This window comes from Galleria mellonella, unplaced genomic scaffold (assembly GCF_026898425.1).
Source record: "Galleria mellonella isolate WM207_F2 unplaced genomic scaffold, CSIRO_AGI_GalMel_v1 utg588, whole genome shotgun sequence".
NCBI lineage: Eukaryota > Metazoa > Arthropoda > Insecta > Lepidoptera > Pyralidae > Galleria > Galleria mellonella.
Genome location: NW_026442124.1, coordinates 1,061,796 through 1,205,974, shown reverse-complemented (window position 1 = coordinate 1,205,974; position 144,179 = coordinate 1,061,796). Strand labels below are relative to the sequence as shown.

Below are 144,179 nucleotides of genomic sequence, written 5' to 3'. Positions count from 1 at the left end.
TATAGTCACTAGTTCGTATTTAATAACTGTTAACTGTCCATCGGCACAAAATAGAAGTCATAATGTTTATACTCATAATTTTTAAGTCATCAAATTGACATGGATTTATTGTTACCATATATTTATAGTACTGACACTCATAATTTCGATTAAACTTAAAAATTAAAGAAATACTTATAAAGTGGTACTAAGACCTACTCCTGAAGCTGGGGGGAAAGGGATCGTTAGCAATGGGATCTAATATCCCAATTGCTATCAATATACCCGACCAGGTCGACCTCCACGCGGTTACCCCTAGAAACCTTTGTTGTCTAGTCGAATTTGTCATGATAAGCCAACTGATCTGCATTCATTTCACCTATCATCCTTCACTGGTGTATACTGTATATACTTATAGCGCAGGCGGGGTTACCATTTCATTTTCACACAAAAACATTTTAACACAACAGATATGGTGATAACAGTTTTCTCTCTAAAATTCTGTTATCACTTTATATTAGTCTAGCAACACAATTGACATTTCACTCGTATTTCCTGACATGGCTTGGCGTGTGGCGATGGCTGTGGCTGGAAGAAGGCTTGGCCTGATATATTTGGCTGGCTGGTGGCGACATCTCGTAGCAAGATGTGGCGTTAAATAAATTTACAAATATTTTTTGAACAAAGTGAGCCTAGACTCACTATGTCAATAGTTACAAAGAACAACCTGTTTACTGTACTTAATGCACACATTGTGGACACGAAAGAGATATAATTCCGCTTGGATGAAGGCATAAACTCTATAGCGAAGTTATCCTAATAATTTAAATTTAAAAATAAATTTGCTTGTTTGTTTCCTCATAATACCTTAACGGCATAACCAATTTCTATGAAATTTGAAATACACATACTATATGAGATGGAGAAGGATATAGGCTAATTCTTAGTTCTGTCAGTAAACATATCCTGGTTACGAGGACAACGCGCAGGTATAAGCTAGATAAAATGTAATGTCTTACAAATAAAAATCATATTCATAAGTAATAATTTCATATTCATAATAATAATATATTAACAAGTAGGTACTTAATTTACTATGGTATTGCTCACATGTCTTTCACATCCGTAAAAATTACAAAAAAAAATCATTAGTGGACGATAGGTATAGTTTGAATTACAAAAATGTGTTTTCATAACTTCACATTTTAAATTTTAGCACTTTAGCCCATGTATTAATACGAATAGATAGTTAAATCAAGACAAATTGCAGCGTGATGATACTAATTATAAAGAATGGGATAAACAAGGCAAATGGGTCAAAAGTGATTTAAAAATGATCGGTTGCCAAGATTGTTCTAAATAAAAATAAATGATATGTTTGGTAGCTAATAGCTGCTACATAATAACTCCGCTGAAAAATATCTGTCACTGCATTGTCTTGGTAACTCTAAGAAATTGTTGTGTGAAATAAAAGTGATGGTCATAAAAACAAAAAGCATACGGTCCCTACGGACTATTAATTCAAGTCAAAGCTAAAATGCGACAAAGGCGAGTCAGCTCATAAAATTTATAGGCGATCGAATGAGATAATATGGTCGACGTTAAGAGCAGCTTAGACAGTTTGGAAATTTAAATGTGAAGTAAGTTTTGCGAGATTGCGCGGTATAAATCAGCGCGAGCGGCGGGCGGAGGACGGCGGGCGGCGTGGCGCGGCGCGGCGCGGCGCGGCGTGGCGTGGCGTGGCGTGGAGTGGCGCGGGCGCGCCGCTCGTCAGTGCGATAAATCCGCAGCTCCCTCGGGCTTCTTAACCGTTCTCCATCTTAACGTTTAAAGCATCACTGTTGTCGGCCTATCCTAGTTCGAAAATAAATCACATACGTATGTAATGATCGAACCATATCCATAAATAACTTGGTCTGATTAACTTTATATACATTTTTTTTATACCATTGAGGTGGCAAACAAGAATACGACCTACCTGATGGTAAGTGGTTATCGTAGCTTATGAACGCCTGCAATACCGAAGGCATTACACCCGCGTTGCCGATCCTGAAGAAACCTCTTTACCCCCTTTTTTAAGAACTTGCTGTAGTCTCTTGAGAAAATCTCTACATATAATCCCTCCTTGTGCATATTGCTAACTATGGCTCTATAGGTAAAAATAATAAATAATAGTTTTTTTTTTGTATTTACTTGTAATTCTGAATATCCACAGATATAAACGACACCATGAATACTCTACTAATATTGATAAATTATATTTCCATTGCAAAAGTTTTAATTTTAATTACTCGTATACATATTTAGACAAATTGTTATGTAAATCTTACAATAAAACAAAAATCAAAATAAAATTTAAAACTAATTACAAGTAATACATAATCCTATTATAATAATATTACAAATGCAAAACTTTGTAAAGACTTTTAGATATTTAGATGTTTAACTAAACTAACACTTAACTACGCTGAAAGGTTTTGAATGATTGTTTTATACAGATAAATCAAATCCTAGATTAACACACTGGATACTTTTTACCTTAATGTACACAATTCAAGTCAGGGAAAACGGTTATTAGCTAATAACCACGAATTTCAATATTACACACAGAATTTAAAAGCAAAGGTAAGAAACTGTGTTTTGTTTCGAGCAATATTTTTAATTAAAGTCATTGTACATAACGAAATTCAATGTTTTCTACTTATCTGTCAGCCTGTAGCGTCCAAAGTATTTTACGGGAACACCGCCCCAATTCTTTTTCACGCTACATTTCAAGAATCTTATTTTTGTAATTACAAAAATGTCTAGTACGCCGACGTTATCCTTAATTGCTGGACATAAAAATTCCATTTAAATTTCCCTTTTAACGATCGGGGAGAAGTGTCTAATTGTATAATACACTCGTTTGCGTATTTTTATTGTTGCTACAATAATTAGAACATAACGCGAGTTCGCTTTTTTAAGCAAGTTCGTAATTAAACTTTTCTTAGGAGTTGCAAAAGAATATAGCGAGATGCGAGCGTACCTTTCACAGGAGGGTTAGTGTTGACGGGGGAGGGGGTGGGGTTGGTTATTTAAGAAATGGAAAGAAAAGCAATTTACTGCTTATCAGCGGAAGTACCGACCCGCGGGTCACTTCGAATAAAAAAGTATTGTCGACCGGGCCACTCACGGAACTTCTGGAGTAATCTCTCACTTTTGCTCATCCTTTACAAATTGTAAATAGTTCCTATTGATTTGTAGGCATTTATTTTATTAGATAGGTACTTATTAAAAAAATATTAAGAACAGTTTTATAATTTACCTAAGATTACTTACAGTTGTTAATTGTTTATTTACTTTTTTGTTTATAATTGAGATATTTGTTACTAATTATTTGCACATATTATTATTATACATTTATACACACATTTATACATATTATTATATTTATTATTGATGCATGTAGCATTATATTTTTTATTTATTTATTTTTTTCAAGACAGACAGCTATAACAATACGTAATTACACACTTAAATAGTAATTTAACAGCCAGTAAAGTGAAGGAAACACAAAATTAAACAATACTATTAAATAAAACTACAGCAACATTGTAAATAATAAATCTCAGATGTTATGTCAAATATATTACAAAATACATAAAAAATATATGAACATTTTTACTCAGATACCTCAGGTGGCTCCCACTAAAAATAATTAATCTGAAGTTAGCCTATTATAACTTGTTTGTGAGTTAAGGGAATCGGTTTAAGTTGACAAATTCCGGCGTAGTTCGAGGACAGTAACAGTTTCGACTAATTTCAGTGAGACAGTTTTCACGTCACCTATACTCGTACATCTACGCTTGTAAACAAAGCACATATTCAATACTTTAACTTTTATTTTAAAATATTACATACATAACTGATTAAAGATAGTAAGAATATAATAAGCAGAGCATGGTTCAACTGGTACGGTGTAATCAAATTTAGTTTACATCTAAATCAATTCTTTTAGGCATATTACATACATATTCTTGTACAACCAAGGCAGCCTAACCATTAATATTAGAGGACACCTCATTCAAAATTTCTCTTACAGATTTTCATATTTTTTAGGTTTCATACATACAAAAGATCCAGTACGGGCCAACGCAGTGTAGGACAACCCCCCACTAGACAGGAGTGACGACCTAAAATTCATTGCAGAGAGTCAATTGATGCAGGTGGCTTAGGACCATTCCTTATAGCAAGTCTATGGGGGAGGCTTATGACCAGCAATGGACGAATAAAGGCTGAAATGATAATAACGATGATGATACATACAAAAGGTTTTGTATTAATGCACAGGCTAAAAATTTCCAAGTTCGCTATTTGATATTTCATACTATTAAATAAATAAAATCGGATCTCTCGAATAAACAACTTAGATAACCGCGTAAATACAAAAAATAACAAATAAATGTTTCTTGAAAAACAAGATAAAGGGCTTTCCCAGGCAAAGCCACAGCTGCTACTGTTACTGCTGCTACTGATTATGACATATATGTTAGCGAAAACAGATGTCGAAACACGCACGGGCAAAAAATATTCTATACAAATCTTAATACAATTTTTTTAAGTAACTTAGAATGACAAACAAGCTGACAGCTGACTTAATGGAAAATGGTAACCGTCGCCTATATACGACGGAAATAACACAGTATATATTGTGTCGCCTATAATACCCCTCGTGCGTTTCAATCTTGAGGATTCTATATACATTCTAACATTCTACGTAATGTTACAGGTTTGGCAGAGCAGAGGTATTTTTCAAGTACGAGTTGTACACTGATGCATATCGATATCAGGTGGGTAAACATTAAAAATTTATATGATTATCATATTCGCAATCTTAAGGTTTGATCACCTTCTACCTATATACTAAAACAAACACTATCGGCATGTTGCAATTAGGTTGTAACTCATACTACATAAGACAGTCGTCGTGGAAATTCAAAGACTATTTAAATTTTCTACATAAAGTCACAGAGATTCTATAATTTTAAGTAATTATAAATATTTTACCTGATACTAATTGTAACAAGAATTATATTATTGCGAAAATTACAACATACTGTTTTGATAATACTTTAAATTTCGAGTTTAATATTCGAAATTTAAAGTATAAGTAGAGTAAAAGAATGTAATATTTACTGGTAAATAGGAATCTTATTTTGTTTCATGGATATTTCTATTTTAAAAATAATATAACTTTTGTAATTGAAATATATTTAACACTAAATTGTAATAATTACTTAATAAAGGTATAAACTAAGATTTAGTATATATTTTACGACCTCATTATACATTTCTTACAAAGATAGACTCTGATAAAAACTAGTGAGTTAAAAACTGTTATAAACAAGCGTGAAACTTTACCAATAATGATTGAACGAATAGATTTAATGCCCCCAATAAAGAGACAATCGGGGTCGCGACCCCGTTTAATATTTGGGTATCAATATTGTTTGCTATAGTAGCACAGTATCGTCATCGCATCCCTATCAAAAGAACCCCTGCGTCTGCGCCGAATTGCGTTAAATGAGTTTCGCAACATTTAACGATAATAATTTCACTGAAAACCTGTTAACAATGTTGACCATTAAATCACTTCTTTTTGAAATAAGTTTTTGCAAAATATATTACGTACTCATAAACATAGTAACCTTGTAATACTTGCAGTATAATGTCATATTTGGAGAGTAATTGGTTAATTTTTTATAATTTAAATAATTTATTTGTAACTTTTTGTAGCTATAGTTACAATACTGTTTAGCTCCTTGTTGGTCGCTGGTTTTTATTATTGATAAATTTGCCAGGAGAAGAATAAAATTAAATGAAATAAAATGCCGTATATAGACATTGTGAAAAAAAAACATTAGACGAAACAGATGAAAAACAAAAAAGTATTTTACAATAATGAAATCATTTATATATCAATGTTTTTGTTCGTATGGAACAAATATAACAACGTGATATTTTAAATACATTTTCTATTAGAAAATGTCGACTGTAACAGATTTAGAAATTCCCATAAAATGTATTTTTAATTTAAAATACAGTGATCACGTACCAAAACTAAAGCTATTGATCTAATTGATTGATGGTGCGCTAATGTTTATTAACTGTATACATTACTGCAAAGCTAAATTTACGCTCAATCACTTATAGCCAATATAAATTCCGGCCATGTTCCTTGAAACGCTGTGTCAACCTATCAATCAGTGTAAAAATTCCCTGTTGATCCCCTTAATTTAATCAAAAGATCGCTTCGGCTGGTCATGGCAAGAAAAAACAGGATGACTTCGTAGACACGGTAATATAAAATTTTCATTGAAGCGGGAGCCGGTAGGGGGCGGGCAGGAGGGAGGGGTGGGTCTCCCGTTGTAATATCCAAGTCGAGCCGAGTAACCAATAAATTACAATTTGACATAAACAAAACCCCACTCTACTACACGTAGCTTCGAATTATTTATTACAAACACGGTACGGTTTTGTACCTATATATCTACAACAATCAGTAAATTGGTATTTATTTTTGATGCAATGATTATTCCTTGTATTTATATATTTATTAACATACCACAACAAAAATAACAAATAATAATGTAGGAACTTTCCAATGAACTATTCAATCGATTTATGTATAGTAACAAATAATTACTCTTGTCGTTATTCAGAAAAAAAAAACGTTATATAAAATACATTATATTTTACAACAAGAAGGCTATAGAAGGGGTCAAAGTTTACAAATGCTTTATTAATTTTTTTCAAGAAAATGTAACAAATATTAAAAAAGATTTTTTAATACATATACGAGTAGTATAAAAAAAAAACACATTTAATTAAATATCAGGTCCAATATGAGTATGACTAATTAATTAGTTCCCAAGCTCTATCACCATCTCAGTCTCACTTTAAAGAATGCTATCGATGAAGAATAGATAATTATTTACATGATACGGATTTAGTTGACCCCAATGAGCGTACGAGTAGGGCCCCCCTCGGCCCGCTCCCCGCAGGATGTAATAAAATTTGCATACTTTTAATCAAGGGCCGTGTCGCGGAGAAGTTTGCCAATAACGAAACGCCGTGATCGATTCCATGGCCGGAGTATCCTCGCATTATAATTCTGTTTGTTGTACACCGACATCTATCGGGACCCTGATTTAATACCATTATTAATTTATCTAAGGTTTTATTTAATTATAGATATAAACGATTTTTTTATTAGTATGAAATTGACTTTTATTTAAACTCAATATGTCTTATTAATTATGTTGTAATCATCTTCTTTTATATTTAAAACTTATTGTTATATTTAAAACTCACTTAATTGCTCAAAGTTTTTAATTAGTACGTACATACGAGTATCTTTTACAGTTATAATAATTAAGATTGTGTTCGAAATTGACTTCAATTGTAGCAAACCCACTTATTTTGATTTAAAAACTAAACTACTAAACCGATTTTCATAAAATTTCTATAAGGTTATATCTGTAAGTATTATATATCCATTCAGATAAAAAGAAATCCAAATTTGTTTACGACTGATGAAGTCATGAGGTAAGAAACAAAAAAATACAATCAAATTGAGAACCTTCTTCTTATTTTAGTCAATTGAAAGTTGATAAATCTTAACAAGACAATGTTTTATTTTTTACTTTTGGTCTGAATCTATAAGCCGCCTGTATAATCAGTTGCTACATATTTATATGAAGACTTAAAAATATATAAAAATGTATAAAAAAGTCAATGATCAGTTGGATCAACTCACTATTATCTCTCAATTACAGGAGCTAAATATGCACGAACATACTTACACGAATATAAGAGGAGGATGAATCTTGTAGCGCAGTTTGCAATAAATTAGCCAGCTTCTAATATAAAACGACAAAAGGGCGACAGGGCGTCACAGCTCCGCCGTGCTCAGTCTGCCTGTCCATCTCCGCCCCGCATTAATCGTGTTTAGTTAGCGGATATTGGCGGCGGAAATTCAAATGCAATCAAATGAAAATAGAATTCGTAAAAAAAGCAAAGAAAATAAACCGACAGGCGTCAGTCTAGTGGGAACGAAGCGTTTCCCGTACGCCGTCCGCCGTCCGCCGCCCGCCCGACCCTCGCTAGCACGCCGCACGCTGACCGTACTTACACGATTTTAAATTGTACATATCTGAAATTCCGATCTGTCGCGCACCCACCCTGCGCTATGAAATGAAACAAAATAAAACTAGAACGACACGTACGGCTCGGAAAAATCAAAATAGAAATTAAAAATAAAAGCGAGCGTGGGGCGGATGCAATGTTTGCGGCCGTCATTCGATGCAGTCCGCAATAAAAACACGCGCCCGCCGTCTACATATAAATATGTGGTGTGGATTGATTGGAATTGAATATGTGTGGGTGGGGGTGGCGGTGGCGATGCAGGAATCGAAGGTGAGCGCCGCTAAGACTGTAATCGGTTTTGCCCGGGGCAGGTGGCTGGCGGCAGACGAGCGGCAGAGGTGCACACCACACCACACCACACTGTTCACAATTAAACTTTGTTTGTACATTGTGTCGCTAGAGATTAGCCACTATGCTCTTTTTAAGTGGACCGGCTGCACTGCTGCATGCAATTTAAGAATCCGGAACACAAGTTCGCCCATTACCTGTACCTATAGCAATTTAACATCCAACACAACGATAGTACACAAGAGAATATAGTTTCTGTGGCTAAATTGAACTGTGGTATGTAATTACAGACATTTATCTTGAAACTGTATACGTAAATGTATTTATCTATTTATTATTTATATGTTCATTACATGAAACGACGTTAATTTGTGAAGACAAAAAATATATGTTCTTTTGTATATATAATCATTTGAAACGACGTTATTTTGTATACAATCTTTATAATCTTTTTTTTTTTTTTTTTTTTTTTTTTTTTTTTTTTTTTTTTTTTTTTTTTTTTTTTTTTTTTAGAAGACAAAAAGCTTAATAATATATAGTTCTTTTACTGTATACAATCTTTATAATCAAATTCATAATATTAATTAAACTGTTAAACTCCAAAGCTTAATTTAATTTTGACATTAACAGTTCTTCTAATATTATACAAATAAAAAAATAGTCTCAGAACTATAATCACCAATAGGGTAAAAATATACTCGAATGACCACATTTCGCCAAACATTTTAATCCAACGTGGCAGAAGGTAAGCCTCCTACCGTCACTTGAATTAATTTGGTTTGTTATCGCCGTTTTCTGTCACACTCAAAGTTTTTGGAGTCGACCAACTTCGAACTGATGCCGACTGAGTGAATGGCACTATATGAAAGATTTAATGTCTAATATAGAATTTAATTTACTTGTCGTTATACAAGCTAAATCAATATAATATTCATTTATTGATGTAATTTCCTCTATGTATAATAATTACTATGTATAATAATTACTATATTAATTCAGGATCTATCTATATTTTATTTCCATGTTAAAATTATGAATATATAACAGAAAGAGAAAGAAAGAAGCTTCATTTTATACAAACATACGACAATACCCACACAGGAGTTAAAAAATATTTAAACAAAAAATAAAAGTAATAATAACTAAGTACTATTGAAGTAATTAAATAACGTAGGTGAAAAAACATATCAAATGCCTATGACAGTAGTCTAAACATATAATTTGAGAGTGTGTGTGTATATGTTTGTGTGTTTGTGTGCGTATGTCACAATATTTGCCAAAAAGTCCATGTTCTCTATATTGCAGTAATATCAGGAACGCTATAGCACTGATTTTCAGCAGGAGCCTTGGCAACTCATGGGTTCTAATATAAGAATAAATTTAAAAAGATAACTTTCACTTAATATATTGACGTGGTTAAGGTAATATAGATAATATTGACTAAACATAAAAAAAAGCAAAAGAAAGGAATTGACCAGATAAAAACATTTTTTAAATATGTAGAATTAATTATAGTTGTAGTAATAATCGTATTGAATTTGCTACGCATGTGTATTTCGTAGACCGATGTTCGTAGTAGCTTCGTAGCAAATGTACGAAAGATGTAAATGCGAAGTGCGCGCTGTCGCTGTACGGCGGCGGCCGCCCATAACTCATCGGGAGGGGCGCTGATTGCCTACAATTATGGCATTAGCTTTCATGCCTAATTTTATATCGCTAGTTACTAGCATCATGATTTGAATCGTGGCCAAGTACTATTTTAAATGGTTTAATATTCGCCGCTTGTTATGGTTACTTATTTGCATAAACTGTATTTATTAATATTAGCAGATAAAATCAAATAGATTAGGCCATATAACATTCTTTTTTTTTAAATTGCCTTTCTATTATTTCCAGTAAATAATAAAACTATTTGAACTATAATATAATACACAATGCACTTCGAAACACGTCTAGAAAATTAACTATTTAAAATAAAAAAATCATGTTGTAAACTTGGCGACTAGGTACGAAGCAAGTAGGTAATCTTCAATCGATCAATCACCCCCGACATAACAGTTACAACCGTGAAATCTTCAGGGGCAAGACAAAGATAATTCCCGTTTAACTTCCGTTTCCAACTTATCGAATAATTTAACTGAACATTTATTTTTGCGCGCTCATCAATCAAGCGAGCTCGCGCTCCGACGATAAGCCTCGCCCCGACGCCGAGAAATGACTAGGCATTACATAAATCCCCTCGGATGATGAAAAGTGAAGTCTAACAGATAAGAACCGACAAAAAGTTACGATGAGAAATGAATCGCGATTTATATCCGGCTGGAAATTCCCGCAGTCGCGCAGTCGGTACCGGTGACGAGCGCGGAGGCTGCGTAGCCACACCGTGCTAGCGGATTACTCCTTATGAATACCCTTTATTAATTGCAACTTCGATACCATGCTGAATAATAATGAAACCCTTACATATATAACAACAGATACAAACAAATATCTATACTAAGACGTGACGTTAAATAATAGGTATATAATATCTGCTAACATTAATAAATACATTTGATGCTTCCTGTGTTCTTCTTCTCATTATTTATCACTGTTACATTGATCTGTCTGTATTAGAAAAAGGATTCAATTTAACAATATATTAAAACACATTACGGAGACATACCATATATTTATCTAAAAACATAGCAATAAGTTCGCTTACAAAAAAAAGCAAAGTTTAATCGAAAGTTTTCTCGGGGCGGCCATTATTAAGATAAACAGTACAATACATAAGCCTATCTCGACATTTATTTTATCACGGGTTCACATCACGCGCCGCTATTCCCTGTTATGATACGGCCGTACCTGAGCACAGCTGAAAGAAAAGCTATAAACCTGTTCGGTGCGGAGCGTTTCTTCCGGCGCGCCGGAGCGTCGCGTACGCGCCTCGACTCGACAAGCAGCGACCCTGCCGCCCGCCCACCCCGATCCTGCACCCGCGTGCGCCCCCCACATCTGCCGACCATATTTTCCACTTTATGTGTGACAGTTGAGGTAATATCGAGACTCTCGCCGCTCTCTGATTGGACGAAAAATACACATTAAAGGAACCTGCCGGTTGCGAGCGAGCGATTCGAAGCTGTATTCCCGTGGAAAATGTCGGAAAATATTGTATTATAGGGGTGGAAAATTGCCACCCTCCCGCCCGCTCGCTCGACTCCGACAAAAACTGTCGAGTATTTGTTTTTGATGAAAACGATTTATTATTCTACGTGGGTTGGAGGCAATAAAGATAAGCCGGCGAGGTGGCGGAGCCTTATTACGGCTAACCCTCGCCTTTGTTTCCTTATAAAGAATAATAAATGAGGCCGCCACGCTTATTTACCAAGTTGCTTAATTATTTATTTATGCGGAAACATTGTTGATATTTGCCATATAAATTCAGTTGGTGATCGGCGTTGATTTTGCTCAAAGGCTGTACTGTTATTTTCTTTATACAACAATGAAATTGGAGAATCACTGAAATTGGACAAATTTTGTGGAGCATTATATCATGGCTTGGTAAATCCTGTGTCGCGATGTGCCAGCAGATAGTAGTTGCCATAACGTTAATGGCACAATTTGCATTAACACCCTGCGTCGCCGTCTAGCTGCGCATCGTGGGTTCAAAACGAACGCGAGAGCAGGGTCGAATAAGCTATCCACGCTATTTCACACTACGTCTGTATGTGAGGTCATAATGCGATTATCCTCTCCATTGATACACTGCAGTACGAATTAAACGAGCTCCTCTGTTTAGGGTCGCAATATTATACCTATCTATATTACAAATACTAAATTTCTATAGCAAAAAAAAAAATATACCATTCCAAAATAAGTAGTTATGTTTGGTAGGAAATTTATAAAATAAAAAAAAATAAACACCTTTTCCATCAAATGACCAAATGACATCCTTATAAATTCGACATATCTGTCTATTTGTAACTCATCTTTACTTCTGAAGTCAAATACGATTGCCAATAATAATAATGCTTTATAATTTATGAATTACACTCGCCGGTCATCAAAATTCTAAGGTATTTCTAGCAATCTTACAATTGCCAATTCTTTATTTCTAATTATAATAATAATTAGAAATAAAGATGTCTAATACTGATACGGTCACTATAAATACACTATTACTTCCATAGACACTAACCAAAATAACTAAGTTGATTTTATATGAGATTTCACAACTTTTTGTAGTAGAAGAACTGTGTTGCGAGACGGCCTTTTTATACGTTTTATGTTTTTGATGAGATCCAATTTAATATAATAGTTGGCATGCACATTATTGTTTCTAAGATTAATTTCGATTCAATAATTGGTTAATGATTAAATGATCACTAAAGAATTTATTGATACATATGTGGCAATGAAGCATGCGATTCTTTCTGGTGATAAGCGGTTAACGTTGTAAAAACAAAGACAGTTTTGAAGAAAAATTGTTACCAAATATACTATGTTATATATCTAGCAATAAATAGATATATACGAGAAGATACGACTTATTTATTATATACTTTGTTTCGTCACCACTTGTCCAATCTACTTATGTACCACATGAATGCAACTTATGGTGTCTTGTCATCATGCAGTGAAATTGTACGCTGACACTAAAATTATAATGCTCAAGAGAGACAGAAACAAAAATTCATCTCATTTTAACAAAAATAAAGCACTCTTATTTATAAATTTTAATAGGATAACTTTCAAATGAGTGCATATATATTAATTAAATGCAAATTAAATCTTGTGCAGTGCATCATGAAAAAAATATAACTTTATATAGGTAAACATTTTAGTTTGATTACGCAAACAATTTCTATTAGTTTTATTTAAAGTGCTATTTAATTAGAATATACACTTGTAGTCTGTTTCAACAGAACTCAATGCAAAATTAACTAAACAAAACCAAAGTTTTTATACCACAAAAGTGGCAAACAAACATACAGCGCGTCTGATGGATAATGGTTATTGTATCCTATGGATACCTGCAACATTAGATATATTACGTGCGCATTGCCGACCCTGAAGAAAACTTAACATATCCTTCCTGAAGAATCTCATATTGTTGTCTCTAAGGAAAATCTCAGTAGGGAGCTTATTCTACAACCTGCGCGTTTGCAGGAGAAAATTCCTTTGAAACTGCACTGTACATTATCATTTAGGTTCAAACATATGAGGATGAATTGCCTGTCGATGGCGTGCGGTGCGATGATATAAGTCGGCTATTGGCATCATTTCAAACAATCCTCAGAACACAATCCGTTATACAAGCAAAAGAACTCACAAACGGAGATAAAGTCTCGCCTTAGATTTAAGGGCTCGATACTGTCTATGAACCTGGGATTGTCGAATATTCCCATAGCTCGTCTTTTAACCGAGACTAACTAAGCTGGTATCCAGAAATTCCGACCCAAAGGTGAGACCAGTACTCATATCGCGTGTCGTGGCGGCCTTTAACGTGTGTCGTGGCAGCTTTTAATTGAGGCAGCATTTTATAATGTAACCTTATTATTATGTATTTTAAGAAGATATAAATGTATGCTTTGTTGGTTGTCCTTAAATAAATAAATATACTTGCGACTTGTACAATAATAGTCTTCGTTGTTAAGTACCCCGAAACTCTACCGTGCTAGAAATGTCAACTTTGTTGTAATTATCTATGAATACTCTCTAAATGAAATAAGTAACAAACTTTTCAATCACTTAATCGATTTTATTAATACTTCTAATGGGCATCAATATATCTGGATAACGATATTGGTGTCTTATAGTTGGGTCAAATATTCGTTTGTTTACATTTTCATTAACTTCTATTAAACCAACTTATAATTATAAAATTGTATATAAATATTCCATATTACATTTATAAAGACGCCTTTTACTTATTCTGTAAAAAATATGATATTTTCCCCGAACAGTTTTATACAACCTGTATTGACAGACATGTTCATAACCTACTTATTGGATTGGATATTAATTTGAATATTACTCATACGTAGTCATATTTTGACTTTTAATAAATAATGAATATTACACAATACTAATTATACTTCATAAAATTGGACCCTACGCAGTACTGAATTAATCACGCGGTTCGCGTAGTAAATGTTGCCCCCCGCGGGTCGCACGCGCCGCTAAATGGGATATTTTGTCACATTTATTAATGTTATTATTAAAATGTTGCCATACTGACGAACACTTCACTTGTTTGTATCATCTGTCGGTTTATTAACCGCAATCTTTGTTCCGCGAGGGTCGTAAAACTGGTATAAAGTAATAAAATTGTGACAAATTAAACAAAATTGCTTCCATGGAATAATATACGTTAAAATCTATGCTAAAATTATAAAATAAATGCAAAAGTTGTTTGTGTATTTATCTGTTGTCGCTTGGCTTAAAATTATTTGGTTTAAAAAAAATACCCAAGTCGATCCACAGAATTTGTTATTAATATAAGACATATCGGAGGTAAAAGAGACGAAAAAAGTTAACTGTGATGCACAAGGGTAAGAGACGACAGAGATATCATGAGGCTTTCTTGTTTTCTCTACTTAAAGAGTTAACTAATGTCTTTACTATACTTTTGCATTTACTGTATACAAAAATATAGTTACAGCTAGTAAACAATGATTAATTAATAATAACATAATATGTTTGCCTGGTAGAAATCACTTTTAGCGATAGTGCTTTTGTTTGTATAGTTTATATAATGAGACCTTACATATAATGAGGAGTTGACAGTAATGAATCTCTATCTATTATTAATATTATTGAAATCACAGTTGTAATAATTATAATCCCTATCAAAGTTAGTGTTTCGTACTACACGTTACAAATAAACAATCAACGAGTTTATTGCAAATAAAATGAAAAAAAGTACATTTTAGACAAATTTGTACAAACAAATAATTGGCACAGCATGTCTTGTCTCTTTTAAACATTTAAATATCGACAAATCAACCCCTAGTGAATTAAAAAGCTCATCCAAAAAATGTTCTAATGACTCTGTACCGAAAATATACTTCACAAATACTCACCATTTTCCCATAAGACCTTTTGGTACTGAAATAAAAATAAAAAAATGCTTTATGCAATAAGTTCCAGTAGTACGCAGACTTGATTCACAGTAGCAGATCTATCGGAAACTTATACTTAGATTACTTAGAATAATTTCTATAATATAATCAAAGAGGTTTATTCGTTATTTTTATCTATATCTTAAGAAAATAAACAAAGAAATCCGAATATCAATAAACGTTCACTTTAAAAATTATTTTCACATATGTGATAGAATGTTCACTTATTTCAACTTTACAATAAGATTTGTAAATATTAATCGTAACGTTCATTCAATAAATTCAGTAAATACAGTAAAAATGTTAAATCTACATATATAAATAAATGCAAATTTTTTCTAAAATAAAAACTGTTAACTGTTCGTTGGTCAAGACGTCATTTGAAAGTGACAAGATCCAATAATTTTTTTTATGTTCCTTTACAATTTTAGAAATGAAAATGAATAATATAAAGTTTAAAGTTTGTACTAAAATACCTATGAAATTATCTTAGTAACAAATAATTTAAAATTTAAAAAAGTGAACTTCATTCCTATTCAAAATAATATGATACATGATAAAACTAGTTCTGAAGTAAATATTTTCGATTAAAGTAGTATCACTCTTGCTTTCTTCTCAATTATGACTCAAACAATTCACGAAATGTAATGTAATTGTAACAAATCTGTGAAGCTCTCTCCTTTGCTTCGCATTCTTTCACATCAGTTAAAAGTATAAATATTATGGATTTATAGACGTGCATAAACCGCTCCACGTCACCCCTAAATGACGCGTAGCGGATGCGGTGTAAGTTAACTCGTACTATTTAACCATCCGTTCATACAGCCGCTCCGCGATGAAATAACACCCTCACTGGAATATTTGCGATAGAGACAACGCTATATTACCTACTATAAACGAAAGAGACGTAATACACTCAACAGAGCATAACTCATAAATAAAATACAATATGGTGAGCAAAACATTGAATTATGCCGGTATTATGTCACATTTGGCCTTTGTGAATTAGTAACTGCTATCGCTAGGGGAATATATTGGGTATTATGCCGGTGTCAACCGACCATATCAGTGTATGAGATTTATTGCTACACTCTTATTTCACATTCTTTAAACATATACAAATTCTAGTGGTTTTCACTGAATGTAATGAACCTCATGAAAAACAAAAATAACTGAATAAAAAACAAATAAAATACGTAACTAACGTATATTATATAATTAATTTAACTAATTAACAAAAATTAAAAACTGTAAAACGACAACTATAAAGCTATTAAAAATAACACAAAAATAGTAATAAATTACACCTACTAATCTGTATTACAAAATAAAACTAACCTGAGAAAAGTTTCATTTTGTAACAGTTATTTGATCTACCTATCATTGTTTCCATTGTTTAAACATCATAAATGTGTCATACACAATGGAAAACACTTCAATCTATAAACAGAGTTCTCGCCCGTTCGGCTATAAAGGGGAAAACGGCGGCCCCGATTCAGCAAAATCATAGAAAAGCACATAAATTGGCACGCATTAACATTTCCTTTATCCTACGTGTCGGCTTATGACGGGGGCGCCACCGTAGCTCGCGCTGCGCCAGCGGGGGCCGCCCAAGACAATAAATTTACATATTTCACCCCTCAAACAGACCTTTTTTGCCATTCCGCAGAATTACGCACATATGGGAATATTCTGTTGAATATATCAGCAGTAAGGAGAGATACTCTCAGAATAAAATTATCTCCTACGACGCCACATTTACGGATAAAGAGCCGCTCCGCTTTGATGCTTTTCATATATTGAATTGAATATAAATACCCTCGATAAATGTAAATTCGTAACTATATCAATTATATTAATAATTCAAATGTGAAATTAAAAATTAGCAATTTTATTAAACGTATAAGAGAATATTTAAATGAATGGAATCCTTACGTATCAACAGAAAAACCTCAGTTTTAGTCGAAATATATGAGATTGATCATTTGATCTTTCGTCATTTCTAGTGATATCATAAATATAGCAGGCAGCTTAGTTTATGTTTTTATTAAAATGCAAAACTATTTTACAAGTTTTCCTGGTAGAATTAAATATTTCATTATTAATACGACATTTCCTGCTACATATTATTAACTAATATAATCGGTCCTTCCAATTACGGCCTATGTAGGTATAATGGAGTGTCAGATACATAAGCAAATTCACAGATGGAAATGTAATTTTGCGGTAAAGGCGCCCCTCAAAGGGTCAAATCAAAATCATTTTCACAGTCCAGTGAAGCGGCGTACGGTCTGCAACATAGCGCTGCTAAATCTACATAGTTGTTATCTAGTCTGGTACTGAAATATTTTCACACTTATGCATTACTAACTACTACTTTATTAAATAAGTAATTGTGTCGTTGTATATTATTATTGTAGTATCATCATCATCATCATATCAACCCTTAACTGTCCACTGCTAAACATGAATTTCATCATTAGAAGTTTAATAACTTGATAATTAAGTTTTATTTTATTACTTTACTTTGCTACGATACCAAGAAATTAAAAGATGTAGTGACCATTTGGTTATAAAATATGGAATATTAAACGAGTTGACGGTATATCTAATGTTAATTAGTTGTCTGCCCGCAAACATTAACAATATTACATAAATATACTGTGATACCTATGACGTCCCTTATGTATTCTTTAAGACTATTATACCTTCGTACCCTGTAATATCACTCTGCTATATCACCCAAAAAACAAAAACATAATCCTGCAAACATAGTTGTTTCACGGCAGAAACGCAAGTGGGACAAAAGTTACCCATGTAAACGACTTTTGTACTTTTGACTTTTGTCACTGAACGGAACATAATTTTAATATAAAGCAATAATATTTGAAAAATGAAATAGATAGTGCTTAATATATGTGCGTGCCATTGCACAATAGGGTTATAAATGTATATATTACGTATACTATCTAAATGAAAACAGAAATATTTATTACAAAAACTTGTCGGGTAACATTCAATACAACGTAGGTATTTATAGAATGCAATGGATCGAAAGAGACGTTCGACACTAATACTCATTAGAATTACATGTCGGAATAGGACCGTCCGTAGCATTCGGTGTCCAGTATCGTCCACTCTCGACAACTCGGATTTGCCTCGCCACTATCCGACCTACCTTTGCTTTTAATCGATCACAATCGAAAATCAATTGTGCAGTATACTGAACTTTATTCATATAACTCCATCAATATTTAAATAGTAGATAAATATACCTTTTGCAACTTATGCAAAAAAAATTCACATTATTATATAGGTGGAAAATAGATGCTATATGACCATAATATAATTTTTTTAATTCATTTCATATTATAAAAATACTTTTTAAAGGATGAAATACGACAGTATATTTACAGGGTGTAGACATAATATCAGGTCTAATCCAACACCTATTCTAGATCGAAGCTAAAACCTAGACTTAATTAGTAATCAGTTGATCTCAGAAAATGTTATACGAACTCCGTATTGCGACAAGATAAATACGAATACAGTATATTTGCGCTCGTTTTATTACCAGATTAAAGCCACAATTTATGGAACAAATCACAATATACAAATACAAAAAAATAATTAGGCTCATATCCATGTATTATGGAAAAAGAACCATGCCCAGAAACAATTGTTTAAAACGTTGTTAAGACAGTAACATTATTTTATATCTGATGAAAGTGTCGTAAATTGAATAGTTTTTGCATTAAACTACTATAGTGTTTATGAACAAAGAAGGTAACACAAGTTATCATAAGTCAGTTACTAAGAAAGCAAGCTCAATAGTTTCTTGAAACTGTAAGTGCTGAAAAATATAAAATCATTTACTTTGGATCCTCATGTTCTCAAGTTTCATTTGGTTTAATTAATTCATAATTACGCTCTAAATGTGCAGACACTTTTATTTGAAACTTGGAAACAATCAAAGTCGATATATCTATTTGTCGATTCTAAACAGACATCAAACTTAATACGATATCCTCAATGTTAAGTTCGCATAGGTAAACCGTGAAATTACGAAATCAACTTTATAAGTCTGTTTTAGAGTAATTAAGTTTTGTTACAATTATTATAAAACACTTTTAACTAAATTAGTGATAAATCGAAATATTCAATCAAATCATTTCTCAACTGACTTCAAACAGGATGAAAGTTCTCAATTCGATTGTATTTTTTTAACTTTATTACCTCTTAACTACGTCATTCGTAAACCGATTTAGTAAATTCTTTATTTTATTATCTGAAAGCATATACTTTCAGATTGCTCCCACAGAAATTTTATTAAGATCGGTTCAGTAATTTATAAATCACAATAACTTATATAATAAGGTTTTCAATGGAACAAATCTTAATAATTATTTGTATTTGTACGAATATTGGACATCACTAAGTTGTCTTATATAATTCACTGTTAGTTATGTACTTCCTCAGTGTAACTTTAATATATCGACTTTAATAATACAATATCGTTAAAAATAATGTACATGGATCTTTATTATTTTTTATATATATACGTGATATTATTATTATATACGTGACCGGTTTCGAAACTTCATTTTAAATTTATTTGTAAAAATTAAAATAATTTGGTATAAGTGGGTACTTCTAGAAGTCTTAAATACACAGAGCGATATGTTAAATAAAAATATTATAATCTAATGGAAGAAAGAGTCTACTTGTACGAATAAGTAATAATCTACTTGTCACACTGTAAATATGTAAAAATTAAAACATTAAGTAATATTAAAATCAATATATATATATATATATATATATATATATATATATATATATATATATATATATATATATTTTATATATATATATATATATTTTATATGTGTCTGTTTTCTTTTTATATATACTCGTACATATATATTACGATTGATTTATAAGAATTTTATATGACATTAAAATGACGTTTCAAAATCAGTCGCGTATACCTTACACTTATTAATATAATAAAATTGTAAGTACACGATGTCTGTACATGGACGATATTTAGGTAACATTGATATGAAGGTTTTTATTACAGCCAATAGATGTCTAAACAATAATTTTTAGGAATATTATCTGTCTGTGTATCTGTTAAATCAAAAATTGCTGCACTAAATTGTACACTGCTTTCACAGTTTTGTTCCTGAAAATCTAACTTAAAATCACATGTATCTTTCATCTTGACACTAAAACTTGATATATCTTGATACTACTTCTAAAATTAAACCGTACGAACAAGTAGTATTTTAAATAAATATATATAAAGATATTTTCGATTATTTTATGGTTAGCTAAATTATTTATTCGTTCATTTTCGTTAGATTTGTATATCAAACAAAATGTAATTCTTATATTCAAGTTGTAAATGATAAAGTCAATAAAAGTTAATTCATACAGAGTAATAACATGTAAATACGCATGTTTTCTTCTATCGCTCTGTAGGTACTAAAATCAAAGCAAATGTTACAAAATTTCGATGAATCAATCCGCCCACAACTTTTGCTGTTGCATTGGTCACTACCGAAAAATTTAAAAAATTCCTTTTGGGGCCTAGCAGACACGAGGCTTTTTTAAACTTACACGAGATAGTAATATACTCATACTCAAAAATAAAAACTGTAATTGAGATACTTTTAATCTAGCCAACCCTATTTTAAACCAGATACCATTTATGTGATACCTTATCCATAAAAAACAAAATGCTTATCTACTAATATAATTTGTCATTGAATCACATGACCAGGTTGACTTAAGTTCAATTATTTAATAACAACAATAACGCCTGACTATTTCTGCATACTCTTTGATCTCTTATACATATTTTTATAGACACAAAACACGAATATATTTTCTGATACGTTTAATATCACACACTAGCCAAAATATAGCCATCCAATTTTCGGTTAGGTTTTCTTTAATTTTTTAATCATAAACATCTTACAGAACATGTACCTTACATATACTATTAGCCTATTAACTATAAAGTTAATAAATAAATTAGTAACTTGAACACAACTAACACAAAAGAAATCTTACAAAAGGAAGCCGAGATAATATTTCCTACTTTGATTGTATCTAAGAATGTGTAGCGTTTGCTGGGAAATATCGCATTCTGTGCACGAATTCCACCACAATCGATAAGAGAGATGACCGCTGGCCGCGAGGGGCGCCGCGGTGTGGGGGGCACCCGATGGGGAGACTGTTATTTGATTAGTCTTACCGAGAATGAGCTCGCCTCTACTTAATGGGGTGAGGGTTTGTAACAGGACCACATATAATTTTCATTATTCCTTACAAATATAGGAACACAAAAGCAAAACCACCTGAAACCACTTATCTAGAAACAATTAAACAATTCACAACGGAGCGTGTAAGAGTAGACCCGAAAGGCGTTCATCCCATCATCGCTTTAATAGACACGCATTTCGACATAAATGAGTTTCGCTTTAAATTAATTAGTAGCACATTTTCCATTATAAGGACAAATGTAAAAGCGACCGCTTAATAGCGCGGTGGAAAACTCGCTAGTTTTCGCTCGCGAGAATAGGGCTCGAGAGAAATTGCGGATAGACATAATCAGTCTTCTGGCTTTGAGGCCGCCTGAGCCCCCTAATGTGCCGCACTCCTCACCTGATGAATAGGCACCTACATCTGATAGAATTCAATATCAATGTTAATATTTAACCTTTAATTAATCAACACAATGAATCTTTTCCTTCTTCCTTACGAATAAGTTTATGCAAGTATTTAACCTACAAATTAATCTTCGCACGTAACAACTGAATGTCTAGAAAGGAAAGTTTAGCAAAACGGGAGGTCGGCTTGAGAGGACGGTCCGTAATGACTCTGTCCCGATCTTATACAAAAGGCAATTACAATAAAGTTACATTCGCACATGCTCGTTAACTGGACGATATATCTTGGATTCCCTCGCAAGTCGCTATTCACACTCGTTTCATCTCACCGCATTGGCTCCATACTTACATCTGTGGGGTCAATTTCATTAATTTAAAATTCAATTTATATTGAAAAATAAATAACCTGTAATATTAAAAAATATTTCTTTATTTTCTCAGTAATTATAGTACAGAATAATGCCATAAATATAAGTAATTCTTGAAGAACTTACCAAATTAAACAACAAAAATTAATTGTTAAAAATTTCAATGTTGATGTGTAACGATATGATTACTATATTAACGAGTACATAAGGTAGTCGGAGGTTCAAGCATGAGGTGTAGGTATGTGGTCGGCACCCACCCCGCGCACCTTAACTGCCGCCGAGCGCACACTTTACGACCGGGGGATTAACCCGTGTAACGAGATTCATTAATTCTTGTCGTTAAAATTTGTCGTTCTCGATTAATAAGGAAGTCCCACGCGGCGGGACGTTATTATCACTCGACCGCAGCGGGTGTCGCCAGGGGCTGCTCGCCGCGAAACTTCCCACTCCGCCCGCTTTATTTACACTATCGAGTAAATTAAACTCGCACTAGAGTGTCGGAGAAAACTTTGCCAGAACTTTGTGTGTAATAAGTGGTGCAACAACACGAGTGGAAGAGCAAACGTCGGACGCGGTCTCCGCTCCACACTTCTCTCCCACTTAACTCTTTGGGACATATTTATTCGACCCTCCGGCGACCACTGCGACGCCCGCCGCCCGAGCCCCTTCAAAATTAACCTAACGAATCAAAGGAGCCATTAAATACCCCGACCGTTCTTACGTAAGTACAATCTGTGCCCATTACGTTATGAATGCTCGTCACAACCTCTATCGATCGTGTAGATACTCTATAAATTTTTGATCGGTCTCAGAAACAAAGAAAGAGCATGGCTTCGTTATTAGAGTCCGTTTCCTCTATCTGTTTGTATGTAATTTTTAATGCGGGGTCAATCAGGGAGCTATATCGTAGATCTCCGTCGGGCCGAGACCGTAACGATAATGAATCGACGCTGTAAGTGCGCCGGACCGCACTCACGAATTATTAATAGCTGTACTCGCTCCACAACGAGCCACCACCGTCGCTGGCTAATCTATTAAAATTTTGCATTAATCTTTAAGAAGTAACCATTTCCTTTGATTCACTAAAAGGTGTCCAATTGCTGTTTCAGACAAAACCTCTTCAGAATGCAAAATTAGAAGCAGTGGTCAACGTTGTATTTCTGTTTCAATTAGATGACATTACTAATGCATAAAGAACACCTTGCGGTGTTCACACCGGCCGCATTTCCTTGCCCTTTAAGAAGACCCTCCCTCGAGGAGACACAGTGGACTTGTCTTGTCCACTATTTGTTTTAGTTACCTGAGATCCTCTTACAATTGTTCGCTAAGTGTTGATTACTTGTAAACACCGTCTCCTCTTTAACTATTTATATTTACAAAGTTTACATTGCTTTGTAAGTAACTTGGTATACATTTTCTTCAGCTTATATAAATGGACGCTTACGTCATAAGTTTATTGTGCGATTCGAGTCCCATGCGTGGAGGGAATTGATAAGGCGCGCTCGAACCTTTGCCTCTATTGCTTGAAATTTATTGCTGTTTTGGGTTTTTATTGTTCCGTTTTACGGCCTCCTCGTGTATAAATCGTACAGATAGAAGATGAATTCAACGCTACAGCAACCGCTATCGATACAGCCAATACTTTAGTACCGATGCCTTTTCACATATTAATGTAAACAACAACCGGCCGTTTACTATTCGCTATAAAAAGGATATTAATATTTGGGTAGGGTCAAAGTAAGGTAAATGTGGATCGAGACATTACTTTGCATCCAAATAGCGAACTGCGAATCGAGGCATGTGCGACAATGTTCATAGAGGTCCATCACGGCAACCCAGACTACTATATATCACACGAAATTATTCTTGGGCGGCGTTGTAATACAAGCGCGACAGAGACGGCGCGCGAGACACGCTGACCCTCGGCTCATAATGTACGGTCCGGTTAGGTACGACTTACGGGAAATAGGTAAGTACGTAACCTCCAGACCCCGCGCCCGCGCCCGCACCCCGTGCATGAAATGCTTATTATACGCGGCACGTACGCCGCCACCCCGCGCCTTCAGCCATCGCTGCGCTGGCCCGCTCACTCTCGCCCCTTGACCGCCTGCCCTGACAGGGACGCCCGACCAATATTATAGCAAATCGAGGATTGTTATGCCCGGTCCGGCAGAGGTCGGCGTAATATATGGCCACGGTATTCCGGGCACATATATTAACAGAGAACTCGCCTCATACGAAAAGATCTTGCGCGATGGAAACAAATGGCGAGGAAAATTTTGGCGGTGAAATTCATTGTGATGGAAGAAGCAAAAACGGGACGATAAATTGCACTCATTTTTCTAACTGATCTGACTACTGCTCAGTGAGAAATTACTAAGGTAGGTATGTTCTAAATTTAAACTAAGTACTATTCAGTTTATTAAATCATTCAAGTTAAACACAAAATAATATTATTATCCCAATGTATATCTGCATTCTAACATTACAAAACTGTAATTTACAGTAAACGATAAAGAATAGTACTGATTCTACAATATTCTCGGTCAAGTTGATGATTGAGTTGGGAGGCGCTGCAAATGAAGAATGATCACCACGGTGCATTCAGCGGGTGAGGGGCCGCGAGGTGAGGCGAAGCGCACGGAGATGGATTGGCTGCATCAGTATGACACGACCTCTAAATGAATAATGATTACATATTTACAAGTTATATATTGAGTATTGCTGATATTGATTCATTCGCGACGTGCATTTGCTTGGAGTGGACGTGTTGTTTGTTGTTTATAATACGTGAATACTACTACATATTAGTGTTATAATTTTTAACATTATGTCTTTACAACGCACACCACCCCAGTTCTCCTCAAGTCCTGATATTGCTACATCATCGTTATCAGTGACGGACAATACTTATATAAATCTGCGAAAGCGAAAACAACCAGAAAACGAAACTACCGACATGTTCCGTGAGCTCGAAAAAAAATTTAGCGACCAGTTATGTATTTGGAATAAGAAAATTGATGAAAGTATTGTGAACGTAATATCGACTGCAGTGAAATCGTGTTTGTCGGATGAACTTGTGAAAATATCTACCGCTTTGTCGGAAATTAATACGTCAATACTTCGACTCCAAGCCGACAATGTCGGTATTAGAGAATCAATAAATAATTTTAATAACCGTCTTTCGGCTGTGGAGACCTCATTGAGTGTAATAGATCAGCAACAGAATATATGTGAGCAACGCATATGTACCCTCGAGCATAATAGTAAGCCCCTGAATGAGTTACCGGAATTAATAAAAACATTAGAATTTAAAATTGGTCACATGGAACAACAGGCGAGAGAATGCAACATAGAAATATCCAACGTACCAGAACGGCGTAACGAAAATCTTTTGGCAATCACAACTAATCTTGGTGCCGCAATAAATCAAAAAATATTATCAAGTGACATCGTATCTATACATCGAGTGCCCCACGCCTCACGGGAGGATACCCGTCCCAAAAATATTATAGTGAAATTCACCACAAAAATTTTGCGTGATAATGTACTTGCTGCATGCCGTCTCAAAAAAGGACTTAACTCTGAACAGCTATCGGTGTCTGGTTCAATACACAAAATCTATGTAAATGAACATTTAACAGTGAAAAATAAATTATTGTTTCGTGAATGTCGTCAAAAGGCAAAAATTCAAAACTATAAATACGTGTGGGTTAAAAATAGTGTTATTTTATTACGTAAGAGTGACAACTCACCTGTCTTGGCAATCCGTACGTTACATGATGTGGTCAAAATTAAATAATACCTTTGAATGTATCATTAATACAGTCAATGGTGTTCGTTATATAAATTTAATATATAAACATAGTATAAATTATATTATCATTATGAAATCTTTTACCAGCTGCATTGTCATTTTTGCCAATTTTTATACTTACGCCTATTATAATTTAGTGTGTGTATCAGGTACTCTAAAGTATATATATTATTCGAAAATAAATAATAGTAATATATATATAGATAGATATATACCTTTTTTTATCGTTTAAAGGAAAAATATGAATAATTGTTTGTCTATTTATTATCAAAATTGTCGAGGCTTAAGGACAAAATTGCACACGTTACACATGAATATTTTATTGCATAATTACGATATTATAATATTGACTGAAACCTGGCTACATGCTGACATTCTCGATAGTGAATTTATTGATAGCCGCTATTGTTTATACCGTTGTGATAGGGATCGAATATCAACGGGGCGAAAAGACGGCGGTGGGGTGCTCGTAGCAGTGCTGCGTGGGCTCGCCGTGCTACCCTGCTTACCGCTCCCGGTTGCCGTATGCCCATCGCCAGCACCTATTATTGACTTCGTGTTGCTGGAGATACGCTTATGCGGCGGTTTTACTAGCCTACTGAGCGCTGTTTACATTCCACCAAATCAGCATGTAGATATATACTCCTCATACACAGAATACATTGAACATATAGTATATGAACGTAACATCCAAACATACTGCATAGTTGGTGATTACAATTCATCTACACTTGACTGGCATTCTAATGGACTACATCTACAACCAGTTCTTACAAGTAGATCTACTTTAATAGACAAAAAACTGGCATCCTTTAGTACTGAAATGAACTGTATTCAGTTGAACACTGTAAGAAATAAAAATAACAAGTTATTAGACCTTGTTTTAACTAATATAGTAGACTGTAAATTGTTGCCTGCGCCAGTCTCTCTTATTCCGGTAGACGAATACCATCCACCTTTTTACTTTCTTGTCCCTGTCAACTTTAATTTAAAGTGTATACCTTCTAAAATTAAAACTTATTATTTCTTTAAAGGCGCTAATTATTCATTAATAAATGAAGAATTGTCTAAAGTAGATTGGGATGATTTATTTAAAGATAAATCGGCTGAATCTGCCGTTAATAGTTTTTATGAAGTTATTTATGGGTTAATAAAAAAACATGTTCCAGTTAAATTCACAAAATCGTCTCGCTTTCCGCCTTGGTTTACATCTTCTTTAATACATATTTTCAAAAATAAAAATCAGGCGTGGATTAGATGGAAGAAGTATGGAAATAGGTCAGACTATGAAATTTTTTCTTTATATAGAGAACGTTTTAAAAAGGAATCACAAAAATGTCATAGAGAGTATATTTGTAGGGTAGAAAGTAGTATTAAGGATAATATAAAATTTTTTTGGACATTTGTTTCTAATCATAAAAATATTGATGACATTCCTAACTCGGTTTACTATAAAAATAAAGTAACTGATGAGCCACATGAAGTATGTAGCTTATTTTCAGATTTTTTTCATTCCGTCTTTGAACCTTCATCTGTTACAGAAGATTTTAATATGGACAATGTTAATTTCGAATCTAATTATAGTAATGATACATTAATACACAATATAACATTTACATATGGACAGATTTCCAAAGAACTTAAATTGCTTGATGCATCGAAGGGTACTGGCACTGATAATATTCCAGCAATTTTTTTAAAATTTACTGCTAGTACTATATGCAAGCCCTTACATTATCTATTTAATAAATGTCTACACGAAGGTGTATGCCCAACTATTTGGAAGTCAGCACGTGTAGTGCCAATTCATAAGGGTGGTTGTAAAAGAAATATTGAAAATTATCGCCCAATTTCAATCTTGCCGGCTCTATCAAAACTTCTTGAGAGACTAGTTCATAATATTATCTATCCGATCATACATAATAATATTATTCCCCAGCAACATGGTTTTGTAGAACGTCGTTCTACAAGTACAAACTTACTATTATATACGAGTTATCTATTTGACACACTAGACAAAAACAAACAGACAGACAGTGTATATACAGATTTCCGGAAAGCTTTTGATACAATAGATCATAAACGTCTTTTAGAAAAAATTGCGTATAACGGTATACGAGGCAATCTTTGGCGATGGTTTAAATCATATATCACAAACAGAACCCAGAAAGTTATTATTAATGGATATGAATCTAATAATGTACCTATAAGTTCAGGAGTGCCGCAAGGATCAATTCTAGGGCCCCTACTATTTATTATATTTATAAATGATATTTACACATGTTTTAATTTTTGTAAAATTTTATTATATGCAGACGATCTTAAAATTTATCATATAATCGACACTCCTAACGATCATATACTTTTTCAAGAAGATTTAAACCGTTTCACTGCATACTGTAAAATTAATAAATTAACTCTCAGTTTGCATAAATGCAAAACTATAACCTTCACAAGGAAACGAAATATTAGTAATTTTTCATATACATTATGCAATTGTGTCCTTGATAATGTACAAACAATTAAAGATTTAGGTCTTACATTGGATACTAGACTTGTGCTTGATACACATATTGATAATATTGTTGCTAAGGCATACAGAATGTATGGTTTTGTAATGAGATGTACGAATAACTTTAAGAAACCCACTACTTATTTATATTTATATAAAAACCTTATTCGATCTCAATTGGAATATGCTGTAACTATATGGAATCCTATTTATAAGTTTTACTGTGATAAAATTGAAATGGTACAGAAAAAATTTTTGCGACGTTTACAATATAAATTTTCTCATAACCGTCGTTCATATGACCAATTATTGTATAAATATAATTTGCAAGACTTAAAATCAAGGCGCATACAACTAGAGATTATGATTCTGTATGATATTATTCAGGGTAAATATGACTGTATTTCATTAACAAATCAGATAAATTATAAAGTTCCAGTGCGTACACAAATGAGAAATTCACGAAGACAAGAATTGTTTGCAATTAACAGATACCGTACCAATTCCGGTATTCGTTCACCCATAAATAGAATTTTGAAAATATATAATGACAAATTTTATAATATTGATATATTTGCTACTAAACCATTAACTTTCAAAAAAATGGTAGCTAAACAATTAGTAACCTCCTCCCTCTCTCAGGAATTTAGTAATGCGTGCACATAATTAATAAATTATAAAATACATGTGTATAGTTAAATAACTTTTTTTTTTTTTTTTTTGTTGGTTGTTTTGCATAATTTGTACCGGTGACGTGGTTGTGTCAATGTTATTTATAATTTAACTTAATTAATAGATATAATGGTCAGCTCCACTTCTCGGCAATATTTGCATGTATACTTTCTTTCTTTATATAGCAATCTGTAGTTAACGTTGTTGGTAATACTATTAATCACATTTAAATGTAATCTTATTATAATTATATATTGTATTACTGTTTGTTAACTTTAATAAAATAAAAAAAAAAAAAAAAAAATTGATTGTTGGCATTTCATGTAATTCCTAAAATACATAAGTAATGAATATTTATATATTATAAATAAATTGTAATAACATAAATCAGTGAAGATTCCACGATAAACTTGCACAATAAATAAACGAGAGCAGATGATTAATATAAAAAAGCGCCTGACATAAAAAAAAAATATAACAATACCTAAGAGTACCTAGTCTAAAATTAAAAGTACTAAATTGTATGTTTTAATTATAATTTGTAGAATCTAGTTCTGGAACTAAACTTCTTGTAAACTTAATTCTAAAAATTATTTCATTAAAGAAATGTTATACCTTTTTTAAGTTTTTAAGCTGTGTACCAATATTTCATGGAGAAATATCCTCGAAAATAAAAAATAAATAATGTATGAGATTTATAAATATTCTCTTCAGCCTTCATGTAATTAAGTAGGTATAAACTCTAGACATAAAATATTCGTTAAAGTAGATTTCTTTCAACAACTTGGACTGCAAATAAGCTATCGGCCCACCTGATGGAAAGTACGAGTAGAACTGTCGTCTACAGACATAGACCATGGGCATCACAAAGTACACAATGACACTAACATATAATTATATAACATATATAAGATATAAACAATTTTTATTTGATTAGAATTATTTTGTTTAATTTCGTTACCGTTAGTAGTGTGGTAGTCAATCTTCGAAAGATGGTAGTCACACACATACTAATGGTAGCGGAATTAAACAAAATTCTTCGAAAAGACTTCCGCAAGATAACTAAGCCTAGTTAAGTAATATACGTTACTAATAAAATCAAGTCACTAAAACTTATAACTTATTATCATTGTATGTAATACTATGAAACCAATACTATTATTAACTATGATATTATATTATAATATCAAAAATAATATCCAACATGAAGTCTTATTATATCAATGTAAACAGTTAGTGTAAAATTCTTTACTTAGAAATACAGTCACGCCCTCGCGTTAAATGTCTATAGGGGCGTAGTCACCCGCACCATCTAAACGAATTTAAATAAAATCGGGTATTAAAATCTCCTGGCAATTTCGAAAAAATATACCTATGTCAGGAGAGATTTGAGCGGAATAAAAATTCCTCGGGCTCGTCGCATTATCGAGGGGCGGGACTCCTGTTTTCTTTTATGGCTGTCGTAAGGTATAATCTTCAAGAAAAATGCGATATTTAAATGAAGTGAATTCCTCGAAGGGGATTTCCTTGATACCCAAATTTTTCAGTTGCAATTTCGTTTATTAATTCAGCGAGGTCGCCAGTAATCGTGTTAGGGTGTCGAGGAACATCTGTCACTTTAATTTCTGAACGTACATTCAGTTTTCAGATTCAAAGTTTTGTCCGATTTATTCCATTTATGATTACGTGGCTGTGTATTGATAGATAGTATGGTGTAAAAATTTATCTGTCTAATATATCGCTATCCAAGTGTCACTTCAACTAGCAGCCAGTATAAACATTGGAGTCTAATGAGGGTGTATAGTTGCGGTGCGCGCGTGCTGTATGCTCGCGCGCGACGTCACCGCGCTACAGCCACGTGTCCGGCACGCGTAACACGTCTCTAATTGCCCTTCCATATACATTGTAACAATATTGGACAATCCAGCGAAAATAACACCGGCCTACTGGGTGTAACGTTTGAGCTGACAATAATCTCTCATTTTAATAGATAAGTGGAGGCGGAGTCGCGTGATTTGTTAGCGTGTGGCGCTCGTGTACTTATCTACCCTAGTGTAAATATTGAGCATATTATCTATTGTATGAAAAATAAGCAAGATTCATTATGGTTTGAAACGAAAACATTTTGTATGTAAATTTGATTATCGTAATTGTATTTCAAGAACAACACAATCCAAGCGAATCGCACTTTGTGGCCTTGTGACCGGCGCAATAAAATTAAAAGAAATAAAGTCGTGACACAAGACAAACTGCCGCCTAGAGAAATAAAAAGAGCAAAGCAAATGAGAAGAGCTCATTTGGGCGTCCGCTGAATTGTGTTCGAGAGGATAATAAAAGGGAAGCCATCAGTGACACGCACAATAAGCATCAACCTCAAGAATATCATAGATAACGGCGCGGAGCCGCCACAGCCGCCGCAGGGACCTCATTAGGAGGCCGCAGGGAAATTAAAAAGAAAGCAAGATCTCGGACTCGATTGCGACCCAAGAAAAACGAGCGGCCTTCCTCTCATAACATTACATACAGCCTGCGCCGATTTTCCGGACAATTATTATTTTGTGGTGCGTAAGACAGAGCCGGAAAAGTAGTTAATGGCAGAATAGAGCCTGAAGGAGGACAGTGCGCAGCATAAATCAGTTACGACAAGAATTGAGTGTAATTACGTTTGGTCAGACAAATCTAACTCTATACCTAATTATATCCAATACAATCTAATTAAGCCAAAAGAACACTTATTCACATATTCAGTGCACATTGTGTATTAGAATCCATGTCTTATGAATTTTATATTATGTAATATGTCTAACACTGAAAAAATAATTGTTTTAAATGATAAATGAAATTTATACTGCCTTAAACTATATGCAATATATCAATAATGCAACCTAGAAAATAAAAGACAATTAATTGACTTTCTAAGAACAAATTTTAAGTCTTCGAACTTACCCGATTTACTAGAAAGAAATCTATAGAAATCTTGCATTTATGCAAAACAAAGGCAATCAAGGCCCGGACGAACAGAAGAAATGAGCTTCATTAAGCGACGGAATGAAAACTTTAATAATGTAAGATGCAAAAAACTCGACAAAAAATACTTAAGAAAATCTGACGACATAAAGGCTGTTGTAACCGGGGACTCGCCGTAAAATCATTAAGATGCTAATAAAAACTTCCTTTTGTCGCACAGAGACGAACTTGGGGAGAGACGAGAAAAAAATATTCAAATAAAAACTCAATCGGGAAAGTAGAATGGGAACCGGTGCCCATGATTATTCTTCAAAACATAATGAAGAGAATTAATGTAAATATTCTTTTTGCTTGCAACTTCCCGCCCTCCGGAAAGTTTTATTTTACAGCGCGCCGTTTAACAATCGTCCCTACTTATTGACATTCAATTCAGGGGAAATTGATTTATGAAGATTGTCGCCTTAATTGATAAAAGATTTTTGTGGCGGATTGTAAATGTAACAGGCGAGTTCAATATAAGTAAGTGTGGAATTTTACAGTGTACAATCAAATATGTTTCCATTAGTCAGTTTGTTTATAGTACGTGGATTGTAGGTCGACAGAACAAAGGGTGTGCATTGTTGCATTATTGGGTAGCAAGTGACAGTGAGGGTTCTGCAGCTGCCCGGCGCATGATTACCCTGTCACTATGATAGCAACAAACAAGCGGAACAAATGTACCTAATTTTAATGCATAATTTAAATTGACAATGCATTTTTTATTCACATTACATAGAATACTCGAATTGTACTGCAATAATACAAAAATATTTAAGAAAAGTTTTGTTCTTGTTATTGTTTATAATTATTTATTATATGTATCTATTTTATTAATTAATAAAAAAACAACTTATATAAAACATTGTTTTGTTATTTTTTTTATTTTTAAGAACAGCTAAAAAATTGTAGATATTGACTATAATCCATGTAAGAAAATTAAATTCTTTGATTTATAAAATCAATGAATAAAATACGACCCTTTATTATCTAGAACAAGTACCTACGTACATAAGAGGCATGTACTAATCAAGCATAAGATAAGTACCATACCCTTTTACCGGTCAGTATTTTTCGGGATTTGGAACAAAATATCCGTAAATAATTGGAATCTCCCCAGAAGAGTCGTCGCGGAAGGGTCTACACAAGGTCCGGCACCTTTTTACGGTCGATAAAAATAATAAGTCGCTGCGCCCCTTTCCCCCCACCCGGTTCCCCCTACAGACGGAACACACGCCTCCAGACCGCCCTCACTCGGACACCGCTCATTTTTTGTTCGTGACACTTTTCATTTGTCTCAAAACACATCGTGGCGTAATTAAATTCTTAATAAGTATTAAGTAAAATAACAAAACTCGTAAAACGAATCACTAGCAACTAACGTCGCACAGGTAGTACAAACAGACATTAGGCCAAGTTACACACATTAAAAGTTCCCGAATCGACACCTAATATGCAATCACATACGTTATAGAAAATTTATTGTACCTATTACAAGATTCGCATTAAACTACCCAGAAAATCTTTAACCTAAGCTTTAAGCTTATAAAAGCTCGGCGCTAATGGCCGGATACCGGAAATTGCGCTCTCATATATCTCCCAACAGATTTATGAAAGTACCCACACATGAGTCGGTGTCTCAGCGCGCACACACGTGTCGCCTCGTCGTGACACTCACACACGCCTGCAACGTGTCGCTAAACTTTGACACTTATTAATGTAAAGGATCATTAATTCCAAAGTCTCGAATAAGCAAAAGATAAGTTTCGATAGTAAACCTCAGCCAAACTAAAATATAGTAACATTTACTTACAGTCGAAAGTTAGTTACAGAGACTTCTATATTTTTTATTATATTTATAACACATATAAATATTCTATGTTTGATACAAAGAATATTATGCTAATGCTACGTGCGTAGTCGGCCGCTACATCGTAGCTGCGTAGCGGATAATCCGCGTCCAGTGGTGAACTCTCACGATTCTCCTCTCCTCTTAACAGTTGATATGACTGTGATGGTCTTTCCCTGTTATGTTTAATGCATTCGAGTACCCCGTCTAAGTACGTAAATATAATAAGCTTTATGCAATACATATTATGTCCTTTCTTTTAAAATATTTATATACACAAACTATTTTATTTATACGAAATAATATCAATCAAAAATCTTGAAATGCCAATTCACGTATATAAAGTCAATTGTACAAAGATATTAGGTATACTTAAGCAAGTGGACGCTGTTTTTTTAGGATCGTAATCTTTTCGTAGTATCCCGTCTCAGGGCCGGCGGACACGTACCAGCCATTGTGACGTGGAATACGTCTTCCGCGGCGCTTCTTATATGAGCATTACAAGTGCTTTCTAAATAATCTAAGTCCAGCCGAAGAGAGTGTATTGTATTGACACAGTGGAGTGGTGGCCGGCGGTATAATGCCTCGCGGATGTGTGCGGATGTGTCGGTGCAGGCGCGCGCGTGTGTACCACGCTTGATAGAATAAGCAAGTCGTCCGGTGCCGGGGGAGGGGGCACACCCCCTTAAGTATCTTCAAGACTGGACCTCCACCGCCCCCTGCCCACTACACGTCTTCTGTAGCACTTCCCGTAGCCGCATCGGACTCTAATGGGCCTTTATGTTATGTCGTAAGGAAACATTATCATAATAAAAACTGTACATTTGGAGATAGTAGTGCCTAAAGTACCCCGTCAATATAATTATAACCTTACCAGGTAAGCTAGTAATTGTTAATAGAATTACCTACGAAATTATAAATACATAAATATTAGTGATTAGTCAGTGTTCTATTTTTAGCGTTCAATTGTCGTTTTATATATCTATCTTTTTCATTCCTCTTTCAATTCATTTTGTTTTTGTTCGACATTTGCATACCAATTAGTTATATTTCCAAGTATTAATAATTTTTCATATAATAAATGATATTTAAATCCTAAAAATAGAAGGCAAAAAAGTATGTATCTATTTGTATTATATAAAAACTGTGATGTGTGTGTGATGTGTTTTATTTTTGTATTTAACTACGAAATGTTTACCATCGCCTGTAGACATAAACAGCACCATAGACATTACTGATCTTTTCTTGCGTTGACATTCTTGAGATCTAATATCCATGCTACCCACACAATTCTTACTCAGATAGCGGGTAAATATAGAACAATATCCTTCATATAACTGCTTTGGTGTATATTGAAGCGAACTCAAAATATATATACAAGTTCAAATACTGAAATGTAGCAAAGCGTGGATACTGCAAGTTTATTAAGTTGGTTAAAATGTCACGAGCATGGACGTGTACAGTGGCGGCGCAGCAAATCATATTAACGAGTGCCTGGCTTCACTACGCCGCTGTTACTGCACTATGTGTTCATTAAGATTTTCACTAACATAAATATAGTTTGTAGAAAACTTAACGTATACATGATGTAATATATATATGTATATATTACTACATATATTGGAGTGCTCACACACAACATTGAAAGTTACCACGAACAAATCATAGAATCGGAAGAGACAAAAAGTCTGTAAGTATTCATCTGCCTTTACTATTTCTAATACTCAGATAACATAATACATTACCATGCTATTCACCTTTTCTGTTCTTCACCCAAACTTTTTTAAGTATTACGGTTCAAGTCAATTAAATTAGACACTTGGCATGTTTTGGCCATTTATACAAAAAGTTTATAGTAGTTGAACAAAAAGTAAGACAAACGGTCTATTACCTGATGTAATTTTTTGATGAAATGTTTAACATTGTTTCTTTATTAATTTTTCGTGTTTTTTTTTTATCTTGAATGTCATATAAATCTGTATTGTTTTCTTTGTAACATATAAGGTTGCAATTTATTACAATATTACAACTTTTATGATAACTAGACTTTGTTAATTGTAGGATTCTTAATATATGCCTATGAAGGAACAAAAATTTATTTTCCTATAGATCTCTCAATACAACATCGCTACGCTCTACAATGTGTAGATGACCATGTCAATGTACTGAAAACGTATTAACAGGCGACACGACAATAGTGAGGTATTTCCTTTTGTTTAATTGTAGTTACAATATGTTTTATAGTATTTTAACTAATGTAACCCATTCCGTAAAATTAATATTAGTATTCATTAATTGTGCCTTAAAAAATATTTTTTGTAACCAGCGATACTACACATTGCAATGTATGTACGTACCTATTATTATGTAATGCTTCTAGTACATATACAGGTTGCTCCTTTTACAAGCTTTTTTTTTGTTTTTGAAAAAAGTTTTTTAAGACCCTGTTAATGAATAAACTAACCTGTTAAGAACTAACAATATTTTTTAAGAATTAGTTACGTTAATTAACATACTATAAATATATTTAAATATTTGCTGTGTGGTCCCGGCATAGAATAACTGCCTTTTTTCCCCGTGGGTGTCATAAGAGACGACTAAGGGAGGACGAGGGATGGGTAGCTCGTTCATCACCTTCAGCATCTCTTTTAAAACATTTCCAAAGCCTAACTGCGGTTGTCAATCAGCCTGCCAAGCGTGGCAACTACTGATAAAGTTCCCCAAGGGAGAGGCTTATGTTAAGTTAATAACAAATATATCTAGATATGCATAGAATGAATCATGAGAATAAAAAAATTATCATTAAAAATTTAACAAATAAATATTTGTCTGGTCACCGATACATAGTTCCTTATTAAGTATATATCACTTACTCAATATAAAGGATACTTCACAGTGCAACCTGCTATGATATTCATAATATTTACTGTAAAAAAATTACAACAGTCTCAGTAATTTAATACTTACATTTATTGCACAATATTATCTTTCTGGTGTATTGAAGATATTAATAAATTGTGACACTTATTAATTATTAATAATAATATGAATTATTACATACACAAGAAGTACACTGTAAATAATATCTATAAACACTTATATATTTATGCTATAATGGACTATATGAACTGTTTATTTAGAGTAGAAAATAAAAAAAACCCTTTAAATTTAATTTATTGAGTGAATACTTTCTAGGTCTAATAAAATGAGTTGAAAAGAATGTTTTATTCGCAAAATTAAATGTGTAGATATCTATTGAAATTTTCTCAATAAAATACCGAGTAAGTACACATAACAAGCGTTTCATAAAGAATGTTGCCAACAGTACAGAAGGTACTTGAGCCAAAGTTATGCTGAAATACTTGTAACGGGCGGCTACTGGTGCGGGCGGGCGCGAGCGGGCGCGTGAGCGGGAGCGTGGGCCCGGACCCGGTGGCTGGTATGAGTAGATTTACAATAAATACACCAAACAAAGAAAAAGGAATCTCGCTGCGGGGAAAACTTCGCCTTTTGTACTCTACTACACTGCTTGGTGAAGTGTTCGCCTTTGCCTACCCACCTACTCCCGTATACGAGTGTTGTTTTATGTGCCGTACACGTGAGTTGTGATTGTTGATAACTTTTATTGAAAAAGATATATTCCTTTACCCTTTCGTACGACGTGTAATAATAAAATGTAAAAAATTGGCAATTTACTTCAGTATTCCGTTTAACGTCTTTTCTAATTTTTTTTTTATAAATAACTCAGGTGTAAGTATTTTTTTAAAAAAACTATAAATTCGACTGCGAAATAAATTTTTCGAAAATCGAATCATATAGTTTATTAAAATGAGACCCCAATATTTCTTATAGTCTAAGCTTATAGTATTTTTAGTTGTGTCTTATGATTTTGGACTAAGATCAATCAGCCATGCTCACTTGTATAATTTAGTTTATTAATTACGCGCGCTGTTGAAATTCCTTGTGATTAAGCTTATAATAAATAAGTATTTCTACGAACGGAATCTTTGATAGATTATATTTAGAATCATTAGCCGATGCTGCTGCTGTTCTCAGGTATCACTTAACTTGCTTACATTTCTATTAAGCATTTTTAATCTAACGAGGCTGTACAATGAGGAAGGTTGACGGAGAGTAAAACACACTCGTTTATGTTAGTAAACTTGCGTAGTTCAAATTTACATGATAAATACTCTCCTCATAGCTAGTTACAATGTCGTTTTATGTTAACTGCTACGTGCTAAAATACGATATAATATTAGAAAGTTATTTCATACATTTTGCTGTATTCGTAGAACGTGTCATAAGTCACGTTACCATATTACATCTTTCCTGAAAAAGTAATAAAACTAAGCAACGAATTTGAATATATTTAGTTTATGGTAAGTGAAAACTGAAAAAACTACATTTGATAACTTTATTGAATGACAAGTTGACGATTATGATTTCACTGTATATTCATAAATTAGCTACAAACTTTTACAGAGTTACAAAAGAGTATGGAGACTTTTCGCAATTTGAACATCACAGAACATTGCTGCTGTACAAGTTCGTCTTCATTTTTAAAACTATAATATTTACTTTTATTAATATCAATATAAATAATTTTAATTACTGGTGATAATATTTTTTTAAAATTTAGTTGAACAGTTACTAGTTATTATCTCTAAACAGTCATCTTTATAAAAGAATTATTTCAGTCTGAAAAGTAAGATAGTCAATTCTATTTTTACTACACCAAAACAAATAAGAGTCTTAAAAGACTATGATCTGAAATATCCCTTTCTAAATATTACATTAATAAAAAAAACAATTAACAATTATTAGCTTATTAATTCATTCTAAACACATTTTGAAAATGCTAGCTTCTCTTCAACAACTATAAAGTGCTACTATTAAGTATTATCCACTATATACTGCAATAGTATAGATTGAGTTCGATATGTCGCCGACGTGGCTCACCCGCTCGTGCCACCTGTATATAATTGGACTTCAAAACTGTGCGCTCGTACCAGATCCCCAATACTTCCGCCTCGCTGGCTCGCCGCACACTGCCGCCCTCCTATTTATTTTGTCTGCGTTGTCTTTGCTGCTGTCAGGCCTCTGCCTTTTGAACTCTTTTCCGTCTCAAGCATTGTACTGACAATATCAATTCCCATCAGATACGGCGAAACGTCGTGTATGTACCTTTCTTTTCATGTTAATAACTCACTCTATCCTACAAATCAATGATTTGCTTTAAAGTAAAATTAGTACCTATTGTTATTTTAATCTATGTATCTAATAAACAGATATTTTGTTTATTTCTACGATATCTTCGTTATTTACTGAAGTAGGGAGTAGCTACCAACATTCTATGTATACAGGTAAAGCCGAAACACAATTCCTAAAATCAACTCATGCAAATAGAAGTGTCGTCTCGGCCACTCGAGTAGCAAATCAAGAAAGAAACCCCGACCGGCGGTCGAGCGTCGTTCACGCTTCAATCAACTGCCAGTTACGAGCCTTTGTAAAACGAGTGCCCCTTCAACTACGCCACAGAATCTCCATCGTTCTTAAAATTGTAACTACATTAGAATCGCTACACGTGTATATTCTGTATCATTATGTAATCTGGATCGTTTATGTAAGTCGCTATAAATCATCTGCACGGGGAGTAAATTGGGTCGTAACCCCAGAATAGAAATGTCTGACGTTCGCATGAGACGCCAAGCGACTTAAGACCGTCATTCCAAATATGAAAATAAAGAAAATAAGCTCTCCCTGACCGCTCCTCCAATCGCGCACCTCGCTTTTATTACATCCATAAATTCATCATATCGCAGCGGCGGCGGGGCTCGCCATTGGCCGCGCAAGCGAGACGACAAACGTATCTCACTCGCACCTCCTTCATATTAATATTGAATTTTTCTCGACCCCCGCCCGCCACCCTCGTGGAGGCTCTACACTCGCTCGCCCCCGTATTGTTGTTATCTTTAATGTTGTGGAAAACGCGTTTTCTTGTGTCGTTAACTTTTATATTGCACGAGTGATACTTTTACGGGTTTGATACATAACTTATGCGTTTACTTCAACTATAGTATATAGTTGAAGTAAACGACATATCATACCTCTCAAATATATATAATAACTTATATACATAAAATTTAAGATATAAAAAATATAAACTTCAAAAGTATAAATGTAAATCCTATAATCTGATGTATGATATATATATTTTTATTTATAGAGATTGGGTAAAAGTAAAAACAAATATAATTATTATGGTACCAGATCGAAATTTAAACCATTAGCATTCCTTAAAAAGAATACGCTATAAGTGAAACTGAACATTTTTTCCAAAGAAACATGAATTTGTTTTGAGCTTCCCACACTGACACAGCGCGTCCTACCGTCAAATTAGTAAGTACGGAAACCTCTAAATTTCTTATAATTTTTCGACTCATGTTTCTTTTTATATCTACAAAAACATAAGTTTCATATTTCCAATTTTAATTAAAGAATGCTAATGATTTTTATTCCACCCTTTATATATTCCATAAAAGAAATAATGTCAATCGTATCTACATAGCACTAAGCCCTAATTCTTGAACATCAGATACAATCTTGTGAACACGACAACGCTTCAAATTAACAAGCGCAGCTTCGGTTTAAGTCTCCGTACGAAAGTTAAATTCAAATTATTTTCCTTATTTCCAACGCTCTGAAACAAACTGACCTTAAATAGGGGTCTATCACCCAACGACACGCTTAGATTACGTTTTTACTAACTATTAAGGAAGTCTCATTGACCAATTAAGTTTGTCTAGATTTTTATTTAACAATGATAGTAATTAATTCTAAGAAGTGAAAACATTTAAATGTCTAATTACATTTTTATATTTCACTAGCTTTTACCCCCGACGTTCGTTCATTTCAAGATAAAAGCCTATGTCCTCTCCATCCCATTTAAAATATGTTTAATATAAGAGCAATGGAATAACAAATAAACAACCTGAATTTTATATTTATAATATTAGTAAATATCATAGTACAGACTAGTCCTTGCTCGTACCTATGCCCGCTGCGTTTCTGTTTCCTGTTCAAGAAATCCTTTCCTAGGTTATAGGTTCATAAGAGGTTTGACATTTCTATGAATAAGGAGGATTGTTAATGGATGATAATGCCCAGCTAGCGCTAACGGTATACGCTAGAGGGCACCGGTGAGTAATGATAGATGAGAATGGAAAGGCAGATCAGTTAGCCTATCGTGATGAATATACCTGGAATTCAAGATGGTTTCCAGGGGGGACCATGTGGAGGTCGACCTGATAGGGTGTATTGCCATCAATGAGTCAATTAGACCTAATTACTAACAACCATTTCCTCCAGGAACAAGGGTTAGGCTATACCGACTTTGTCTACTTTATCAGTCTTGATTAATTTCACGAATCCTATAACTAATATATAAATGCGAATTTTTGTAAGAAATGAATGTTCATTTCGTTTTCACGCAAAAACTATTGAATAAAATTTGGTACACAATTAACTTAATACATAACTTAAAACCTAGAAAACTTAATACAAAAATTGTCACTGCTCATGTCACGGGATACAGCTAAATAAAAGTAAATATTATATTAACGCACATTAATATTAACGTACATTTATTACTTCCTTTATTGTTTTTGGGTAACCAAAATCAAAATAGAAACAAAGAACATAATAAATTAATCAGATCGGAAAGGGGTCGGAGGTCTCCCCTTTAATGTTTTCCTTTAGTGCATTGTCTGGCAGCCAAAATTAAAAAGAGGAAACAACCCGTCTCCATTTTTAAATGGCAATGACCTTTCTGCAGGTACCTCCAACTCTCTCAGTCACTCATTGTTTACTCGACACGCAATTATTTAGCCTCGGGGATGAAATCATTCTGTCATCTATTTATTTGTTTATTTATATATATATCGTTATAAAACACTATTTAAACTTTTTATTCATGTTTACTCACTTAATTTAAAATAAAGGTATATAAGTTATGGTTGTCATTTTTCTTTAGACGGTCCATCCGTCTGTTTATTTTCCATTCTAAATTCTAATTATTATTATTATTCTAATCTATATAAATTAATGCCACTTTTCGTTATAATTTTATAACTCAAGAACGGGCTCACCTATCCAAACCAAATGTTTAGGCTTTGTTCGGACTAGATTAGTAGATGATTTATGTGAAGTTTGCACAAAATCGGTCAAGCGGTTCTTCATTTTTCACATTTTTTGTAACAAATGAATTCAATAAATAGTGGTTCATTTTGTTAATGGGGATTTTTGTGTCAAATTAAAACTTTTGTTAAGATGGGGATTATGCTGTCAAATTGAATTTTTTTTTCAGTGTTGACAGTACAAATACAATAGTTAGAAATTAATAAAATATTTTTTTGTTTGAATAAATGAATTTGATGTTAATTTTTTTTTATTATTTCACTTCATATGTAGCGAAGCACGTACCGGGCCGCTAGTTTTTTCTATAATAAACTCTAATATTATAACAGCATTTATAAAGTAAAATATGTGTGCTATAAAAGACCACCATAAAAACTGTGGTTATATACTAGTTTAGATTTAGTATAGCTTTATTCCTTGGCTTCGGCCTGCTAATTGAGGATATAGCCTTTTCCTGTACCAAATGCCATTAAAATTCATTCAATAGTCTTTACGTGAAAAAGTACATAGCAAACATCCATCCTTACAAACTTTCGCATTTAGAATATGATTAGGATTATTCTACTAAATCATATGTTGTACAACACAAATTCATGATAGTCAAATAAATAAATGACGATATAGTGTTGCTAATAAAAAGCTATAAACAATAATAAAAACAATACAGCGTTGACAGATTAATTCTTCGTTTATAGAATCGATATGATACTATCTTATGCTCGGGTATTACATAAAAACTACAGACTACCTACTTGAATAACTGTTAAGTTCAGAAATATGAGATTTGTTTAAAATATTTTATTTTAAATATTACAAAAATAATGTAAAATTGCACTGAGAAAGAATTCCCTAACTCCTACGGAAATGAGACATAATGAGTTTGTATAGGGTAGTCTCTACTTAACCTACACTAGTAGAGTAGGGTTGGTAGCGATGCTGCAAGCAATAGCCAGTATTATCATCCACCTTTTTTAATGGCATTCCTATAATAGGATTGACTCACTTTCACGTAACGTAAATACACAAAAATTAATCTACAGAATCAATCAATTTGCGATTCATAAAATAGTGTATTTACTACGAAAGTCTACAATTTCTCATTTCCTTATCCTTCCAATACGCAAATCCAAATACATGATGCCCTTGCATGAACAGAAACATATACGGAATCTTTTAAATTCTCTCCCTATATTTCAAAGCTCAAAAGAAATCGCTGGCAATATCTGTCTGAAAAATATATCGGATTGCTTTGTCGCAGCTTTGGAAATCGAAATCTATTTTCCTTCAAATCTAAGTGAATCCCGTGCGGATTGGAAACGTACCCTTTACCTACCGGCGGGCGAGGCAATTGATATTCCAACAATACAATGTATGAATAAAATATAAACTAAGTTCCTATCAGACTTGTTTTTCGACGATCGCCGCGCAGATTTTAAGGATTCATTTTTACATCTATACATTTGTTAATACTTAAATATGGATAGGTACCTACGCATACACATTGTGACAAGTAACTGTTATTTTAATAGAACTGCATTACTTTTCTAATCCAATTAAACCTAATTATTATTTTTATAATGCTAGATCACAGATACAAAATAATGTTTCAAAGTAATAAAATTATTATTTTTTAATAAAATTAATTGTTTTTTTAAATATTTTCATGTCTATTTGAGAATCACTCTATAATTGAGATGTTAGAAGATAAAGTTTTGTCTACCTATAGTTTCTGTTATAGTTACATTGCTCCCAGCATTCTTTTCTTATTTACTCATATAGTATTTCACTTATATACACACAAATAGTTCTAATTTTTTTTTATGCAACTTAGAATGGCAAACAAACGGTCCACCTGATGGAAAGTGGTAACCGTCGCCTATAGACATGAGCAGTACCATGGACACAACAAAATATACTGTTTCGCCCATGATACCTCCCCCGCCTCATGCGTTGCCATTTCTGAGGACTCAGGTGTTATTCTTCTGTCCACTGTAAATTCACTGCAATGTCCTACCCTTCAAACCGAAACACAGCCATGCAAACAGAACAGGTTCACGGTAGAAACACGAATGGGACAGAGGTGTCCAAGCAAACGACTTTTGTACAAAGGCTCCCTCTGGTAAATCTGGTACATATTTATACTTATATATAATTAAATATTCTATAATATAAATTCTATAATATAATATAAATTATAATAAAGGAATTCTAATGTTCTGTTTCCAACATTATTTCTAATACTAAAACAAATCACATTTATTAAATTGAAAAGTTAGTGAAAAATATTCGATAGATAAACATATTACTTAAAAGCCAGGGACAGAGAATAGTGAAAGTGCGGTAACAAGGATAAAATGGGTGATACTACATAACTGAGAGGATTCCAAAAAAATTAGAATTTCACGTTGTACTATTCACAAGATACATTCGGGCACGGACAGCCGGCCGCCACGCCGCCCAGCACCGGCGAATGTAATACGAAAAGCGCAGAATAACACTAGCGACTGGCATTACACTCGTCCCCTACTCATTTAGCTGTCGGAGAGTTATTTAATACTGCGACTGACCCTCAGCCTCTTGCCGTGGACACTGTAAATGTATTGAACACATCTGCCGGCCATTTGACGCGGATCCATTATGCTATTAAATTGAAAATTTGACTTCAATACTCCACCATTCGATAATTTTAAGTTTTTTATATTTATTTGATCAATGATTATCTATATCCCGTTTAAATAAATATATCAATAGGTTAAATAAATATATCAATATTGTGTTTTGTTGTGTAAACATCTATATTAAAATAATCACTGTTGTTCGAATAAAACATTATTTATCTAATATAACAATATTGACTTAAAAATATAAATATAACAGTATTGACTTAGGTTACCAATAGTAAATCGAGATTTTATTAAACAAGTCCTCATGTTGTCGGCGAGACCCAGTTGTCTTACCTACGTGATTATTCGAAGCCCATAACATAAACAGTGGACACATTTTATATCCAAACATCGCATGAGGCCAGTGTCCGTAATCTTTCAACATCTTAAATAAAATAGTTCAGGCTAGTGCTATATGGCCGGTATCTTATGAATTAAATATGAGCGCTTTATTCGATTCCCGAGTCCCTCGATATCTGATAATAAAAAAGAAATTTATCGCACACATACGGAACGGAGGCCGAGTCTCATCGGCCGCTATTTTTTACGGCGTCCTTCCGTCGACAATCACTTCATAGCGAGCGACCCCTGTCCAAGCGTTCGATGACAGAATTATTTATCAGTTTGAAAAATGACGGGAAATTGAATGTAGTCGCAATGTTTACAACGCATTTTCTGTCCGGTGTCCTCGGGGGCTCCTTCCCTCGCGTTCCGATGTCCACTTTTCAAAGAGGCCGCTCGGACGAGGGTCGAAAAAGTGTCCCCAGAGTAAAAAATAAAAAAAATGTATATTGTATCCACGTTCGGCAAATGTTACATTACAAGTGTACGGTGGATGACAAAGAAAAAGTCGACGGAGATGAAACGGGAATAGAATGCGAAGAAGGATGGCTGATACTTTATTCATTTTGTGCCTATAATTGTTTTGCGCTGTGGGACGACAATACGCTACGGCTCAATCTATTTGAGTAACCGGAGCCATGTGTGCACCCAAATGTAAACTTCATACCGAATTGCTAACTACTCATCTACGTGGTAAACACACTACATACAAAAAATCTGTTTTATTTAATATTTTTTTTTAAAGTACATATGTATTGCTCTCTTTTAGGTTGTATCAATTATCTGTTGAGCATGTATTACTGAATATTATCACCTTAAATAATCTTTTCGTGGAACTACCCCAATTTAGCATTTAAAAAAACCTACTTTTTACTCCGATAACTAAAATACTTGTTAAGTCTATTAAATACGTGAATTTCTTTTTAATAAACACAAGCATACTCAGATGGCTGTGTGGTCCCGGCATAGAATAGACACCTTCCTTTCCCGTAGGTGTTGTAAAAACCAACTAAGAGACGGCGAGGGATGGGCAGCAGCGTCCCTCTTAAAAGATCTCTAAAGCCTGACTGCGGTTACCAATCCGCCTACCAAGCGTGACAACTACTACCCCAAGTGGGAGGCTTATATTCAGCAGTGGACGGTTAAAGGCTGATGTGATGATGATGATTATACTCAGATAGTAAGACGTCAGTTGACTGGTTGACATACTCAAACAACTGTATGAACTCAATACACATGAGTAGGCATACATAAATAAAAATGTCAATATTTAGTTTTACAGATCACTTACTCGTTACACACGTCATGGGTACGTAACTTGGGAAAAGGGATTATTAGTAATAATCTAACTATAATCTAATAGCCTCACCATTAGCAATATACACTATTAGATCGACCTCCGCGTGGTAGCCCCTAAAAATTATTGTAATTAATTCCTGTAAATTTAACACGTTAGGTTAACTTACTAATGTCTTGCCAACGCGCACCGATATAACCCTGTTACTACTTAAACTCCTCCACTAACATCTCATAAAAAGATACCTAACTCAGATAGATACTGATCTAATCTCTATATCTAATCTAATAGATACTCGTAACATATCTAATAGATAGGTTGATTAAGTGCTTAGTTCACAGATATCTAAAAAAATGTATAAAGTGCACAGATCCAGTAGGCGTTACTTCAATCAAATATTGAGTAGAAACGATATTCTGTCAGATTTATAGGGATTATAACATCATCAAACATTTAAGAAAATGTTAAATTAATGTAAACATTATTATAATTTTGTCACATTAACCAATAGGAATGGACGGATGGCGAATGGGAAAAACATGATTACGCCGCTTCGCCTTACGAATGCAATAAAGCTGCAATCACACCATAATCAAAACCCGAACCCATATTTCTCAGTTGTTCGTACCCACTGAGTAGTTTTCCAATTTTTTTATTGGTAATAATGGAATGGCAACCCCGCCTGCGCTAACGGCATACGCCGGCGGGATACCAGTGAGACATGATAAATAAGTATGATAAAGAGATCAGTTAGCACATCATGATAAATTCACCTAAAATTAAACATGATCGCCTCCAGGGTGAACCGTGAGGAGGTGGACCTTACAGGGTGTATTGCTAGCAACAGGGAAGCTAGCCCCCATTCATCAATCCCTCGGGATTGTATGATCCCTTCCACCTGCGTTTCCAATTATGATACAAAAATAAATTACAAATGAAATAATATCTATTATCACTGTCTAATTGTAATTACAACACGAAAATAAAAAGTAGATATAGATATGTACTATTACTTAATAAATTTTAATAATCCCTTTTATACGTTATAAGCTTCAGGCTATCTGCTATGCCGCAGATGACTAATTACTCATAGTTAAATATGTACAATGTATGTTGAAATGTAAATGAACAAATGTACTTTATAAAATAAATAAAAGTAACAAATGCGGCTGATTATTGAAGGATCTGTGTTCACGTTTTGTAATGAAAATTGTAATCGAATATTAAATCATAAAAATGAAAATAGTACCATTAAATCATTAGACTATATATAATACATAATATTTCCCGCTACTTCGTGCGCGTCGCTTCAGAAGTAGGGAAACCAATGAAATAGACGACTTATAGATGGCATATTAGATATAATATTCATATTAAGTTAGACCTTCAGGTACATTTCTGTAAAAAAAAGCACCCAATTTAGTGTAGTAGTTTTTGCATGATGTCAGAACACATACACAACATACTGACAGACAGACAGACAATTTTTTCTTAATATTATTGTTTTGGTCTCTATTGGTATTATTAAGGCACTTAAATTTTTTTTTTCTTAAATATCACCCATATACAGACATAGACTAAGTTACAATTTTACTATATTAATATAAGATAGTAATTTGTTAGTAATAAGAAAAGTGTACAGTTACACTAGCACTTGGTGTTTGTATTCTGGCAAGTGTATTAAAAAATGTATACCTATCCTTATATACAATTTTACTTACACTATAGGTAATAAAATATAACTGCACAAGATATACCTATATGGGCATATAGGTTGTTTATTACCTGCGCGGACATATATTGATGTCTGTGTATGTATCATAGTACCCATGGTCGCTCGTAAAAATGTTTTATTCACCCCATACGGCGTCGTAAAAGGCGTAATAACGCGAGGAGGCATCGTGGAAGCAATTACCGATCTGTTATAGTTTGTTACAAAGGCGCTTGTTTATTATCGTTTTATTATCTACTCATTTGCTGAACAAGGACGCCGTTTAATTTAATACATTTTTATGTCATTCATTTGCAACATCCAATACCTTTTTTTTTTTTTTCAATAATACATTCCGGTACTGCCTACATCCACCTGTCTGTCTTCACACACTATTTTTATGCGATCAATAGCATAATGACCACTTATGTTATAATGTTCGCTGACTGACAGTACAAAATATTGCATTCGGTAAATTCTGCAATACTTTTTTTTTTTGTAAACGATGAGTTTAGAAAGAAGCTAGCTATAATTATGTAATATCAACAATCTGTCACCAAATTTCTTTTGATTCTACTTCGTTCAGATAATCCATGCGGACAAAGTTGTGGATTTATATCATCATCATCGTCATATCAGCCTTTAAGTATCTCTCGACCATTTAGTTCCCTTAGTCGCCACTTACGTTACCCACAGGAAAGGAAGTGGCTCATTCTATGCCAGGATCACATGACAGTATTAGAGTTAATAGATACTAATTACGACAGTTATTTAAAATACTGATGAACTTTAATTTCCTATAAAAGGTAATGTCTCGCGAAAAACAATTACAAAAAATATTTTTCCTTATCTGGATGTTTTATGCTATATTTTAGATGCATATATTTTTATGGGAGGATGGATTGTAGATACATAGGTATATACTAGTAAAAACTTTCACGAAAATAATAATTTAAAATTGAAATGTATTTATCGTAATCACGAATTTCATTTATACTAATATAATTAGGAAAAATTTTATTGTTTGTTTATTTCTATCTACCCATGCGAAGCCTGACCGGATCATTAGATCACTAAAGTTTTTATAAGTAACTGAAACTCGTAGAAAAAGTCCACAATCCCACTTCGTATGAGTCTAAAGATGTTATTTTGTCACTTTCTATCGATATCACATCTTCCATTTCACTTCCAAGAGGGAGGACGTTTGATTTTATAGGTATTCGCCGATTTTGCACAATCGTGACTTGAAACGTTGATACGGATATGTTGTGTACCTTTTAGAGTCATGGCATATAACTATGTACCTACTCTTTTGCGGCTACTTTAATTCTGTGTAAGGGTGAACGAATATATTGCAAAAATATTGTTTATAACTGACATAGATCGCCATACATATCAAGATTGCTCATTTAAATCGATATAGAGTAAAAGGTTCTCAATTTGTTTTTTTTTTATTTGTTTTTTGTTTGTTACCACAGAACTCCACTGGTTTATAAATAAACCGATTTGGAAATTTTTTTTTCTTTAATATTCTTTCATATTGGTCTCATAGAAATTTTAAATTAAAATCAGTTTAATATTAATTTAATTTATTTGCCACGAATGAAGTCCGTGAATTTTTTTAATAAAAAACCTAAAATATATAATTTTTAAATTCGATTTCAAAAATGTGTGTTACGCGATATCTCTACAAATACATAATTGATTTGTATTGTCCTTCAAACAATAATAAGATTTCCTCTTATCTTGATGTAACATTAATTTTATCACGATGGAATTCTGTGTTTAAAAAGGAAAATTTTAAATTACTCTTAATTAAGAAGTTTCTTGATTAATATTACTTAAAAAGATCCCTGTCCTAATTTTAGAAACCTCTCTAAAATTCTGAAAAATCGCGTTTATAATAATTATAGGTAATTACAATAAAATGAATTTGTCAGATATACATGCTGTTCAGTCAAGATAATCTATATACATTATGGGTGGAGGTCTGTCACCCTCGTTATAATCATAACGGAATATAATAACACAAGCCTGCGCCCAACAAGGAAAAACTGAGTGCACTTCCGCCGCCCGCCTACAATATCATAACGCCCCGCCATTGGCTAATATACCTGATATAATTTCATAACGACCTCGGATTGGCGGAGGGTAGAGCTGCCTGCCCTGCGCCCCTCAACTTTCATTAAAGGTTACTGCAATGTATTTCGTGCTTTTGTAAGTTTTACTACTCAACCAAAATAATTTAGAATAATGCCTGGAATTCACCCTCTCATCTATTGTCTACCCGTTTATCCCTATTTTATATTAGTACTCGTACTTAGTTAAATCTGCTCAGCATAATTGTTTATCTTATTTTCTGATAGTCGAAATGTCATATGTATCTACGAGTATTTTCAAAATTGTTTGTAATGTACATTTTGGATCCACACAATAACAAACTACTAACCAGTATTATAAACAATTATGTATATAATTAGTCTAGTACTCATAGCACAAAACTATACTATACTGAATACATCCCTAAAGAATAAACTCAGTTTATTTGAGGACTTAATGCCGCTGTACGATATGTAGAAAAATCTGTTATTTATGGTTATTCAATCAAATAAATTTCAAAAGATCAACATTAGATATAAAAAACAAATTGTCAGGACATTAATAATAATTATTTTTATATAATCCTAATTAAATAGCATCACACTGTAATCTTATTTAGTTCGGATATTACATGAGTAGGTACCTATGGCCGAGACACGCGCCTCAATAAATATGTCGGGTGTCGGCCAGCGCCCCCGCCCGCCGAGTATGAGCGGTAGGAAATGCCGACCGCCCGAGCTGGATCAATAATAATACTCGCCCATATCTGCAGTGGACTGGATCTGCTTGAGAAAGCCGCCTCCACTGCCCCCCACTCCGGGCCACCGCTACACAAACAATATAAATCATTTTCCCGGACGAAGCCGCGGCCACACGCAACCCGCATACAGCCCTCGCGATTTGCCGTTTGAGCTGCAACGAAAAACAGCCCTTTGAAATTATGTCAATAGATAAACTGAAATGGAATATATCGGGTGAGCTCAGAATTGAATTCAATATAAGTGGCTTTAAAATATAACACATGACAAAATTATAATGTAAGTCAAATAGGTTACTTTTCTCTTATTTACATAAAGGACTGATTCAAAGTAGTCGGCCGACTTGATCTTTTATGTATAATAACTGACAATTTAAGTACGTGACAATCATTCGAATACAATACGTTTATATGTTCGAAAGCAACATTCAAGCCATGTCTATTTGGATTGCCTATTTTTATATGAAGTTTACGAACCAGTACTCGAGTACCTAAATAAAATCAAATTGAATTACCTGATTAATTGATTGAAAGTGCTTATTCTGGGCAGGACATGGAAATTTTATATATGTATGTACTGTAACTGTTCCTACAAACAAATATGTATAATTTTTTTATTTAACTTAGAATGGCAAACAAGCTAACGGCCCACCCGATGGAAAGTGGTCACCTATAGACAACCGCCACCTTCGTAGTTGGCAGATTCTTGAGTGATATACGGTATCTCAAACATTTATAATATTCTTATTTTTGCTGGTAAAGTATTTGAAAATAATGTCCATTATATAACCTAACAAAGAATATTATCGCCATGTTGTCCCATCATAGAATAGGCCACTCCTTCCTTTCCCGTGGATGTCGTAAGAGTCGACTAAGGGAGAGCGAGAGATGGGCAACAGCGTCCCTCTTAAAACATCTCTAAAAGCCTAACTGCGATTGCCAATCTGCCTACCAAGCGTGGCACCTATTGGCAAAACTTCCCTTACGGGGAAGGCTTATATACAGTGGACAGTTAACGGCTGAAATAATAATAATAAGAGAATACTGTTTATGAAAGTTAAAGAAAATTCAGAGATAATGAAACACAAGACAACTGAAAATAAGTGACAAATGTCAGAAAAAGAATAAGATTTTAATGAAAATATCTATAATGATAGAAAGATCCGCTAGAGGGCGCGTCACGGTAAACATTAGCTCCGTACATTTTATTAAATGAAAATAGAAAAGTATATTACATATAAATAAAAACGTATACAATAACTTCATTACATAGAATTCAATAAGTGGTATTATTTTTGTGACAATTTTTTTGTTATTGTTATGGTTTTATAGTAAAAAACAAATCAAGATATTTTAAATTGCCCTATAGAATCGTCATAGAAATATTATTGAAAACAGCAACTAAGTGAGCATTATACAGCAAAAAGTGATATACGAAACTTCGTATTTAAACATCATAAGTGATTAATCAGTGAAATAGTGGAAAATTATAATATCTGAAAAAAAAAAACGTTTAAATACGGATACCCTCACATTAATAAAAAAAACAAATAATTGACCTTTGGACCCAAATAAGATTACCGTTTATTCAATTAAGTAAGTGAAACTTAATTTTGCGCGTAATCTTTGTTACTAAGCTGGCCCAGCGTTAAAGCTAAAGCTCTTATATCAACCTCAAAGGCTTTTAGTGCGCGCTCCGATACATGTAACTTTTTACATCTTTTTGTGTCACAGATTTTCATAAAGACATAAATAGAGACTTCAAATAAATAATCGTACTACTCCGAAGTTATATTAACAACTAACAGGATGGCCTTGAAATGCGCTGGATGCAAACAGAATATTCCTACAAGAGAACATCTCAAATGCTCGATATGTAGCGAGAATTACGATTTGCAATGTGCAAATGTTTCAGACAAACGATATTATAATACGATGTCAATTGAACACAAAAATAAATGGAAATGCCAAAGTTGTAGATGCAAGTTCCCTAAAGGAGACAATACAAACACTCCAATAAAGCCCGAAGACGAAGAATTACAACCAACTAACATTACACAAAGGAAAAAAAGTACTCAACTTCAATCAATAAAATATGTATGCGGTGAAAGTGATGTTTCTATAGACGATATACAAGGCGATACTATACACGAATGCTCACATGTATCAGCGGAAATAACCTTAAAAAAATTTAATGATATGATAACAAAAACCCTTATAGAAAACAATAAAAATCTAGTTACTGAAATACAGTCTACAATCCAGTTAGAAATAAATAAAGCTATTCAAGAAATAAGAGATGAATTTCGACAAAATATAACAGTACTAAATAAACAAAATGAACTAAGGAAGAAGGACATAGAATTGCTTAAAACTAATATAGAAAAGTTACAAGAAGAAAATGAAGAAATAAAAAAGGGAATAAGAGAATTAGAGACAAAATTCAAAAATACAAATGATTATAGTAAAAAAATAGTATTATATGGCTTACAAGAATACCGAAATGAATCTGAATTCGAGTTACATTCTAGATTGATTGAGCTATTTCAAAATATCTTAAATATAAATTTAACAGGATACATTGAGGAAACATATAGGCTTGGTAAAAATAACTATAATAACCGACCGATAGTAATTGAGCTTCTAAGCAAAAAAATGGTTAGATACATTGTAAATAATAACAGATATTTACACGGAACCGGACTTTCAGTTTCTGAATTTTTAGATAGAACAGCCCAAGAAAGAAGGAAACAAATGCGCGAGGAAATGCTGGTAGCTCGAAAAAGAGGCTTTTATGCTGTAATACGCAATAATCAGCTATTTATAGAAGGGGAAAAAATAGAATTGCAAAATCGTAAAAGCGAAGACAGTGTCTATAAAACTTTAAAGCTGAATAACAGTAATGAAACTGGAAAAACTTTACAAGGCAATAGAAATTTACAATACAACAATAATTCCTTTCGAAATCAAAGAACCACAGTTTAAAATATTATAACAAAATTTCCAAAGTTTATTTAACAAAATCCATATACTAGAAGCATTTTTAGAACAAAATCCAAATTATCAAGCTATGTGCATCACAGAAACCTGGCTTACACAAGAAAAATTAAACTTAATACAATTAAGCGGCTATAAAATAGTATCAGCCTACAGCCGGCAGACTCGCAAGGGTGGCGGTGTCTGTATAATACTAAAAGAAAATATAGATTATATAGAAATAAGTGACATTACTGATATGTCTATTGAATATGTATTGGAATTATGCGCAATTAAACTACCAAAAGAAAAAATTATATTAATAGTAATGTATTGGAATAGAAGAGAGGAGGACGTGTTTTATAGCCAATTAAAATCTATACTAAAATATATAAATAGAATATATTACAATTATAATATCATACTAGGTGGAGATTTTAATATAGATATATTACAAATTAATTCGAAAGTAAATAAGTTTTTAGAATTAATGTTAGAATATAATTTAATACAACAAATTAAAAAACCAACGCATATAACCGCGACTACATCAACTTGCCTGGATCTAATATTCACGAATTTCAGAGATGAATTTAATACGACAGTAGAGGAATTAGGCTTTTCGGACCATGCTGGAACTGTTATTCAAAAGAAATTAAATCAAAAAACAAAACCTGTTATTTGGTACACTGAAAAAAGATTATATACAAAAAATAATGTACAACAATTTAAAATAAAATTAAGTTTATATAATTGGAATAGTATAATAAAATCAAATAGAAATATTAATGATAACTATAATAAATTCAATGAATTAATACTCAAAATACTTAATCAATGTATACCAAAAGTAAAAATTAAACTAAAAAATAATTTTAAAAAGTACTGGTTAACAACTGGAATAAAAAAATCTTGTCGTAATAAAAGATTGCTAAAAATATTTTCACAAAAATCGAATAACAATTTAATAATACAACACTATAAAAAATATGAGAAAATATTAAAAAAAACAGTAGTTTATGCAAAAAAGTTGCATTTTATAAATAAAATAAAAAATGCAAATAATAAAATAAAAACCATGTGGCATATAATAAATGAAAGGACAAATAAAAATATAAAGTATGAAAATCGAAATATAAATCTTAAAATAAATAATTCACTATATACAGATCCTAAAGAAGTTGCTAACTTGTTTAATATTTATTTCGCATCCATAGGGGAACAAAGAAAGACGGCATCTCAATATAATCCTCAAAGCCACTCAGTGCTACAACCAATAGAAAATAGCATGTTCCTTAGCCCGGTGGATTGGCACGAAATATATAAAATCATAAAAAATTTAAAAAATAAGAAAAGTCACGGTATTGATGAACTCCCGCCTGCACTATTCAGGCAGTGTGCAGATGAATTAGCTCTACCATTTACAATTTTAATTAATCAGTCCTTTACCGAAGGTGAGTTTCCGGCTCTATTAAAAAGAACTATAATAAAACCTGTACATAAAAAGAATGAAATGACAGATCCAAACAATTATCGCCCCATTGCTCTTTTGCCTTCAGCATCAAAAATTTTTGAAAAAGCAACCACAAATCGTATTAGTAGTTTTTGCGAAAAATTTAAATTATTTGATGATAGTCAAAATGGTTTCCGAAAGAATAAGTCAACAACTTTAGCAGTATACAAATATATACAAGAAATAATAAAAATCATAGAAAATAAAAAATATGCAGTAGGAATACTTTTAGATATGACAAAAGCATATGATAAAGTGCAACATAATGTATTGTTAAATAAACTATACGGCATTGGAATAAGAGGCATGGCCCACAAGTGGTTAGCGTCATATTTGAAAGACAGGGAACAATATGTCGAGATAGAGTGCTATGATAGGACTACTGGTTTAATAACAAAAGTACGTTCGGAAAATAAAATCACAAATGCATCAATTCCGCAAGGAAGCGTCATTGGATGTTTACTGTTCTTGATATACGTAAATGACTTACCTAAAATTATGGAAGAACCGTGTGTCCTATTTGCTGATGATATTACACTATTAACATCGTGCCAAAATAATATAAAAATTAACGATAAATTAAATAGCTTATTCACAAAAACCACAAATTGGCTAGATGAGCATAACCTAGAAATAAATTTCAAAAAAACCAAATTAATGATTTTCCATCCATACCAGAAGAAAAATATATGTATAAATTTTTCCTATAGTGGCACAAAAATAGAATGTGTAGATGATTTCCAACTACTTGGCTTAAACATCGATTCGAATATAAATTGGAAAATACATGTAAAAAAATTAAGGACTAAACTGTCTAGCTTTATATATGCATTTCGAGAAATAAAAAAAACTACTAATATAGAAACAGCATTAGTTACATACTATGCATACGCATATGCATGGCTGAGCTACGGTATCCTTCTGTGGGGAAATAGCACTGATGCACCCACTCTTTTCATTATCCAAAAAAAATTAATACGAATTTTAATTAACATCAAATCAACAGATAGCTGTAGACCTTATTTCCAAAAATACAAAATACTTACTCTACCATGCATATATATTTTGGAAATTAGCAAATTTGTAAGGAAATATCAAGTTTTCTACAAAAAACGTGATGATATACCTTCCAAATATTGTCTTAGACAGAGAAATAAACTCCAACTACCTTCCTCTCGACTTAAACTTCATTTGTCAAGCCCTTATGTAATGTCTGTAAACATTTATAATCATCTACCGGAAACATTACGAAATAAACAGAACAATAAAGTATTCATATCACAATTAAAACAACTATTAGCTAAAAAATGTTATTACGATATAGATGAATATTTAAATGATAAAAATTTTTAATAAAAAAATAACGCATAATATATAAATATAATTTATATATAATTAATTATTAATTAATAATACTAAAATTGATAATAATACTAAAAAGATATAAAAATATGAACAACTACATTAAATTGCATTAAAATAAAATAAAACATATGGAAATAAAAAAAAATCGTTAAAATAATAAAATAATTAAATTAATTTGGAATTTAATTCGAATTTAATTAAATTGATGAAATTGAAATTGAATTATTTAAATCTATATGACAATTTAAGGATCGTCGCCCTCCTCGCTTCTAATTGCTGCGCCCGACAGGGTCTACAATGTACTTTATCCATTATTAACATCTTTCATAATAATATTGTAGAATGCAATAAATTGAATTGAATTGAAAAGAAATGTACAAAAAACGTCTACATGGTGGATACTGAAATAATCTGACAGCCCATCTGATGGAAAGTGGTAACTGTCACCTATAGACATGAACAGTATCATGGATATAACAGAGTATCCTGGATATAAGGCGTGTCGCCCATGACACGCCTTATGCGTTGCCATTTTTAGGGACTAAGGTGTTATGCCTTTATACCCTATAATTTCACTGCCGTATCCCACCCTTAAACTGAAATAGCCATACAAACACAATTGCTTCAGGCAGAAACACGAATGGGACAGAGGTACCCTATCAAACGACTTTTATAGAAAGTCTACCTCTGGTAATATGTATATAGAGTTACTATATTATAATGACCTTTGGGATCAATACTCCTCATTTTGTATATAAAGAAGCTACTATATATTTTTATACCCTAAAATATCCCCATATTTTATTAATTAAATTTCTTGTCTTGACGTTGCATCCAACCATTTGTGGAAAGCAAGCATACAAGACAACTAAATACCTTGAGTTTTATCCGAATTAACAACTTTATGAACATGGCCTTTAAAAACATTATCGAAATATAGAAGTGAAATTATCTGCTAATGATTTATATATAAACCATAACTACCTATGATAAATGCGAATGTATATTTAAGATCCATCCTATACATTGCTTCAAATTACTTTCAATAGTAAATATTGGAATGCATGTAGCGGCTGAAGGGAAATGTTTCATTATATTCAGCATCACGTCAATAGAATTCATGGCAATGCTCGACTTGTGAAACTTTGCACAATTTATCAAATTGAGTTACCGAGGGGCAATATCGCACAGCGAACGCAATATTGCAGCGCGTGACCGCGTCTGCAATACGCGCTCAATACATCGGCCGGCGCCGCGCCGGGCCCGCACGTCCGCCGCCCCGCCCGTCTTCTAGCCGCCCCAGCCCCGTCCGCCCAACTGACCACCTAGATATTTAGCTAACAATGCCTCGCCACGAGCCTTCCATCCCTCTCCTGCTGTCGGACGACTGCCACGTCCGAAAAGGACCGTAGCGCGCCTCCGGTCATCGCTATATTTATTGGCGACGCTCATAAGTACGCGGGTCAGGTTATAAGTTTCCACGAAATGAATGGCCGAAGCACGTAGGAGGCGAGCACCCGGCCGACTTAACAAGAAAGCACCTCCACCAGAAACTTGGCAGGGGGCCGTCACCCCACGATCGCTGGCGTTATAATTAAAAACAAAAGAATATAGAGCCACTCAGCCTCTTGGCCGCCGCGTGCTGCCAACATCGAAGCGCAGTTCATTTCGTATTTCATGCATTAACTGAAATTATTAACAATTTTGTATTTGCACCGGTAGGTAAAAATATTTATTGCAAATATAAACATGATTTATTTTAAAATTATCTACCTAAAAGTAAAAGATGTAAAGTATCTGATAAGATACTTTACATCCCTAACATCTTTTTCTATACTTAAGTACCTATAGTACGAAAATTACTACAGTAGACAACTTACTTTACTACAGATGCTAGTGTATGACTTGCATTACTTTATTCTATATTGTACCTATTCTATAATCTATACCGTTAAATTTATTTACTTATGTTTTAAAACATAAAAAATGTAACGGTAATAGGTAGTATATTAAAGGTAACATAATATACAAATTAACACTGCGATTTGATCCAACATTATATCGAGTATTATATAGAATAGGATAGAAAAAAACATTATAAGGCCACAAAACAGTTTCGCATGAGAAGTGCACAATAATAATTACACATATAAAATCATCATTTATCATATTATTTTTTTATTATAGACATAATATAATTATGTTAATAGTATACCAGTAGGTGTCACATATATACACTTATATAATATAATGTAAGTAATATGTAGATATTAAATTCATATAATACGTGTAGCTCATGATTTTTGATATAGCTAGGTGTCGCTGCGGTTTCCATCAAAATACCCGTACATATCAGTAACAGTACTTGTTGGAATCACAAATCACAAATCAGAAATTGTAATTGTAGAAGACGACAATGTTAACCTTATAATATTATCCTTGTCTATATAATATATGGTTAATTATTATAATATATACAAGTAATCATAATGAGTAAACCAAACCGAAACACAATAATAGCATTCATAAAACCGAACAAGCTAGTTTAAGACTTCTTGAAGTACTCCTACAGTCGAAATGTACAAGATTTTGTTTACCTTTCATAGTAACTCGATCGATCCCTTATACGTTTTGTCATGCACAAATAAAATCAATTTTCTTTAAAAAAAACCTTGATCTTTATCAGCATAAAGATCAAGGTTTTTTTTATTATAACTATATATTGTAACTATAGTATGTTTCAACAAAATTTAACGAAAACGTAAACAAACGTAAACAAAACCTGACCATATGACAGTCTACTGATGTTCAATAGTAATGCAAATAAGAATCTTTTTATTTGTACTACTTACTAATTTGTCAAATGCTTCGATTTGTTACTAATTTTCTTTGAAGAATGTTTCTATGATAATTTTTAACAAAACTTTATTTTTTATTAAGTTTAATTGAAAAAGACCTATAGTGATTTCTAGAACTTTTACAATACGAGACCCCATATCGATCCAATCTCACGTGTCAATACACCTTTATATATGAAACATCCGGTCTACTGAAAGCATCCTAGCGTCGGATGCGGTCAAATTAATCTTATAAATAAACCATCAGGCCCATGTGTTCGGCGCCGGTCGGTCATCACAATTCATGCGGCCCTATTACAAATACCATTACGGAGTTCGCAGATGACCGCACGGTTTTATAATGCGAAGGCAACTTCGTTCGGAGCCCTCCCCGCCCCGCGTGGCCTCCATCCCTCCGCCCTCACCCGCTCCCTTGACCATCGACCGACAATTGTAAATGGCACATAAAATAAATGAATGTGCAGCGGGACTCGCCTCTGCAGCAGACAATATAAATTACGACCGGACGATTATATTCCGGCGGGAATGAAGCGTTTTCCTTCAGATGTACGCTTTGCATTACTCGCCGTAAAGGCTTTATCTACAATCTACGTAACTCGCAGCCGCAGCTTGCCGAGCGCCACTCAGCGGCGCTCGCTCTCGTTAGCCGTGCGTGTAATTGGTTACTTCTTTATTAAAATCTCCTTTGTTTTTGGTTGTAAGCGATTCAAAAATATATATTTTTCCATATTATTATAGATACAATACACAAGAGACTGAACTCCGATCAACACAATAAGAGTAAATTTAAATTTGTAAAAATGAAGTAACATATACACATAACAGATTGTCTTTCAGATATTACTGAGATGATGCTTAAAAGTAGTACATACCTTTATTTCTTAGATTCTATGAATAAGAACTTCTATTAGCGGAAGTCTAAACTCTCCATCGTTTCAACCATACACAATGTGATCCTGTGCATTCTATTCTTATAATCAAACCCATACACAAAGGACTGTCCCTTATCTCAATAAACCACAATATTAACTTACAGAAAAAGATCAATCGACAATAACATTTTGCTTGTTAATAAAAAAGAAATATCTAATATTTACAATTATCATCAAAAATTAAATACATATATGTATTCTATTATTAAATATAATAAATTGTGTAATAAATAATAAAATTCAATAAAAAGCGGCATTAATATTACCCACTAAAATATACTAGTGGAATAAAAGTAAATATAATTTGACAAGTTAGGAGTAGTATAAGGAAGCAATAATATACGTTATGAATATAATAATAGTTTATTTACCAAAGATATAGTAATCTTTATAGTAAAAAAGTGGACGTGTTGGAAGTTAATGTAATTTCTTTAGTTGTATCTATCAGTACTGTAATTTCCCGAAAAGCATCACTTGGGAGGGTCTTCACCCCGCAATACCAAACGTATCTCTACATAGACGATAAGTAATGGCAAATTTCCAATAACATCTCGTTGATCTCGCTAAGTGAAATTTATCGTATAATTAGAGCGGCCGAACGTTTGCTGAGTACACAACGCGACGTAACTTTGTTTAAGCCGATCCAGCTAAATTTGTACATAGTAGTGATTGGTAGGTGACTACGAGTACATTAGTAATAAGTATACATTATACTTACAATATAAATAAAAAAAATAAGTACAAATAAAATATTATTGTTTAAACTACAAACCCATACAAGAACCAAATGGCTCTTAAGTACCTACTCAATATTTATTTATTATCTTCATATTTAATACTAATAAATTCCATTCTTTCCATTCTTTCTTCAGTTTATTAAAATAGACAGAAAATAAAGCGATTAAAATATCATTCCTATCTAAATAGATTTGGATATTCTTTTAGTTTCCTTGTATTACTTATTTAACTTACTTTCATTAAATATAAAAGTATAGTAGCGACGATGTCGTATTTCATGAATGACAATGTATCTCTTAATAAATGTTTCTGATGATAAAACAAACTATGTACTTGCCATGAAATTAAGCCAATTTCATACGTTACTGTACATCGAGAAAACCAGAGAGGCTAATCACGGACAGAATGAGTCATTCGATATCGCAGACCAGTCATTTGGTCAGTGTCGCAAAACTAATGACACATAATGATGCCCGAGCTGGCGGCCAGGGGGACTGAGTTGTGCCCGATTACAAACGTTACGAAGTTAGACAAGAAACAACTCTATTACGTAGAGTGAAGAGTTACAACGTAGGAACAGACATCAATCAGAGTCTACTAGTTGGTCTCCCTGGGAGGTCTGGCCCGTTTGGGTGCACTCGCGGCTGCCGGTAACCACTTGACCGCCCTATAGCCACAGCTAATTGCAGTTCTGTAACAATACGATACAATATTCTGATATGTATTAGGATTTGCCAAGTAACCATCCATAATACACATAGCATGTCGCTAATAGCTAAAAATAGAAAATATCCGTGTCAATGACTAACGGAATGGTTCTGATTGAGTAGTATCAGGTTGCTGGCATGCTCTATTAAAAATATGAACGTCCATTAACACCATTCGCTCATATATTCCGCTACTTTTCCCCTTTATTAAGGAAGCAAATTTAATTCAGTAATAGATAATCAACAAAGATACGCTTGATAAACAAGTAGTTGAAACTTTTACTCACTTGATAGATATGATTGGAATCTCTTAGGATAGAAGCTCAAATCAAATTTCTAAAAACGTAATAATCAAAGATACCAAAAACTGTAAATACGAATTTTTTTTAAATGAGAACTACCTACTACGAGTACATTGCGTCCTACCAATTAAAAGAATAAATAAATAAAATTAAGAATCCACAGATACCTGAAACATATCGAGGCGATTTGTAATTCATAGTAGTTGTAACATATTTATATTCTAATTATATTTTTAGTAAAGTACTTTAATGTAATAACACAAGTCATCTATTTTATTACATGTTATTTTGTTATTTATCTAATGTACTTTTACCGCAATCGAAAGCAAACTTTCATAGGTATGTAATAGAAATAATTTATCACGCTACGCTATGACTACTGCATTCATGATCTGCCAAAGAATTATAATGATTAATAGAATGCAGTCACACAAATGTTAAATGCAACCATGTATCTAAATTCATATATATGTACTTACTAGAATTTTATTAATGGCTATCATCTAGAAATAAAAATCTAAAATAATAGCTAATTCCAATTAAAAAATTATACTATATTCATAAAAAAATATATAATCATATTAAAAAATTATACTGGAAAATATACTATAAAATTATATTATATATATGTAATTAATGATACTTTAATTACATATATATAATATTGGACTAACTTTGGCTAATTTATTTGTATTATAGTACCTACATAGAGTCCCGGTCATAATAACTTGTCATATAAAATCTCAGAACTTTTTTAACTCATAGAGTAGCGAGATTTAGCATACCTATTGGAATATTGGATTGGCATGAAATATATAAGTTCTCGCTTATTTTTGTCGATAGTTTTTTTTTTTTTGTTTTATAACTTTACTTTTTAAATATTTCCATAATTTCCGTATTAAATGTAACATATTTTTTATATTTTTTTGGATTTCGTACTAAAACGTTAAACAGGCATCGATGTAAAGGATTAGTAGCTCTAATGCTATTAATTTTAAATTTGGAATAGTTTTAGATATTGTTTACCCATTCAATTGCAATTATATAATTTAAAAAATATATTTTATTTGCCAGTGGATGCAAAACGGTCGCTAAAAATTTCGAAAACAGCTCACAATTTTACTAAAATGGACATTCTAAAATCTATTTTTATGCCCTGTAATTTTCGACTATTTCCGAAAATATTAACAAAAATACTAGTATTTGTATTACTTGTTTATAAACAATTCATAAAAATAAGTTCCTCGAATATGAATACGCAAAACTGGTTCACTGCATTTCAACCGTGGCCGAGCCCCTGTCCCACTGCACTGGTTGCGTAGGTAATTGGCGCACGCGCATCGTGTAATACAAGCCAACCTGTACTACATTATGACATAATACACTCAGATGCATCTAATGAAATGTATTTTTTTTATAGGTGAAAATGGTATGGTAATGGTAACTCCGCCTGCGCTAATGGGATACGCTGGCGGAGCACCAGTGAAGGGTGATAGATGAGAATAAAAACAGGTCAGTTATCCCATCATGAGAAATTCATCAGGAGTTTACCATGATAGTTTTCAGGGGGAACCGCGAGGAGGTCGACCTGGTTGGGTATATTGCTAGCAATGGGATTCTCAGTCTCCATTACTAACAATCCCTTTCCCCCCGAAATGTATATACCTAAGTATCCCAGTACCTTTATATTGCTGGAGTAAAAATATCCACGTCTTTTCATCCACAAAAAGTCGTAAGAGGAGATTATTAATAAATCTTAAAATAAATAATTGTGGCTGTGAATTTACAGGGTACAGAGGAATAACACCGAAGTCTTTAGAAATGACAACTAATGGGAGTCATCATGGATGCAACAGTATACTCTGTTATGTCTATGGTACTGTTCATATCTATAGGCGACGGTTACCACTTTCCATCAGATGGGCCGTCAGCTTGTTTGCCATTCTAAGTTGCAAAAAGAAAAGACCAAAGGAATAAAACGGAATACACTAGTGCAAAATAAAGTAAACTAGAAATAAAACTATATACCAATCCACCTGGCCAGTTGGTCAGCATGGTAATATTAGGCTTAATATTATACTTTTCTTACGAGGAATGAAACTCCTTTGGGTCGTTAAAATAAGATCATAGTAATTATTTAAACGAGAATTTAAAGACATTGCTGTATGAAGCATACTATAATTAAAATTAAAATTCCTAAGTTCTTAAAAGAAGTTTCAATAAAAAATAGAAATCGGAATTACAAATACATACGATTCAATTTAAAATTCACTTTAGATTCAATAATTCCATTACAAACAAGCGCGTGCGATTGATATTAGTTACTTTCACTACATTACCTACACTTAAATCAAAGCTAACATTTTGCTCAGAAAAAAGTATATACGTGCACGTCGGCATTGTGTGTAGAAAAATATTATCCACGTAAGTATAGTTTACGGAGCGTAAATAGTACAGCTATAACAAACTCATTTTTTTGTCATTAGTTAAATGCAAAAAAAAACTGTCTTATTTTTAAGGACAAGGTATATTAATTAAGTTAAAAAAGAAGCGAGTACTTTACGCAATATTTACACATACACACACGTGACACACATGTCACAGCGAAATTAAAATATTAGGTATTTCATGAAATATCTGAATTTATATCTGATTCCAATATTTTTATTAATTAATTTTACAATAAACTAGATAAATGAACGGAGACTAATTTCAGTCTTGAAATACGATATTGTTACAATATTAGTGATGAGACATTACTCAGAGTCGATCGTGACCGACTAGTTGATGCGCCTGAATATTGTATTACAAAATATTAAATATTGTAAGAATGATATTGCATCTTCTTCTTGTAAAAAAAATCTAGTAAAAATACAAAACTGTAATGTTTTTACTCACACATCATTTTACTAAACTAAATATAGTAAATTAAAGAAAGTATCATTATACTTTTTTATTGTGAATCTTTTGCCCTTCTTTGCATAATGGTAGAAATTTCTATCATAACATTGAATGCCCAAAAATTATATTATATAAAAGAACAATTTCACTTTAAGTTGATCGTGTCTGGATACCTTTTAATGTCAATTGCAGAAAAAAAACCATAGCTGTCAAATTTATGTTTTAAGCATTTTTCCTTTAATTTTGAACATCAATTATTTCACCAATAAAAAAATCATGCAAAGAAGGGATAAAAAGTCCGATTACCTCCTTTTTGTATAGAGTATTTGTGTTATCCTAGTCCTTTCTCGCGACATAAATGGAGAAAACCTAGATGAGCCCTAACCCTTCTCCATTCCAAATATATCTTTCATAACAACCTCACCTTTAATAAAACCAGAGAGACTTGTACTTGTTATATTGTATCATTATATACGTATAAGTATTTAATAACCTATTTTTTTTTTTTTATATTTATTATCATATTTCCGTAGCAACAGTTTATACATAATTGACTAAAATATTTTGCAAACAAGATATTTTTTCAATTAATAGTGTTTACTATACTCGTATTTGTATTTTATTGCTTCCATATGAAATCAGTAACGATTGAAGTCGCTATTTTTAAATTATAAATTATTCTTTCTTTATTCTTTATTAAATTATACACCTAATATCGTACAAAACAAAAAATCCTTTACAACATGAGCTTTTGCTTGCGGCCCGGCAGCATGTTCGAAGATACAAATGAAATTGATGAACTTTTCTCGCAGCAATAATGGCTTTGGCACGTACCAACATAATTCCCGGCAAAACTTCCTCACAGAACCCCACCCGTTGTTAGGGTTGTACACAACAGTTTACAAATATATCATAAATAATACATAAATAAAAATAAATAACTACATATCCCTAGTACCTATATCCATGAAAACATTCTATATTTTATCAATTATATACTTTCTGCTAATATGTGAGTTACCATTATATATTCAAGAATATATAAAAGTAACCCGGCTTGCACTATTATTTTACACTGACAAAATACCAGTGAGAAACGAAAAGTGAGGATAAAATCGAATCAATTTTAATTGAAATCAACTAGAAATTGTCCATGATTATTTCCAGGGTTAATCACATGGAGATCAACCTAACAAGAGTATATTGCTAGTGATGAAACCACCAGTAACACCAACTATAGACTTTTATCTTAAGGTTTTGTCAAAGACGTGACGATAAGATTCTACGAAGTTTTCCAAAAGTCCGACTTGAATACGAGTACAGCCAATATTCAAGAAAAAAGAAAAAATTACAAAAAAACAGCAGAGGTAGACATCTCTTCGCTTCTTTCGTGATGATACTATCAAAAATAACCATTATCTATTAACTATTTTGGATAATCATATAAGAAATAGTTAAACAACTTTCATTAATATTTCTGCAATGAGCACTTCAAACTTCAAATCTGTCAAAATTTATATAGGACCTTTATGTAATCAACACAGAAGTAATTTTCTATATCCCTATATTAATTGCAAACATAATATACACGAAAAAGCAACGAATCAGAAATATGTACTGTTTTATTTTCATTTTTCAGGAATGAACAACCCTGTACTGAGGGACAGTGGACGGTAACGCGCGGGCGAAGAAGGGAGCGGAAGCACCCACATCCAATATAAGAGAGAGCAAAATAGGTTTATGTCGGATACTTTGACCATTCGCCCGTGAAGTAACTTTGCTATAGGTACGACTGGCGTGACGGCCAACTCATATCCAACACTCGTGTTTCCTTTACAAAAACATTCTGTTGTAAAAACACCTTGAATCAAATCACACACAAAACACAAATCCAGCAAAATAAATTTTTAAAGTACCCATGTTTATATAATATATCCTTAATACACATATTATTTCGACAAAATAAGTGTTCAAGCTCAAAGGTTAATATTACATCCACTGATTAAATACTAAATTGTCTATGTCTTCATTATATATTTCTAACGTTATGGTGAATAACTACCAACTAATACGGAGCACCTATTACGATAAGCATGAACAACTCACTAGCTACGTATTAGACGAAGAAAATCTATTTAATATGCGTAATAAATTAATAATTTGAGGAAACTCGTAAACTAATCTAATTCGAGACGCAGACAGCCATAAACTATTGAAGATTCGAGATAGGTGTGGACACGACACCTATTTTGGTTTGTATGTAATATTAGGTAGGTACGGCTTAGCTAATGCACTTTATGGACAGTCACTTTGTCTCGTGGGAATCCTCTAAACATTCATCTATAATATATATAAGTATATATCCAATTATCAGTGAATATAGTTGTCTTTTGGGAGACAGGTATGTTTTAAATAAATAATATCAATATAGTGTTATAATTCCACTATGCTACGTGTGATTATTTTTCTAAATAAAAATAAGACAGTAGTACTTTTATCTGTAACTTACATAGGTACGCTCCTCATTTGTCAATGATCATGTAATCATAGCTATGGCACTCCTAAACATGTTTTTAATACTGCCAGAACTGGATTCAACCCAATTATTTCCATTTTTAATTTTATTATTATATCAGCCATTACCTGATGACTACTGAACATACCCGTCCCCCTTAAAGGGGTTTTACCAGTAGTTGCTACGCTTGGCAAAAGGGGTGACAACCGCAGTTACACTTAGGTGATATTTTAAAATGGAAGCTGCTGCCCATCCCTCGATTATTAAGTTCCCTTTGTCGCCTCTTATTTTTTACATTAATATTAAAGAAAAAACCTTCTTTGAATCATTTTTATTACCATACTAAAGTGATCTACACCTTATCTCAAAATACTTGGAACGACAATTAAGCTGACGGCCCACCTAATGGAAAATGGTAACCGTCATCTATAGACATGAGCAGCACCATGGACATAACAGAGTATACTGTTTCGCCCATTCCGGAGGGCTCAGGTGTTATTCCTCTGTACTCTGTAAATTAACTGGCATATCCCACCCTTTAAACCGAAACACAGCCATGCAAACACAACTGCTTCATGGTAGAAACATGAATGCGTGCCCAAGCAAATTACTTTTGTACAAAGTCTCCCTCTGGTAAATGTCTTACATATTTACAATAAATATCTACCTGTGTACTATATGATAATGCAATGTAATATAACTTTCAAGATAGCAAAACTAAAAGACTACCAATCAATGAACGTGGAAATAGAAAGACTAATCAAGTGTCAGTATTCCTAGAGCAGAAATGTAGCCAACGTGACCGCCAGCGCACCGCTTAATCAGCGCCGAGCCGCCCGCCCTATATTTGCGTATGCAAAGAGACAGTAGCCGCATTAACGATGCCATATAGCAAGCGTAGCGTGCAGCGATTGGGCAAACACATATCTGCATTATAAACAGCATCCGGGCTCACAAACGCGCGCTGTGGTCGCCCTTTACTGGTGGACGGCTAATCAACGAGCTGACCTTCCGCTGCCGAACAAACGTTCCACCACTATTTCTCCGCTACCGTGGAAAATTCAATCTAACTCGGTTACATGAAACCTTTATGAACACCCCCGATATTAAAAATGTCTTAATATCTCTACAGTAAATAAGTAAAATGCATTATGTATCAAATATTGAAACAAAAAATCATAATCCAAGTGCATACGTGTTCCAACTGCATGCGTGTATGTGCAGTGAATTGATCAAAACTTTCTACTTTCCACGTTCGAACCCGTTGCACCTACATTAACGGAAAATCTCAACACATTTTATGGTCCTCTCCAACAGAGCGTATAAAGAAAGCGGTCTAATATTGTAATTAGATAATTCAATACTATCTATTTAGCAGAATCAATAACGCGCTATCAATAAATTATAATATAAGCTAAAGCGTTTTGTCGTCAAAAATATTCATATACTTCTTTTTTTATTATAAACGTAATATGACTGAAATTATGCATACGTAAGACTACGGTATACAATTTTAACACATGAGTGAGTATACTAAGTGAGTAATATAAACATACTAGGTATCCGCTGATAAGAAATTCATAACTGTAGGTGGATAATTAAAGTAAAAAATACTTATGCAAGTTATAGAGAAGGCTATGCTCGGAGTTTTCGGAGTTTTTCTTTCGTAACAGAATCCAAAATGAGGATATCCGCAAAAGAACCAAAGTGACTGACATAGCCCGAAAGATAAGCGAGCTGAAGTGGCGTGGACGTCACATAGCACGAAGTACCGACAACCGATGGGGAAGAAAGGTTTTTGAGTGGGGACCACGTACGGGAAAACGCAATGGACAACCCCCACTAGATGGATTCACGACCTCAAATGCATTGCAAAAAGCATCCCTTATGGATGTCTATGGGAGAGGATAGATAATGATTGATATGATCATGATGATGATGATGTATCTAAATTAATTTAAATACGGTTACTTCTTTCTCTATAAGGTGGGTCGTCAGTTTTCTTGTCATTCTGAATTAGATATAACTTGTCTTTCATGTTAATGGTTATTATTCTATTGACACTAATTAAAATAAAATACTATGGAAATGAAACTATATTCAGTGTAACATTTTTTATTACATCTTACATCACTTAATAAATTATATATTACATACAACCGTAGTCATAATTAAATAAATTACATTAAATAATTTACTGACATAGATTTAAAATTGAGAACGGACGACCGATTCGTCTAAGAAGGATGTCCACAATATGAACGGTACTTTGGTTTGAGGTTATTTTGTGTGTAGGATGCCGGCGCGGCGGAGTCATCCAATGTCATCACCAGATTCTGATGATTGCAGGAGGAGCCCGCGCCGTGTCTAGGCGACTCGAAGCGCCAAGGTTACGCGCTCGCGGTCGTCTGCTCCGAATAAAATCGGTAAGGATCCATTGCGCCGGGCTTCGCTTGCCTCACCACATACAGATTTCGCCTTCGAATTAAAGACTAGAATTAAAATATTTCAAATTAACAATAAAACAAATTAAGTAAATATTATTTCTATAAATCTTAACAAGCCACAGGAATTACTTCAAAAAGGTCAGAACCTTTCTAGGAAATATTCTGCAAGGTCTAATATTACCTAACTAATAACTTCACTTTTAGATTTAATTAAACCACACTTACCTATGGTGTCCATCTGCGTGTACTTGGAACGTTGTTTCGCCTTGGCTACCGTCATGACTAAATAGCTTTTTGAGAGCGATTATTCCAGCAATCGTCAAAGCCACCTTGCTGGCGATAAGGGCCTTGCCAGCAATTGCAGCCAAAGTCTTCAGAGCCATACCCCCTACTATGCTCAGAGTGGTGAAGATTCCAAGCAACAAATAGGGCATCACCTTCTTACCTACATAGAAATAGAGATATAAAAAAAAACTATTACTCTATTCCAAGATAAAACTGAAAAAATCTAACATAAAACGCCGCACATACCTCTGCCTCTACCTTCAGAGGTCAAATCCATTGAAATAGTGTGACTATTCATTAACTGCTCGAATTTAGTACGCAGCATAGTATCGAGCTTTTCTTCTGTTGACATACCAGAAAAGAAACGAGGCTCTGATATCGCAGAGGGCACATCAGCTTGTTTCACCAACGTTAACCCATCCGCGAGCTGCACGCTCTCCTGTACAACACAAGAAAATTTTATCATTCACTGATCGTAACACTAAAATAACCTTCACAAACAGATATAAACACTGTATTCACCATTTCGACTGCTCTTGTCAATGCTGTTAAAGCCTTGCCTTTAAGGCACATCGTAAACTGTTTCTTCTCACTGCAATCGTCATAAACTTTTTGTAAAACGCTAAATTCGGCCGTAGGCCACCAAGAGCCCTCATCGGATCTTCCGCTGTCTACTTCATTCTGTGCATAATCCTCTGTGTTCGTAACACGAGATCTTCTAGGTCCGTGTACATGACCGGAGGCGATGACCACACAGATAACTGACACGACGGCTATCCGGAATGAGCTGCACATGATTGTGTTATGTTACGATTTACACACACTTCACAAAAAAAAAACTAAATCAACGTGTACAAGGGTGTTCTAGCGGCAACTGACGGGCAGTGGAGCGGGTGAGAGCTTATAACTGTGTGCCACTTCGCCGTCGAGCACCACCAAACATCCGCTATTCCGCACTAATTCTCCACACGCGTACTTACGTAACTGAACTTGAAAATGATCGAGAACCATTTTCCAAGTGAATTTCTCCGATAAAATGTACGGCAAAAAGCGAGACACATATCTGTTGCCGATTCCACCGTGTATTGGTCTTCATGTTTAGCTACGTGTGTGTGAAAAGCATAATTACAGATGAGTTTGCGTGCGCATTGAGGACCATTCAGTCCCACATTTCACTCACGGACGACCGGTTTTAATATATTAGTTGGTTGTGTAAATTTCAGCAAAAATCAATTCATGCCTTATCGGCGTGCGCGCATGGTCGAAGGTAGGTTTTCTTGTATTTCAGGTAGGTCGTACCCTGAGGATAGAGGTGCAGTCACGATTAGCCATTCTTTTACTCATTATAAACAGGAACTTTACTACAAAAGGAAAGTAAAAGCGGTACTCAGGCGTAACGGCAGAAAATGTTCATTAATTAAATATAATTGATACTTATATACCCCCCCAGTATAAACAATATTAAAGATAAGCTAAATTAACTCAATAATCAGAAGCTAATAATAACAACTTAGCATAGTTTATCTGATTAAAAAATTTAGATGCAGTCCTACTTAATTACCCATAATATCTAACGCCTAATAAGTATCAATGAAGTGCACTGTGTATATCTGGTACAAATTATAATGATCAAACCACTTACCATAACTATGAAAAATCTGGTAGCACCACAAATATTGTACAAAGATTCATGAAATATCAAAAAATAAATAATTCTACTCGTAATTATGAATATATACTCTACATTTTAAATAAATAATTTTGGTTGTCTATACATTAAATATGTCATTAAAACAATGATTCTGCTTCTTTTTTTTTATAACATGGTCGCTTCTTCATTATAACGCTCCCATTGCTAGCAACATACCGTATTAAATCAATGTCCACGTGATTCTCTCTGGAAAGCATTGTGGATAATTCTTATTAAATTCGCTACGATGGGCCAAATGAACTGCTTTCATACTCACCTATTCATTCACCATTGCACACAATTACCATTTTTTTATGTATGATAACGGAATAGTTATATGCGATATACGCTATGCGCTGACAGGCCACCAGTGAGGGATGATAGGTGAGGACGAAAATAGGTCGCCTTACTTAGTCAAGAATTAAATACAATACTTTCTAAGAGCAATGGGTTTGCTAGTGCATATTACTAAAAATCCCATTCTAACTTAGCGGATATCACATTCTGTTGTCATCAATAAAAAAAGGACTCATAATTAATACAAAGGCACAAGATTGTAGGATTATCGGGCTCATCACTAATTTTATAATAATAATAAAATTTATTCTATTACAAATATGTATGTATATTTGTACTACGTCCGCTTGACCGTAATATATTGATTAATCGGTAAAAAAGTAGCATTTGTCATATTCGTCATCTCAAATACTATAAGTCCTCTTTCATGACAATTGGTTGAGCGATTAAGAGACTAAGGTAATAAATAAACATTTACATTTATAATAACGATAAGGATATTCCTATTATTACTATATACCTATAAGAAAACTTAAAATTATTGCTAAACATAGCAATAAAAAATTTTGAAGTGTCTATAATTTCTTTAACGTCATGGAAACAAACTTTAAGAAAATCACCTAATTACTTGTTATGCTTTCTTAATATTCCTTGTATTATAGAAAAAGTCTGTGAATGAAACAGACATATATATAATTAAAGATTGTGTCCCAAAAGACATCAATTGTGACAAAACAAAATTTTAATCTAAAAACTAAACTACTGAACCGATTTTGATAAAATTTCTATAGGACCAATATGATATATATATATATATATATATATATATATATATATATATATATATATATCCTTTCAGATATAAAAAAAAATTTCCAAGTTGGTAATTTTCAAAATAGAAATGACAAAGTTATGAGGTAACAAACATAAAAAAATACAACCGAATTGAGAACCGCCTCCTTTTGGAAATCGAGTAAAAAAACTTAAAAGACCTTATTTTTGTATTGATATAACAAAATACATAATTTTTATTAACTACTATATCACTTTAGGCTTTTTTTTTATTTGTGTGCATGTTCAATTAATTAAATATTGATTATACTTATTATTGATTATACCAAATTTCCTGTAATAAGTTGTACTTGTTTTTTGTTACATAACTCTACAAGTGTACTCTAATAGTAACAGGAAAATATTTATTTTGTTTTATCCTATTTTTTTACTAAAGAAAAATTAACAGCTCGAAAATTTCATAATAAAAAAAAACAGTAAAGACAAAAGCCAGTTACTGATTTTTACAAATAAAAACAAGATTTAACTAATGCACATAATGTCATTAATACTTATAATCAACTAAATTAAATTTAAAGTAATTACATTATAGATATACAAACATTATAAATAGGCAGTTACGGAAAGTAAAAAGTTGAAATCACACGTTCAAAGATGAACCAAAGAACCACTGACTCAGCCCACGTCTTGCGGAATCTATCTTGGAATTAAATAAATCTAAATCGAGATCTGTAGGTATTTTATTAAAATTATCGTTTACACGCCTGATATATGATTTTTTTCTATAGTCAGTGGAAACAAATGGAAGTTGTACTAAAGTTATCTATTTATAACCTGTTAAATACATTGTATTATTGTAAACATTGTACGAGTATAAGTACCGTTCGGTACTCAGGTATCCACGCTTTATATTCTGATAGCTACAGAACTCCAGACATTAAGTCTGCTACCTCGATGTTCGGTCATGATGGTGCATTACCATTTTACTATAAATATAATAAATCTTATCTTCCCAATATAATAAAACTGTAACTAGACGACGTCTGTGCATAGATAATATAGAGGGAACAATTAAAAACTATGTTCCAAAAAAACCGACTTCAATTGTGCCAAAACCGGATACTTTGCTTTTAAAACCAGTAAATTAATGAAACAGATTTTGATGAAATCTATGAGTCCAATTTGTAAATATATTTCAGATAAAAAAATAATTTTCTCGGAGGTAATAAAAATAAAAAAATACAACCATATTGAGAACCTCCTTCTTTTTTATGTCGGTTGAAAATGAGATGAGTGATCACAATAAGAGCAATACTCGAAAAGAAAAACAATATTTTCTATAATTTTTGTCCCTATACTATATATACAGGTAGATATTCAGTTCACAGACAATTATTTTGTTTTAGCTAATGACGCTAAAGCTACTGCACTAAATGATGTTCACAGTTTTATTCGCGATTCATACATGTATCTATCTTGGTTCTCTATAAATCTTAAAAGAAATTACAAAAAACCTCGAATGTGATGAAGTGATGATCTCGACCGTTTCCACAAAACCTGGTACGCCTTTGCCAGCGACCGTGGAAGTAGAAACAATTGGAACAGTCTTTTGCCCAATAGTGGAAAACTGTAGTCGTTGAATAAATAAATGAGTGATGTGTCTGTGATTACCGTTTTTAGAGCGTAATCATTTTAAAACAATTACCTACTGCTTCAAATAATTTGGACTAATAAGAATAAGTACTACTACAATTTCCTGTAAGTTTTACTTTAGCATCTCAATCTATTAAGGCAGATAACAGTAATTGCTACCTTAGCAGAGTATGGCTTAAACCTAACATCAAATTAATAGTAGTATATTAAAAAGTATTTTAATAAAAGTTAACTTATTACTTAATTAAATATGATATAGTATATGATAATTAAATATCACAATGCGTTTATAAATAATTGAACAATTTTTAAATAATTAATGATTTTATGTCTATGCACAAATTATACAGCATAGGTATAGTAAAGAAAAAACTTTATTTAAATAGAAGTTAAATCGTTACCATAAAGTTAAGATATCAACAATTTTTTACAATTATTAACTATGAATAGATTAAGTTAAATTTAGAAAAGTTAATAGTAGAATATTATAAATTTACCTAGTATTAAATGTCCTGAATAAAAGAAAATAAAAATAAAGTCACAATATAAAGTACAGTGTATTTTTTGATTAAATATTCAAATAAAAATATTTTTCGTTTAACACCAATTGGTTACTTTTAAATTTACCTAAATTAATAAGTTAACTCTGCGTATACTTACATAAGTATGAAAGAACATTAGAATGATGGACATTAGTCAAAAAATAATGATAAGACACAAATGTATTTTTTGCAATAGAGTTGGTTACAAAGTCTTCTATTGCAAGATGTGTTTAGAAAAGCACCGAAATCTAATACAATTACATCAGAGAAGTTGCACGTCCTAAATTTAACGTGAATATATACTAAGAAAGAAAAGAAAAAAAAATTCATTAGCAATTTGCTTGTTCATTTCCAGACTATATGTCAATTATGTTTTTTTTAATCGATGAAATTGGAACCCTGCCGAGCTATCACCAAACGCCGGCGAAGCAGGGGGGAAAGAGATTGTAAATAATGGAGACTGAGAATCCCATTGCTAGCAATATACCCAACCAGGTCGACCTCCATGCAGTTCCCCCTAGAAACTATCATGGTTAATTACTGATGAATTCATCATGATGAGCTAACTGGCCTGTTTTCATTCTCATCTATCACCCTTCACTGGTGCTCTGCCAGCGTATCCCGTTAGCGCAGGCGGCTATACCTACATAAAAAGTCAGTTGTATCTATAGATTTCATTATTGAATTTTATACTGATGCCCCACCAGCATATACCGATGGCGCAAGCGGGGTTACAATTCTATTTTAACCCTTATTTGGTTTTTGATTGTTACCTTTTAACGCCTTCACAGCTTAATGAATCACTATAAAATTTAGTATACACGCATTGTATGGGATGAAGAAGGATATATGCTACTTTTTATCCCGATTAGTAAACATATCCCGCAAATTACATAATATGCAATTTTATCAGTATATCAATTAAATAATCGTTTAAAGAACACTAATTTGTTACGTATAAACTGCATAGATTAAGAATAGTACCTGTCTTCCAAAACTGTTACCATTGTTTTTGATTGTCACTGTCAGAATGACACAAAATTCACATCGTGACATGGACAAACAATATAGTTAAGAATTATACTTATTTTGCTTATTTACTCTTCCCTATTATTCGTTCAGCATAGTGCCTAATAATTATTTTTAAATGTATTTTTGTGATTTAAGGGTGTGCCTATAATATGTATACTCAAAATTTTAACTGTATCTAACAACATCTAAGTATTATTAACATACATAAGCAACTGACCGTGTTGAAAGATGAAAGAGGAAGAACTTAGTTTTATGGGGACTGACCCTGGAGCCGTAAAATATGGAAATTTCATCAATTATTATTCCTTTCACAGTGCTAAACAAAGAATCGAAAACCTCCATCCAAATATGTTCCCCTCGCTATCTCCAAATGAACCACTACTATGTTTAGATATCGGTTGTAACACAGGTGAACTTACACAGGAACTGTATTTATACCTAAAAACGATTTATACAAATAAAATACATATCCTAGCTATTGATATTGACCACAATTTAATACAAAGAGCTCACGAGACTAACATCAATACCAATATATCATTTGCTGCTTTAAATGTAATGAATGAAACAAAATATGAAATTATCAAGAAATTTTTAACCCATCATAAAAGGAAATTATTTGATATAATATTTTGTTTCTCTGTTACAATGTGGATACACCTTAATAATGGAGATGAGGGTTTAAAGAAATTTCTAGGTATTTTAAAAGAATGTTCTAGGTCAGTTATTATTGAACCACAACCATGGAGCTGCTATAGAAATGCACAAAGACGCATAAAAAAATCTGGTGGCAACTTTCCTTTATATGAAAAATTAAAAATAAGGTCAAATGTTGAGTTGACAATTGAACAAATTTTGACAGAAAAAAGCTATAAAAAAATTTATGAATCTACAAATTCATCATGGAATAGAAAAATCAAAAGTTTCCAGATTGATAGTTGACTTTGAACAAAGAAGATACCTTTATATACAATATTTATGTATACCATTTAATCAAATATAATAAACATGTTGAAATTAATACAAAATAAGGATATATTATAAAGAAATAAGTTCTTATATTTATTTGTACATAGATATATTTTATAAACACTACTAAAGTAATCTCGACATACAATGGGATTGATAATGAGGCACCATTTCTCGAGAATTATCACTTAAAATTTTAATTTGATATCACTGCTAAATCTTTATTCTGTGGTTCAATATGAATTAAATTTCTAATAAATTTAAGTCAAATTATTATAAACCTAATTTGTGATAGTCAAAAATGGTAATTTAGCAAAACTTCTAAATTAAAATTATAGATTAAAGGATAAGTTTAGAGAAATGGTGCCTCAGAATGTTTTACAAAAATATTATTAATGTCTTTATACAATTTGACTATGTAGTGACTTCATCAGTACTGGCTTCAAACTCTAATTTAACATCATTGCCAAGTCCTTCTACATCCATTTCTGTTTCCTGGGCATTCAGCATATTAAGTGTCACCTGCAAATAATCAAAAACCAAATTCAAAAGTTATATATTATATTTAATTAATGGGGACAGCAGCCCTTGCTATAGAATTTAAGATTGGTTTAAAATTATAAATCTAGTTATAACTGAAATGAATTGTTTTGTGTGACAAATAAAAACAAGCAAATACCTAATTATACGAATATTGCTAATCCTAAGGTAAATCACAAACAGCAAGTGGATCACATCTTATTGTGCCTATACACCTATACTTAAAGATAGCATGGTTGAGATGTCTAGTTGATAGAATCGTAATCATCTGTAAACTTTTTTATAAGCTCTTTTAAATCATTATTTCTTTAGGATTCTATTGCTGGGTCCTGAATGTTGTTGTCAGCTGGTAAAAACTCAAGAAACTTAGTAGATACTCATTTTTCAATATATAAAATTGTATTTTGAAAAAATACAAAGCTAATGCCATGACCTAAACCTTAATAACTTTTTCCAATCAATAAGCTGCTGAACTATTTGTTATTTTCTGAAGAGTATAAAAGATTATTTATTATTTACATAATTAGTCCTATATTGTGTATATTATGTTGACCATGTTATTATCTCCATGGACATACTCTTTCTACCACACTATCAAATTTTACTGTGACCACCTTCTAAATTATTCTTTTTCTAGGTTGTATCCAGTGATATTGTTTCTTTAAATTTTTTTTTTTTTTGTCTACATATTACAATTTATAAAATAAGAAAGCAATATTTTTGCATCATTTAAAAATAAAAATTTGTATAAATAATGAACCTGTTGTAACATTGGTGCCGTATGTATATTATGTTGACCTTGTACAGATGGAGGACTATTTGCTGTTACTATTCGCTCTTCAGGAGCTTTCCTTTTTAGTGGAGTCTTTGACTGTGAACTGCAAATATAAAATTATTAAATGAACCAAACAAGACTGCCAAAATATCTAAAGAAAAAATATCCAAAAATATAAATATCCAAAGAAAAAAGCCTAATTTCACTGACAAAAAGTATTTTATGTATTATTGCAATAATTACCACTTAAAAATATGATTTTCTTAAAATAGAATTGTCATAATTATCCTAAAATCCTCTAATGCACTATCTCGCCACAATAGTTTGTACTTCTACCATAAGATCTACCTGCTATTATTGTAAACTAGACATGAACTTGATATTAAAATGATAACTTGTAACAGCTACAGAATTTGTGCATACATTTTACTTATGGACTTAGAAAATACAACCATGACTTCTCTTACAGAAGCACATTAAAATGACTCCCAATTTGTCAACATCGAGATTTTCTTCTTTAATCTTTCTTGTATTCTGTTCTATTTAATTTCTCCTCCCCATTTTATCTTTGTGATCGATTCAATTTCCTTGTCCCCACTGGCATGTCCAGTAGGTTGAGTAAGTCCCTTATTGTTAAAATCCCTCCTCATACCTCCTCATGCTACAGTGGATCATTTAAAGTTCATGTGGCTAGACCATGGAACTCTCTTCCACTGCATATTCATGAAACTTAATCACTGAATATATTCAAGAACCGATTAAAAGAACATCTTTTGTCCTCATAGAATGTATATGTACATATTTTGTATGTAGAGATATGTATGTATAAATGTATACAGATATGTATGTACTTTAATTTTAATTATATGAGTTACTTTGTATATATGTCAACATATTTATTATTTCTTAATAGGAACAACTATACTGTTTCCTTCTATTATTATATGCACACTGACTGTTGGTAATTAATGCTCCTTTCCACTCTGGGTTTGCTGGAAGAGAACTCTTACACAGTTAAGCTAGCCTGTCATACATCTTTATTTAATATATATTAAATGTTTGTAATTTTTTTGTATACAATAAAGTATAAATAAAAAAATATACTGTAAAATCGATACAAATTCAAATTTTAAGAATAAAAATCTCACATGTGAGCTACAAAACATCAACATCTTAGATTATGAAAGTCCCAAAAGACCTAAATTTTGAAGTATCAAATACTGTAACACCCTTACCTACCCTACGCCTCTGTACCCTGTAATTTCAGTTCTTGTTGAAGATTGCAACCTTCTTTACTTTAATTGCCATATATCCTTTTTATTTTATCAGTCACTGTTCTTCTTCAATGGGGCTTGCATTCCAGTATCCAAATATTATTCAAATAATTTTATACCCAGTTTTTTATAAATAAAATAAAGAAAATTTATTTAGTAAAATTAATTTGAACTGAAACATTACTTCTTTACAAAGTAATCAAGGTGACAAACCAAAAAATAAAAAACATTCTATTCGAAATGGCCACCTTTGGCTTTTATACAAGCTTTTAATCTAAAAGGTAAAATTTTGTTACTGCTTGCTCCAAAGATTTTTTTTAAGAGACTCAATGTATGTTGTTTATAGCAGGTCATGTCCTCTAAAACTGACCATTATTTGAAGTCTAAATAAAGGATTAAGTTCTGGGCTAGATGAAGGCCAATTTTCAGCTCTTATAAAGTCAAGTATGTTGGTTCTTTTTATTTCTGTACCTTTCACCTGTGTAATGCAACAAAAAGTGTTTTGACTGATCCATTCTCTTTAATTGTAAAAATTGATTTAGAGCATGTCCTGTATATTGATGATAAGCACAGAGCTTCAAGTCTTGTTTTATAATACACGACAGAGACCTATAGGAAATCTTCATTTCTCCTGAATTAAGGATTATTTAAATGAGATTTAAATACTATCCCAAAAAATATATATTTGAATATAAAAATTTTACAAATATTTGGAAGCCTTAGTGAACACTAATTCTTGGGTTAAACTATGACACCAGGTTAACTACTATTCCACTGCCTGAAAAAATTGTAAGTACTTTTTATTACCTTGCTGTAGTTGACTCTGCTATTGGATGTAGCATCATAGTCATTTCAGCTAATTTGTTGAATGCTGCTCCAGCTTCTGTAAATATTTCTCCAACCTGTAATTTATAAAAAATTGTGTGTTTAAGAATGCACGATAAGTAAATAAGTTTCTTTGAAAAAAAAATACACTAAAACCATCATATATTCTTATTTTAAAATATTAGATAAAAACATTCCTGGTATCCTATCTATATGTATACTTACTTTTGCTGCCGAATTATTCATATTGCTAGGTATTCCTGTCTTGGCATTTAAATATTAAATTTAAACTTTTATTAATCGCCACACCAAGTTACTGAAAAATACAGTATTTTTAATTAGATATAGGTGTAACATAAATATTGCTGTTCAAATAACGTTCATATTAAATAAACAAAATAATTTAGGTGCTTGATGATTAAATCCCACTTTTTTAATTACCTGATAATAATAAATAAAGCTTACACTTTAAAAAAATGCAAACAAAATCAAGCAAAATAAAACATTATACAAAATAAAAAGTGTCAACTTGAAGACGTTTTATAGTCGAAACAAACACAGAGTCACAGAACAAGTAATCACTGCATTATAAGAGTTGGCAGCTGCCGTATATCCACAATACCTGGAAAATGAAATGCATGTTATATTTTCCAAGTAACAACACAATGAAAATATAAAGAGAATAAACAAAGTAACCGTCTTATATATTCATAAAAATAATCAACACTTTAAAACCCCTAAATAACAAGGAAATACACACTATAACTCTGCAATAACTGTTCAATAGCGACGTCACATTTAAATAATCTATAAACCTGTAATAGCAAAAAGTGTTATTTGTAAACGCATTATAGCAAACGAATATTAAAACTATTTTTATTTTATAACGGAAAATTGCATACTACAAATATAATTAATTAATCGTTCATATTTTTAAGTACTATTTTTCTTTTTAATATATTTTTACTTACAATTTTAGTTTATATCGATAAATAGTAGAAACTATGGTAAAAATAGCACTAATGGATTTTATCTTAAAAGAATTGTAATAATTTTGTAAAATAATAAATTGTAGTAATATTGTATAATACTTAAATGGAATTGTAATATATAGGTACGTACATTCCTTAAATATAAATGTGTTTCTTTTCAGATGCTGTTTGTCTTTGCATAAAACCTCCGACAATTGTTTATTGCACTAAATTAACTGAATCGAATACAATTTACATTACTCATCTATAAAAAAAAAATATTATTTACAATTGAATTAAAGAAAAATAAAGTAACTAAATATAAGTACTCTTTTAATTGAAAATGTTTTTAATAGAATTAAAAAATTTTGCGTTATGAAATAACAAGATTTTTTATGACAACAATCGATATCGATATTTTACATAAAGGCATAAATAGATAGTAATATAACACTGTGAATATAATATTCATTTATTTCATTGTGCTGTTGTTTCGAAAAGGTAACATAAGTAAATTTTTCAAGTTTCGTGTCATTGTCAACGTAACAATTACCATAGTTTTGTAACATAGATTCTAAACTATGTCTATAAAGACAGTATCTGTGCTTACTTATCTGTAGTGATTACTTGATCTATTACATAGTTTTTCCTCTTCAAGCATTTTCATATTTGATGTCAATATTTGTTTACTAATTTTTCATGAATTAGTGTTATTAGATTATTTTAACCCATTAATAAATGAATATTACTGCTAATTCACCTTCGCATAAGAACAAGAATTGAGGTAAGTAACTTTCATAAAAAAATATTTAAATAAAATCCTAGCTATAATCCATTTAGTGACAATACTCTTTTCTTAACTTTTTTAAAAGGAATATAACTGTTAAGTAACAAAGTACAATACATAATAAGGAAAACAAGCAATAAATGCCATCCAACTGATCAGCGTGGTTATAATAGGTTATATTGTTTTATAGCGAAACCCCACAACCCATTAGTGAAATAGTAACTGATTTCTAAGGTGTGTAATCCAGCAGTCTAATCTCTAAACTCGAGAGGACTATTTATTTACAAAGTCCCAGCGTGTTCTTTTTGATGCCCACTAATTTTCAACAGTTTGCGCCAATCACCAAAGCAATCTTGTTGTCATGTCCATATGATAAATGAAAGTGAAGAAATTAAATGCTATATGTTAACAGTATTTATATTCATACCTATTTACATACCTACTTGAAATATTAACCTTTATGTTACATATTATAAAAATATTAAATACTAGCAGCCTGTCTCAACTTTGCATGGGTGGACATTTTTACAAAATTTTACACTTTCCAACATATCTTTTGAATCGAATATACCTACGATTTGAAAAATTCAAAAGTAAACTGCAGATATTGAAACAATTTTGAATACAAAATAATTTATTTGGATAAGGATTAATAAATAGGTATGTATAACATATACAATTTGACAGCCTTATTTTTTCTATTTCTATGACTTATTAAATTCGTAATATCTATTGAATGGAATAGCGGATTTGAACAATTCAAAAAGTAATTTACATAAATTGAAACAGTTTCGTTTAAAAAACAATATGATTAATTAGGATAAAGATTTAAACAGAAGTATGAATAACATGGTTTAATTTTGGTCAGTATTTCTATTAACTTTTAAAATGTATAAAAAGTGATTATTATAACATAATGATAATAGTTAGACATAAAGTATTGCGAAGTTTTTTGTAATTATTGATATTTTATTCAATATTGTACATACTTTTGTTTTATCACCAATAGTTACCGCAGCGCATGCGACGAAAGATATTTTATAGCATTTATTTACACCTTGAGTTACATTACTAAAGTTTTAGTAAGGATCCCGAATCTTTTCTAGCCATAAATATAGCCTATGTTACGGGTTAATGGTGAATGTAGCTTTCTAATGGTAAAAGAATTTTTTAAATCTGCAAAGTAGTTTTTGAGTTTATTCATTACAAACAAAACACACATTACACACACACAAAAGTACAAATCTTTCTTCTTTGTAATATTAGTGTAGATGTAGATAATACAAAAGTAAATAGATATAATAATATATTTATCATAATTTTAAATTTTGTTTTAGAAATTTGTATATAATGGCATTTTCATTTACACAACATGCTCCTCGACCATACATGGGTAACAAGTATCAAAGAGAAAAAAGCCACAACTTCCATTGGAAGCAAAATACTGGATCTAAATTAAATTATTCAGGAGAGAAAGGCTTTATCCAAAAACCTTTCAAAACTTCTGAAGAATTCTGGTGTGAGACCTGTGATCGGAGTTTTTATACTGCTGATTTATTAGAAAAACATAAAAAACAACATGAGGTAAGTACCTATTCATCTTTCATTATATCCTTCTATTGTCTTTCTTTATAAATATAAACAGTGAAGACAAACATAACAAAATGCCTCTATTCATTTTGTTATGGTAATTTATTACAAAAAGAATTGCTAGAATCAGTGAAAAAATCTTTTAACATTCACATGATAACAAAACCCATAAACTAAGAATCTTTTAAAAGTTATTTAAAAAGTTACTGTATTAGTTATACATGGTTATACCATCTGCACAAAAATGGACTGAGATCATTGGAGTATCAAAGCCACAAGATATTGTGGCTTTGATACTCCAATAAAGAACTCAGGAGAAATGATGAAGACAAACCAATCCTTGTCTGTACCACCAATAGAATCATCTAAGAAAATTAAATCTAGAATTATAGAATATGAGATGAATGATGAAAGTCTTAAGTTTGATACAGATGAATCAAATCAGTCATAATAAATAATTTATCAAACCAACGGAAAAAGTATATAAGTAATAAATAGTTATACACAGAGAAAATGAGCAGTGAAATGAACTTTATTAGGTAAATATATAATTAGTTAAAGTGTTATTATAGTTAAATAGTGTGTTTATTATTAGAAGAGCTTGGGGGGGGGGGGGGACATATGTCGTGTACTAAAGTGGGTATTTATTAGTATTATAAATCTTTCTTTTTTATCTTTTCATTAAATTTTGTATATGTTGATCAGTTGCTGGTTAAGGAACAAGGGTGTTACACTATCCTCATTCCTAAGCAGGAAAATTATTCTAATATTACAATGTTATTATATTATTGAGTTGACGTCAGGCAGGTGGCCAGTCCTAAAACTGTTAGCCAAATCTTTTTTAAATATGGATAAAAACATATTACGCCGAACCCAAATAATAATTGGGATAAGGATAGGAAGATGATATATACAATGTTATTATATTAGTGAAATGACAATAATATTTTTCAGAAATGTAACATTGATGGCTGCCAGTTTGTTGCACACCCTAAAGTAATTACAAAACACATACAAATGCAACATTCATCAGGGATATATAAAAAAATTGCAAACCTTAACAATCCAGAAGAAATAAAAAAATGGATAGAGGAAAGGAAGAAGAAATATCCCACTATGAATAATATTGAGAAAAAAGCAGCTCAAATGAAAGAAAAGATCGAAAGAGGTGAAAAAATGGGCCTGCGTAAGAATGAACACAACAGAAATATCAAACTAGGTAAATATTAATTTTTAACATATGTAGAGATACCATTACCAATGTTGTTTACTAAATGAAGACTACTTTGTTATTCACCTATAATACAAAGCAGTGGTCATTTAGTATTGACACTGCTGCTTCACTGCAAAAATAGAAAGCTTATCTTTGCAACAAAGCAACAGTGCCTACATTTTTGTTTTAATCTGAAGATATAAGGATATATGTTTATTTTATTTTTTTTTTTTGATGAAGGGAAAATCCAATGAAACAAAGTCTTCTTAAAGATATACAGTCAGTACAGACAGATATAAAGTCTCCTCATAAGCTCACATCCTGGGGTGGGTGTGTATAGCAATAATAGTGTACATAGATACAAACAATATTGTTTAACAATTTTCAAGTAAATGTCAGTTGACTGCAGTCTCACTATTGTTATGTCAAAAATCTATATAATGACAGAATGTACTAAACCATTCTTCATTGTTCTAAATAAATTGTCTTTAAATCACTGTTGAACATTTGTTTCCTTTCATTTGAAATTAATATTAATACTACTCATACTCATACCAAGTGAATTGACAAGGGACTGTATTTCAAGTTTTTCTTATACAATACAGCATGTTGGGGGAAAAAGATTATTAGTAATGGGGTCTAACTGCCCCCTTGTTAGTAATATACCCTCTCTTCCTCCACACAATTCCCTCTGAAAACTATCATGGTTAATGTTGAATTTGTCATGCTGGGCCAACTGACCTACTTCATCCTCATCTATCATCCCTTATTTACCCCTCACCCTTCTTCCCTACCCCCAGTGTATACCAATAGCGCAGGCAAGGTCACTATTTCATTTTCACTCATTAAAAAAATATAGCATCTTGTGGTCTGTGTAAGTTACCTCTTATGATATCTTGAGGATAAAAAGACAGTTGTGCTAGCTTTGTATTCCTGCTCTATCAACTTTTATAACTACAATTTATTTAAATTAATTAACCTAATTACAGGTGCCAGAAGAAATCATGATAATTTAGGAAATAGACATAGTTTTAGACGAAATGTTTTAAGGAACTGCATGCAGTCAACAAAACAGTATAAACATATAAACAATAATAATAAAATTATATCAAAAGATGGTAATAATTTGTTGCCAGTTTTTGAGAATGAGAGAAAACTTAAACCGTTTCAAGGAATTCAAGATTTAGATATGCATAGTGATACAAATGAGGAAACAGAAGAGTCAGATAACAATTTTTCAGAAGATGATGATATGGAATATTCTAATAAAAATAAAGACATTACTCATAATAATGAGCCGGTAGTCTGTAGTGCCTTGTCATCTTTAATATGCAATTATGAATCTTCTGATGAAGAAGAGAAAACAAACAACGAAGTAAAAATAGAAACTTTAACATCAAAGAACAGTATTGAATCTCAGAAAAAAATTACATGTTTAAAAATACTGGATGTTAAAAATACAACAGAAAATAATTCAACACATCCTAGTGATGATACAATTGATAAAGGAAATAATAGTGATTGTGATAGTGGACCAGAAGAAGTGAAAATTGAAAGAACTACTATTAATGATACAAACACTAAGCAGACCGAATCTGTTTGTAATAAAAAATATTTAACAAAAAGGAAAATGAATGCTAATGAAACTAAACACAAAAGTTACTCTAATAAGAAACCAAAAATACCTTCAACACTTCTTCAAAAACTACTTAGTAAAGAAATACAACATGAACGTAACATAGTTTTACAATGTATTAGACATATTATAAAAAATGATTATTTTGATACATAAATAATAAACAATAAAAACAAAATATTAGTGATCTATATTTCTTCCTCCAAACTCGGATTTTATATATATCTGAAACTTAATTATTATTATTTGTTAAAAAATGGTGCTAACCACAAAATAATACACTCGAGAGCAATGAATGCGGATCACCTAAAGAAACCTATAAATCTTGGTAACTAAAAATGCTAGCTTAATAAAATAAACGGTGTTTAATAGACAATGTAATACCTCTTAACTGAAAGTAATAAAATTTATAAGTCACTACATTTTATTTATTAAAAATTACATAAAGAAAAAAACTGCTGATCTCGCCTTAAAACAAAAATCGGAAACATTGCATTTTTGTACAACAATATGTATTTTCTTGAACCTTAATACTTTGTCTCTTTGTTAAACTGTAAGAAACTGTAATCGTATAAGAAACTTTGTGTACAGCATGTACACCAAATTTCTTATACGATTTTGGCATATATTTTCCAATTCCTCTGTGAGAGCAATTTTGAGCTCACGAAACGTGATTGGGGGAGAGTTTCGTTGTTTTACGCATCTCTCTTGCTCGTCCCATGCATGCTTGATCGGATTGATATCCGCGCTGCGTGCTGACCATTCCATACGAGTAATATTCATCTCTTGTAGGTAGTCATTCACAATGAAACCTGTATGAAGTCTGGAATTGTCATACATAAAAATAGCATCCTCACCCAAATTGACCATAAATAGTCCAACGTGTTCATTAAAGATTTCTTCCACATATCTTACGCTAATTAAAGATCCGTTTTCTATGAACACCAGTTCTATGCGACTCTCAGATGAAATTCCGGTCCACACAAGTACAGACTTAACACTGTAGGCTACTTTTTCTTATATGCATGCTTTAATCTTTCCCCTCGTCTTCTATACACTCTGTCTACCATCGTGCTTGTAGACTTGTAGAGCATAAGTTTTGATTCGTCGGAGAACATAACTTTCGACTAATCTTCAATAGTCCAATTTAAATGGTTCTGGCCATATCTTAATCTTGAAATATAATCACCACATTCCAGTTTAGGCCCATTTACAGGTCTAAATGGTTTCAAGTTAACTTCAGCAAGTCATCATCTGACTGTCCATTCGCTTGGGTTACTTACTCCGAGGCGTCAAAACCGATTTGTAAGTTCAGTTCCTGTGAAAAAGCGATTATGATGCATGGTGTTCACCAAGTATCCATCTTCTCGTGCTGTGGTACATCTAGTTCTGCCTGTTCCTGGTCTACGTAGGTTAGAGCCAGTTTCCTTGTAACATCGGAAAACTGTACTGTTGACACACCGACAATCCTGGCTCTATCGCGCTGACTCCCGACGGTTTCCAACATTGTGAGGATTCTGGTGCATTCTTCAGTTGTAAGCGACATGATTACAGGTTAAATAATAAATATTGAATACTATCAATATCGTTTATATACCCACTTAAATAACAAATTAGAAACAAAAGCAAAATCAAATGCAGTAACTTCGTAGTTCCATCTTCGAAAGTCTCCCTTTTTCAAATTTGATTTTTTTATGACAAACTTGCAGTAACTAAGAAGTTTTAATACCTTAATTAATGAGTGTTTAGTTGTCTACTAAACCCAATTTATTTCAATAAGTTAGCATTCTTATTTTCCGATATTTATAGGTTTTTTTAAATGACCTGAATTCTTTGCTCTCGAGTGTACATAATTTTTAATCTTATACTATCATTATTAATATTAGTTTCTTTTTAACCGACTTAAAAAGACGTATCTTCTTTCTTTTAGGCTTGTCATTAATTTTTTTTTTTTTATTTCGTATAAAAACGTCATCTAGCAATAAAATTTGATCAGTATCTCACTCTCCGTCTATGTAAGAGAGCGGAATGGTACAGATCGACGTCATTGGCCACAATCTTGGGCTCCCTTCGAGAAGTTCGTCGTCAGCATGGCGAGCAGAAAGTTAGCTGGTGCAGACGGCGGCCCGTACCTCCACCTGAGAAGCCTTGCTCCGCTACATGTACTTTTTCCAGACGGCCATCTCACTCAAAACTAATATAGGGAGGCTTTATAAACGCAGTAGAACCCAAATGATTTTAAAATTTGTGTGTTAGTCTGTATGTACTTTTGTGCACGCTAATCTCATTATTTTCATTGTTTTATCGGTTCATAAATAAAAAAGTTATATCAATTTAAAGATCAACATATAAAATTAGTTGAATTGACGCAAAACCCTTTTTATGTATTGATATTTGAAAATTCTGTTTACTCATACGAAGCCAGGTCGGATCACTAATAATTATTATATCTATATATGTAAGGGGCTGTCTTTGTCAATTTTTGAGTCGATATAATCGATTAGTCTGACAATTATTGGCAGCCTCTAAGGAATTAAAGTTAAAATTTGTAGATACGTGTTATTTTAATTTGTGAAAATTATCCTATTCTCTCTCGTTCTGTATTGTGCAAATTGTGTGTGTTGCCAATCTATATACTCTAGGTTTAGTTATAATTATATTGGATTGATACTAGTATAGTACTGTGATATGGATACGATGTTTAGTACCCACAATCATAAAGCTCTACTTATTTTAGGATTAGATGGTGCTGTGCAATAGATCCAAAGGTATTTATATACTTATTCGTCTATCATTCAAAAAAGCCTTTATTGCGAGTAATCGGTATTAGCGGTAATAAAATGCAAATATATATTTCAGATACTTTTATTTATAGTCCAAAATATTTAGGACTGCGGTGCGGCTGCAGGTGCGGTCGCGGCTGCGGCTTCCTCTCTAATTCTGTCCTTTTTGAGAGTACCCATAAAAGCAGCCTTGTCAGCAGGCGTTTGGAAGCGACCATGACCAAATTTGGATGATGTATCGATAAACTTGAGACTTATCTTCTCAAGAGCGGCCCTCTTTGTGTGCACTCGCAGAGACTAAAAATTAAAATAAAGTACATATAAATCATTTAAATAATTGAATTTTAGAAATTAAATTAACAAGCAACTGTGACATGTCGTATCTTTACAAGCTTTTATGATACAAGTTACTGTGATTGTCAATTACCTTTCTTAAAGTAATAACTCTCTTTTTCGGTCCCATGCAGCAGCCTTTGATCATAACAAAGTCATTGTTAACCTCACCGTAATGGGGGAAACCACCCATTGGAGTGATAGATTTCTCAGACAAGTCATACTCAGTAGAAGCATTGTTCTTGATAACCTTTCCATCTTTAGTATGAATTCCTATAACAAAGTAATTGAAAAATCAAATTAATATAAAGAAAATTCTCATTACAGTTTAGTCTATAAATTAAAAAAAAATATTCCTACATTATGTCGACATGAACAAAAATTTTGTAATATCCCAAATCTATTTCATCAGGGTAGTGAAGAATAAGTTTGATATATCCCTGCATTAAAACCTGTGGAATCTTTTACATATACTAATCCATTTACTCTCAAGTGGATATGGAGACAATGTGTCAAGTCAGTATTGAAAAAAAAACTAGTCTTATTTACCAGCTGTTCAGCTATTAGTACTACAATAATTTTTTTTTATAAAATTTCATTGTTACTGTAAGTACTCATGTTCTATTGTCACATTATTATATGAACGATCTTAAATAAAATCAGTTTGAAACTGATAATATAGTTACATGAAAGGAATAAGAAATGAAAATAGTGAAAAATTACTAGAAATATAAGGAAGAACTGTTACAAATACAATAAATTAAGAAAAGTTGATGATTATTAAGTATAAATAATCTCAATATTCTACGAAAATGCTCTAAAATTAATCAATGATCAAGTTTCCCTTTTATACCCAGTCCAGTCAAACAGAGTTTAATATAAAAAAAGTAATTATCTTAAGAACATACCTTGTCCAATGCGGTAGATTTTCTTATTCATCTCAGTACGATGGTGGTATCCCTTTTGACCAGCACGAGCAACAGTAAATGACACTCTAGACGGATGCCACGCACCGATACAAGCGACCTTACGGAGACCCTTGTGGGTCTTGCGTGGAAGCTTACGAGTGTGCCAACGAGAAGTCACACCTACAAATTTAAAAAGATATATATATATATTATCATGTCATACCACAATCATATCTGTAAAGCTACAGAATAATTGTTAGAACCATATCAAAATCTATTTAAAAAAGTAGCAATAATGAAATTCAGTAAATGAGCATTGTTGAAACTTGGGTTTCATCCTGATAAAATAGATCCAGTACAGTAACAAAATTAAAACAATAAATGACATTACATACTGTACATATATAAAACTAACTAGACTCATGTATACTGTATAAACTAATACAAATTTTGATAAAATTTAGAAAGTACTTAATAAATGAATCAATAATTAGAATACTTTTTCAAATTAAAAGTACAGTTGTCTAAATATTACATATTCATTTTTAAGTCAGTATGTAAAAGTAAGTATATTTCTTAGTACCTTTGTATCCTTTCCCTTTAGTGACACCAATGCAATCTATCATCTCATCTTGAGCAAAAACAGAGTCTACTGGGATTGGTTTCTCCAAGTGTTCTCTAGCCCATTTCACTTTATCCTCAATGGATCCACCATTAACTTGAATCTCCATTATGTGTGCTTTCTTTTGGCGTTGCTTCAACAGTTTCATTTGAGTGTGGGCAATGATTCTGATAACACTACAGTAGCGTATCATCTTCTTGAAGTCTTTCTCAATGGACTTACGTCCAAGTTCATCTTGCCACTTCTTGCTAGCCTTAGTAAAGGCCTTCTTCTTACATTTGTACCTAACAGATTACAAAAAGCAGCTACTGTAAGAAAAACCAAATAGCCTCATCGTTGAGCGGAGACCGTTTGGTAACAAACATGCTTGTTGCATGTTTTATGTTAACTCTCATCTACTGATTGGAGAGTTATTTATAATAGTTAGTAATAGAATCAAATACTCAAAAATCAGTCATTGATAACTAAAACAAACTTAATGTGAATTAAATTTAGTATTTGGATTGCCTTGAAATCTTACCAATTCTTGTAGAAACGACGGCGACAATCTTCCGACATATGCTCTGCCCAAACCGTAAGCAAAGCACGGAGACCATGAGGAGTATCAATATAGCCAACAACTCCTACACAGACCATAGGTGGGGTTTCAATTATGGTCACAGCCTCCACAATCTCCTTCTTGTTGATCTCTAAAGTATAAATGGGAAAACATTATAATTTTTACAATAATGAGTAAATTACATATTAGAGTATATATTGCTGTGACAGTCTAGAAAACTAGAAAATATTTACATGATATTGATTCTCAAATAGATGTAACACCAATCATAGCATTACATCATATTAGTAAAAAACCCAAAGTGGGTCTTTCACTGAAGCTTCATATTCAATTAATATTGTAGTCTTTGAAAAGGATCTAAGAAAGAAAACAACATTAAATGTGATCCCAGCATACAAAAGGGCCACACATTCCTTTTCCATGGGTGTTTGTAAAACAAAAAACAAATAAGAAAATGAAATAAATAAGAAATGGTTGAAGGATGAGCAGTAGCATCCCTCTTAAAACGTCAACCACTTTGTTGACGTTTTAAGAGGGATGCTACTGCTCATGCTTCAACCATTTCTTATTTATTTCATTTAACTGCAGGTGGCAAAGATGGTAACTACTAGAAAAACCCTCCAAGGGGAGGTCTATGTTCAACAGTCGACAGTTAATGGCGGATATGTTGATGAATATAAAATTAGAAAATCATATTCATATGTACTTACTTGATCCAGGACGGTCTGGTTCACGGACCACGTGGGTCATACCAGCTTTATAACCAATGAAGGCCGTAAGGTGTACTGGCTTGCTGGGGTCATCTTTAGGGAATGCCTTCACTTTGCCACGATGACGACGGGACCTCTTCTTGGGATAGAATCCCATAGAGCCATGGCGAGGTGCTGAAAATTTCCTATGCGACTGAAAATAAAAACAATATATTAAATATTGAAAAAAGAAAGATTAAAACTACTGAACTATTAAAGGTGCATCAGTCCGCCCTAGATAAATCTTCACGTGTATTCAGGTTCTAACCGTATAAATAATTCTAGTGTAATCATCATTTGCAAGCAGTTTATAAAAAAATATTTATAAAATAAATCAAATGTTACTAATTTACATACTTTAATGAATGGAATATATAAAAAATTATTTAGATTGCAGACTAATAAAATGATTAAAAATAAATATTAACGTACCATGTCGGGGGACAATCGCGATGAAAATGGCCGATCGATACGATATTTTTTATGACATGACAGCTAAGCGGACAACGTTCTTTGAAATAAAATGTCAAAGTTTTCAATTGACATTGACAGAAAATAGAGATGTCGAATTAAGTTTCTTACTAGAGTTAACACGAAATACTAATTTGAACACTAACTCTATGGAGCGTAAAAAATTATTATTGTTCGTTATTCGTCATTGAACTTAAAAAATGTTTTTGATTTCCGCGCATTGTTTGAGAAAAGTACTATATAAGCCTTGGCCATAACTAGACACTGATGGACTCACGTATGTATGCCTCGGCTACGCCTCGGCCCATATTTGCATGTTCGTCCATCAATGCCTCAATCAGTTGCTGGCTGCTACTGTAATGTACTATAACTATATTAATTATAATTATTGTTGACTCACCGGTTCAAAGCTATTGTAAATTAAGCTAAAAAGTCGTTTCTTCGTGTTGTTATATCATACAGAACATAAATTTATTTGTATTTTTTTTTTATTACTAATTAATTTATCCAAACTAATATTAAATATATAAATAAAAAAAAAAGTGAAGCGCTCTTTTTTATTGTTGTTCATTATTTAATGAACAGTTTTAGCTTTGTATGTCATATTTCTTTTTATTTTGACGTGTAAATTACGACAATATATATTTAATATTAACTTTATTATAAGATCTACATTAGAAATTGACCAGATATTATGAAAAGTATTAAAAACTTGTGTTTACGATCAATAATATTATGAAATTAAGATGTTAAGGTAATATTCCTATATATTTATCTTTTATTTTATTTTTGCTAAAAAAATTTTCATCGAAACATTCAATTTGACATAAAATTTATATATTTCTTTTATCACATTACATGAATTTCTACTATCAAATTATAATATAGTTATAATCCCATTTTTTTTTTCATTTTGAACATCAAGCTGGCCAACATAACGAGAAAAGGGAGATTTTTTGTATAGGTTGGTGAGATTTTCCTGACCAAGTTGGTTTACGTAGCTTGTATGGAGTGCGGCCTCTGTTTTTTTAATTATGCATTTCGTAGTCTCTGTAATTTGAAGTATATTTTTTTATTATATACTGTTTTTCGGTATCCATCATCAAAGTTATTGAAAATACGATTTTGTTTAATTATTATATTGTTCATAGCTATATTATTCCATTCGTAGTCAACGGACCATCTATTTAATTTAGATCACAATAATTTTTAACTATATTAAAAACTATGGGTGGACCGATGGAAAGAATTCAAGTTCTTGATGAAATTGAAAAAGACATAATAACTTGTTTACAATGTGCAGGTAAAACACTCTGTATATTATTCATTTGTGATCATGATTTGGCTATAAATTTAGAATTTGTTTTATCATCATCATCCTTCAATAATTTTCTTTTTTATTGTATGATAACGGAATAGTAGGCCAGTTAGCGCTATTAGAATATATTAGCGGGGTACTAGTGATTGATGATTAGTGAAGATGAAAGCAGTTAATTTTTGCCCATTGTTATGTATTCACAAAAATTAACCGTGATGATATCCAGGGTTACTGCGCGGAAGCTTATCTAAAAGGTCTATTGCTAACATTGGGCATTAGTCCTCAACGCTAATAATCTTTCCCTCCCAATAACATATATTGTTAACAATAGGATCACTAGTTCCATGCCTACTAGACTAAGAATCCAATCTTCTCCAGTAGTCCATAGACATAGGCTTAGATTTGTTTATTTAATTATGTTTATTTACAGCTCAAGCACTGCTAGAACTAAGTAAGGAAAAATCAGGCCAAAAACAAGCTGAAACTAATACATCACAATTTTTACGAACTCTCAATCAAGTTGAATCTAAGTTGAGTGATCAAATTAATTATTTAACACAAGTTTCAACTGGTCAACCTCATGAAGGATCAGGATATGCTTCACAGAAAGTGTTACAGATGGCTTGGCATAGACTGGAACATGTAAGGTCCTGGGTAAATGAACTAGATCGTCTTAAAGCATCTCATTTAGCTGCAGCAAATAGATCAACACAGGGCAATGTGCATAATGGTAACATGACATCATCTGGAACCAGTACATGATATTTTTAAAAGATATTTGATTCAAATTAATTAAGAATGTCGTATAATCTCTGTCTAAATATTAATTGTCAAAACTTACCTGGCCTACTGATTATAAATACTGCATTGGACTGTTTTAGTTTAATATCAAATTTTAATTTGTTCTGATTTATTACACACATATCTATGTAAAGGTTAGTATAGAAGCTTATAGACAAAATTCAAATATCAAATCAGTATTTTTTTCATAGACTAGTATAATGTATGTGTCGTAGATATTATGTAATTGAGCATATAGTCTATTTTAATAGACTTAATGAAAATGTAAACAAATAATTAATTGATCCGACTATAAGACATTTTATTTATGTTCAATAATGTTACAAATAAAAGATTAATTAATTAAATGTTTTGATTTTTTTAATTCTATTTTCTGGATTCCATTCAGAATGTGATAATTACAACAAATTAGTTTACCTTTTCATTAAGTTCTATTGATATACAGCAAGGCAGTCCAAAGCAGTTACAATCTCTGACCAATACAAATCACAAAATAGATTTGAAGGCTGTTCTAAGAGGAGTAAGAAAAACAATACTTTTCCTAACTTTTTAAAGAAAAAATATAAATAATTTTAATTCTCCAAAATAATTTTATAAAAGGACAATTTACATATTTCTGAGAGATCAAGAACATGCAAGTTTGTAGAGTCAAACAGCTCTGAGATAGACTATAATTTCAGCATATAAACAATCCATAAAATTATCAGAAATGAGATAATGATACCAAATTATGAAGAAATTTTATACACCATTTTTTATTTTTATTCATGACTCTTGCTCTTTCTCCTCAAATCCACATATTTTTTAGAATAAATCTAGGTTTTTCTATATTTGTTATATTTTTACTGTCTAGGTGAATCCCTGGCTATTTTGTCGCAAGGAAATTTGATACATAATAAGTAATAAATTATAACATTGTATAACACACAAAGCAACTTTTTTTATGGAGGCTATGCATTATATTTATATAAAACTATATATTATTTATCTATTGTGTTACTTTTTGATAACTACATATATGTAATATATATTAAACTTTTATTTAAGTATAATTTGCCAATGTGAATCTGTTATATGTCACTCCAATAGAATTTATTTTAATAATATGTAATAAATAAACATTTTCTAAATTAGCTAAGATCTAATATTTTTTTATATATTTCTTATAAATCCTTGTTTAAGTCTCTATTACATTATTATATATGACATTGAGAGTACAGGTTATATATAGGTGCACCCTTTTTTATGGGGTCAGTCTTACTCTTGGGGTACTCTTAGTCTTAGAAAATGCCAATAAAAAAGGGTTGGTAATCTATACGTAACCCTCTTGCCGATTGCCATAAATATTTACGTTTCGGTGAGTCATATACTTTTTTGCCACCATGTATCTTAATATATAAAAATCCCATATTACAATAGTTGTTCACAATAATATCTGAAATTGCTCCACACCATATCAGCCGTGAATTGTTCACTGCTGAACATAGCCACTATACTATAGAGCAATGTAGGCATTGTTTTGCTAGTAGTAGGCGTAGCACGCCTAGCATTATGATTGGCAACCGCACTTGGTGACTATTTTACAGGAGCGCTGCTGCTCCTTCCTCGACCCTTAAGTTCCCTTAGTTGCCTCTTATAACAACCACGGGAAAGGAAACGATGGTCTATTCTATTTTCTTCTAAAATTGCTCAACCGATTTTAATGCTGTATTTTAAATTTATATTCTACACCTCTTAGACAAAGTATTTATATCTATTACAAAAAAAGACTCCACTAGGTGGCAGTAGGGGGCAAAACGTTTGCTAGGTAACCTACTTAGTAGTGCAAAATATTGTTCCCAAATTTCTTACTTGTAGTAAAACTGGAAAAATAATTCCATTATTCTTATCATAGTTTTTTTTTTTTTATAGGTGATAATGAAATAAAAATCCCACCTGCACTATTGGTATACGCTGACAGGGCACCAGTGAAGGATGATAGATGAGGATGAAACAGGTCAGTTAGCCCATCGTGACGAATTCAACGAGAATTGTTCACGATGGTTTCCAGGGGGAACCACGCGGAGGTTGACCTGATATTGCTAGCAATGGGGCTCCATTGCTAACAATCCCTTCCTCCCTCTTAGCATAGTTTAGGTAAAATTAATTAGGTAAACGTTTTTATTAGTATATATTATATATACTAATAAAAACGTAATAAATATAGTAACATATAATTATGTTACTATATTTATTACGTTTTCCGAATATCGTTATATTTGTAAGTTGTAATAATTGTAGTTTATTATGAATTTTTAGATTTAAGCTCTAGCGTATTATTATTATTGAAAGACGGTTCTTTTCAGACAGGAAAACCTGTGACACTGCGACGTTTCTAGAATCTTTTCTGTTCGCACTTTTTTTAAAGTTCGCTGCTTATTCTTATCAATGATAGAAATTTTAAGATGTTTTCCTGTAGTAAAGTTTTTTAGGTCCTCAGGATATAAAATGTGTTTTCCAAAGGAGATATACCGTTTATGTATAAGTGGGCTACAGCCACAAATTAATTGTTGCGATTCTTTCTCATTGTGACAAAATCTGCAAAAATTTTTTGGGCATAAGGCTAGTTGGATAATATGCTTGTTTAATTTGCAGTGTCCAGTGAGAGCCTATGTTAATATACCTACAATATTGTTTTTACTTAGTTTTATTGTTTCTTAGAGTAATATTCTGAAAACTCCTTAATCAGGGATTTGAGTAATTTAATCCTGGCTACTTCTAGCGTAATTCATTTTTTTTACCAGTATTACCAATATATGTAACATAATTATCTTGTATCTAAAGTAGAAACGGCCTTGGCATTTGTATTTTGGCTTTCTTTGTAGGGAATTTTGTCACACGTGTTGGCGCTGAATCAAATAATCTCTTAACTCGTGATTACATTTTGATACCATATCTAATGTTGTCATCGTAATAATTTAAAATTCTTTTGTTTGGATTAATTTATTTTTATACTCGTATGTATAGAAGTCGTTTAATTTATACATATATAAATATATAATGATAATCTGATTCATCATCATATCAGCCATTATCTGTCCACTGTTGAAGTTGCTCTTCCCCTGACTCCCTCATAGACTGCCATATGAAACGGCCCCGAGCCACCTGCATCCACTGACTTCCTGCAATACGTTTGAGGTCGTCACTCTATTTAGAGAGGGGTCGTACTACAGTTTGCCTGTACGGGTCACCTTGGTTCTTCGGAGATTTCGGATTCTATGACGTAAAGAAACATCGAGCATAGCCCTCTTCGTAGCTTGCTGAGCAATTTAAAGTTTGCATACGGACAACCGTGTAGGACTATGTTTCGGTTCCGTAGGTCACCACAAGTAACACTTACTAGTTAAAGACCTTTGTCTTCAAATTTTGAAGGGGTTTAAATGAAAAGATTTGCCATAGTTTTCCAAACGCTGCCCAACCAAATTGAATTCGTCAGTTGACCTTTTGCTTGAAGTTGGACTTACCGAATCGTATAAGTTGACTCAGGTTCGTCGACAACTCGCAATTATGACCGGCATAGATGTGACATAGACGTTAGTCATGACTTTAGATTTGTTCATGTTCATCTTAAGGTCTGCCCATTGAGGATGCATTATTGAAATCATTGAGCATATCAATTAAATCCTACTGGGATTCCGCCATAATTACTATATCATCAGCAAATTCGTTACGTAATTTTAATTTTTCTCTGTTATTAATAAAACACAAAGTTTGAACGAAAATTTATTGTAAACAAGTGAAAGTTATTGAGAAATACAAACAAAATACTTTTTTTTTATAAATTACCTTGTATTAAATAACGCCGATGTTCATTTCAGTGGTATTTCTTATAAATATGAGGCAGGTACACAGTCATATCATAGCACTATTAACAATACAATTGTAGTATTGTTTATTACTATACATAATCACTATTTTATAGTGTCATCATGTCTATCATCTATTTATGTTATATATTGTAATAATGATAGTTCTAATCAAATTTAAAATAATAGATTGATATTATGAAATTAGTATAAAGCATTTAAATTCTAACTACAATTTAATACCACTCACCCACAGTATAAAAAAAGATTTTGCATCTCTTATGAATGTAAATAATTTTATGGTGTATACATTTTTATGCCCTATGTTTACCTTTATAATATAATTTTAAATCTATAGGTAATTTATAAAAAAAACTTAATTAAAAAATATCTACCTCATGAGCAATGAGTAAGTCTACTATTGTTTTATAATGTGAAGAAAACATAAAATAATTTCTTCTAAATTTATATATTTTATATATTCAATCTATGAATAGACCAAAAGACAATGAAAGTATTTAGAAATTAAAACGTTTTATTTCATTCATATATTGAAATTACTTCTGCAACTATAACTGTGATGACTAACTGAATGTAATGAGTATCCATTTGTCTGATTTAATAAAAAATATGAGTATCAAAAATTAAGCAGTGTCAGTTGCTATGTATAATGTATGATTAAATTATACTATTTACATTGCACAGCATTAATCACATTTAACACAAATCTGTGCTATAAATAATGCAAGTCCATCCTGTATAATAAATAGATACATAATAATGATTCAATTGAAACTAAGTATTGTTGGGATCACTCCTCTTTTCAGCTCCGTTGATTAGCATTTGCTTTTGTGAATTTTTCAATGTCATCAAGTGATCTCTTTGCTTTAGATGATATGTCATCCATTGATTTCCTAGCAGTTGATGTTATATCATCAAGGGATTTTTTTGTATGTGATAAGAGCTCATCTGTACTCTTAGCTGCTGTGCTTGCAAGCTCCTTTATTTCAGAATCCAATTTACCAATAACCCACTCTATTGCTTGCCTTCCTTTTCCAGCGTTCAATGAAATTTTATTTGCTAATAAATCCTCCATGTAACTACTAAGGGGAACACCCTGAAAAGAAAAAACAATATTTATATTATCTTTATTTTCAAGTCTCTTTTTTATATATTTTTTAAACCTTGTTAAAGTTTTTGCAAATTTGGCAACACTTGCCACCTCCAGTGTTGTAGGAGGCAATAAGTTATATTTCTATAACTCCTTATTATCAAATGGATTGTCTTATTGTTACTGCATTTTTAAATGACTTCCGAAAGGAAGTGTTATTGTATTGTAAAATCTTTATTGTACATAATTTTTGGGCATATTATTAATGTGTCCAAAGATTTAATATACAATGTCAGATTTATTCAATAAAGAAATCCTAGAAAACTATAGAATGTTCAAAGGTAAAAGGTATTAAAATTAAGCAAATACAGTAAAAAGTAACTGTATAAAACATATACATAGATACATACATATATTCACAATTGGCTCAATATAATAGGAGTTTCAAAATAAAGTTTTATGACACTTGCTTTAAAAGATTTTAAAAATTGTGCCATCTTTAAGTTATTAGAAAATGAGTTCCCGAGATGTACAGCATGCACAGTTAATGCATAGTGTATGTCTTTTGTGACTATGTTATGCAATTTAACATTCTAAAGTAAAATATATATTTTGTGTAGAATCAATATATCACAGATATTACATATCATAGGTTTCTGTTCTGAGATAGATATAATAAATTTGTAAGGAGAGGTTTATTTTTGAGGAGATTTGAGGGGTTTTGATAAGAGCAATAGAAACCAAAAAATAATATTTAGAATTATTATGTCTTTATTCTTTATTATATACAAAAGACTATGTTTGTTGCAGCATAATGCAAAAACTACTGCACAATAAATGAATGCAGTTTTTCTTTATGCAACTTAGAATGGTAAACAAGCAACAATCCACCTGATAGAAAGGGACAACCATCACTTATAGTGAACATTAGCATGAAGTTAACAGAGTATACTTTCATAGTTGTATTATACTTAATATGTAGTGTATGTTTAAATGTCATCTAGAAGTGGTCTATTTTATTGGTTTTCCACATATAAGAATCACAGGTAAAAGCAAGTGTGTCTATAGAATAACTGATGGTTAATTGATATATTTTGTCATGATGCAGCGGGTTAAACAACATATGGAATTATACTGTTACTTTTAAATAATTAATAAAGGGGAAAAATTGCAATGTGCATAATAGATCAGGTTATTTGAGTGCAGCAATTATTTTACTTTTTTGTAAGAATTGTGGATAAAGCAAATGTATATGTACCTACAACTGTGGACTGCCTATTCTTTGGCATCCCATTAGATTAGATAGATAATGATATATATCATACACATCATCAGTACAATTAATCTATTTTCAATTAAAATAGATTATTGACAATAATACAAATAAGTTTACTCACTTGTACAGTAACTACTGCTTCTTGTGTTAAAAGAGTCTTTGAAGGATCAGAAGGATGCGGAGTGTATTTGACAGTTTCATCAACAGCTATATAATGGCAGAATGTTAAATTTGTGGTTTTAAGTGTCATCTGTCGTTGCATAGGATTTACTTCTGATTTTTCACTTGCATAACATATTTTGGCAGTTCCAATAAGCTGAAAATTATGAAATTATTTAGGCAAAATATTCAGTATTCATTATGAGACTTAGCACTATTACTTTATTCATGTCTAATTGAACAGTTTCATTAGTTTCTTTGAATATCAGTTCAATAGCAATTTGTTTGATTTTTAAATAAAAGTAATAGCTCAATATGCCAACCGAACAACATTAGAAACTATAAAAAAATATACATACTAAATACATATATATATATATATACAAATATATTAACAATGTCAAAAAATGCAATTAGTTCCTGAATTTTATTTTGTTCTTAAAAATTAAAGTAGTATAAGATCTAAAATATTACTAACTTTCAAAATTAGTAGCCGAATTATAGTATATAATATTAGTAGTAGTAGAATTGTTAGTTCAGATTTAAGAAATTTTGCAAATACACATACTGCAAAATTTCTTATCTTCAAGATTTTTTTTTATATAGATAACTATATTTGGAATGGAATTTGAACTTACCGCCTGTGCCCAACGCGGAAAAAACCATTTAGAACTGACGAGTCTGTGCGAATGTAGCACTCCATTAACAACCTTCCTTTCTACAACATCGGTCCCAATGACGGCTGGATTCATAGGATTGGGATATTTTCTCCATGCTGCCTGCGCAACTGTCTCCCATGGATGGCTGTTTAGAAAAAAACACTTAGTTTTAATAATTTAAGAAATCGCTACAAAATACAACAAATCGATTGCGTCATACTAACTTAAATGTGTGTTCTGATGTCCAAATCTTCATGTTAGATTTTTAACTATATTTTCTATATATAAAACAACTATAATGAGATATCTGTGAGTATCTCATTAATTCTTAAATATTTTATCTTTTCTCACATCACGTTGACAAAAGTAAAACTACTAAGTATCTCTCTTCATTAGTCGAAATCAGTCGAAAATTTGCGAAAAGTATTGATGACAGATTAGAGACTTCATTTTTTTTTTTTTTTTTTTTAGTACGTTTGTTCCGTTTGGAACAGGCTAAGGTCGGAGACCATGCTGCCTAGTCTTCAAAAAGATAATTTGTCTGGAATTTTATTTTTCTAATGTCGCTTCAATTATTGTCATAATCTTCAATATTTCATTTGTCAAATCCGGTAAGTACATTTTCATAAATATCTTTTCTTGAGTTTTCTTAAACCAGTGGATTTATCAAATTAAAAATAAATAATTATAAAAAATCATTGTCTTGCAATTCAATAAAAGTATTCTTATAGCTCCTTGAATGTTGTAGTAATATAAGTGAAAATAGCTTTGAAACAAGAAGGAAATCTTAAGAGAAGCGGGATTGAGTGCGGGATATTTTCGGGTTTTTTGAAGATAATCCTAAGTTCGTCAAACATAATGTGTCTTTGAATGACAAATTCAGAGCAATCAAAAAAAAGGTGATGTAGAGATTGGGCTGTATTTGAGTTACACCATGTGCATGATGGGGAAGCGATCATGCCCATTCGGTGCAGGTGTTCGTTGAAATGTCCGTGGCCGATTCGTAATCTACAAATATTGGTGTAAAATTTTCTGTTTGTGTCCTTTCCTTTGCAGAACCACGGTTTTCCAATACGCCAATTAATTTTGCGGTACCATTTGCCTTTAGTCTGTAATATTTGAGTCCAATGCTCCTCCCATTTAGTTGTAACGATTTTATGTATTCCAATACTACAATCTGAGTAACAAAGGGGTAAATCTTGAACACGAGCAGCACTTGAATTAATAATTTTAGCCAAAGTGTCTACTTGTTCATTCCCAAACACTCCAATATGTGAAGGGGTCCAGATGAAGATAATATCTTTTCCATATATAGTACAGAGATGATAATATTTATTACGAATTTCTTGAATTAAGTAGTTTGATGATGAAATGAATGTGTTATTTTTTAATGCCATAAGAACACTCATACTATCTGTAATTATAATCCATTTCGAATATAGTACCTGTTTTTCTATGTATTCTAATGCTAAAAATATAGCTTTTGCTTCTGCTGTGTAAATACTAGCCAAAGTTGAAATTTTATAACCGTGACCAAATCTATTTGACAAATCGTAAAAAGCCACTGAAGTGCTAAGTGCATTTTTGGAACCATCTGTATATATCTGCCTGTAGTCAATAAATTCTGATAAAGTCTCATACATATCGTGCTTTTCTTTTATGTCTTTACGTATAACAATTTTGATCTTACAGAACTTACTCTCATAAAGGCCATTATAACAAGGAAGTATCTTACTACTATAGATGTTATATTCATCTCGTAAATTCAAATCATTGACAATAGTTTTATTCAAAAACATAGAAATGGGGCAATTTAATAATTTGAGTATGAGTGGGTTATTGGAAACTGAAAAAACTTTGAAGAGAAATTTGAGTTTTAGGTATTCGAAACGAAGAAGGATAGGAGGCAAATTACATTCTACTTGCATTGAGATAATTGGAGAAGTATACATAGCACCTAAAATAAGTCTTAAATTCATATTTTGAATTTTTTCGAGTTTTTCTACTAATTTATGTTCTGAGGCATAACAAAAGAAAGCGTAATCAAAATTACTTCTAACAAGAGATTTGTAAAGTAAAAGGATAATTTTAGGATCAGCTCCCCAGTTACGACCAATTACAGATCTTATTATATTAGTGGCTCTTAAAGCACGATCTACTAAGCAATCAACGTATAGATCCCATTTTAAATTTTGATGAAAAATTACCCCCAGAAATTTAACGCTACAGTCTGTTGGAAGAGTTTGATTATTATATATAATATTCATTAATGGAACATATTTATGAACTTGATGAAAAACAACTACTTTACTTTTGGTTAAACTAATATCGAGGGAAAGAAGAGAAAAATATTTCTCAAGTCTTTTTAATGACTCATTTAACACTAATTGCATATCAATAATATTCTTTCCTTTTATATAAATTAATAAATCATCGGCAAATTGCAAGTTGTTCACACTGTTTCCTAAAATTGAATTAAGTTTATAGATATATAAAATATATAGTAGCGGGCTTAAAATACCACCTTGACATACTCCTTTAGAGCTTAACCTAGGTCCTATTAATTTACTATTTACTTTAACATACACTTCTCTATTACTAAGAAAATTATAAATCCATTCGATAAGTTTCATTGGAAGAAATGAGGATAGAATCGAAGATAGAACTGTTAAATTTACATTGTTAAAAGCTCCTACGACATCTAAAAAAACAGATAGAACATATTCATCGTTATTCAAAGCAGTACTAAGGTCGACATAGAAGTTCGCTAAACTTTCGCGCGCTGAATATCCACGGCGAAAACCAAATTGATTCGATGGTAATATACTATTACTTTCAATAAAGAACTCTAAACGCTGTTTAATTAATTGTTCGAATAATTTGCCTGCACAGGACGTCAATGTTATAGGTCTATAGGAGTCGAAATTTGTAGGATCTTTACCGGGTTTAATTACTGGAATCAAACAATCCATTTTCCATTCTGGTGGGATAATACAGTCCTTCCATAAATCGTTAAAAATTTGTAAGAGTTTAGTAAGGTTTATTTTATTCAGCAATCGAAACATATTGTATGTTAAGCGATCAAGGCCACTAGCTGTATCTTTTCTAGATTTTACTGCACTGGATATTTCATCAATTGAGAATGGGTCAGTGAGAAATTTTGGGCATGAATTAACAGAATTAAACTGTTTGTCATCAAAAGGTGAGTGTACAAAATCAGGAGTATATTTGCGTAAAAAATCATTGACCCATGATATATCTTTAAAATGATTTTGACGATGTTTTGAATTTAGTTTTCTCATATTTTGCCAAACAGTGGAAATTGGTGTTAATCTATTAAATTTGGAACAAAATTCCTGCCACCCCTGTTGTCTTACTTGCTTAATTACTAACTTTTTAACAGCTTGAACTCTTTTAAAATTTATGTAATTATCGAGAGTTGGATTTTGTTTAAACCTAAGGTAAGCCGCTTTACTATCATTGACAGCTGTCGCACACCTGTTATTCCACCAAGGTACTGCAATATGTTTGTGCCTCTTTGAAGTATTTGCACCGCTATTTGATAAGTTCCTACGTGGAACGGAACGTTCCACAGCTGTCAAAATAATTTTACAGAACCTATTGTAATTGTTTAAGGGTTCATTGACATCATACTCGAAATCCAAAAGTAATCGATTAACAGTTTCAGAATAAAGATCCCAATTAACGAGACGTAGGTTTATACGATTTAACAAAAGTTTATTAACTTCATCTATAGGAGCATGTTGTTCACCTGACGGAGTTGATGAAGAGTTCTTTGTGTTTATTTTAGTAAAAGTCGGCAGGTGATAACTTCCTAACGGATCATCATGAACCGACCACTCGCATTTTAATGATATGGATGGGGATACCATAGTTAAATCAAGGCCATTGGGTCTCCAAATATGAGAGCCAACAGTAGTAACTTGCTTATCATTTAATAGTACCAAATTACATTCATCTAAACAATCAAGAATGTCTTTACCTCTTGTATTAGTGGAGGTACAACCCCACATAGTATGATGTGCATTTAAATCTCCAGATATGATAGTGGGTTTAGGAAGAGACTCCAAAAAGAACTTAAATTTGGCTTTAGTAAAACTAGGTGTACTATTGGTAGGACAGTAAATACTGGCAACTGAATACCAAGAATTATTAACTTCAATACTAATAGCTATAGTTTGCAAAGAATTGTCGAAAAAAGAGTGAAGTTTTTTATATCTAATACTATTATGTATAATAATCGCTACTCCATTGTGGTTATTACCACAATCATTTCATTCTATACAATAATCTTTAATTTTTAATTTGTAATGTGGTTTTAGCCAAGTTTCTGAGATGAGAGCAATGTGAATATGATGTTCATTTAAAAATTGTGTAAAAATATGTCGATTGCTCAGTAGGCTCTGAGCGTTCCATTGTATGATAGTTAATTGGTCTCGATTGAATTTTGTGAAATAGGTCTATTACCAAAAGTATCATATAACACATTCAAAACACTTTTAGTGTTAATAGATGTGTTCTTTGTGTTATGTAGTGAAATAAGTTTGATTATGCTTTCTATTAAAAGTGATAAACTCTTGTTATCAGAATTTAGAATTGAAATTAGGTCTACATTTTTTTTAGGTTTGTTACCCAGTTTAGGAAATATTTCAGTGCTAAGTACATCTCCAAAAGAAGCAGGTCTGAATTTAGATCTATTTTCAGCAATTTTCTTTTGTTTAACAGGGCATTGCGGTGATACACTTGTGTGATTTCCATTGCAGTGTACACAAATAGCGTTTTCCATTCCAGTTGTACAAGTTTTATAATTATGCTCACCTTTGCAGATGCTGCAACGCTCAGAATTCTTACAGAATTTAGCTAAATGTCCATACCTCAAGCACCGGTAGCATTGTTTAACTGGTGGTATATATGGAGTGACATTGTGGCGCCAACCTCCAATATCCAGATATTCAGGTAATACAGATGCAGCAAAAGTAATTGTCACGGTTAGAGTTGGCTGTAACACATATCCATGAGTCAAGGTATTTTTTCTTAAAATTCTTTTAATAGCAATAATTTTCTTAGAACTCGATATCATAGTATATATTTTTTTATTAGATATATTTGTAGGTACATTTCTAATAACGCCTGTAACTTCTGTTGAAGAAGCAGGAATACTGGCCTTAAAATGGTAGTCATTTAAAAAAGTTTTATTATTTAAAAAAGCATTGGCTAAGTCTGGCTTTTGAAAGTATACTCCGATTTTGAATTTATTTATAGATCTAAGATAAGTTACCCCTTTATTAAATCGTTTTAAACAGGAGGAGAGTGAGAGCAAGTCTCTGGATCCAATGGTTTTCTGACTATCTGAGGATTCTACAAAGACAACAAATTCTGTCCCAGGGGATTCCTCGGGATATCTTCTAATATAATCTGTGACGTAGTAAGGTTTATACTTATCGGCCTTATCAATTTCAGATTCTGAGTCAGTAGAAGTATCTTCCGAATATATATCCTTGTCATTACAAGGTTCATGGTCTACATCACCTGAATCGTCATCTTTTTTTTCCTTTTTCTACAACTGCGCTTCCCCATGAATGCTAATTATATTACTGTCGCTGAATTTAGTGAAAATATAATATTTTATTCAATAATAAGAATTGATAGAGATAGTTTTAATAAATTAATAAAAAAAATTTAAAAAACCCGCTTGTTCTTATTCGAGTTTCCCGCCTTTTCCTTAGACTTGAAGTCTAGTCTAAAGTCAAACGTAGAAGTTAGTGATGACGTTGACTCGAATGCTGACTCGATTATTTAAAAAAAAATCAGGAATTCAAGTAATCAGTCTAAAGTTTATTTAGATTACTTTATTTAGAGCATGCAATTTCAAGCAGAGAACACAAGATGTCGTTCTCGCAAAATTTTGAGATTTTTATAATATTAGGTACCTAGTTCATTTTAAACTTTCGCGTTGTTTACACATATTTTAAATTTACGATCGGGACTAAACGCGATGAAAAAGCTTTTACAGATAAATAGTACCTACATACTTTCTTTTTTATTGTCAACGTTTCGACATGGATTCCACCACGTTGTGGTCACGACAACACTGAAATGAGCGGCGTCTTTGTCTGGCAGCCTGTGCAGTCTATTTGAGTATCCTCACATTGTCACCATTATTATCTAAAGCCACCCTACATACCGCATTCACGGTATCTACACTGCGTTTAAACAAATTAGTGCGTATTTTTAGTGTACTAATAACTAGGTTCCATACTGATGGAAGCCTATATCCAACATCCCTATTGAAATGTTTTGCTATTTCAATTTACAATTGCAAAACGTACTATCCAAGGATAATCAAGCGTCTCTATTATCCGAGAATAGTATGGAACATAGTAATTAGTACACTAAAAATACGCACTAATTTGTGTAAAAGCAGTGTAGATACCGTGAATGCGGTATGTAGGGTGGCTCTAGTTAATAATAATGACAATGTGAAGGTACCCGAAGAGACCATACGAATTGCCAGACGAAGACATCGCTCACTTTACTCCTGTCATGACTACGACATGGTGTAATTCAAATCGAAACGTCGGCAATAAAGAAGCAGGTATGTAGATACTATTTACCTACAAAAGCTTTTTCATCGCGTTAAGTCCCGATTGTGTATTTAAAAATATTAGGTACTTTTTGGAAAAACATTTTTATTGGAAAAAGAGAAACACGTAAAAAACGTCAATCGATATTATGTACCCTGTAGCTGAAAATGCTCTTTTAGACTCAACATTGAAGCCAAAGAAACTGTAAAGATTGACACTCCTAGAAATTCTCTTTTTTATGAGTGTTAACCTCAGTGACTTTGCAGTTGCATTTAATTCGTTAATTGCGTTAATTCCAATTATCTAAAATCAATCTAGAAGGCGATTCATCTTTGTTTTCAACGTCTGCTGCATAGCCCAAGATCTGAATTGTATTTCTTAGCTTTAGCTCTAATCTAATGTGAGAGATAACATTTATATCCTAGGTTTATGTTTCATCATTGTTTTTCTTAAATATTATTATATGATTTAACGTTTTTATTATTTTTATCAAAAGTGAGTTTGAAAATTAAGTTATAAAGTACTTAAGCCTGATGAGGTACGTAAATATGAACAAATAGAAAGACTCTTAAATATAATATATACGTCATGATATTATAAACATCGTAGACAGAAATAAAATTAAACAACAGAATGCTCTAGAATATATCTGTCTAAAAATAAATTATATTTACTAAACTAAATACTAAATTTGTTTTAACGAACACTAATATGAAATAGCCATAGGTAAAAAATGTACGTTTGTTCCGGCATCACATAAAAATTACTGCATCAAATTGAACGAAATTTTTACAGTTTTACTTTTTAAGGGCTAACTAAAAATGTAGTATATATGTGTTGATACGCTATCAAGACGTTTATTTTATTGGTTTTTATATTTCTAATATCCACGCGCACGAATATCCGTATAAAAGGTAGTCAAACATAAAATTTGAATGACAACGTTGCAGTATATTTCTTTCATTTTTAAAAGAATGGTAACCACCGAAAGTTTTGTTAAGTGTCTCTGTAATATATCGATTTTAATTTTTTGCATTCGGAATGGTCACTTCAATGTTTCTGTTTATACAAGTACTCGAATATCGACCAAAACCTAAAACTCGTTAAAAATTACAATTTTATTACAGAGTACTTAAATATTCGAATAAATAACTGATTGACCATCTCTATAAAAGTCTATTATAGGATTGGTCGGTCGTTAGTCAGCCTTCCATCTTATATACATATAATCTTATGTACATTTGTACCTATCAGTCATCAGTCAAGTTTTTAACATAGACTAAGAATTAAAACTGGTTATTTGATTAAATAACTGCAAGATAGATAACACCTAGTTCAGGGCGATTATGTAACTCTGCAGGATGATTATGTAATGTAACTCTGTTGCCAATAGTTTTGATTGAAATATATCAAAAATGACGTAAACTGACAGTTCTGCGTTTATGTATCTACTATTTGACACTTAAAATGCAATGAAAGTTATATATCAACATAACAGTAATGTGACTTATAGGTATTATATAGAAGTGATAGGATGCAATATTATTGACTTATATTCATAAAAATATGACGATTTTAAAGTAGTTTTAACAAGTCTATTTGAATAACGATGATTTGCGTTTAATAGAAATTCATTCTACAAAAAGCGATTATGTAAAGCTGATGCTTTAAAACTGGCATTTTAGTTTTTAAAGAATTTTTATTGAAATTACCTCAGAGGCATTTTTAGCCAATAGTGTCATATATTCTATGTATTATTCTTTCTTGTAATTTAGTGTTATGTGCTTTCACAGTTTTTTTATTAAGTATTTACAGACGTTATGATCTGTCAAGTTTAAATAATAAATTATTTACATTACTTCGGTATATTATCTATTAATGTGCAAATGGTGATGTCAAATATGACAACATTTTGAAAATAGAGATTTTAAAGAACATTTATATAAATAAAATATAAAATTCAAAGAAAGAAACGTTTAGGTAACAGGGTTATTTGATTAGAGTTATTTTGTTTAATTCCACTACCATTAGTATATGTGTGACTGCCAATATTTACCTTTACTTACCTTCACATATACTATATACGGTACATATACTATATACAGTAATTTAACTTCCACACGATAACACCTAGTTTAGTAAAATATATAAATAACAGGGCGTACATATAATATTTACGAGAAGTATCACAGGAAAATGTTTTGTAGTTTGAAAATAGATATTTAGATATCATCATTGTGGATTCAGTGTGAATTACGAAAATGGAAAACTTTATATTGTTGCCATTTTTGTGTTATATAATATGTACTATCTTTGATTGGAGAACAATTTTAGAATTAACTATTCCATATCAAAATACTCAAAATGCTTAATAACACAACCAAAATAATAATTCTGCAGGCATATTCATTACTCAGTAATATTTAAAGATATATTCATAAATATAATAAATTGTTTTGTTAAAAATGATAAATATAAAAAATTGTTTTGCTTTATAATATAATAATATTCTAAAGATTAATATATATATATATATATATATATATATATATATATATATATATATATATATATATATATATATATATATATATATATATATATATATATATATATATATATATATATATATATATATATATATATATATATATATCGCCCTGACTTATGGATCTCCTTATTTCTATACAGGAATAAATAATGAAATATGCAGAAACCCTTGGCTTACGAAGAGAGAGCTAGCTTAGAGACTACGGTACATGATTTTTCAAAAAGGGCGTGTTAGCTTTCATAGCTTACGATAATCCCGTTTAGCATCATTCAAGTATTAAGTTTATTTGGCAGCAAAGATTTATAAAAAAGACTATTCCGCCATCTTGAAGTTTTTTATGCCTATTTTTTAATATTTTACTGCAATAATTGGACAATTATAAAAGAATGTGGCGTATTATTGGTCACCATAGTAAACCTATCATATTATTCTACTTTTTTTCTATCATCTTTTGTTTTCGATTTCTGTCCTTGTCTTTTAATCATTTATTTCCTCTTTTAGTCATTGAAATATTTAAATTATATACTCGTTTCTCTTAAAGAAGTTATTTCCATACACAATTTATTCTAAAATTTTAAACTTATGACTTGTAGCCGTTCTAAAGGATTCTAAAAAAGGTACGGCAATTTTGCCTTATTAAAATATGGTTATTCAAACTTATTAACCAAAGACCAGGCTGTTTCCTTAGTTCCTTTGCTTATTGTGGCTAAATTAATACTACTATTACTACTACCCAAGACATAGTCTCTCTTAGCGATGCGCGAATTTACCAATTAGTAACTAACTAATTACAACATAGTCCATTCTCTGTATCTTTTACTACTATATTATTACTAAAAGAAAATTAATTGGTAATTTTTACTCAATTTAAATTGGTAACACTCTTGCCCATTAAAAAAAAGACATTCCAACTTTCGGTTTTTTTTTGATGGATGATAATAGATACATAATAGGAATACACTGGCGGGGCATCAGCGAGGGATGATTGGTGAGGATGAAAATGCAAATCCGTAGGCCCATCGTGACAAATTTATCGTTCAATTCGTGTTCAGGGAGAACCGTGTGGAGGTCGACCTGATAAAGTATATTCATAGTGATGGGGACTAACCTCCCCATTCGTACTATTCGTACCCCCCACCCCTCCTAACATTCGGATTGACTCGGCTATGTTCGTATCGACTTGTGCATCAACAACTGTTAAATGAATGAAATTAGTAGTCGATGATATTAGTAGTCGAACGACATTAGTAGTAGGATGAATAAAACTAGTAGACATTTCATATAAAGTTATTCGAATTATCGTAATGATTTACTCACTCGAATAATTAGTAATCGGATTAGTAAAGTGGCCAACGCTAGTCTCTCTAATCTGTGGATCATTCTGTGTCAATCATGTTATAAAAAAAGTTTACTAAGTGTCTAGGTAGGTAGTTGTAAATGTTTTCTGTTTTTTTCCTCCACTTGTTACTTATATGAATGAAGTTCCTACATAAATCAAAATAATTTATTTTGTATATTTGCGATTTTACTTTTGTAATTCGTGGAGGCAACACTCTGTGAGGAATTGTGGATTTAGGGACTAACTCAATATTATGGATATGTGATTGGTGAATAAATAAATAATTGAAACTTTTTATTAACCTTGCTGGTGTTTCTATTCCGCATTTTTTAATTGGAACTAATACTATAAAAATGACTAGTGATACCGAAGAATCATCCTTACGATATAGGAGAGCTCAAAGTGTTACAAGAGCAGAGGAAATTACGGAACAAGAGAAAAGAGTCCGTAAGCTACAATATGATAAACCGTAGGTATTTTGATATTGAACTACATATTTATTGGGTTTGTTCTTTAAAATAGTCTATATTTGTACAACGAAAAACTTTCAAATCTCAATAAGAATCTCTGAAAGAATTTTTGTGTAAGAAAAGCCTAGGTATATGAAAATAATAATTTTTGAAACAGTTTGTGCGTTTTTTGTTTAATTTTATTTTATACCACAATTGGACAATTAATATATGGCCCATCAGTCTGATTGGTTGTTGACACTTATATCTCCAAGGAGAAGAAATGTATCAGAGGATATTTTTTTATAACTTAACCTTAAAATGAAAAACTTCCTATATTATAAATTTTATTATTAATATTTTATTATTGTTATGATTTATTAATATGCTAAATATATTGGGTACTTCCTTCTCATTGATGAACAATTTTTTTCTGAAGTACAAAAGATGCTCTTAAACACTAGTAATAAACATTTAAGTGATTTCACATCTTATACAAGTTAAAAGTAATCCAGTTAAAGTTACTTCATTATCATCATTTCAGCCTATATCTAGCCACTGCTGGTTTTCTCAATGTCTTCAATCTTGCACTTTTCGCACTGGTAGCCACACGTTATGTGTTGGTGACTGGAATTTTTGAAAGAACTTTTTATTTGATTTTTAAAAGATTTTAGGGGAAGGGATCTGATTTTACTATGTGGGATATGATAATGACAGTTGTAGTCTAAAGTTATTTACTAAATAAAATGTAGTAAATATTGTGGAAAACCAAAACTTTTTATATTGACTATTTTTTTTAATGGGTGAAAAAGGAATGGTAACTGTACCTGCACTATCAGTATATGCTGGCGGGACTCCAGTGATAGATGATAGATTAAGATGAAGGTTGGCACATCATGAAGAATTTAACAAGAATTAATCACAATGGTTTCCAGGGGGAACCGCATAGAGGTCGACTTGATATTGCTAGCTATGGGGCTGTTATTACCCATTACTAATAATTCATTTTTCCCCTATATTGACAATTAATATAACATAATTTTGAATAGGTGCCACAAACCACGTGATTCATTGTTCTCATGGAGTTCAAATTTTACAAACTTCACTGGCCTAGTAAACTGGGGATTCCTGTTGCTTTTCATAGGAGGATTCCGGTTGTTTCTTGAGAACTTAATAAAGTAAGTTTTAATATAATTATTGACAGAATATATTAATTAGATGTAAGTTTCATTCTGAGGTCCACTCTTGATTAAGAATACATAATGAACTAATATTAGCTAACTGTATTAATATAAAGTTGTTTTCCTTCCACATATACCATTATTAATTAAACTGACATAAGAATAATAATATATAGATGTCAACTTATTATGAATTTTATACCAGAGGTAGACTTTGTACAAAAGTTATTGGCTTGGCTACCTCTGTCCCATTTGTATTTCAACCATAAAGAAGTTGTGTTTGCATGGCTGTGTTAGTTTGAAAGGTGCGATATGGATGTGAATTTACAGGGTACAGAGGAATAACACCAGAGTCCTCAGGAATAGCAACACATGGGGGTATCATGGGTGAAACAGTATACTCTGTTATGTCCATGGTACTGATCATGTCTATATGCGACAGTTACCACTTTCCATCATGTGGGCTGTCAGCTTGTTTGCCATTCTAAGTTGTATAAAAAAAATTATATATACAGTATTACTCACAATACTTATTATTTAACAAAATATAATAAGTACATTTAAAACCTATGATATTTTTAATAGTCTGTCCAAATTTTTATAGGTATGTTTGAGTAATGTTTGTTTATTTACAGATATGGTTTACGTGTTAACCCAATTGAATGGTTCATTGTATTAACTGGATACAGTGAGGGACAGGAGGGACTGAATCGTCAATACCCTGCAGTTGTTCTGTTGATATGTAGGTATTTTATTGGAATTAGTATGAGGAAAGGAGATGTGGAGTACCATTCTAGTGTACTGCATTACTATCATATGTCTACTTCAAAGTACAAGTATTAAATAAAAAAGATTTAATGCCATACCAACTAGATATTGTCTCATTACTGGGCACTATAGAAAAATCATAAGGGTATTAGTTTAATATTGTTATGTTGATCAAGCTATAAAAATGATACACTTAGTTTATTTAAACATTCAGTAAATAATCACGAGTGATAAGGTACTAATGATAACCTAGTCATTGACTGGATTACATACAAGGGAAAAATGATTTAAAGTTATAAAGTTTGTATAAGATTATTTATAGATGCTTGGCTATGTCTCAGTATATAAACATTGAAAATGTATATATAATTATATATATTTATTTGTATTATTTTTTTTCCAGTTTGTGTGGTTCCCACAGTGTTGGGCCTTTTGATTGAAAAGGGTATTGCAGTAGTAAGTTATATTTCTTAATTTTCATATGATATTCGCGATTTTACGTAAAATTTTTAATGAGTTTACCTATTTTTCAATTGTCATTCTCAACGGTTTCGTAATTTAGTCAATAAAAAAAAATGTGAAATAGACTAATAGATTTCCTTATAAAGAATTTATAATTAAATAAAAAGAAAATATAATTCGTTCATGTGTTATTACAAACAATTTTCCTATAATTGATTAAGTATTACGACTAATAATTGTGACTAAGTTCTAGACGAGTAATTATTTAGTAATAACTTTATCATTTACTTATAATTTCAAATCAACCTTTGATCATTATATTACATAGCACTAGCCACTTTTTAAATCAATGTAATAAATAATTATCTTGTTTTATAAGTACATGAAACACATTGCATTGAAAATGTATTTTTTTTTTTCAGGGCATACTTTCTGAATCCATTGGTATTTTTTTGCAAGTAACCAACATACTATTTGTGATAACATTGCCTGTTATCGTACTTTATTTTAAAGGCGATGATTTCAGTTTCGGTAATACTTTCACTTTCTGTATATGTATTTATATAAAATATATGATTATATAAATTGTACATCTGAAATTCTTTATTTCCAGTTGGAACAACAACTGTGTGCTTCGTTTATTTAATATTGTTTCTCAAACTATGGAGTTATAGTCAAACTAATCATTGGTGCCGAAATGCGTTTAAAGGGAAAACGTCGAAAACTAAATTGCGGCGACAAAGCTTATCTGCACCTAATTGGAGTAAGTGACATTAATATTTTTTTTTTATAAATTAATGCGCAGTTTATGCTATACCGAGCAGTGTCCCGGTAATGTTGTACAGGGACGGGAAAAATTGATTTTGTACTACATTTGAAAGAATTTGTTCGTATAACTCCGTATCAGATATTTGCATCCGGTCCCTCAATGTTTTCTTATGTTTTTTTGTTATGGTGATATTGACCCATGCTATGGTGTCAATGTGTAGTATGTAAAAATATGACTTTTACATATTACACAGCTGGGCGCAATCTTAGTATGGGCGGCTCTAAATTTTTTGTCATTTGTCTATCCAAGATCCTTCGGGAAAAGTATTCAGTTTCACTGTTTGAGTATTCCGTTAAAAGGATGCTAATGATTTCGAATTCAGCCTGTATATAGTTTGTCGTGTTTTATGTAAAGAGAAATTTGCAGTATTCAGAAAGACTTATAATGCAATATTGTCAATTTTTACTTGAAGATTACTTCAAGTATCTGTGCCACAAAAAGTCGAAGTAAATTGATACCGATTTCTCTAATATTTTACGTTAATGGATGTCTAGTGGAGGGGCAAGGAATTGTCAGTAAGGGGGTAAAGCGGTCCCATTGCTAGTATGTCGACCTCCAAGCGGTTCCTCTGGAAACAATCGGGCCTGATTTTATTCTTACCTTTCGTCTCTCACTGATCCCCCTACAGCGCATTTTCATCTTATAAAAACTGGTGGTTAGCCTTTAACGTAATATATAAATTCAAGGAAAGGAAAGGCCGGCGCTGTAGGAATAGCGCTTTAGTAATATTCAAACATTGTAATAGTAAAGATAACATTAATTGTTATATTTAAACTGAATACCACAATACTTTACAATTTATCGGTGGTTAATTTATCAGTATCTTATTACATTTCATAATCATTGAGCATTAATCATAGCAGATTAGGCAAGTTAAGATACCGGGTCATGAAGCCATAATGCGATATTATACCGAAATTACGCATAAATTAATATACTCTATACGTTAAACGGATGCTGTTTTATGTTTAAATAAATGTTGTGTATTTGTAATTGTATGTTTAGTTTCTCATTGTTTTGATAAAAGTTTCGAGCTCTGTTGTAAACAACGAAAAAATATTTTACAACATCCATTATAATATTTAGCAGATATATTGTATATCTATATGTAGTAATTTATCTAAGTTATTTAGCTCTTTGATGTCAGAAATAATAATAAATGTGATAAATAAAATGTAGGTTAGAAGTCTGATGTTGTATTATGGACAATGCGTTTTAATAACCTGTATGTGACGAGGCGTCTTAATTCTCAATCCGTATATTTTATTCTCTAGATCCTGCCATTTTTGATGATTGTTGAATATCTGGTGGAGAGTTTTCGAATTTTCCATAGTTCTTACTATGGTTAAGAATAGTGGATCAGTGGGGAACTATGTGCGCAATTTTCTTTTGATGCTTACCTTTTGGCGGGTTGGCAACTACAATAGTATTTTATGTTTCGGGGGCGTAGCTACCAATCTTTATATTTCTTTAAACAACCTACGATGTCCTCAGGTAGTTATAAAGCGGCGGTGACCTTTAAATTTTTACCGGAATTCACTCGTAAATAATAGATACCTACCTAATTATTACAACAGAATTGAAGACAAAAATTATACAGAATTATTAGTTAATGTAATGATTTCTCATATAGGAAATAATTGGTTTCATTAGTAAATTATTACATGTCATTCAACTTTTTGTGAAACTAATTAAGATTATTTCAGTCCGAAAGTTATTATCGAACAAAGCAACTTATTGTTTGCTTATTACTAATATACATGATAGTAGGTAATCCTTTTTAAATGAACAATCAATTATCATAATTAGTCTTTGTTTATTCAACACTTTTAGATAGAAAACGCGCGATGTTGCGGGAGTTGGTGCGGGCTCCCTTTGTCTACACTCTTACATGGAATTTACCGTTCAGGAAAAAAACTATTGATAGGGATTTATGCATTAAATTTAATTATTTCTATATCACCTAAGAGTGGTGGGGGGTGTAGGGAATGCTACAAATTTACTTAAGGAAAGAGAGAGAGCGAGAGTGAGTGGTGATCCAAATTTTAAATAAGAGCACCATGTAATTATCCGATGTGTTCCTTATTAAATCTTACATTCTGAGAATGGAAAGAACCATCGTATTCTTTATCTGGCACTATATATCGTCGCATGTTGTCATACTATATTATGCAAAGATATTCCTTATTAATTATAATTGCAAGTAATTGTGATATTACTTGCAATTATTGACAATTAAAAAAGGATATGAACGTATTTTTTTAGATTCTAACACACGCATCTACCCATTGAAATGTTATGACGTATTTTTTAGGATTAATAAAACAATGAAGGTAATCTATTTTTACCACAATGATTTATGGAATCTATTAAGTTGGCAATAAATGTAGTTATTATCATTGGCGATAACGAATTATATAACACAGAATAAGTAGATTTCGATAATCAAATATATATTGAATATCGACTATAAATAGTTTTAACAATTAGATACCTATTTTGAAGTTATTTAAATTTATATATCCCGTAAGTACAGCTAGAAGTCAACTTTAAATTTATTAAAATATAATAAGAATAGAAGATACTGAGCTGTATTATTAAATTCGTAGTATTTTTGTATTTGTATTTGCTATTAAGATAATTCCGCTTTAAGGTATAAGTATTATTAAATCCTTTATACATTGTTCATATAATCGTTTTAAAATATTGCGTGCATTATTCTATTTCGATTATGTATTACCGTGTGGTTCCGGCATAGAACGGGCTACCCTTTCCTATCCCGTGGGTGTTGTAAGGGACGATTAAGGGATTTTAACAGACTAACTGCGGTTGCCAACACGCCTGTCGAGCATAGCAACTACGGGTAAAACCTCTCTTATGGGGGAGGCCTATGTTCAGCAGTAGACAGTTAACGACAGATGTGATGATGATGATTATGTATTATCAAATTGGGGCACAATAATTCTTTTCTAAAGGATATTGTTATATTTACAGATGCACTCAATAACGCCGAACACGATCGTAAGTTGAATTTGTAACATCTAAGTGTATTGAGTTTCTAATGCTTTTGCGTTACATCTTCGAATATTTTATAGCTTTATAATATTGCGTTATAATAAAATTTATCTATTTTTTCTTTTAAATGCGTTTGCAAATAAATTAAAGGCATTAATTTTCTTTTAACCAGCTTACTCATCATTGATCTGCTAACGGCTTATTCGCTTTATTTTCAGCTTCAGCCCTTATTATGAAGGTACTTATTTCATTGTTAGATAATATGAGCTGTAAATCTGTGTTTATTTTTATTGTATCATCATCTTTAGTATCACTTCATTATATTTATCGCCAATCTTCATTGTATATTTATTTGAACTACTATGTTATGTTTTGTCTTATAACTTAGGTAATGTTACTTCGTCAATATTTTTTATTATAAATGTGAATTTAAGTGTGTTTGCTAGCCAGTCACTGAAATTTGGTATTCAAATACCTACTATATGGGTGAAGAAGGACATAGATTCATTTTTATCCTAGTAAGTGAACCACGTCTCGGTCAAGTGGACAAATTGTCGGATAAATATATTTACCAGAGGGAGACTTTGTACAAAAGTCGATTGCTTGGGTACCTCTGTCCCATTCGTGTTTCAACCGTAAAGCAGTTGTGTTTGCATGGCTGTGTTTCGGTTTGAAGGGTACGATACGGCGTGAATTTACTGGGTACGGAGGAATAACACCTAAGCCCTCAGGAATGGCAACGCATGAGGGGTATCATGGGCGAAACAGTATATTCTGTTATGTCCATGGTATTGCTCATGTCTATAGGCAACGGTTACCACTTTCCATCAGGTAGGTCGTCAGCTTGTTTGCCATTCTAAGTTGTATAAAAAAAATATAACTGTTTTTTATGTAATATATTTTTTGTTTTATCATAGTTAAAGTTATCTATGTATATTGTTATGATGATAAATTGATAAAAGTGAAGGTTTTAATAAACCTTTTTTATATTATGTTTTGTTATCGGTTTTATGAATAGTAATATTATATAATTTATTTTTGATAGATTTTATCCAAATAATGATGATATAATTAGATCATGATTAGTATTTTCAACATTTTCATCATAATCTTTATTGTCATCACTATTTCATATTGTTAAATATTATATGTATGTATTATTTTCTTATCGCATTTAAAAATAATTTTTTTCATCATTACATTTTTTAAAACACTTTTTGCATAGCTTCCATGGTTGTGGTTTTGGTTTTAATTAATTTAATAGTTTTGGTTTGGTCTTGTGCTGGCTGGCTCTGTTCGTTCGTTCAACACTCTAAATAATCATCTAACCATAAATGTGTGAAGAGGTGTTTCGGAGACATTGAGCAATATAAAATATTCGTAATCAATTGTTAACTGTACCTATGTTTATGCAAATAAATTATTGATTGATTGATTGTGGGTATTGAACGCATATAGGCCACCATTTGTATATGTAGATTTTACTTACATGTTTTAAAGCTTTAAATTATAATGGCAAAATATTCATATTTTAATACAGTGAAGCATCTGGGTAAACATACTCTCTTAGTCTTGCTATTTTTTTTTTCCTTAACTTTAGATTAGCAAACCTTTTCTAAGAATAATACAATGTATGTAATAATAAAGTATATATTTTTTTATTGTTTGAATAAACCTAAGCTTTTCTGTACCTAACTAAAGTTTTATTGATGGATAACATTGATCTACAGAGACTGTTGAAGATGAGAAAAGTGATGCTGCCGTTGCGGCTGGTTTGGTCAAATATCCCGATAACCTAACACTGAAGGACCTTTTCTACTTTATACTGGCTCCTACCCTGTGCTATGAACTTAACTTCCCACGAACCTCACGGTTAGTCCTGCACACACATCCTAAGTTTTGTTTTTTTTTTGTCTAATAAACCTAATACGAGAAAGCTGCATGCTCTTCTAGTTCTCCACTATGATCGCATTGTAGTAGAGGAAAATAAATTTAAATTTTAGCTACCTTCTAACTGATATTTATAAAATAGTTATAATTTTTGTTTTTTTGCTAATTTACCTACTTATTTCCTTTTCTATTATTTTTACATCAATACATTAAGAATTTATATTAAAAATATTTTTTGATTTCATCGTTTTAGAATTAAGATGTTTTCTGACTTTTGTCAAATTTTGTTTTAGTTTTTTTCTATTTAGTTTTAGACTTATATTTATCCATTAAAAATATTACCACATCTGACTTAGAATCGGCATAAATGGATGGATAAAATAGTACCATTGAGATTTATGTTGAGTTTATCGTACCATCGTCATCATGCGTAATTCTATCGCTTTTCAAACCGGAGCACCGTGCAAATACATACATATATATATATATATATATATATATATATATATATATATATATATATATATATATATATATATATATATATATATATATATATAATTGAGCACCTTGAAAATTGTTTTTGTAATAATAATAATTTATGTATTAATATTTATTTCAGTATCAGAAAAAGATTCCTAATTAAAAGGCTACTGGAAGTGATGGTTGGAATACAACTTGTATTGGCTTTACTCCAGCAGTGGATGATACCTTCCCTTACTTATTCTGTAAATACGTTCTCCCAAATGGAGGCCATGAAGATGACGGAGAGGTTATTGAAACTCGCGGTAAATATATATATGTTTATTTTTTAATATTAAATTCAACATTTATACCTTTATTAATTATTACCCGCGGTTTCATCTGTCTGACCATAATACATTGATTTACCGAGATAAAAAGTAGACTATGATCTTCTCTCTATCCTCAAGTACTATATAATATATAAATATGTACTAATTTTATGACAGTTGATTGAGCCGTTACTATGTCAAGAAAGTAACAAACAAACAAACTCACTTTGTCATATTAAGATAGGTTTCAAATTAATACGACATTTTTCAAAGGGATTTTAACATTTTGAAAATTTCGAAACTAGTTTAAACATTTTTAATTATATATTTCATTACGTGCTGATTTAGTGTCGGAAGAAACATCAGGCGGTTAAGAATCAAACCAGCTCCACAATACACTGGCTTACTATGTAGAAATGGATAAATGCATGTGGATAGATTATATTATTACCAGGGACTTTGTACAAAAGTCGTTTGCTTGGATACCTCTGTCCCATTCGTGTTTCTACCGTGAAGCAGTTGTCTTTGCATGGCTGTGTTTCGGTTTGAAGGGTGGGATATGGCGTGAATTTACAGGGTACAAAAGAATAACACCTCAGTCCTCAGGAATGGCAACGCATGGGGGGTATCATGGGCGAAACAGTATACTCTGTTATGTCCATGGTACTGCTCATATCTATAGGCGACGGTTACCACTTTCCATCAGGTAGGCCGGCAGCTCGTTTGCCATTCTAAGTTGTATAAAAAAAATCAAACTAGTTGAGCTCATTGTTCACGTTATTGAGCATGATAGTCACAATTCATTTAGGTACCCTTTTTGTAAATATGATTTCAAATTAAAAAAGATGTTCTATGGAAAAGTGGCGGGTCATTGTACAAAATCACTTAATATAGGTATATCTCATGATTTGCTGAGCTGATATAATTTAGCTATTTTTTAGTCGTAATATAACAAACACACATTAGATATAGACTAGTGTATGTTCTATTGCTTATATATTAGTTTCTATGTGTATCCATAAAAAAAAATAGATGTATATTAACTCTTATAATTTGAATATTATCGAGGGTGCTTGTTATGTTACTCGAGTTATTGATATGAAGAATAATAATATAAATTATCAATTAATGTCGCAGATATTAATTAGGAACTAAAAATATTTAAATACGCAAATACCTACTACGTATTTGCAGAATAATGTAAGGCCTTATTATATTATATATACGATTGGATACATCTTAACATTATATATTGTCGGATGTTTAGATTAATGGGTTAGTTTCTTAATTGATTAGCATGATTACACTACAAGAACGATATGATTTATCATAAATTACAAATCTGTAGAAAAGATTCTGACGGATGATAACAAATAATAGCAGTAAACGTGATTAACAATAACATATTAATCACAAGATCATTTATCTTAGGGTATATCGCAAGACAATAACGTAAAGTAGGTACATAACTAGACTAAATCAGTTCTAAGTTAGTAGATTAGAATTATTAACAAACCAACTAGTGATTGTTAGCGTTAACTTTTATTTATATTAATATTGAAGTGATACATTGGTCATGATAGTGAACCTAATTATTATTAGATATATATTTATGTCTCTTGTATGTACCTAAATGATACCACGTTCCACAAAGGTCGAAATAAACAGTTTCGGAGACTTATCTAATATTCATGCGTCTTAAGTTAAATTATTATTTATTAGCGACCCGTCCCGGCTTCGCTCTGGTGCACATTACATCACATCACATTAGAGACCTCTAAAATTATCTCTGTTTCTCTACTATATTATGCATGTACGATTTATATAATACCTTCCTCTCGAATCACTCTATCTATTAAAAAAAAAACAATCATCAAAATCCGTTGTGTGGTTTTAAAGATCTAAGCATACATAGGTACAGACCGGAAAACGACTTTATTTTGTACTATGTAGTGATTTAAACTTCAATGCAATATAGGTACATATATATATATATATATATGAGCGAAACGGAAAATTAAGTAGGTGGTATATTTATATCTATATAAATAAATTTATTATCTATATAAATAAAAATTAAAAATTGTTCATTTGTACATATATCACTTGGAAATTGGTGGTCGAATTTAGCCATTATTATGTGATTTTTAATTATTATTATATAATATAATTATTATATTATATCTTAAGGTTCATGTGTATTATGATTTTTCAGAAAAAAAAAAAAACTCCTTCGAGTCACCAATCGTACATCTAATTGTAATCTATATTTTTATAGTGCTATTTTAAAACAACTGATATATTTTTTTACAGGTGCCAAATCATCTCATTTGGTTGTGCTTCTTCTACCTGTGTTTCCATTCATTCCTGAACTTGTTGGGTGAGCTGCTGCATTTTGCTGATCGTAACTTCTACGGTGACTGGTGGAATGCAAACAACATAGCCGTTTTTTGGAGCAGTTGGAACTTACCGGTGCATAGGTGGGCTGTACGCCACGTGTACATACCTATCACGGAAAGAGGCCATAGCAAAGTTGTTGCTAGTGTTGTTGTATTCTGCATATCGGCTTTATTCCATGAATATTTGGTGAGTACAATAAAAAAGTATAATATAATATATCGGACTACCATCTACTGCCACCAATCATGTCTTTTCTTCTAAACTTCAGAGCTAGGAGATGGTATTTGATTATAGGATCTAATACAACCCGTCCACTGATTGAACTATCGCAACTTAATAAATTGCTATAAACTTTTAAAATAGGTTTATAATTATTGAAATTTTCTAATTTCACATAACATTCACATAAAAATTCAGTAACATTCTGTAAAAAATATAATAATAAATAACAATCTTTTATGAGTTTATTCATGTTTTATTTTATGCTAATAATTTTAGAGTAATGCAATTAATTATTGATATGTTACGCATTATTTTAAATTTTTGCAGAAGTTACTGTATTAATAAATATGACACTCTGCATGTGTTATCACTATTGAGAACTCTGAGTTTTATTTCTTTTATCAGAAAATCCTGGCATTGACTGAAACACATATTATGTTTCAGTTGTCGATAAGATATGTGTATCTGACCACCCTATTGGTTTTTCCTCACTATCTAATGCTGGCATATGTTTAGGTAACAACTGATTTAAATTAGTTTATTTCAAGGAAAATTCTATTTCATTATGAACGAATCTCGGTGCCACTAGGTATTTAATCTAACACACTTGTTACAGGTGAGCGTACCGTTGCAAATGTTCAGAATTTGGGCGTTTTTGGGCATGATGGTGCAGCCACCGTTAGCTGTTATATCTCGCTTCGCGGAAAATAGGTGGGGCCCCCGCTGGGGCAACATCATCGTGTGGAGCTCGCTCATTCTTGGTCAGCCACTCGCAATCATGATGTACTATCACGATTATGCTTTGGCTCATTTTACACCAACACAAGAACAATAAGCGTCATTTATAATATCTAATTGAAATTATTCCATGACAAATATACAGAAGTTACGACCTGATTTATAATATTTCGTAGTTACTGTAGGTTGCAACGAATTCGTATTCAGCCAATGGCATTAACGAATCATTTTTCCCTTCGTCTTTATTTTTATACTGAAATAAGTTGATTGCAGTACATTCTTCGCTAATAATAATTTCGAATTTATTTTCAAATTATATTATGGCTACATTGTTTACCAAATGTAGAAAGTAATTATAGTATAGATTAATTACGTGGTTTACGTTTTTTACACTACATCTACAAGGGAAATATAAGGCGGGAGCGGGGAAAAATAGGCTTTGAAAGTTATATAAATTGTAAAAAAAAAAAAAACAATTATTATAATCTCCTCAGGCAAATTGTATTGGTCATGTAACTATTAGACTTTTTGTGTATTTATTTCCATAATGCTCTGATTTTGTCAATACAATAGCTAAAGTATATTTTTAAAAACTATGCCATAAATAATCATATGTCTATTTGCTGTTTATCTACATTTTTCTGTCTAGTTTTTTACAAGGTAGATGAAGTGAACTGTTCTGTCTTTATACACATTTATATATTTTGTATAACATTTACCATTTTTTGAGAGGTATAATGAAGAATTTTCCTTTTTTATTCATTCATTCCAATATAAAAAAAAAAATGTGAATTTGCTTTAATTTCTTCTTCGCAAAGATCACGATATATTTTCAACTCTATTATCCAAATGATACATTTTCCGAGTAGATATAGTAGTTAATAATTTATAATTAGAACAAAAAAACTGACTAAATCTTTACGCAGTTTAAGACAAATACTTGTCTCTTTCGATTGAAATGGAATCATTAAGTCGATTCTCAGTTTGCGAAGATATTGTATAATATACAAACAGAAAAAGAAATTTGATTTGAAAACCTCTCCATTTTGAAGTGAGTTATATAATTAGGCACAATTAATTTATTGTTCGTCGAATGATTTCACTGCAATATGCAGTAAACGAAATGTCGTCAATCAGTCGGCAGTACATAGTTATGTAATTGTAATTCACAAATGTTTTATTTATACTAATTATTAATACTATTTTACTGTTTTTTTTTTTATTTTTTTTACTTTATACCATTGTTGTGAAATTGTTGCCTGAATTTAATTAATGAGTGCTATGAATAAACATTCTTATAGATTATTTAGTATTGTAGTTAACCTAGTATTTGAATCGTTTTTAGATATAACAGGGAATTTATTATGGAATTATGTTTGCTATCCAATAACTACGTTTTGTAATATTTCGTTATAAATATTTTCAGAATAATGCCTTGAGAATACAAAGAATAATTATGTTAAGCGACAAAAAACGTGCCAGAAAAGTAGTTTAAGAATTATTTTGTTAATTGTTATTATGTGGTGTATATCTATTTACGTAGTTAGTGGTGTATAGTAACAAATTTATAATGCAAGGCGTTGGATCCATTAATACATAGCTTTTTCGCATGATAGTTACATAGTAGTATGATATACAATTAAAATAGATAATTTATTCAACTACGCTTTAATTAATAACTAATGAATGCCTTTTAGGTTTTAAATATCACGGCAGAATATATTTATTTTTATAAATGCATTTATATTTATTATAGTTAATTTTTAAATTTATTAAATATCATTCCTATGAATTTGGATTATGAATTTACAAGAAGCCAACGCAAGACTGAATGTGCCTATTAGAAAATATAAATAGTGATAAGTGAAACTTGTCAGCAAAACGGAAATTTATATTGTACATAAAATACTTTTTAATAAGTACGCATGCATATACATTGTTAAATATTTATTATATAAATATTTTTTATATTAAATGGATAATGTAAGGAAAAATGCACACGGTATATTGGACTGGATCGACAAGTTGCTCTTCGGTACAGTTTTAGATAACAATCAGAAAAACATCTAAATAAAAGATAATAATTTGGTATAAAATAGATACACAACTTGTATTAGTTGCTATCACTTTCTTATACTAATCTTTCTATTTTTAACTCTATCACTAGTTATATCTAATTTTCCTGTCGCCGATAAAACTAATAATTATATTGTTTTGTTTAGTGTTTTACCGTTATCTACAAGAAATAATTGCCAAATATCGCGTATTTTTTGAGAGAAATCAATTTGAAAAAAGAATATGCATATATATTATTAATTAGAAAATAAAATTGTGAATGTATTTTTGATACCAAATCATGCTATTTATGTAAAAATGCAACACACTTTTTTACACCAAAAATGATCATTTTTATAGGTATATGCATTTATGAACATATATGGAATTCTATACAAAATATGTTGTAAAGTTTTTGTATTTTTAAAAATATAGATAATTTTATATTTAAGATTATGTATTATTTTTATTAACCCATCCTGTGTTTGTTATCGTCTTAATAAAGAAATTTTCCTTTAATTCAAACTTACACTTTTAACATAAAACTTGTCTATGCTCGACATATGTTAAGTAAGAGGGTGACGAACTGTTATCTGATCTTGGTTAAGGTCGAAACATATCAGTCGCACTGATAACGAGCTACTGCCGTGTTTATAATTTTCTTATTGCAAACTATTATTTAGTAGGTATATGACAAGGAGAATGATAAAAATTATGTACCTCTTTTAGAATATTAGAATCAATGTTGTCCAGTATCAATGTTGTTCACGTTTTGTAACTGTAACGCCTCTTTTTTTTCTATTTTTTTTTGTCTAGATCAATTTACTTTCAGACATTTAAAGATTGGCTGGAAGAAATTCTTTTTATGGGTTAAGTTCACCATAGTACTTATTATTTTTTTAAAAACTCTGTATCCTATAATTTAAGACTTTACAATAAAGTGTTACAAACAAACTTTTTATTCAGATCACGCATACGAAGTAGCGGGCACAGCTAGCATTGGAATGGAAAATAATATCTGGGTAGGTATTAATTATTTAAACCTAAACTGTTTTATATAAAAATTACATTTAAAAGTAGTTTCAAACAAAAATTGTCATTAAATGGGTATTTACCATAGATTCAGTATAATATACTTACCTCATGATCTAATAGATATTTACTGCATTTTCCTTGGGGGGTTTTAATCGAAATTCTATTAATTTTGTATAGGTACTGTCTACTTTGATACGAATTTAGTATACGAGTAAGTGCTATTTGAATACATGAAAGTCTTAACTGTACGTAGAGAGAGGATCGACGGCCTCATGAGAGCCGCATGGCGTCGAATCAATTGATGAAGAGGCTTTGATAGCGCACGAACGTGTTTCGCCTCTGGGAGACGACTTACCATTCACCGGGGTGCCCCGTCTATTGTTTATAAAACAACGGCACGGTATATAAGTACTTATGTGGATTTTTTTTCATTTTAAATTTATACGAGTATTTTATTCAACCAATAATTTTTTTCCTAACTTAGTTTTTGATTATATTCGAATTAGGTAAATAATAAGGATATAATAAACTATGGATACACTAATGGGTTGTACAGAGTTCTGGAATGCACTAAATCTTATTTATTAAAATTGGAATTCTTTGATTGCAATCTATTTAAGTAAGTATTGCCGTGTGGTACCAGCTTAGAGTAGACCACCCCTTTTTTCCGTAGGTGTCGTAAGAGACGAATAAGGGAACTTAATGGTCGAGGGATGATCAGTAACGTCTTTCTTAGAACATCACTAAAGCCTGACTGCGGTTGCTAATCAGTCTGCCGTGCGTGGCAACTACTAGCAAAACCACGCTTTAGCAGTGGGCAGTAGCCGAATGATATGATGGTGATGATGGTGAAGTATTAGTGTTCGGTATATACACGGACGTAAACGTATATAATAGTACAACTTTCAGGGTTTCTTTTATGCAACTTAGAATGGTAAACAAGCTGACGCCCTACCTGATGGAAAGTGGTAACCGTCGCCTATAAACATGAGCAGTATCATGGACATAATAGCGTATACTGTTTCGCTCATGATACCGATATTTTGCTATTCCTGATGACTAAGGTGTTAAGCCTCTGTACATTTTAATTCGCTACCATATCCCATTCTTTAAACCGATTTACACCTGTGTTGGTTTTATATTATTTTTGTCATGATTCGTTTTATTTTTGGAACCTAAACCTTAAAGTATTTTGATTGTGAAATTTTTGCTTAAGGAACAAACAAAAGTTTTATTCTGATCGTTTAGACAAGTGACAATTCAAAAACGAGCGTTTTTAGATACATCCTTTTATGCACTACCATACTTACTATGAAATCAACTTCTAGCAGTAGTGTTTCCAAACAGATGCGATTTTGAAACCGTCAAGAAAAGAATTTACGTATTTTTTTTTAATGAATGCTATCGGTATACACCGACGGGGAACCAGTGGAAGATAATCGGTGAGAATGAATGCAGGTCAGTTGGCCCACCATGATGAATTCGACAAAAATTAATCATGATGGTTTCCAGGAGGAACCGCGTAGAGGTCCACCTGAGAGAGTACATTGCTCATACCTCATTACTAGCCCCCCGCCCCCCGTATTTACGTATTAGAACACACTATACCAATACACCTGCAATTCTTTTAGTGTGAGAGTGTTCATGGAAGGTGGTACCTATTTCTTTATTCTCTGATGAATAGTATGTTAGTTTATCTTAAATGTTTTAAAAATATAATAAGATGTTATTTAAAAGCGTTTGAAACTAAGCAAGTTTCATTCTACGAATTTAAAAATGCCTAATTTTGGTATTTTGTTTAGGAAAAAAATGTTAAATAAATGTTATTCTATTTCATGGATTAAAAGTTTTAAGATTTTCGTTTTGTACGATTTAATTACATGTTACAATTATCATAGTCCTTTATAAGTAAAGCGTAGCCTGGGCTAGTCATTTTTTATTGTATAAATATATATGTATATCAAGTATTATGGATAAAGATAATATAGTTAACAACTTTATTTGGTGCGAAATAATCGAAGTGCGCAGTTTCGAAGTGGGCAATTAACAGAGCGAGGTCAAACACAAGTCGGTAACGTGTTTCGTGGGGTTAATTACGTAATAACATTTGCTGTGCGAGCCGAGTGTGCCGGGAATGCCGGGAGAGGAGAGACAGCCGCTAACAATGTTGACCGTGGAGTGCAAACAGCGGTGGCTGCGTCAGCCCACGGATCACCGCACCGTGCCGCAACCCTACCGCTGCTGCCACGTACTCGTATCTGTTCTTACATCCGGGAAAACTGAATTTGTATTTATTGACCCATTCTATCTTGTTTATATATTCAATTATAATTATTATTATTATCTGTATAGTGCAGGGACGCTAATTATTATTTAGAAACTTTATTTATAAACGTGAAAGTCGGCGAATGGATTGATAAAATTATATTTGTTCTTTAATTATATGTATATACAGAAGTAACTAATTAATTGATATGCCAATATGACGCTCATAGTTCATCCTATTTACTACATTGGTTTGTTGAATATAGAAGTTTACATTTTGAGGAAATTGGATAATGGTTATATCTAGTATAATTTATCTCGATAATACATACATATGAAATAATTTATAGTTAAATTCCATGATGACAAAATGGTGGTCATTTATTTCGTAATTGTCATTTCATTAACGTCCCACTGACTCCTACTGCGGAGCAAGTATCTCTCTTTAAAAGAGGCCATCATGATAATCACTATTTATACCTAATTACATATTTTTAACTTGAACCTAACTCAAATTATTATTAAAAAGTTGTAATTCAAAAACAACAATTTAAATGTAACAATAACAACTTAATATATCGATTTAATCATATATATGTTTGAGCTTTAAATACTATATGGTCCAATATAAAGCAAGGGTACAAAAATAAATAATCTGGGCAAAAGTGACACTTATGTACCCCACTTCCCCTCACTCGAATAGGGATGTCACAAATTTATAATCATTCAATAGATTACTTTGTCTTATATAAATGATAAAAAGCATTTCATTTACATATTGAGAATGCTGTAAAAGATTCATAAGTGATGATATTTTATACATAAATGTAGAATAGGCGGATCTCCTATCAGGAAGACTAGAGATAACGACGATAAATCTAATATATAAAATTCTCGTGTCGCGGTATTTGTTACCAAACTCCTCCGAAACGGCTTTACCGATTTTTATGAAATTTTGTGTGCATATCGGGTAGGTCTAAGAATCGGCCAACGTGTATTTTTCATACCCCTCAATGATAAGGATGAGCCACACCTAAATATTTTTTTATAATTTTTAGACAATTTTTTTTATTTTTATTTTATTATGATTTAGCATTGAAAGTATTTTCAATGCTATATTTATATATATGATGTATGTATATACATCTTCAAATTTTCACCCTTTTACGAACAACCCATGTTTTTTAAATGAATTTTTTATATCCCGCAATAGGGTTGCAAGATGGCAATCGAATATAATAATTGTAGTACGAGAAATTTTTATGTATAGTTCTAGAAATAATCTATATGGTGAAATAACGACATGCACAATAATCAGTAATATAATTAAGTGATATATATATATATATATATATATATATATATATATATATATATATATATATATATATATATATATATATATATATATAAAATAGTTCAAACAAATAGTAACGTTGCTATTAAAACCATGAACATTTTTAACAGCTGCTAAGTAAACAAATTACCAACATTGGTATTTCATCATTATCATCATATCAGCTTTTAATTGTCCAGATCTTAAGCCTCCCCCTTGGGGGTTTTTGCCAGTAGTTGCCACACTTGGCAGGCGGATTGGCAACCGCAGTTAGGCTTTGGGGATGTTTTAAGAGGACGCTGCTGCCCATCTCTCGCCTTCCTTTAGTCGCCTCTTACGACACCCACGGGAAAGGAAGGGGGATGGCCTATTCTATGTTGGTACCACGCAGATTCATACATTGGTATTTACGTTAGTAAAATAAATAAAAAATATACAACGCTATCTTGTGATGTAGGATTAAAAAAGCTCTCTTATGGCTCACGACGGCGTTAATTAAAATAATTTAATGCTTACACAACGCAGGTCAGTTTGTGCATTATATAGTGTGCAAGAATTTTAATAAAAATATATCTTTCTTTATTTATCCTAAATACTCCACTAGGCGATTATATAATACTAGCTTTTACCCGCGGCTTCGCTCGCGTTAATATGGATTTTGTTCTCCAAATCTGATTGTTGGTATAGGTGGGGATAATATAAAAAGATAAAAAACGTAAACAAAAAGCAGAATATAGTTAAATTATAAATATTATTAATATAGTATTGATACATGGTAGCAAAGCAATCAATCTGTACCTACTAAATATAAAATTAAATTCTATATTGACACTTAAACGTTTATTAGAAACCATGAACCTTGGTATTTTTTTTTATAATAGATGATAATTGAATAGTAATCCTGTTTGTGATATCGGTATACACTGGCGGGGCACCAGTGGGAAATGATTGGTGTGGATGAAAAGGCAGGTCAGTTAGCCATCGTGATGAATTCTACGATAAATTAATCACGATGATTTCAAAGGATACCGCGTGGAGGTTGGCCTGACAGGGTATATTGATAGTAATGGGGGCTAACCACCCCTTTATTACCAATCCCATCTCCCCGAACCTTGGCATTGCCGACATTGGTATTTTATATTTCAGCAACCGCCATCTATTGAAAGTTTAGTTCTTATACTCTCACCTCTAGATTGGTTTTGCGTATACCGACAGTGCAGGTAGGGTTTGTTATTCCATTTTCACCTATTAAAACTAGATTGCTGGAAGAATTATAATGGAGCTTTGAATTTATCCTTTTGTAACAATATTAGTCTGATAAAATAAAACCATACCACATTGTAAAAATGGTTTAGCGCCATCTATCTAATTGTTATAATACTAAACATAAAAGTAGTAAAAATGATGTGTTTATGTGATTTCACAGTATAATCAAATAGATTAAACGGACAGAGCTGAATTAGCTGAATGTCAGTACGATTTTTCCATATTAGTTTTGCTACATTCATTTCATTTCCTTTAAGGATTATTTAAAAAAAAACACATTATGTATGCTTCAGTTATGAATTATAAACAATAATTCTGCATTTGATTACATAAATAGATTCACTAGTAGATAATAATCATGCGGACTCGTAGCTGTAGATTTAGACTTAAAAATGTACACATAAATCATAAATATCCATGGATTTATAAAAAACACTTATTTAGAGATATCTAGTTTTTCTACTAGAATAATAGGTAATTTTTACTATATAACATCGTTTAATTATAATGATTATCTTTCTAAATAATTTTAACATCGTAATTAACAAATGATTTTAACTTATAAGAATTATAAGCTAATTTTCATGACTTTGTCTGTGTGAATCGGTATATAAAGTATCCTGCAAGTTGAGATATAATCTACCCGTGTACCAAAATTATTAAAATCCTTTCAACTGTTTAAGCGTGATTGAAAAACATATGTTGTGGTAGGTATGTAATGAAGTTGTGAGTATTAGTGGATTTTATAAGAAAGGCAGTTGTTAAAATTCTGTTTTTTTTTTTCATTTTATGTATAGTTTTTATTGACTTGTTGATTCAAATATAGGTTATAATTGATATCATATTGTTTTTATTTATTTATTTAACTCTTGCGGCTAACCTTCCATTACAAGAGCTTTCCTTTTGAGTATACTGTGACTCGAGCGACGACGATTGACGGGAGTATCATTTCTTTTTAGCCTTTATTCTTATGGAAAGGGTCATGATTTTGAATCGTTATTATATTCCAAATTAATTGCAGTAAGAACAATTAATATATTTAGAGTTTATATTTTATGATTAGTGACTCCATAAAAAATAGTCTTTGACAAAAACAGGTAAATTTTTTTTATCAATGCGAGCGTGAATAGTGTTAACATAATGCATTTATTATTGCTAAGTATAATGATGAAATTATATTGTAAGATTAAATTGAAGAACAAAAACGATATAAAATGTATTTATTTATTCTTTACTGACCACATTACAAAATAATATTTAGTACAAATGATGTGAAAATACACATTACAAAAACAAATTTAGTGATAAAAATATAAAAAAATAGTGAACTTAATGCTCTCCGAATATTCCAGTTTATCTTCACCGACTTTAAATTTTCAGACAGAAATGTATTTTTTCGATTAAAATCATTGAAAATGGCCACTAAAAATATAAAAAATAGTTATGAGTAAGTGAGTCGCAGAAGTGTCTAAAAGTCTCACGAATATATTATGCATAATGTTTCGTAATGATGATTATCTTCATTGATGACTTTAATTTATTTTCAAGTATAGACATACTGTATTTTTTCGTTTTAAAATAATTGAAAATGACCACCATTTTTTAATTTTAAATATACAAAATCGACTTAGTCTCTAAAATATAATTTACGATTTAGAACGTTTATTTCATTGTTCTTAATTATTAATACTGTTTAAATATATATTTAATATAGTATTATTATTACTATTATAGAAGTATATAATAATTGATAAAAATATATAAATATTTTTTTTAAATAACAGTTAATAAATAACTATTCTCTGAAATATTCGTAAGTGTATATTTACTTAATAATTTATTATGAATTTTATAATAGGCTCGAAATGATTTATCTTGTTTTTGCAGTAATAAGCGCATCGATTCAATTATTTGGCAGAAGGGTTAAATGTTTAAAGTGGCACCCATCGTTTCGCGTCCGGTGATTAAATGTAACTTGGAATTATGCTGAAGTTAACCCTTCCGCAATCGGCCACGCGTGAAATCACTTTGTTCTGTAGTTGATGTACTGACTGCCGCAACATCTATATCTTATCATTTTATATTTTTCTTTTTTAAATAATAAATAGGAAAATATCTTAAATACAATATAATGACTATATTATCTAACAAATATAAACATTATAAAAAAGATGGATGATCTGTTACGGTCTATGAAACGTTTGTTGCGTAAAAAAGTGAAAGGAAAACATCGTAGAGGCTCTACGAAACATGATTGTAGCAAAACGATATCGGGTACATATAGTCAATTCATAAGATAAAGGATAACAAATAATAGTAATTGAGGATAAAAAAATCATGTGTATGTATTTATTTGATAGTCAAGGATTATTATAAATATTGAATCATTTGGTATTAAATTACTCTCAATAAAAGATCGTAGTTACAAAGTAAATACTTAATTTCATGAATGTGTGTCAAGATATGTTTATATTATTAGGATCTGGTGTTGTGTTAGCGAACTTTAAACGTGAATATAAAAGGCTGCAAAGTATGCGCGCGTCGCTGAACGTCATTGGATTGGAGGGCGGAGTTTCGGGGCGGTGTGAGTCGCGCCGCAGTACACTCCCGGCCGGCGTGCGCCTCGCACGGCCTCATGGTGGAACACGCGCTCGTAGACTGCACTCAGGCGAGCGCCATGCAGACCCTGCCGCCACAACCACATCGTGAAGCCGATGAAGACCAGCTCGCCGACGAATATGTCCAAAATTTTGAGCTGGATCATCTCGAAGATCATCAGTTAGTAAAACGAGAGCCTTTAAGGAATGGATGGCACGAAATGGCTGAAATACCTCCGTCATGCGCTCGCGCTTGCCGTCCATGGCCAGATACCGGGCCGTACCCCCAACCACATGTAGCTATCGCTGTAGATCCTAGTACACCTCCAGAGACACCACCAGCACCCCTCGGACGTAGCCCGTGTCGCGCGGCTTTAGTCGACGACGTGCTATGGCTTCCTCACATGCGTGAACCGTTGGATATGCGTACAGTGCCCTGTGGAAGTTTTGAGGATTGGGATCGGCGAGAATGGAGAGAACAGGATCACCATATACAACAAGTGGCACTACGTCCTGCGAGTTCATGCTCAGCTCTATCACCACGCACCAGTCAGCTTCCCTCCTATCAACCTTCGTCGTGCGGCGAAGATCTTATTAGCGATGATCTTCTGATGACATTGAGCGTTCGTGAACTGAATAAGCGTCTTCATGGATTTCCACGTGAAGACGTAACACGATTGAAACAAAAACGACGCACATTAAAAAACCGAGGATACGCTCAAAACTGTCGCAGCAAGAGACTACAGCAACGACAAGAATTGGAGCTGACAAATCGATCACTACAAGACGAGTTGCATGTGCTGCAGCTGCAAGTGGCGCGAGTGACACACGAGAGGGACTTGCTCAAGCAGAGGCTAGCGATGGTGGGTCGTGAGCACGCAGTCCCGCAGCACGCTCCTCCGACGCCGCACTCGTCACCCGAGTTTTTCTCGGAGCTGTGACGGCAAAGTTCGGCGTCGCGAGCCGGCGCCTCCGCTGCCTCGTCGTCGTGCGCGTGGCAGAGGTACTGAGAGCCCGGCGGGTCCCGCGAGCACGATCACGCGCTGGACGCCGCCGCCGACAGCCCAGTCGTGCTTTTGTTAAGTTTGAAATTCAATTATTATCAGTTCCAGTTTTATAGTTTTTTATTGGTGGAACAATGTAGTCGTGGTTTCCGACAGGAACGACTATTCAAACACCGTGTTAAATGTATGGTTGTGTCGTAAGATATTCATAGCTTCGTTAAAATATATGTATTAAAATTATATGTAAGTTACAATGACTCAAACAACTGATTAATCAATAATGTAAATAGATTCTTACAAAAGTAAATTACGAATATTATCTTTAGGAGAATTTGTGTTTTCCTAATAAAATATTCATAAAACTAATCTTTCATTTAAGGTACATATGTAACGCAATACTTTTCCTATTTGTATTTATTAAATACACTCCTACAAAACCTAACATGGAGGAATAACAAAGATTGAATATTTTGTATCAAATAAAAATACATATAAAACATTTTTTATAATATTTATATCATTTATATGTCCATACTTGCCTAAACAATAAAATAACACGAGTATATTGTAGACAAGCTATTGTTTTTTGGCTAGACATGATTAAAAATTAATATACAACTATATTTACTTGTTTATAAAGTTACTACTAATTATCGGAAAAAGTTGTAATTTCTATAACAGTTTTTAAATAAAAAATAAATTTTATTACATTTACGTGGTTTCTAGAATATCTTCATTAAAAATTCTACTCTAAAAAAAAACTCGCTTGGGTACCTTTGTTTTACTCGTGTTTCTAGCGTAATGTAGGAGTATGGAGCATAATACCATCGTCCTCAAAAATAGTCAACAAGAAGGACCATGGGTATCATTGTGCATTTTATGATATCTATGGTGCTGTTCATGTACGAGGCAACAGCCTAGAATGGTAACCTCTACTTGCACTTTTGGTATACGCTGGCAGGGCATCAATGAGGGATGATAGATAAGGATGAAAGCAGGTCGGTTACCCATCGTGACGAATTCTACAAAAATTATTGATGATAGTTTTCAGGGTAAAACACATAGAGTTCAACCTAATAGGGTCTATTGCTAGGAATGGGGCTGTTAGACTCCATTACTATCCCTTTTCCTTCACGAGCCGACAGTTTCTATTTTCCATCAAGTGGGCCGTCAGTTTGTTTACCATCCTAATTTACATAAAGATTAATCCTAATTTAAATAAATATTATATTACTAGCTTTTATTCGCGATTTCGTCCGTGTGATCGGAATATGTTTACTAACCCAGATAAAAGTAGCCTTCATCCAATGAAGTACTTGTATTTTTTTGTTTGATATTCATTAGTTAAGCTGTTAAAAGTTAACAGGGAAATAAACAAATACACGCACTTTCACATTTAATTATATTAGTATCTAAGGATTTTGTTAGTTATTTACAAAATATTGGCAGCTCACCCTGGTTTCGAATGGTTGTATTAAAAAATGAGACCAAATCTTTTCTTTATTAACTCAAGCTTTAACTTTTCCGCACAATTTTTCAAACTATTTTATACAAATCTTACTCTGACAATTACAAATACAAAAAAGAATTTGCCAAAAAGTGCAGCAAGTCTAAAAAGAGGCACTTCCATACATTCGGCAATTGATTTTAATTTTTATTAGATTTAGCTTGCCGTCGATATAACTATTTCTTCTTGGATCGTCTGCTCTTTAAATTTTATATTATACGAGTAATGTTAATTGAAAGCATACTTATTATTTTTTTTTCATCCGGGCTTTTTTTTACATATAGAAAGGGTTCCAAAACGTTTTAACTGTGGAATACTGGGATCATGAATAAACCAAGATATAATAAATAAACATAAGAACAAGGAATTACAAAATCTTTGGCTGAAACAGGTAGAACATATATGACAAAATTTTTGTATAACGACTAAAAGATCTTTCTTGACAAATTCGAATCAAAGTTTTTTTTAAACAAATAGAGCTTGTAATGTATAATAATTAATTTAGATAACTACTTTTTAATAAATACGTACTTATATTAAACAAAATAAAAAAAAATTTAGTCTAGGATTACCTTTTTTTCAAATACGTAAGTATTTTTAGTTTTTTCTTTAACTATTTTATTATAATCAAAACATTATAATATGAGACTTCATCTGCATATAAAATATAAGTAATACCTATACTAGAATTTTGAATATTAATATGTCTATCTTAATTAAATTTCCGAACAAAAATAGTAAAACTATAGTCTCGTTAGGTCAAAACAAATCCGCAATACTTTATTTAAATAAACTAATTTTTAAGCAGTTTTGTATTTATTTTTAAATCATCGACTATTTAACTTTAAATATTTTCATTGGAAAAAAATGAGCAAGTAAACCCGAATTTCTAACTATACTGTCCTTAATCTATGGAGAAATTTTTTCTGTTTTTTTTAATATAGAATTACTCGTTCTTTTTAAAAATGGAAGCTATTTGTAATTAATTTTTCTACCGATCAATAATATCTAGATAAAGGTATCTACTTACATATGCTTCTATAAAAAGAGTCTTTTCGTTAGATGGCAATATTTTGTAATTATTAAACTTGTAATTGGCTACTTTTAGTAGGTATCCGATAATTTTATTTATTTAAACAGTATTATATTATCAATATTAATCAGTTTCAAATATTTATATACCCTGATAAAAGATTGAACACTCAAAATGAAGAATGAAGCAAAAGGAGCGTCAATTGACAGTTAGTTGACCATTTTTTAGAAGCTTATTTTTACTCTCAAATGATATTTCATATTTCCATTACTTATATCCAGGTAATAGACTTAGCATAAAAAGATTAACTAGATAGAGATCAGGCGATTTTTTAATAAGAAATTATGAAGATTTTTTTGTGCGTTTTAGATCTAGAGAAAAATCCGATTTTAATCGTGGAAAAGCAATGAACTGTAAGAATATCCTTTTAGATAAAAAAAATAATTTTCCAAATCAGTTTATAAAACACGGAGTTATGAGGTACTAAACGTAAAAAATACAACCGAATTGAGATTCCTCTTTTCCTCATTCCTCTCCTTCTTTTTGAAGTCGGCTAAAAGTAATAATTATGTAGAACGATGGATTTGAGAGTTCAAATATGAAGTTAATATGATATGTTAAATTCACATCAGAACTGCTTTGGTGGGAAATCGAAGACATACACAAGCAATAAATGTTCCGTTTAATTTATTGGTGATTTTCGTCAATTTATTTTCTTAGGAATTATGTCTACTGCTATTAGGGATTTTATCATATAAAAAGATCTAATGACATTATAAAATACTACAATGTTTTTAGTAATACGTCATTATATTAAAATGTATTTAGTAACACTAGATTTTTTTGTTAATAATATACATTACGGTACATTTGTTAATAATGAAATTGTCATTTTTATTGTGTTTAAATGGATTAAAAAAAAATTGAGAATACAGCCAAAAATATTTTAGGTCACGGTCTTATAACACATACTTCACAATTAAAGAACTCGTTTTGTTTATTCCTGTATAGTATGAATATTTTGTAATACTCGTACATATCACAAAAATTTTAAGCATGTTTTATTGATACATTCGAAGTCTCCTGTGATTTCGTGATATCCTTACTCATTTTACAATTTTTTTTTATACAACTTAGAATGGCGAACAAGCTGACTGCCCATCTGATGGAAAGTGATAACCGTCGCCTATAGACATGAGCAGTGCCATGGACATAGCAGAGTATACTGTTTCGCCCATGATACACCCCATGCGTTGCCATTCCTGAGGACTCAGATGTTATTCCTTTGTACCCTGTAAATTCATGCCATATCCCACCCTTCAAACTGAAACACAGTCATGCAAACACAACTGCTTTACGGTTGAAACACGAATGGGACAGAGGTACCCAAGCAAACGACTTTTGTATCCTTATTTCCCTGACACCTATGAGCATTTTTAAATAGATATTACTTAATCAAGAGCATGTGTAAATACATACTTACCTAATACCTACTACAGTACGGCGTTTGGTAGACCTAATTATCAATCATTTACTAGCGCATGCATTTGAAAATAGGTACCTTATTAATTTATTATTTTAATGAATGTAAATTAACACAATTTTGATCATAAGATTGATGCATTAAGTCCAATGACATCAAAATATGTCGATTGTGCAATACTTGCAATATCGATGACACCAAGCAATTGCTTAACAGTTTCAGGGAAACGAGGTCGAATTTGGCACTAAGTAGGTATTTTACGCTCGCTCGTGGAAAATATTTACTTAAGTCTAATTATAAATAATAATAAGTACCTGTATACAAATTATTATTATTCTATCAGCCGTTAACTGTTATGTCCATGGTACTGCTCATGTCTATAGGCGACGATTACCACTTTCCATCAGGTGGACCGTCAGCTTCTTTGCTATTCTATATTGCATAAAAATACCTATATTAAGGACCTCCTAGAACCAGATACGAAGACCTATGTCTTATCCATAACCTCTTATTAAGTTTCCTTAGTTGCTTTTTACGGTATGAATGAAGGGGTGGCCCATTCTATGCTAAGACCACATGGCAAATAACAAAATATACAAATTACTCGCGATTATTATAATATACAAATATAAATTAATACGAAATTTAATGAATAATTGATACAGCTTGATTATTATAAACCTTTACTATTGTATTTTTAAATGTCTTTAAAAAATTCAAAAGGTTATACCTTTTGAATTTTTTAAAATAAAATAATATTAAATATATAATATTTGCTAATATGTTATCTTATTAATATTGTATAATAAAATTGTAGATTCTTCGTCTAGTTAGACAATATCTGTACATTGGAAATATTTAAGAAAAATTAATATAAGTAGACTTATTAGGAACAATAGAAGCCAAAACAATAATTATTAAAAATTTTGTCTGTCCGTATGTATGTTTCTTCCGGGATCATGAAAAAACTGCTGCACTAAATTAGATCCGTTCTTACATTTGTTGTTTCATCCGTTTCTCACATTTGTGTTTCTGAAAGTCGTATCTAAAATCTGGTATATGTTTTATCTTGATATGCCATCCAGAAGTGGCCTTATTCAATGATTTTTCCACTACTGAAATCGACGCGTACGACATAGCGGACGAAAAGTTAAATTAAATCTATTTTTATATACCTTTGACAATTTTCGTCAAGAATTTACGAAAAAGCCCAGGAATTTAAAACCTGCAGGGTTTAGTACTCTTATAAAATATAGGTATAAGATGATTACGTCTAAAGAATGTTTTAATCGATTGGATTTATATATTACATCGAAATAATGTATATATAATCGTATTTATTTTTGTACATTTTATTTATTTATTTAAAAAAAAAAAACTACTTTAGAATATATACATTAAAAAATAATAAGACACATAAAATATAATTCATATATATATATATTAGACTTATCTTATTGCTACAGAAAAGCTGAAAGAAATTGCTAAAGCAATCTCTTCCAGACAACCTTTGGGTAGAATAGAAAAGCAAAAGGACCGTATCTATTTGGCATAAGAAGTGTAACTAATAAAAAAAAAGAAAAACGCTCGTGATAATAAAACATATGCAAATAATGATACGGACAAACAATGATATGTATTTATAATGACATAAATTACATAAATAAATATATAAAATACATTACACAATGTTAAATAATATATATATTGTAATATTATTTGTACATATAAATATATATCAATCATATATACAATTATATGATACACAAAAACAAAAAAAGAGAAGTATGAAAGAACAAAAACAAGAAAAAAAAATATTGACAAGTATAATACATTATCTCATTTATTAGGGCACTAAAATATTAATTTATTTATCAATTTTGGTGCTTTTATGAAAGATAATATTAATTTCACAAATGCACATAAGTACATTCAAAAGTAAACAGGAAACATACAATGTTGCAGTAGCTAACTACCTATCAGTCTATATCAATGTGGCCGACGATGTTTGAGTGTAGGTACGTAATGGTAATTTGAAACATTGTTTTATTACGACTAGCCACTACTCATGTTTATGCGCTACTGTGAAACTATGTAGCATTTCGG

The 144,179-nt window shown here is 31.8% G+C and overlaps 9 protein-coding genes, 2 long non-coding RNA genes and 1 other non-coding gene across 17 annotated transcripts; 7 read left to right on the top strand and 5 right to left on the bottom strand.

Moving 5' to 3' along the window:
- Nucleotides 1-66,998: 66,998 nt before the first annotated feature.
- On the top strand, nt 66,999-70,763 carry LOC116412763 (uncharacterized). Its single transcript, XR_004223885.2, has 3 exons — nt 66,999-67,189; nt 67,462-67,608; nt 70,687-70,763. It is a non-coding gene; the product is annotated as an uncharacterized LOC116412763 (long non-coding RNA).
- On the bottom strand, nt 70,454-72,347 carry LOC113517100 (uncharacterized). 2 transcript variants are annotated; one of them, XM_052899591.1, is made up of 4 exons: nt 71,592-72,347; nt 71,316-71,508; nt 71,010-71,229; nt 70,454-70,829 (listed from the first exon to the last, which is right to left on the bottom strand). In XM_052899591.1, exons 1-4 carry the CDS (start codon nt 71,862-71,864, stop codon nt 70,823-70,825), a joined length of 693 nt encoding a protein of 230 aa, XP_052755551.1. In that variant the 5' UTR covers nt 71,865-72,347; the 3' UTR covers nt 70,454-70,822. The 2 variants fall into 2 exon arrangements, with proteins under 2 accessions (XP_052755551.1, XP_031763665.1); XM_031907805.2 differs by having other exon boundaries at nt 70,454-70,815.
- A 4,737-nt stretch (nt 72,348-77,084) lies between these two features.
- LOC113516689 (probable RNA methyltransferase CG11342) lies at nt 77,085-78,685 on the top strand. The gene has a single exon (XM_026901151.3). The coding sequence runs from the start codon at nt 77,304-77,306 to the stop codon at nt 78,015-78,017; it is 714 nt and encodes a 237-aa protein (XP_026756952.2). The 5' UTR covers nt 77,085-77,303; the 3' UTR covers nt 78,018-78,685.
- On the bottom strand, nt 78,110-82,056 carry LOC113516691 (uncharacterized). Of its 2 annotated transcripts, none has more exons than XM_026901153.3 (5): nt 81,900-82,056; nt 81,684-81,774; nt 81,441-81,535; nt 79,345-79,462; nt 78,110-78,566 (listed from the first exon to the last, which is right to left on the bottom strand). In XM_026901153.3, the coding sequence occupies exons 2-5, from the start codon at nt 81,702-81,704 to the stop codon at nt 78,459-78,461; spliced, it is 342 nt and encodes a 113-aa protein (XP_026756954.2). In that variant the 5' UTR covers nt 81,705-81,774; nt 81,900-82,056; the 3' UTR covers nt 78,110-78,458. The 2 variants fall into 2 exon arrangements, with proteins under 2 accessions (XP_026756954.2, XP_031763666.2); XM_031907806.2 differs by having other exon boundaries at nt 81,924-82,051.
- A 932-nt stretch (nt 82,057-82,988) lies between these two features.
- Nucleotides 82,989-88,075, top strand: LOC113516899 (nuclear FMR1 interacting protein 1). 3 transcript variants are annotated; one of them, XM_026901393.3, is made up of 4 exons: nt 82,989-83,213; nt 84,554-84,800; nt 85,761-86,025; nt 87,009-88,075. In XM_026901393.3, exons 2-4 carry the CDS (start codon nt 84,567-84,569, stop codon nt 87,809-87,811), a joined length of 1,302 nt encoding a protein of 433 aa, XP_026757194.2. In that variant the 5' UTR covers nt 82,989-83,213; nt 84,554-84,566; the 3' UTR covers nt 87,812-88,075. The 3 variants fall into 3 exon arrangements, with proteins under 3 accessions (XP_026757194.2, XP_052755532.1, XP_052755531.1); XM_052899572.1 differs by lacking the exon at nt 82,989-83,213 and adding an exon at nt 83,282-83,450; XM_052899571.1 differs by lacking the exon at nt 82,989-83,213 and adding an exon at nt 83,553-83,876.
- Nucleotides 88,076-90,504: 2,429 nt separating this feature from the next.
- LOC113516820 (60S ribosomal protein L3) lies at nt 90,505-94,195 on the bottom strand. Its single transcript, XM_026901296.3, has 7 exons — nt 94,042-94,195; nt 93,571-93,763; nt 92,822-92,990; nt 92,263-92,585; nt 91,680-91,859; nt 90,866-91,044; nt 90,505-90,735 (listed from the first exon to the last, which is right to left on the bottom strand). Exons 1-7 carry the CDS (start codon nt 94,042-94,044, stop codon nt 90,541-90,543), a joined length of 1,242 nt encoding a protein of 413 aa, XP_026757097.2. The 5' UTR covers nt 94,045-94,195; the 3' UTR covers nt 90,505-90,540.
- LOC113517124 (small nucleolar RNA U43) lies at nt 93,830-93,906 on the bottom strand. The gene has a single exon (XR_003402260.1). It is a non-coding gene; the product is annotated as a small nucleolar RNA U43 (small nucleolar RNA).
- Nucleotides 94,196-95,078: 883 nt separating the features above from the next.
- On the top strand, nt 95,079-97,333 carry LOC113516915 (mediator of RNA polymerase II transcription subunit 11). Its single transcript, XM_026901412.3, has 2 exons — nt 95,079-95,383; nt 95,829-97,333. Exons 1-2 carry the CDS (start codon nt 95,308-95,310, stop codon nt 96,158-96,160), a joined length of 408 nt encoding a protein of 135 aa, XP_026757213.1. The 5' UTR covers nt 95,079-95,307; the 3' UTR covers nt 96,161-97,333.
- A 2,615-nt stretch (nt 97,334-99,948) lies between these two features.
- Nucleotides 99,949-103,696, bottom strand: LOC113517000 (protein slowmo). Its single transcript, XM_026901514.3, has 4 exons — nt 103,474-103,696; nt 103,229-103,394; nt 102,553-102,747; nt 99,949-101,161 (listed from the first exon to the last, which is right to left on the bottom strand). The coding sequence occupies exons 1-4, from the start codon at nt 103,503-103,505 to the stop codon at nt 100,868-100,870; spliced, it is 687 nt and encodes a 228-aa protein (XP_026757315.2). The 5' UTR covers nt 103,506-103,696; the 3' UTR covers nt 99,949-100,867.
- A 2,697-nt stretch (nt 103,697-106,393) lies between these two features.
- Nucleotides 106,394-108,957, top strand: LOC128201742 (uncharacterized). The gene is made up of 2 exons (XR_008253416.1): nt 106,394-108,294; nt 108,731-108,957. It is a non-coding gene; the product is annotated as an uncharacterized LOC128201742 (long non-coding RNA).
- Nucleotides 108,958-113,805: 4,848 nt separating this feature from the next.
- Nucleotides 113,806-128,998, top strand: LOC113516790 (diacylglycerol O-acyltransferase 1). 2 transcript variants are annotated; one of them, XM_052899589.1, is made up of 11 exons: nt 113,808-114,213; nt 115,243-115,371; nt 116,010-116,116; nt 116,546-116,598; nt 117,027-117,135; nt 117,218-117,367; nt 120,428-120,454; nt 122,179-122,320; nt 122,961-123,126; nt 125,446-125,718; nt 126,371-128,998. In XM_052899589.1, exons 1-11 carry the CDS (start codon nt 114,098-114,100, stop codon nt 126,587-126,589), a joined length of 1,491 nt encoding a protein of 496 aa, XP_052755549.1. In that variant the 5' UTR covers nt 113,808-114,097; the 3' UTR covers nt 126,590-128,998. The 2 variants fall into 2 exon arrangements, with proteins under 2 accessions (XP_052755550.1, XP_052755549.1); XM_052899590.1 differs by lacking the exon at nt 120,428-120,454 and having other exon boundaries at nt 113,806-114,213.
- Nucleotides 128,999-136,947: 7,949 nt separating this feature from the next.
- On the top strand, nt 136,948-138,644 carry LOC113522230 (neural retina-specific leucine zipper protein-like). Its single transcript, XM_026907905.3, has one exon. The coding sequence runs from the start codon at nt 137,085-137,087 to the stop codon at nt 137,985-137,987; it is 903 nt and encodes a 300-aa protein (XP_026763706.1). The 5' UTR covers nt 136,948-137,084; the 3' UTR covers nt 137,988-138,644.
- Nucleotides 138,645-144,179: the final 5,535 nt, after the last annotated feature.

Excerpts from the sequence above, each read along its gene's own strand:
- LOC113517100 (XM_031907805.2), bottom strand. The coding sequence starts at position 71,864 with ATGTGCAGCTCATTCCGGATAGCCGTCGTGTCAGTTATCTGTGTGGTC. Across the intron at positions 71,509-71,591 it reads TGACAAGAGCAGTCGAAATG|GAGAGCGTGCAGCTCGCGGA; the intron begins GTGAATACAGTG and ends TGTGTTGTACAG. Across the intron at positions 70,816-71,009 it reads CACGCAGATGGACACCATAG|GCGAAATCTGTATGTGGTGA; the intron begins GTAAGTGTGGTT and ends TTTAATTCGAAG.
- LOC113516689 (XM_026901151.3), top strand. The coding sequence starts at position 77,304 with ATGAAAGAGGAAGAACTTAGTTTTATGGGGACTGACCCTGGAGCCGTA.
- LOC113516691 (XM_026901153.3), bottom strand. The coding sequence starts at position 81,704 with ATGAATAATTCGGCAGCAAAA. Across the intron at positions 81,536-81,683 it reads TGAATAATTCGGCAGCAAAA|GTTGGAGAAATATTTACAGA; the intron begins GTAAGTATACAT and ends TATAAATTACAG. Across the intron at positions 78,567-79,344 it reads CGGCACCAATGTTACAACAG|GTGACACTTAATATGCTGAA; the intron begins GTTCATTATTTA and ends GATTATTTGCAG.
- LOC113516899 (XM_026901393.3), top strand. The coding sequence starts at position 84,567 with ATGGCATTTTCATTTACACAACATGCTCCTCGACCATACATGGGTAAC. Across the intron at positions 84,801-85,760 it reads AACATAAAAAACAACATGAG|AAATGTAACATTGATGGCTG; the intron begins GTAAGTACCTAT and ends AATATTTTTCAG. Across the intron at positions 86,026-87,008 it reads CAACAGAAATATCAAACTAG|GTGCCAGAAGAAATCATGAT; the intron begins GTAAATATTAAT and ends ACCTAATTACAG.
- LOC113516820 (XM_026901296.3), bottom strand. Across the intron at positions 92,991-93,570 it reads ACCAGACCGTCCTGGATCAA|AGATCAACAAGAAGGAGATT; the intron begins GTAAGTACATAT and ends TTTATACTTTAG. Across the intron at positions 91,045-91,679 it reads AATCTACCGCATTGGACAAG|GAATTCATACTAAAGATGGA; the intron begins GTATGTTCTTAA and ends ACTTTGTTATAG.
- LOC113516915 (XM_026901412.3), top strand. The coding sequence starts at position 95,308 with ATGGGTGGACCGATGGAAAGAATTCAAGTTCTTGATGAAATTGAAAAA. Across the intron at positions 95,384-95,828 it reads AACTTGTTTACAATGTGCAG|CTCAAGCACTGCTAGAACTA; the intron begins GTAAAACACTCT and ends GTTTATTTACAG.
- LOC113517000 (XM_026901514.3), bottom strand. The coding sequence starts at position 103,505 with ATGAAGATTTGGACATCAGAACACACATTTAA. Across the intron at positions 102,748-103,228 it reads TTCCGCGTTGGGCACAGGCG|CTTATTGGAACTGCCAAAAT; the intron begins GTAAGTTCAAAT and ends CATAATTTTCAG. Across the intron at positions 101,162-102,552 it reads AAGCAGTAGTTACTGTACAA|GGTGTTCCCCTTAGTAGTTA; the intron begins GTGAGTAAACTT and ends TTTTCTTTTCAG.
- LOC113516790 (XM_052899589.1), top strand. The coding sequence starts at position 114,098 with ATGACTAGTGATACCGAAGAATCATCCTTACGATATAGGAGAGCTCAA. Across the intron at positions 115,372-116,009 it reads TTTCTTGAGAACTTAATAAA|ATATGGTTTACGTGTTAACC; the intron begins GTAAGTTTTAAT and ends GTTTATTTACAG. Across the intron at positions 117,368-120,427 it reads CTTATCTGCACCTAATTGGA|ATGCACTCAATAACGCCGAA; the intron begins GTAAGTGACATT and ends TTATATTTACAG.
- LOC113522230 (XM_026907905.3), top strand. The coding sequence starts at position 137,085 with ATGGTGGAACACGCGCTCGTAGACTGCACTCAGGCGAGCGCCATGCAG.